The following is a 140,204-nucleotide window of genomic DNA, read 5'->3' on the forward strand; positions in this document are numbered from 1 at the left end:
TGACTCCTTGGCCAAGGTCAATAACCCTGTTCAGATTTGCTGGTACCCCAGCTAGTGTCCTATGAGCCTGATAGATGCACTGGGGGTATTCTGAAACTCCTCAGCTTTGATGGATGATCCTAGGCAGAGTTTCTGGGGGGGTCAAGATTAGGACCTTAAGCTTTTAGGGAGACAAAGTAGTGCTCAGCATCTCCTCAGCTAGAATGGGCGACTCAGTGGTGTCAGTGGGGCTCTAGACAGAGCTCTGTATACCCAAGGGAGATATTAGGGTACTCTGTAGCTTCACTGTTCAAGTGGATGACACGGAGTGAGGTTGTTGGATTTGTAGGTAGAGCCCCGTATCCTCATGAGCGGCACTGGGTTGCTCTGCAGCATCACTGCTGAAGTGTGCCACTCTTGAAGAGGTGTTAGCAGCTTTGGGTAAAACAGTTTTTCCCCAAGTGGGATGCTGGGGCCCTCTGTAGCTGTTCAGCTGGAGTGGACACTCAGACGAGGCTACTGCAGCTGTGAGCAGGCCCCTGTGGCCCTAAGAGATGCACTGGGACACTCTGGAACTCCTCAGCTGGGAGGAGCTTCCCTGTGTGAGGTCACTGAGGCTGTGGTGGGCTGCTGTGCCCCCAGGACAGGTGCTAGATCCCTCTGAAGCCCCTCTGCTGTGGCAGGCAACCCTGGATAGGTGCTCTGGTGCTACACGTGTTGGTCTGTACCTGAGAGTGGTGTATAGGTTCTTCACCACCTACTCATGGCTGCAAGAATTGCAAAGGTGCTTCACCAAAGAAGGTGGGGCCACCCAATTAGGTGGCTTTCTGGCTCTGTAAGATGTGTGTGCTGACTGCCTCGATCCAGAGGGTGGCGCTCTCACTACACTGTACCACCTGTTTCCAGGGCACTGAACACTGCATGGACTCTGGTATAAGCAACCCAACAAGATGATGTGGCCTCAAGGGTGTGGAACCACTGCCAGGACCAAAACAAAATGTCCTTGGGTGTTGAAACTTTTATCCTTAGTTATTGTTATGGTCCACTGTTTGTGTCCCCTCAGAACTTACATGTTGAAACCTAATTTCCAATGTGATAGGTAGGAGGTAAGGCCCATGGGAGGTGATTATGTCATGAAGGTACAGCCTCATGAATGGGATTATTGCCCTTATAAAGGAGGCCCCAGAGAGACCTCTTGCCCCTTCCACCATGGCAGGACACAGTGAAAAGACAGCCATCTGTGAACCAGAAAGGGGGCTCTCACCAAACACTGAGTCTTCTGGCACCTTGATCTTGGACTTCCCAGTTTCCAGAAAAGAAATAACCCCTTAAATATTGAAATGGAAAAAATAATACGTAGCCCAATCAAAATAATAGCAAAACTATAAAAATATAATAAGGGGCATAAAAAAAGAACTGAATACCTTGAAAAACTATATTCTTGAGTGCAAATTTACAACATCACAAAATTTCAATCTTCTTCAAATTAATATAAAATTATTATGCAATTCCATTTAGAATCTCAACAAATTTTTGGAAGTAGTATGATAAAGTCACTCTAAAATGCATATGGATAGAAGAATAATTGGGTGAAAATTGCTAAGGAAATCTAGAAGTCACATAATGATTGGAGAGGGCCAGATAACTTGCTATACTAGATATTAAAATTTGTTATTAGGCTATTATAATAGAAATGGTATAGTATTTACACAGTGAAGGAAAAATTGATCAAAAAACACAATAGACAGTTGAGAAATAAATTCAAGTATAGGTGGAGATATTTTACTTTTGGGAGACAGCATTACAAGTAAATACTGAAAAGATGAAACTTAAATAATACTAAATCAATGACCTATCCATTTCAAAGAAAATAAAAATGGACACCTGCTTAGCACCATGTATAAAAATAAATTACAGATTAAGGGTATAAATATAAAAACTATAAAAATTAGCATAAAGTATGGAATTAATATATGAGTTACACAAGAGAGAAAACCAAGAAAAAGTATAGAGAAAAAAGAGACACATTTTATGCCACAAATATTTGCATTTTTATATAGCAGAGGCTTGAGACAACAATAGCCTAAAGAGTGAGACCACTGCACCAATGGGCCAAGAGGGTGGGGCTACCACCACAGAGAGCCAAACAACAGAGCTGCCTCCCCAGCAGGCCCACAGGACAGAGCCATAGAAGATTACTCTCAGGCCTTGAAATCTAACAAAATTCTCCATACAGGGTTTTGAACTTGCTTAGGGCCCATGGCCCCTTCTTTCCTCCTTAATTCTCCCTTTTGGTATGGGAATATATATTCTGTGCCTGTTCCACCATTGTATCTTGAAAGAAGATCACTTACTTGTTTTCTGGTTTCTCAAGTCCACAGATGGAAAAGAATTTTGCCCCAAGATGACCCATAACTGATTTAGATAATGAGATTTGGATATTTTGGGTTTGATGATACTTAGGACAGATTTTGGACTCTGAGTTGCTGCTGGAGTGGGTTAAAACTTTTGGAGATGGTGGGATGAGATAAATATATTTTACACATGGGAAGGATATGAACTTGATATACTAGAGACAAACTATTTCAAGTTGAACATGTCCCCGAAAAAAGATATGTTGAAGTCCTAATGTATAATACCTCAAAATGTGACATTTGGGGGGGGGATGGGGCTATTGAACATGTAATTAGTTAAGATGAGGTCATACTGGAGTAGAGTGAGGCATTAGTCCAATATGACTGGTGTCATATAAGAAAAGGGAAATGTGGACACAGGCACATAAGAAAGATGGCCATGTGAGCATAGAGCCAGAGATAGCAGTTATGCTGCTATAAGCCAAGGAACACCTGGGGCTACCAGAATCTGGAAGAGGCAAGAAAAGATCCTCCCCTAGAGGCTTCAGATGGCGCATGGTCCTGCCAATACATGGGTTTTGAACTTTTAGCCTCCAGAACTATAAGACAATAAATTTCAGTTGTGCTAAGTCACCCAGTTTATGGTACTTTGTTGTAGCATCCCTAGGGAAACAAATACAGAAGGGCAATAAATAATCGTCCACTTTTCTCTCACATTCTGGGCCAACTGAGATAGGACACAAGAATCAGGTGGACCTAGACAAAACTACCAGCTTTATTATTGAGCATTATAGTTCGAGAACAAGTTTTAAATCTGTGGCCTAATGAGCTTGCTAGTACCTCTCTTTATGAGTTAAATTCATCCACCTAGTTACAGATAAACCACAGATCATAGGCCTCTGTATTATGGGGTCAGACAATTATCAGATGTTGGAGAAGAGAAATTGTGGTGATAAACACAGTTCATTCTGAAAAAAAGAGAATCTAGAATAAGCTGGTTTCCTTCTCTCAAAATCAACAATTAGACAAACCCCTGCTCTTCCCATGGGGGTTGTAAGTGAAGAGCATTGAAAAGAACCAGAAGCCATTTTCACCTATTTCTAAGAGAGAAGAAACTCTTACTTTGTGCCATAGTAAGAATGTGGAAAGAGAGAGAGTGGTTCCATTTAATTCACTGAATAATGCTTATGACACATGAATTAAAAAAAAATAGAACATGCAACTATATGTGCCCTAAATGGAATAACATAAATCTCACCAAAAGAGAGAGCATAAAGATTGAAAAATAAGGCCACCCAGTGCCAAACCTTGAAGAATTCCAACAGACCACAGTACTATAGCTTATCTCTCTACTTTTCAGTCTTATCATATATAAAGGAGAAATAAAAGTATCTAACTTGCAGGATTGTTGCTAGAATTAAAGTGCTTAACATAATACTTGATATTATGTGTGTAAGTATTTAATAAATTTAAAACATATTTAGTTGTTATGAAAAAAGTCCCAAAATAATTATAGTTGTGTGAGACTGATAGGATGAATGATATTTATTCCCTATTTTCTAAACATTGTTCTCATATAAATTTTAAATGGTTAATTAATATGAATAATATTTCTTTTCTTTTTAATTCAGATGGCTGGTATGATTCTTTTACAGTATTTAATCATTTTCACCATCTTACAGCTTGTCATTTCAATTGTAGTTATCCACTGGTTTAGAATAGCATTTCATCATGAAATACCCAGAGAAGAACGTGAGTAACTTTTTTTCTGGCTACCAAATCAAGATAAAACAGTTTCTGTTAAGAACATTTTCTGAGGGTTTAAAGTGCAGCTATAGTTGGGAAACAGAAATGTTGCTTCTATTTTTTTTTTTTTTTTAAGATGACCGGTAAGGGGATCTAACCTTTGACTTGGTGTTGTCAGCACCACGCTCTCCCAAGTGAGCTAACCGGCCATCCCTATATAGGGATCCGAACCCATGGCCTTGGTGTTATCAGCACCACACTCTCCCAAGTGAGCCATGAGCCGGCCCTCAGAAATGTTGCTTCTAAAGTAAGGTCAAAGGCAGCTGAAAACATGCAGAGGTATCTAATGCTTGTTACTATGTGAAACTGAAGTCAAACAACTTGACCTGGCAAAACTATATGGGAGAAGTTTGTCTTTAGACTTACATTTCTCAGGAGATTAGCAGAGGAAATATATAAACCAAAGAGGTTTCAGAGGGCATACGGATGATGAGGGAACACTGAATGCTATAGGCTTTAAAATTCAAATTTTGTTTTGAAATGTGGGTTTACAAAGTTTGGAATCTTCAAATGCCTTCAGAAAGTAAAGATTTTAGAAGACATTGAAGAGAGTATTTCTGGAATAGAAAAGCAAAAACCACCAAAAACTCATTTCTCTTTAAAAACAATGAGAACACTGGAAAAGTTTTCAAAATCAACTTTTTCAGAACTATGGAAATTAGTCAAAGATTTGCAACTATTCAAGAAATGTTTATTTAAGGAAAACGGCTGAATCTTCATAAAAACAGTGAGCTTTGTGGTATTATTACTTGTCCTGTTTCTATCCCCTCATGCCATTTCTGCAGTAGCCTTGAAAGGTAATAGCCTTGGAACCATAGTACCTGTGAAAAACACCAGCCTAGCAAACACAGGAGGAGGAAAAATAGGATTGGGGTTCCTCCCCTCCAAAAATTTCAGGGTATTGTTATTGATTTTTCTGGCACCTCCCCCAGAAATCCCCACTGGCAAGGCTCTTTTTAATTTGTCTTCACTCAGGGCTTAATCACTGTAAACAGCTTTTCCCCCTGGGATATTTGTGAGAACAATCTGTGGCATTTAACATCACAGGTGCCTGAGGCAGGGATAACACCTGGGAAAAACCATAGGCTGACTAAAAAACTTAGAAGGAAAAACAAGCAAGATCTCCACAGAAGACTCTGAAACTATGATGATGTCTGGAAATATAGAAATCCATATCATATCCAGGAATGTGCACATGCCAAGAAAAAAATCTAAGAGCTCCCTAATCTCTCACCTCTGGCTGACCTAAGGATGTCTGCAAGCAGGAAGTGATGGCTAAGATAGACTTGCTGACTGTCTCCCAGAGTTTAAAGCCTTGCCCCAACACACACAGCCTCTCAGGAAAAGCTGGGAAATTTATTGGTTCAAGGAAATAAAGGAACTTTATGTCCAACAATTAACTGACCACTAAGATAACAGAGAAAAAGACTTCAATGGCCACACATGACAAATATGAATACATTACACAATTAGTTCAGGAAAGTCACCAAATAAACAAATAACAAACAACAAAAACCAGCCCCTGGAGGGCTATGATTTTCAATGTTGCCACACTTTATTATTTTAAATGTGCAGCTTTTAACAACAAAAAAAATGAGGTATGCACAGAAACATAAACATATGTCCTAAACATGGGGGTGGGAGGAAGAAGCAGTCAATAAAAATTTTTTCTGAGAAAGACAAGATGTTGGAGTTACTTGGAAAAAAACATTAAATGAGCTATTATACTAAGTATGTTCAGAGCTGCGATGAACATGGGAGGGCAGGTATCCCTTCAACATGATAATTTCCGTTCCTTTGGGTATATACCCTGAAGTGGGATTGCTAGATCATATGGAAGATCTATCTGTAGTTGTTCGAGAAACCTCCATACTGTTTTCCATAGTGGTTGTGCTGATTTACAGTCCCACCAACAGTGTAGGAACATTCCCTTCTCTCTACGTCCTCACCAGCATTTGTTATTCTCTATCTTTTTGCTTATAGCCAGAAGACTTAATTTAAAATCATGAATAAAAGAAGAAGCATTACTAACAACTTTAGAGAAATAAAAAGATTTAAATGGTGTACTATAAACAATCATATGCCAAAAAATTAGATAACTGACATAAAATGAGCAAATTCCTAGAAATACACAAACCACTGAAACTGACTCAAGAAGAAATAGAAATCTGAATATACCTATTAAAAGTTCACCAACAGATTGAAGAGGCAACCTGGACAATGGGAAGAAATATTTTAACCTATTTATCAAACAAAGGATTAATATCCAGAATACACAAGGAACTTAACAGCAAAAATGATAATAATAATAAAAAATCTGATTTTTAAATGGGAAAATGATCTGAACAGATATTTCAGATCTTTGCAGAATAGAAAAGAAGACATACAAATGGCCAATAGGTGTGTGAAAAAACACTCAACACCACTTATAATCAGGGAAATGTAAATCATAATTACAATAAGATTTCATCTCACCCAAGTTAGAACAGCAATTATCAAAAAGGCAAAAAATATATATATATATGCTGGTGAGGATGTGGAGAAAGGGGAACTCTTTCACACTGTTGGTGGGACTGTAAATTACTATAGCCATTATGAAAAACAGTGTGGAGATTTCCACAAAAAACTAAAATAGAACTTCCAAATGATCCAGCAATTCCATTATTAGGTACATATCTAAAGGAAAGGAAATAAGTAATATCAAAGAGATACCTGCACTCCCATGTTTATTAAAACACTATTCATAATAGCCAAGATATGAAATCAACATAGGTGTCCATTGACGAATGGATAAAGAAAATGTGATATATACATGCAATGGAATACTACTCAGCCATAGAAAAGAGTGAAATTCTGTCATTTGCAGCCACATGGATGAGCCTGAAAGACACTACAGTAAGTAAGAGAAGTCAGGCACAAAAAGTTAAATACTGCATGGTCTCACTCATATGTGAGAGCTAAAAAAATGTTGAGCTTATGGGAGCAGAGAGTAGCAGTGTGATTACTAGACACTGGGAGGGGAAAGGGTGGGGGAGGAAGAAAGAGGTTGGTTAATGGATACAAAATTACAGTTAGGTAGGAAAAATAAGTTCTAGTAGTCTATGGTAGTGTTAGGCATCTATAACTAACAATAATTTGTTGTATGTTTCCAGAAGAGCAGAGCTCAAATATTCTAATCACAAAGAAATGACAAATTTTTGCAATATTGATATGCTAACTACCCTGATTTAATCATCACACATTGTGTATGTGGATTGAAATATAAGTCTGTACCCCATAAATATGTAAAATTAATACATGTAGATTAAAAAATAAATAAATACATTCTTACACATCTAATTGACTTTTGACCAGAGTATCAAGACAGTTCAATGAGGAAATAATCTTCAACAAAGGGTAATAGGACAACTGGATATTTACATACAAAAGAATGAAATTAGACCACTACTCACAGGATATACCCAAATAAACTCAAAATTCACATAGACCTAGATTCATGAGCTAACACTATGCAGCTCTTAGAAGAAAATGTAGGTATAATTCTTTGTGACCTGGGTTAGGTAATGATGTGCTGGATATGATACCAAAAGCACAATCAAGAAAAGAAACATAGATAAATTGGCCAAGGAAAGAAAACCACAGACAAACATACCTGATGAATATAGATACAAAAATCCTCAACAGAAAACTAGCAAACCAAATCCGAAGTATTATACACTCTGACCAAGTAGGATTTATCCTAGGAATTCTAGGTTAGTTTAACACAAAAAAATCAATGAACCACAAAAACACCGCATTGATAGAATAAAGGACAGAAACACAATCAATGAATAGTGATGGAAGATGATTTTATCTCCGTATCTATCGCTTGCCTAAATTCTTTCAAAATAGATAATTAATCCCATGTACTTATCTGCAGTTTGCTGTCAACCTAAAACTCTGCCTAGAGCCAAAAGTATGGCATGTTTGTGGAATTCCTGTAGAATTGTATGTGGAGGAGTGTAGTGGAAAATTAGGTTAGAGAGGTAAATTGAGACCAGATTCTAATGGGGCTTAATAATTACCTTATTACAGAATTTTGAATTTAGTCTGTAGGTACCAGGGTGCTCTTGGAGGATTTTTAACAGCAGTGTTTCTTGATCAAACTTTTTGCTTCTATAATTATTTCCATTAGAACGTTTTCTGCAGTAAATTAAAGACCCCTCCCCAACTCAAACTGCTAAATCAATCAATCAGTCAATATTCAGTAATCAATAAATATGTCATCTCTTACAACAGCAAGTCCACAATCGGGGAGACTCCTGGCTTGATTAATTCAGCAACTCAGTGATGCTGTCAGTGACCTAGATTCTTTCTCTCTTCCTGTCTGCTGTCATCATCTTTATCCTAAGCCTGTCTCACCTCATGACCATAAGATAGCTTGGCAGCAAAATTCGTGGATCACATCCAGAAGTAGAAACTGGCTTCTTTCTCTCAGAGGTCACAAGGAAGCCTCTGTTTACTTCACATTGGCTCAATTGCCTCAGGCCTGCCCATCTCCAAACTGAAAAATAGCAAAGGGGATGAGATTGCCATGAAGGATTTAGACAAACCATGGGTAGTAGAGTGATTTTGAGGACGCCAACCATAGTGTTCCCAATCATTATGGCAGAAGAATAGAGATAGAATTGGAGAACAGGGCTAGGGACAGGGATAATTGGGTGGTTGCTCTAATAGGCCAGCTTAATGATGAATACCTAAACCTGAACAATGGAAAATAAAGAAAAAAGGGTAAATTTGAAAGACACTTAGGAAGTTTATTAATGTCTTACATATTAGCTAGTTTCACACTCAATGTTGCTACATAACTAAGCTTCGATTAACTAAAATTAGTTTCATAAACTGCTTATTTCTAATTCCCAAGTTGCTCAATAACTGTTAAACATAGCTATCTATGTTAAACACCTATCTATTTTTTCATTATTAGAAAACTATTTTCGAAACGTTTGTGAATTTTCAGTTGTGTGTGTGCTTTTACAACATAATATTGTATTTTAATACATATCAAAATACAAAGCTTATTTTGAACAATCAGCCAGTTCAAAACGTATTTTAAGATAAAAATACGAACGTGAGGATGTTGATATGATTGATATAGTGAACAAAATAAGTAACAACTTACACAATGAAAAATCTGCAATTTACAACATAATATTCTGCTATAAACTTAAAAACAAAAAACAAAAGCACAGGAGTTTTACTCAGGGAAAGAATGGCGCTGTTCCCGTTGGGATGCCTCTGCAATGACTCCCAGAAATCCTGTAGTCTGAGCCAGATGGCTCCCCCTCCACTGGTTGTTCAATATTTCTCTTCTGCCCTAGAACAGAAAGTAGAGGACTGAAAGGGCTCATAGGGCTCACCAGAGTCCAGCTGAAGGTTAAAGTCATTTTGAGAAGAGTAATATTCGAGTTTCATATGGTCGTTGTAGTCCATTGAAACCTCTCCTATCTGATGGGTCATAGTTTTGATGTGCCTTTCACTAGGCCTCCAGGACAGAGTAGGTGCTGTCTTTGCATTATGTTTTCAACTGGTCACGTTCTAGGTTTACATATTTATTTGGTTTTATTTGGTGTTGTTTGTCTTGTTGTCTTGTTTTGACTCAGTGGCTCAGGGCGAGGCTTTATTTATCTTAGAGTATAATAATAATCAATTTGCTATCATTCAACTCATCCCAGGCTCTTTAACCTCAGAAATCTCGCTATCGGACCTCTCGGGAATCTCATCTTCAGAATCCTGTATCTCCACGTAATTTGCAAAGAACCACTCTGACTCCAGCCACGAACAAAAAATGAATGGTGAATTAGTGAAGAACTCCGTAATTTTTTTCAAGACGCCTCATGGAAATGCATTTTAGTGAAGTCCTTTCCGGTGCCCTTTTCTTCCAGTTCTTCAATAAAGGATGCAATTGGATCACAAGTTGGCGCTTCCCTTTTTGAAAGTTAACGTGGGTTAACATGGATAAATATAGCCTTCCCCACCAGTGTGGTCTGTGGGATGTAGGAGAGTAGAGTTGAATGCCCACTTTATCTCAGGTTCGAAGACATTGACCTGAATGAAGGGACTCCTGAATCTGAGAGAAGAAAATACTCTGACTTTGAAAGTAGGTGTAATGTCAATTTAGCAATAGTGAGACTCTTGATCTCTCTGCTTTGTTTTCTTGCCTGTAAAACAGAAATAATAGTCCCTAGCCTATACAGTAGATGGGAAGATTAAATTAAATCATTAAAAGAACTCAGAGCAGATCCTAACTCATAGTAATCCCTCAATAAATTATTATTAATTATCATTGTTTAGCTCTTTTATCATCATATCAATAGAATGATGACGTAGGAAGCCAGAATGAATTGTTCCTGTTTTCCAAGAATTGGTGACTAGAGCTTACCTCTGAAAGCAGATGGACTCATTTTAAGTCCATAAAATCACCTGAGATCTTCCTGAAAAGGGCTGTTATAGGTTGGATTTTGTCCCCCCCCCCCAAAAAAAGTGTGGAAGTCCTGTTCCCCAGTACCTCAAAATGTGGCTTTATTTAGAAATAGGATTTTTACAGAGGCAATCAAGTTAAAATGAGCTCATTAGGGTAGGCCCTAAGCCGGTATGATTGGTATCCTTATGAAAAAGGAGAAACTTGGACATGGAGATAGGTCTGCACAGAGGGGAGATGATGTGAAGACACTTAGGGAGATTAGCATGTAGACGGAGGACCGGAGTGATGGGTCTGCAATCCAAGAAATGCCAAAGATTGCCAGCAACCCACAGGACTCCAGGCAGAGGTAAGAAAGGACTCTTATCCGACAGGTTTCAGAGGGAGCGTGAACCTGCCAACACCTTGATTTTGGGCTTCTAGCCTGCAGAACAATAAATTTCTGTTTTTCTAAGCCACTCAGTTTGTGATACTTCGTTACAGCAGCCCTAGGAAACGAAAGCAGGTGCCCTTTTACTCCCTGGAGGGTGTTAGGTGTTTAAGGGAGGTTATCCTCTCACCTCAGCACCCCACAGTAGGAGTGTAGCATTTGAATGGTTCTACTCTCTAAAGCTGGAGGAGAGAAGAAGCATCTATAAAGTTTGGAGGTACCTACAGGAAGAATTCCATTCCCTACTGATAGTCTTTAGGACCCAGTTAGAACTTGATGACCTGCCCAGAACAATCAAGGCAAGAACCAGCAATGTTAGGAGAAGGCATAGCTGTATGGCGGTGCAGAAAGGGACCACAGACCACCCGTAAAGGTCAGAGTTTGCAGGAGGTAAAAATAAAAATCTCACCACTGCCTGCAGGACCCAACATCAAACACTAGAGGGAGATGAGACCAGAAGCCTCAGGTTTCCTGAGAATTGCTGTAGCATGGGGAGCAGCAATTCATATCAAAGCACTTCAGTGAAATATTGCCCGTTGAGGGCCAGTACAGAGATGTAGCCAAATTACAAAAGAGGCTCCCATTGCCTAGGACACCTGCTCAGAATTGAATGACTCATTTTTGTTGCTGGTAGAAGCCTCCATGTACCCACCTAGGTTGGGGATATAATCCACGGAAAGAGTACCGTATTCTGACATGGGAGCTCAATTAATTTCACTTATTTTTTAAAAGACAGCAGCAAAGTTTATTTTAAAATAGTTTGCATTTGCCATTTTACATGCATTTTTTTAAGATGTTGTAACTCAACCATTTAAAAAATCTCTGTTGTAAAATTTCATGTTGAAGTTATGTATTTGGGTTTTGTCTATTATTCAGTTTTATTCTGATGCTATCTCCAGGGGTCCAACATACAACTTCTCCAAAGCAACTTTTATAACTATGTCTTCTTCCAATCCATCCTTGATACCCTGTTGTCTTTGAAGATGATAGCACCAAGATTATGTTAAGTATTAGAGACTGAACATATATCTCAACATATGGTGGGATCTCTCATAGAACGTTTTATGGGATACTTTTTCATTTCCCCATCCCATATAATAACACAGGAAATTAACACTGTATTTGCCCTAGTTGATTATGAGAATATTCTTCATTTTCTCTACTTCAATACTCTAACTGGCTTTAGCCTGGTCTGCCTACATAGATTAATAATATATCCTCCTTTCTCCTATCTTAGACTGATTAAGTCTGTCCTTTTATTACTTTACTCTTTTTTTATTACTTAGAGTATTAATTCCCACTCATACCTCTGCCCCTTCAATTTTTTTTTTTTGCACTTCATATGCAAATGGCCTCTGATCTCTTAAGTACTAAGTTATTACTATAAAAATGTCAAGGCATTGAACTGTTATTCTAGTATATTCATATCTGAAATTGTACTGAAATTTCAGTATATATTTATAATGAAATAGATATTTTATTATATATTTATTTCATTTTCCCTTTACATTGTAGTTAGACATTACATTGATCTATTTTAAATTGTGTAGATATTATATGTGATTTTTCATTTCAGGATATGAAAAAAATTAACTCTACACTTATTTTACTGAGAAATTTTTAAACCATCTAGATTTTGACTAAAAGTCTTAGTAAAGACTTTCAATTCTGTCCAATGTGATGTAACTGAAATCAGATTTACTGATTAACTATGAAAACTGGAGGGAACATATAAAACATTAATTTGAGGCACTCTACAAAACCCAACACAAGGTTTTAATCCTTTACAAGTGGGGAGACACATAAGGTGAGCCCCACACTCACATATGCTTCCCCTTGGAAACATTTTCCAGGTCACGGAATAAGAAGATGGGGCCCAAATAGGTATAGTTGTCTTGCTGGATGGATGAGGCAGAGAGAGTTTAAAGTTGCTAACGCATCTGGGCATACTGACAGAGATGGGAAAGCCATTGGAACAGGGACCTCGGAAGTCTACAAAGAAATTTCTCTCAAATCCTTAGCTGAATCCTGGCCATATCCTTTGACTCAATTTCAGAAAGCCTAGCGAAAGCGGATTCTAGGGAGACTGAGAGCTGAGTAGAGATTCTAGATCTTATGCAATATGGTGAGCGGTGAATCTGGAACAGCCAGAAGAGAGAGACCTTGATCATCCCTGGCATTCGGAGATACTCCAGAAATGCTACAACTTACAATTAAGGACCATGAACTAGGAGTACAGGCTACACCTAGTAATAAGGATAAAAAAGGAAAAAACCCATCCTAACAAAACCTAAAACCAATACTCAAGATGATCTTCAAAATTTTAATTGTCCTACGTAACAAAACGATGCTTTTCAGAGGAGGATTACTAAGTTCATATCTACATCATGTTATCACAATTTGAGCATACAATGAAAAAGTATTAGGCGTAAATAGCAACAGGGAAAAAAGACTGAACCCACATAGAAGGGGCTACAGCCAATGGGAGGAAGGAGGCACTGCAGAGAGCCTCATCCTGCACCTTCAGGACCAGCATAGAGCCATGCACTGAGAGGATCTGCTGTCTGAGAGGTGAGAGGAGGAGGTGGGTATCTAAGATTTCCAGAGGTTTGGAAGTCTTCACAAGTGACTCATGGAGGACCTGCCCCACGGGAAACATTTGGAGTGCTGTCAGTGGGGGTGGGCACTGATCTACCTTGGGTGCATAGGGCACAGCATTAGCAGCTGGTCTGCCTCCCAATTGCCACAGATGCTACACAGTGAAGACCAGACAGCTAGGATAAAGGGGGCCAGTCCCAGGCTGGATTTTCCACACAGCCCACTTGCTTTTGTGGAGTCCCTACAAGACCTGGAAGTGACTAAAAGGCTGACAATTAAAATCTGGTCTATGCAAAATGTTTTCCGAAGGCCAAGGAACAACAACGGCAAGGCAGCAATTTGGCTCAGGTACAGCATTCAAGTTCCAGTCCCTACAGTAATGTTTCCCTCAGTCCGGGAATTAATGGCAGGACAGAAAATGAGTTCTAGTGCAGTGCTTAAGTGGTGGTGGTTGCTATTAATCTACCACAGAATGAAAACAGACCAGAGATAAAGCTCTAATACTGAGCAGTGGATTAACAGGTACAGAGATACAGGTACATAAGAAAAATAAGTCCTGGTCTTCTAGGCTGACTAGAGCTAATGATATTATATTGTATATTTCTAAATAGCTAGAAAAGAGTAGCTTGATGATAATCAAGACAAAGATAAATGTTCAAGTAATGAATATGCTATCTACCCTAAGTGAATTGTTGTGCAAATATGCATATGTTAAAACAACACATTATACCCCACAAATATGTATAAGTAAATCTTAAAATTAATAATAATAATAATAATAATAATAATAAATCGAAGCAGATCTAGAGATAATCCACATATTGGAATTAGCAGACAAGACCCCAAAGTAGCTATAATTAAAATGTTAAGGAAAATAGAGTAGAAGACGGGCAAAATGGATTAAAAGATGAAATACTTAAAATTATAATCTATAAGAGAGAATAAACATTCTAAATTTTAAAAACATAATATCTTAAAAAAACTCATTGAGTGGGTTTAATAGCAACCTGGACACAGGAGAAGACAGGATTGGTGACTTATTTTAGAAAGTCAGTAATAAATATCCAAACTGACACACAAAGAGGGAAAAAAAGAATATAGGATTAATACAGAACATAGTCAAAGGGACTAATATATGTGTATTTGAGGTATACAAGAGGGAAAAAATTGAGAAAATGGGACAGAGGCATATTTGAATAAATAATGGTCAAGAAGTTTACAACAAATAAAAAAATCAAGAATCTCAGCAAGCCCCAAGCAGAACAAATACAAAGCAAACCCCATCTAGGAAAATCATAATCAGACTGTTGAAACCAAATATAGAAACAAAATTTTTAAGGTTAGCCTGAGGAAATTAGACACATTACCTTCAGTTAAATAATTTTTTAAACTCTAGCAGAACTCTCAACAGAAACCATGAAAGCTGGAAGACAATGGAAATTATACTTTAAAATGCTGAAAAGGAAAAAACCCTGCCCACCTAGAATTCTATACCCAATATAAATACCTTTCAAAAATAAAGTCAAAATAAGTAACTTCTTGAAAAAAAAAAATTGAGAGAATTTTTATCAACTGAAAACAGGAAATACTTAAGGAAGTGTTTCAGGCCGAAGGAAATTGGTCCCATATGGAAGCACAGAAATACAATAAGAAATAAATAACTGGGAAATCAAAAATATATGTATAAATATAAAAGAGTAAAATAAACTATGTCTCATGAGGTTTCAAACATACATAGGAGTAAAATTAATGACGATAGTACCAAAAGGATGATAGAAAATTAAATTTAGTTAAAATGTCGTTAGGTTTCTTTTCTGGCAAGATGGCTAACTAGAAGCAGCCAGACCTTGCACTAACACAAAAAAAGTCCAAAGCAACAAATAGTTACCTGTACAATAGATTGTCTAGGAGAAAACAACAGAATCCAGCTAAACAGTGAGGAAAACCCCCCAAGATCTGGAAACTAGAGAAAACAACATAGAAAGACAGGGGAAGTACCCAACCAAGACTGGCACAGAGACTGAAGAAACCCTGCACTGCTGAGACAAGGTAGACAGGGAATGGTCAGTGCTCCCACCGCAGATGCCTGCAGACAATGAGCCCAGCATGTGGAGTGGCTAAGAGCCCACACAACTGTATTTTTACACATAGAAACTACACACGGAGTCGCCCCCACCCACTCTGTCTGTGGCCACCACTGTAAGTTGCTATTTTGAGTAAGGAGCCATGGGAGCTCAGAGGCCTGCCAACCCAGTGGTCCTGCAACCCTAGCAGGGAGCATAGGGGGAGTACAGCAGCTGCCTGTATCTACACCTTCCTTCCCCAGGAGCTCTGCCTGATGCAACAACCTGCCAGCACCAGCAGAGAGAATGTAGGGGGTGTATAAGCCACCTAGATCCATGCCCACCTTCCTTGGGAGCCTGGAGACCCACCTGACCAGCAGAGAAGGTGCTGGGAGCAAGTCAGCACTTACCATAGCACCCACCCAGAACCAAACCTGCAATACCCAATCCAACTATTAATATAGAACATTTCTACAGGGAAGAATCTCTCCCTCAAAAACCACTCCAAATAGGGCCAGCCCATGGCTCACTTGGGAGAGTGTGGTGCTGATAACACCAAGGCCACAGGTTCAGATCCCTATATAGGGATGGCCAGTTAGCTCACTTGGGAGAGCGTGGTGCTGACAACACCAAGTCAAGGGTTAAGCTCCCCTTACCAGCTATCCTTTTTTTTTTTTTTTTTTGACCAGTAAGGGGATCACAACCCTTGGCACAGTGTGGTCTGCACCATGCTCAGCCAGTGAACTCACCGGCCACCACTATAGGATCCAAACCCGCAGCCTCGGCACTACCAGCACCGCACTCTCCCAAGTGAGCCACGGGGCTGGCCCTTACCAGCTATCTTTAAAGAAAAAAAAAACCACTCCAAAAATTAAAAGAAGCATCTACACCACCAGATGCCCAGATATGAGAAGCATGAAAAAACAGGGAAACATGCTTCCCCCAAAAGAAGACTACAATTCTCCAATGCCAGACCCCCAAACAATAGGAAACCCATGAATCACCTGAAGAAATCCCAAACAGCAATATTTGGGAAACTCAACATGATGCAAGAAAAAAAATAAATAGAAATCACAATGAAGTCAAAAAAACAATTCAACAAAAGGATAGAAATGACAAGAAAGAAGAAATCCTGGAACTGAAGATTTCCTTCAATGAAATAAAAAATACAACCAAGAGCATAAGCAGCAGGCCAGAAAAAGTGGAAGAAAGAATTTCTGTACTAGAAGACAGGCTTTTTGAATTAACACAGTCAGATCAAGAAAGAAAAAAGAATTTTACAAAAAGAAAGCCTAAAGGCTCTACTTGACACCCTGAAGCATACAAACATCAATACTATGGGTGTACCGGAAGGGGAACAGAAAGGAAAAGGCATCACAAACCTATTTAATGGAATAATAGCTAAAAACTTCCCAAGTACTGGGAGACATACGGTCCCCCAGATCCAAGAAACTCAAAGATCCCCAAACAGATTCAGCCCATAAAGGACCTCTCCAAGACATGCTATAGTCAAATTGTTAAAAGTCAAAGACAAAGAATTCTAGAAACAGTGAGAGGGGCTGACCAGTTAACTCAGTTAGAGTGTAGTATTATAACACCAAGGTCAAGGGTTCGGATTCCTGTACCAGCCAGCCACCAAAATTAATCAATGAATAAATAAACACTACAAGAGAAAAGTGTGAAATCACCTATTAGGAAATCCCTGTCAGGCTAAGAGCAGACTTCTAAACAGAAACCTTACAGGCCAGGAGAGAGTGGAACGATAAAAGAAAATAACTGCCAATCAAAAACACTATACCCAGCAAAGATATCCTTCAGAAATGCAGGGGAAATAGTATCTTTCCCAAACAAAAAGTACAGGAATTCACCACCACAAGACCAGCCCTTCAACAAGTCCTCAAGGGTGTCCTACCTCTGGAATAAAAAGAATGATATATATCACCATAAATACATGAGAAAGAATAAAAACCTCTAGTAGAACAGATACAAAAATGAGAAAGAGAAAGATATTGTATGTTTTCACTTCAAAAAAAACAGCAAAGTCAAACAATAAAAGGGAAAGAAAGGAACAAAGAAATATAAAACCATTAAAAGTTTAAGAAAAGGACAGGGATTAAATGTTTGTTTCATTTGTTTAATGAAACGTTTATGTTTTATAATGATGAACATGCTAATTATCCTGATTTGATCATAACATATTGTACACAGGTATTGATATTCAACAGCATACCCCACAAATATGTTTAATAGGTTTTCAGTAAAAAAATTTTTTTAAATAATAAACCAACTTCTACCCTCATTTTTTTAAAAAAGCATTTATGCTTCAAGAAAATGAATCCTGCTTAAACTTTTATTTCATGAATTATTTATACATTAATAAATTTTATAATTCCCAAAGTGTAATCTTTGGTTTTAAACCACAGCCTTCCTTATTTCGTTTTTCACTTGGAAAATAATTTTTCCATGTAGAAAATCATAAGATTCAGTCATCTGACAACTAATTTCTTAGCCTATCTAACATATTTGTACAAGTTACAGGGTGTAATTCACTATTTGGATCTCTTTGTAAACAGTGACTAAAGAATCTATGTTTTAATTTTATCTCAGCATTGAAAGAAAATTCTTTTTTTTGGAAAGAAAATGTAATTTCATTAATATTAATTTTTACATTCTAGGATGTTGCAGAGCAGTTGGGAGGAGGAGGGAGGGGGAAAGGGGAAAGAAAAGAGATGGAAGAAGGAGGAAGGAGGAGGGGTGGGACTGAGGCCTGTGGCACCCCCCTCATTCCCACAGGGAAGAATGGGGGGCTCCCAGCAGTGGCTTGGTTATTGCCAGACTGGGTGCAGATGTCAGGGGTGTGTGGCAAAAGCCCTTGCCCCCCATTGACCCAGCTCTGGAACCCGGAGCCCTTCTTGCTGTGGCTCAGTGGTCATTGCTGGGCTAGCAACAAGTGTTCAGGGGATGTGGCTGAGGCCTGAGGCCCTCCACCACCCTGGCTCAGGAGAGTCCCAGGCACTTCCTGTGGTGGCTCAGGGGTCATCTCTGGGCTGGCTGTGGGTGTCAGGGAGGCATGGCCAAGGCCCTCTACCCTCCACTTCCCTGGGTCGGGAGAGACCTGGGTACTTCCTGTGGCAGCTCGGTGGTTGCCACTGGGCTAGCTGCAGGTATCAGGGGGTGCGGCCAAGGCCAGAGGCCCCCCACCACACTAGCTCAGGAGAGCCCAGGGTGCTTCCTGAGACAGCTCAGTGGATGCAGCTGGGCTGGCTGTGGGTGTCAGGGGGACATGGCCAAGGCCCGAGGCCCCCCCACTGCCCCAGCTTGGGAGGCACAGGTGCTTCCTGCAGCTGCTAAGTGGTTGTCGCTGAACTGGCTGCAGGTGTTGGGGGGTGTGGCCAAGGCCCGAGGCCCCCATTACCCCAGCTCAGGAGAGCCCAAGGCACTTCCTGCAGTGAGTCTGTGGTCACTGCTGGGCTGGCTGTGGGTGTTGGGGGGCATGGCTGAGGCCCAAGGCCCCCTACCACCTGGCTGAGAGAGCCCAGGACACTTCCTGTGGCAGCTCAGTAGTAACCATTGGGCTGGCTGTGAGTGTCAGAAGGGCAAGGCTGAGGCCCTTGTCCCCCACCCCTGAGATTGGTTGCTGGTGTCAGGGGGCATTGCTGAGGCCCCTGACCCTCCCCCCTTTCTGGCTTGGTAGCCCAGGGGACTTCCAGTCCTTCTAGGTGTTATAGGTGCTCTTTGGTAAAATGAGACCTTTACTAGTTAACGTGAAACTTTGTCTCTGGTTGCAGGTGCTTTGTCTTTTCTTCCATTTCTGTGTTGGATTATTTGCCATTTCCACCATTTAAACCCTGCACTGGAACTAATTTGTTGTCCTTTGCTTACTTCTAAAATGGGGGAACTTCCTGTGGGGACCAGTACTTTAGCTCTGTGGTTGAGCTAAATTTCTGCTTTGCTGCTGATTCCCTGGGGAAGGCTTTTTGTGTAACTCAGGTTTTAATGGTTGACTTTATAGGTACTTCTGGCTCTTGAGAGATCAGGTGCACCTGGGTTGTGTAGAAACACTGGTCTGGGCCTGAGTCTTTTCATCAAACTGCACCCCATGGAATTCTGTATTCCTGGCCAGTCTCCTCTGAGTGGTCCTTCACTGATTGGGGTGCAGATCAGCTGTCCTTGCTGTGCCCCATTGTTCCCCCATCAGGCCCATCTCCCCCACCACCCATGCTGCAAATACTTCCCATGGGACAGGCTATGCACTAATCCCTTGTGATGACTCACCCATCTCTGAGTGGCTCTTTTTTCTCAGTTGCAGCTTCTTGCTTCTATGTGGGTCCACTGGCCTAGGGGACACCATGGCCCTCTTCTCCCCTGCCATTTCCAAGCAACTTCATCCAAAGGGCACAGCTGCAGCTATTGCCAGCTCCTGCTCCACATTCCGTGCTCCATGCTTAACAGCTCCATCCTGGATGCAGCTAGTGCTTGAAACGGTCAGAGCAATTTTTTCTTTCTTTCATCATGGTTTCTCCTGCCTTCATGGACTCCACAGGTCTCTCCTCCTCTTCCCCTGAGTTCCAGTGGCCCCAGCTTGCCTGTCGTTGCTTTTTTGGAGTTGTAAATTGGTTGATTTGAGGGAGAGAGTGACACTGGGACCATCTATTCCACCATCTTGACCAGAAGCCAACATTGAGAGATTTTCTTAAATAATTTCTTATTTTTCTTCTTAAGAGTTTTTGAAAACCTTATCTTATGTTTATATATAAGGGCTAAATAGTTTCCTGAAATTAATCACAATGGAGCTGCACTGTTTTATTTTTTTTTAATTTATAATTGACAGAGTAATTGTACATATTTATAGGGTACGATGTGATATTTCTATACATGTACACATTGTGTAATGATTAAATCAAGGTAATTTGTATATCTATCATCTTAAATAATTATTATTTCTTCAAGATGAGAACATTCAAAAACTTCTCCTCTAGCTATTTTGAAATATACAATACAATACTGTTAACTCTAGTCATCCTGCCATGCAATTAAACACCAGGACTTATTCTTTGTATCTAACTGTGGCTTTGTACCCATTGACCAACCTCTCACAATCACCGTCATCCCCCCTAACCTCTCCATCCTCTGCTAACCACTATTCCACCCTACTTCTATGGAAACTCCACTGTTTTGACTTTATAGCCTTTATGTTTTAGTGTCCTCCTAGGATGAACTATCCATCCAACTTAAAGATCACCTTCTAAAAAAATGTTTTCTTCATCATCCTTGATAAATCTATATCAATATTGAATAAAAGGCATCTTTTACAACTCAATTGCTTCAGCATTTAAAACACTTGCATTTCTTTTGAGAACAGAAGATTCCAGACCTTTAAATGTGACCATTTGAGAAATCTATAAACTTAACTGATTTGCAACTGTACACCTTGGTTCTCTTCAATATTATTTTCTTGTAAAATATGCAGGCACTGCCGATATGAGGCTTGTGAATCAAAAAGACCACTGGTGATCTAGCATACTCCTGGATTCCTGACTCCCCAGCTCTCAATTCACTAGGGCTTTCACAAGAGAGAAAAGAACTTGCTCTAAAAACGGAAAAGAATTTTTAGTTACTGGGCCAGTGGGGTTTATATACACTTCCATTTATCCAAAGAGAAAGTAGAGGAAATGTATCCATTCAATTTTTTAAAAATCAGATTCACATAATTGCCATGGGCTTTCCATAAGCCAGTTCTTCTCCAGGAAAGGACGATTCATCATATATTTATTGTGAGCCTTGTGTCAATTTGCATGAGTAGGACTCCAACATCTTCCTTTAAATAGTCATAGGTATTGTGTTTATCTCAATTTGGGGGTAGTTTCCGTTTGCCCTCCAGATCCATTTGCTGCTCTTAGAGCAGTCAGGTAGCTGGTAAGACTGAGATGGAGCACTCAAATAGGATAATTTTTTTTTTCTTGGTGGCTAGCCGGTACAGGGATCTAAATCCTTAACACCACACTCTAACCAAGAGAGCTGACCAGCCCTCAAATGGGATAATTTGATGGACATTTAATTACAGGGTGCAGAGAAATCACAAGGGACAAAGCAATATTCCAAGGTCATTAAGAGCAGATGCAAATCATAATCCTCTAAGTCTGATGGGGCCAGTGAAAAGAGTGGTTCCCCAGACCCCAGGAGAAGAGAGTTATGTGCAGAGGGTCACCTTGACAGAAGTTGTGATCTTTGGTCAAGGGACCTGCCAACTCTTGACAACACTGCAGAGAAGAAAGCTGAGCAAACATATGACTTTCCCTGTCTCTTTCAATCCTCTAACAGGGCAAGGGTGCTTGTTGACTAAATCCACAAAGATTAGTCCCCAGGGGCTAACGGAGAAGGATAGAGAAGAGATTTGGAAAGGCAGATGAAAGATAGCCCCACAACCCTCCTCTGCCCTGCTCTGTACCCTGGGAGGCTGACCGACATGGACTACGTCATCTACTGTGGCCTACTGATACGGGGACTGGGGTTCAACCCTGTTGAGGACTCTCTAAGAGACACATGAAACACACTTCAAAATTATTCTTGGGGGGGGATGTGGCAAGAAAGCTAGGGTAGTTATCCAGCATACCCATGTTTCATTGGTTAAGAAAAGTCCCTGAGGTATCAACTTTCCTACACTTTGGCCTGCCACACACCCAAGCATCCTCAGGAAAAGAGAGGCAGGAATTACCTGCAGGTATGGAAACTGTCTGAAGATGACCTCCAGAGTGGACCAAGAAGATATGGATGGACATCAACAGCATTTGCTGCAAAAGATTTGGACAAGAATCATCTCCCCTGTATGTCTCCAGTCCCTTCTAGGAAGTTGGCACCATTTCTATGAACTCAATAAAAAGGTGGAAAATTTTATCCTTTATAGTATTGGGTTAAATGTGGTCCCAAGGGGTCCATGTGAACTAGGGCTTAGTCACCTACATGTCCCTGATCAGATGCCTCTTATTATTTCTATCAGTATAAGTTGGTTCATGCCATCCATCTTTTCAAAAAGCTGTTCAGTTATTTTGTGGAGTTAGACAAATTAATGCTAAAGTTCATTTGGAAAAACAAACATGCAAGAATATAGAAAAATAATGGAAAAGAAAAAATTATAAGGGGGACTAGCCCAATAAAACATTAACGTATACTATAGAACCTCTCTAATTACAACATTATTGAAATAATCCATGAATAGACAAATAGACCAGTGGAACAGAAGAAAAAGACCAGACAGAGTTAGACCAAAAAGCATACAGAAATTTAGCATGTGACAAAAGTGGCATTTCGAATGCCACTGGAGTAAAGAACTATTTAATAAATTGTTCTGGGACGATTAGGTAGCCTTTTGGAAATATATATCCATATCTTGTATCATTCACAAGAATAAACTCTAAATGTATTAGGAATCAAAATGTAAAAAGTAAAACCATACCAGTACTAGGAAAAAACACAGGTGAATTTCTACTTAATCCTAGTGTTAGGAAACGCTTTCTAACAATAATTCAAAATCCATAGAGCACAAAGGATTGATAAATTTTACTACATAAAATGTTTTAATTTTTATGACCAAAAAAAACCATAAACAAAGTCAAAAAATACAGCCGTCAAACTTGGAGAAAATATACCACAGTTAGTTAATATCTCTTATATATAAAGAACTCCTAAAAACTTGCGGACAAAGATATAGAAATTTGAGGGGAAAATGGGCAAAGACACGATATCTAGCTCCAACTACCTTTCCATCCTTATTACTTGCAATATCCTCCACTATGAGACAACCAGAAGATGTCCTGTTGTCCTGTACCTTCTCTCCTCCAAGACTTTGCTCTCTTCTGTTCCCACTGCCTATAATAATGTTCTTTCTGTTGACCATCTTACAAAGTTCTAGCCATCCCATCAACTTCATTTGTTCAGTCAGTAAGCATTTATTGAGTGCCTATTATATGACAATAGGAATACAAAGGTGAATGTGCCATGGAGTATTCCATCGAGATGCCCGTTGCCTGATTTCTTATATGAAGACATACAAATGGCCAACAGAGCCATGAAAAAATGCTCAATATCACTAAGCACTAAAGAAATGCAAGTCAAAATCACACCAAGATATCATCTCATCCCATTTAGACTGCAACTATCAAAAAAGACAGAGAATAACAAATACTGGTGATGATACAGCTACACTGTATCTGGGATTATAAATTAGTGCAGCCATGATGAAAAATGGTATGGAGGTTCCTCAGACAACGACAGATAGAACTGCCAGATGATCCAGCAATCCCACTGCTAGGTATATACCCAAAGGAATGGAAATCATCATGTCGGAGGGACACCTGCACTCCCATGTTTATCACAGCTCTATTGAGTATAGCCAAGTTGTAGAACCAACCTAAATATCCATCAATGGACGACTGGATAAGGAAAATGTGGTACATATACACAATGGAACAGTACTCAGCCATAAAAAAGAATGAAATTCTGCCATTCACAGCAGCACAGATACGCTTGGAGAAAATTATGTTAAGTGAAATAAGCCCAGCACAGAAAGAGAAAGACCACATGTTCTCACTCATCAGTGGGAGCTAAAAAAAAAAAAAAAAAAAAAAAGGGAAAGACAGAGACCACAATCACAATAATTCATTGAACTTTCAAAAGGAGAGAACAGAACTGAGTCTACTAGAGGTGAGAAAGGAGGAAGGGGAAGGGAGGTTAGCAAGAAATTGGTAAGGAGCCACAAAGAAATGATTTCATTGTGTAACGTTGAACAAACTAATTATACTGAAAACTAAGTAAATAAGTAAAATTATTTTTTTTAAAAAAAGATGCTCATTGCCTAGAGGAGCAGCTCTTGTACATTTTGCCTGTGCAATTCACATAATGTATGTCATGGCTACATTGGATATCCTCCCATGGGTGGTTTCTGATTTTCTATAGGCTCTGACTTAGGTAAAAACAGGTCTAAATTGATGCAAGTCTTGTTTCACTTGCTGTGACTCCACCCCTTTTCTCATTGCAGTTTGTTGAGTTCAAACGCTACCTTCCTAGAAGTCTTCCCTAATCTTTTCAAATGCAACCCATCGTTCTCTCTGTTCTCATGTAGGAGGCAGGGGTGTCTCTCTACTGCGATGTTCGATGTTTGTGTTGTTCTGTCTTTCATTGCAGCTATGTACATATCCTGAGTGCCCAGATCCTTTCTGGGTCTCCCAGACTACCAAGCACAACCCTTTCTTCTCCACAGATACCATTAAACAGTTGTCAAATTGAACTGTATTTAATTGGCTCACTGGCCAAAACAGGAACTAAATATGGGTGGGGACGCTGAGCTCTAAGCAGCTGGTGACCTGGCCCGCATCCAGGAAAAAAGTGGAGGGGACTTTGGATCCTTCTAAACATATTAACCAGCTGGACCCAGTGCATTCATTCTCCCTGGGAAAAACAAGTTCCTTACAGCAAAGAACTGGGAACAGGATCAAGAGAGACTTGGCTGCTGGCAAAGCAAAGTGAGTATGCTTAATCTAGTGGTTTCTATGGATAACTGAGGGATGGTGATAAGGTATTTCTGATAAAAGAGATTTATAGTGAATCTGAGTGTGAGTAGAGAGGACATGGCAGGGGTCATTGTACTACCTTTATTGGGTCTGCTCCAAAAAAAAAAAGAGATGGGATGGATAGGAAAGAAAGGGGAGACGGAAGTAGGAAGAGAGGGAGGGAGGAAATAAGAAAGACAAAATAATTTTAAAACCATTCCAGAATTCATTAATAGTGTAGAAAATTGAGTGGTGTAAGAAACCCAATGGAGATTCCCTTGAGGATGACGATGCCCATTCAATTAATATTACATGAGGGGGACCTTGGAGAATTCATGTCCATTCTTCCACCCTCAGTTTTCTTTTCCAGAAAATGAGAAAATTGAACTCAGTATTCTCTAAGAGGTTTTCTAGTTCTGAAATTTTGTTATCAGATAAAACTAAAATATGCAAAGCACCAGGCTAAATACCATGAGAGATACAAAGATAAAAATACACAGTGCTTGCCTCCTTATAGCACTTAACCTCCTCTGGCCTTAGTTTTCTCACCTGTGAAACTAGGCAGGTGTGAGGTTTCAAAGACATAAATTTGTAAAGCATTGACCTCCTGGGCACCTCTTAAGTGCCCTGTGACTGCTATCTAATGTGATCTCTAAAATGGGATTAATAAACTCATAGGGATTGAGACACTCAAACGAGCTAGCCGAATCAAAAGTCCTTTTTAATTGTAAACACGAGTGCATATGTGAAGGACGACTCTATCACGTTTATTTTTTAGCAGCATGAGTTCGACAGGCCCCATGGCCAATTCCGTGTTTGTGGTGGCACCCCACAATGGTTATCCTGTGAGCCCGGGAGTCATGTCTCAGGTGCCCCTATATCCAAACAACCAGCCCCAAGGCCACCTAATTCCTGGAAACCCACCTGGTTTGGTGTCGAATGTGAATGAGCAGCCTGCCCAGAAAGCCTTGAAAGAAGGCAAAGCCTTAGGGGTAAGTGAGATTTCAATTTGCAGGCCAGGGGTCACATGGCTGGAGTTGGAGGAGGGGAAGGTTTGGAAAACAGAGAAACTCCAAATCCAGCAGGTGGTGTTGAAGCTGACGGGCTTTGCCAAACCCAGGTCTATTAGAGAGCTTGGCTGTGCAACATCACCAGGAGCCTTGGTATAGAGCCTTGTATTTTCTGATACAGGCATTTTGTGAAAGAGGGGGGGAAAGTGACAACAACAACAATAAAAAAAAAAAAAAAGCAGTGCGTTTGAACGTTGATCCTGTCACCAGCATCCATGTTGATCCATGTGGCCCCTGAAAGAAAAGTGGATCCAACAAGGCCAAGGTAGGCCACAAGGTGGAGTCGAAACCTGGTGTGATTGAATCAATAGGAAAAAAAGCAGGTTAGACAACCAACAAAGTAAGAGTTCACAACCATCCCTGAAAGGCTGTCCTTAGTGGGACTACAGAAATCTCATTTCACTGTGTAGCCAAATCATGACAAGCAGGATTCTGACGGAGACCACCCAAGCTCCAACTCTAGCTCCACCCTCTAATATTGCTCATGGGAGTGTAAGTTGATGCAACCTGTATGCAGGGCATTTGGATCTGTCAAATTTACAATATACCCAATGATTCCATTCCTGAGACTTTATCTTCCAGATATACCCGCACCCACAAAAAATGTGGTACATATGAGCTTATTCATTACAGCATGGTTTGTGATAAAGAAAGAAGGGAAACAACCAAAATATGCATTGATATAGTACTGGTTATCTCAATGTATTGTACCTCCAAAGAACGAAATGTAGTGGAGCTGTAAAAAGAACAAGGAAGCTCGTTACATAATGATATAGGCATACACTAAGATGTATCTTTAATGGGAGAAAGTAAGGGGCAGATGTTGTGTATAACTTGCTACCATTTGTGTAAATTTAAGGAAATAATATGTTTGTATGGGCTATCATGTTTGTAGTGTACATACATACATATATATATATACATGTTCGTATATATACGTGTGTGTGTATGTATGTATAGATACCATTTGTGCAAGAATCTGTGTTGGTTTCCCAGGGCTGCCATAACAAAGCCGCCACCATAAATTAGATGGCTTAGAACAACGGAAATGTATTGTCTCACACTTCTGGAAGCCAGAAGCTGGTAATCAAGGTGTGGTCAGGGCCACACTCCCTCTGAAGGCATTAGGGAAATATCAGCCCAGGCCCTTCTTCTTGGCTTGTGGCAGCATGACTTCAAGCTTTACATGACATTCTTGTTATAAGGACACTGGTCATATTGGATTAGGGGTCCACCCTACCCCAATGTGACTCATCTTAGCTAATTACATCTGTAACAATCCTTTTTCCAAATAAGGTCACATTCTGAGATTCTAAGGGTTAGGACTTTAACAATTAATTTGGTGGGCAGGAGGGGTTGGGGGGACACAATTCAACCCATAACAATATCCTAAAGAAATAAGAGAGGAGATCAAAGATTTACAAACAAGTTTGTTCATTGCAACATTATGTATAGTAGGAAAAAAACAGAAACAATCTTACCTGTCCAATATCTCCATTCCAACTACTCCATAGGATTGTATGATGGAATCTGAGCAGCCCTTAAAAAGCATACGTTTGAAGAATATTTAATACCATGGTGGCATGTTCATGATGAAATATTAAGTTAATAAAATACAGAGCCATTTTGTATTGTCAAGGTTATATTCGAAAAGAATAGGGCTGGCCGGTTAATTCAGTGGTTAGAGTATGGTGCCCATAACACCAAGGTTCGGCGTTGGATCCTTATACCAACCAGCCTCCAAAAACAAACAAACAAAAAGAATAATGGAAGGTTATACACCAAAATGTAAATGGTTGTTTTCTCCAGGTGGGGGGAAATTATGGGGAGTTTTTATTGCATTTGTACATTTTTTGTATTACTCTTTAGACATCCTTGTCTAAAACATTTTATTAAAATTAAAAGGTGGCTCAAAGGGAAGGCAGGATCTAGCCTCAGAAACAAAGGCTTCAGCTTGTGGTTTCCCCAACAGGTCGTCCAGATCCTGACCGGCCTGGTACACATCGGCCTTGGCTCCATCCTGGTGACGGTCCTCTCCGGGTACTATGTACCTATCTCATTCTATGGAGGCTTTCCCTTCTGGGGAGGCATCTGGGTGAGTAACTCGAGTCACCCTGCAAGGGAGTTCCCAGAAGGTGCCAGCTCGCTTAGGTTGTTCACCAGGCTCATTCGTTTGCTAAGGCTACTGTGATGAAGCACCACAGACGGGAGCTGAAACAATGGAAGTTTGTTATCTCACAATTCTGGGGCCAGAAACTTGAGATCAAAGTGTCCCCTGAGATCTTCCTCCTTGACTTGCAGATGGCCATCCCTCTGTGCCTGTCTGTGTCCTAAGCTCTTCCTGTAAGGACACCAGTCACCCTAATAACCTTATTTAACCTTTTTTACCTATTTAAACATCCTCACACATCTACCTGTGACTCAAATACAACTTTTTTCACAGGTAGTAAAACTCTAGAGTAATCTAGATGTCAGCCAAGTCACCCTATCCCATAAAATTTAAATAAAATAGCCTAGAGCTATCCCCCACCTCCAAATACAGTCACATTCTGAGGTACTGGGGGTTAGGACTTCAACATATGAATTTAGGGGGGCTGATGGGGGGGGACACAATTCAGCCCATAATATCAAGTTACAGCCCTGCAAGGTGGCACCCACTTGAAGGGGGCACCTTATCTAGTTCATCCATCCCAAAGATCAGGAAACATTTTTGTAGTTCTTCAACTTAGAGGTGATACATTTACTTAATTCACAAAAAAAGGCATCAACGTGTAAAAAGATGTGCTGGGAATAGCCCTCAATTGTTGTTCAACACAGGCCAACAAGCCTGAGCTTGAGGAGACATGCACTTTCACCAACGGTCAAGAGTGGCTTCCCAGTTATAGGACAGCAAGGGTCTGCATGCTTGAGCAATGAGAGCTCTTAATCTAGAGTCCATAGATGGGTTTTGGAGGGGAGGCCCCATTTGGGGAAAATATCTGGTATGTTAGATGTGCATTTTTTTTCTGGAAAGGTCCATAGCTTTCATCAGTTTCTCAGGGTGGTCTGTGACTCCATAGAAGGTTAAGAACATAGTCTTTCTCCCATCCAGTTTATTGCCTTTATGATTTTTTCTTCTCTCCCTAGTGCCTCCCCACCCCCCAGGCACACAACACTCCCTCCCTCTTCTCCCCTCTCCAACTACCTTTCTCCTTTTTCTCGCTTCTGTTACACAGTGTCTCCCCTGACTCACACACCTATCTATAGACCCAAATGCAACTTTTCTCACAGATAGCAAAACTCGGGAGTAACCTAGACGTCAGCCCAAGTCACCATAAAATTTAAATAACATAGCCTAGAGCTATCCCCCACCCCCACCCCACACAAGATCTGCAAAATGGCAGGCTTCGTGCTCTTGGGAGCATCTGTCTCTGAGGGCCTGCTCTCTCTTTTTCCCATCCACCGTTCATATCAAGATGCAGTCTTCCCTCCGCTCTGCACAGACCCAGACTTGGAACTCAGCCTCTTTTCCTCCCCCAACCACTCACAAGTCACCTGGGTCTGTATCTCTGGCCTTCGTGGAGTTTGGGACTGTGAAGAGGACTAACATCATGGCCCCCACAAACGGTTTGCTGTTGAGTGTTGGATTCTGCTGAGCATTTGTGAGCGTCAGGTGGTAGCCCTGGCCTCCCAGATGCCATCCTGGCCATGCCACTCCCACCAGGTCACTCAGGTCCCTTCAGCCCCTGCAAGCTTCCTCCCTTCTTTCTGCAGTGCAGTTGTGCTCTTTGCTGCCTTCTTGACTCCAGGACTATCTTTCTATTTCCCAAAGATCATTAACATCCTCTTCCAAAACAGAGGCCCATCTCCCTTGGCAACCCAGAAGTCCAGCCCCTTCTTCCCTTCCTTCCCATCAAGTCTCTATAAACGGAAGGGTGTAAAACTGAGATTTCTTTTTCCACTTATAAGAAAATATGGCATTCCCCTTGGAAGGCAGGAGAAGCTAGAATAAGTTTTTGTTGTAATAAGTATTTCTATTCCATAGCACGTGCATCTACCCCATATGAGAGGGAGTGTAAGGTGAGGGTTAAGAACACAGAGGCTAAAGTCAAGCTGCTTAGATTTGATTCCCAACTCTGCTACTTGGTGGATGACCTTGGGTGAGTTATTTAAAATCTCTAAGCCTCAGTCTTTTCATCTGTAAAATGGGAATAATAACAGTGCTTGATGGGCCATCGAGCAGTTAAGTAAGGCAAGATTTACAAAGCACTTCATGTGGTGAGGGGAAGGGAGCAATGGAGCATGACTGCTGGTGGGTATGGGGTTCCTTTTGGGGGTGATAAAAATGTTCTAAACTTAGACTGTGGTGATGTTTGTTCAACTCTATAAGTATTATTGGACTACTTATTATTTAAAATGGGTGAATTATATGGTATATGAATTATACTCATATCTCAATAAAGCCGTGTTTTAGTCCATTTTGTGTTGCTGTAACAGAAATACCTGAGACTGGGTAATTTATAAAGGAAAGAGGTTTATTTGGCTTATGATTCTGGGACAGCTGCATCAGGCATGGGCCTCAGACTGCTTCTATCATGGTGGAAAGTGGCAGGCAGCTGGTGGGTACAAGCAGATCACATGGCGAGAGGAAGCAAGAGAGAGAGAGAAGGTGCCAGGGTCTTTTTTAAGCAATGAGCTCTCGCGGGAACTAATAGAGCGAGAACTCACTCATTAATCCCCCCTCCCCCAGGGAGAGCATGAATCCATTCATGAGGGATCCGCCCCCATGACTCAATCAGTTTCCAACACTGCCACATTGGAGATCAAATTTCCACATGAGTTTTGGAGGGGACAACACATCCAGACTCCGTCAAGCCATTTAAAAAAAAAAAAAAAAACACTTTCTGTAGTGCTCAGCAAATGGTAGCTTTTATTAAATTATAGCTCATGCCTTTTAGACCACTGTTACTATGACATTGGGCAAAGGATGTCAGGTAATCCCGTCAGCCACAGTGCCTGCAGGACACCAGTGCTGAGGTGAAATGCACCCAGTCTATATCATCACCCTCATATTTGCTATTCAGCATCATGAAGGCACAGAATTTATCTGAGTAACTAAAAGGTACTCGTCCAGATATGTAGAGAAGCAAGGACTGATGTTGGGCTTATATCTAAAAGCAGCAGACACTGATAACCCCTTCCTTGTTCCCTCCGGAGCCCCCAAGCCTGACTAAGTCTTAATATAAGGATTGGAACACAACAAGGTGTAAATTGGGAAAATAAAAGACAAGGAAATAAGCTAACATTGATTAAGCATCTACTATGTGCAAGAAATACTAAATGTCAGATGCAGGGCATAAATTATCTCCTGACAATGATGCTTAAGGACGAGATATAAATCTTCCCATTTTTCAGATGAGGAAACAAAGACTTAGAGAAATTAATAACTTAGCCAAAATCATATGGGTTTCAAGCCAGAATTTAAAACCAGGGCTGCTTGATCCTAAAATCTGTGTTCATCCCACCTCACTGCCCTATCATGTGGTGCAAAACAGCTCATTCATTCTATTTACCATGTTGAGCTGATGGTCCCAGCAGAGGAACCTAGTGTGTGTGAGAAAATATGTGTGACCAGAATCACAGAAGCCTGAGAAAGGGCGCCCTAACCCCTGACCTCTTTCTAAACCCCCCATCTTCTGTTCCAGTTTATCATTTCAGGATCCCTCTCTGTGGCAGCAGAAAATCAGCCAAAGTCTTCTTGCCTGGTAAGTCACATTCTCAGATGAGCTCTCCCAACTACTGGATAGTGTCACAGGGGGAAATGAAGTTAACATACATCCTCGTCCTACCATAACCAGACACAGGGCACTCACACACATGCTTTCTTATATGTACAGGTCACATGAGCCTGGCCCTGGAGTCACAGTGGGAAAGACCCCAGAGGATGCAGAGGAGGGAAGAGGCAACACGGTCACCTTAGTTAAGACATCCCAGGGTGGAGAGAAGGAGAAAGAGAGAATAGCTTCCCTAAGAGGTCCTCACAGGAGGAGGCACAAAGCTCCCAGGGCCTCAGCACTCCCCTCCAGCAGGGCAAGGAGCCCAGCTTGCCTGCAGCACACAGAGCAGGTCTCCAGCCATTTCTGCAGGGAAGCCAAGAGAGGCTCGGGCACCAGCTTCCCCAATGGATCCAGCAACAGAGCTCTGAAAATCAACATGGATAAAGCTTTGTGCTCCCCTAACAACAGACCAAGAAGCTACCTCGATTCTCTCACAACCAGGTTATCTAGGGTAAGGGATGTCAGGGTGACCAGATCCCTACAGCTAGATGAGATCCATTTGAATACCTTCAAAGGGAAGCTCAAAATGTCTGCACATGTCCCACATGGCCCAAAATTGTAGGGCATATGATCTTATTGCATCGCAAGGCACGAGAACCGAGACTCCTGCCCTTCTCCTATGCAATAACTGGGTCGAGTGTTTCCTGTAGATTATTCATGAGAACTCCTGTCCCTTGACATCCTCAGTGAAGATGGTTAGGTGAACTTGTGAGCCTCTCTATTTATCGTCCCCTCTCTAGAAGATCCACAATCCTTGTTAAAGTCTCCAGGAAATCCTACAACAAAAATCTGTTTACCTTTTGTTCAACCCAGCCTTTTCCAAACCTAAATTACCCTAAAGCCTTTTTGCACAGAACACCTTATTCAATTAAGCTCGGCCTGAAGACACACTGGACTGTAACCTGATGTAACGTGCAAACAGTCTGTAACCTACTCTTGAAACAAGTAGCTGAGTCTCAGCCAATTACAGGCAGCCACCTGGTCAAAGCAAACACCCAGCTGCAACCAATCCAGCTGTTTCTGTACCTCATTTCCTTTCTCTGTATTTCACTTTACTTTTTCTGTCTAAACCTTAGTCAACCACGACGCAGTCCCAGAGTCGCCCTGAATCTATTCTGCCCGATTCGTGAATCATTTTTTGCTCAATTAAATTTAATTTGTCTGAAGTTTTTCTTTTAACAACCTCTTTACTTGCTGTAGAACGAGGGTTCCAGGAATTCACATTAAGAAATACTTTCTTTCTTTTTTTTTTTTTTTTTAAAGATGACCGGTAAGGGGATCTTAACCCTTGGCTTGGTGTTGTCAGCACCACGCTCAGCCAGTGAGCGAACCGGCCATCCCTATATGGGATCCGAACCTGTGGCCTTGGTGTTAGCAGCACCGCACTCTCCCGAGCGAGCCACAGGCCGGCCCCAAGAAATACTTTCTTTTGAGAAGTGTTATGCAGGTAGATGGTGATAATGTTTGCACAATATTATGAATGTAGTTAATACCACTGAACTGTAACACTTAAAAATGGTTAAGATGGTACATTTTATGTTATATATACATTAACACAATAAAAAAAAATGGGGGGAAAAAAGAAATACTTGGTGAGTCTCTGCTCGTCTCAGCTGTGATGGTTTTTCTCTCCCACCCCCCTGACCCTCTGTGTCTTCTTCAGCTGAATGGCAGCGTGGGCTTGAACATCGTCAGCGCAATCTGCTCTGCAGTTGGAATCATCCTCCTCGTCACAGACATAAGTATCATCAGCGCATATACCTACCCTGACTATTTTTCTCATGACACCTGGGGTCTGGTGAGTATCCCTCTCAACCAAAGATCCCCTGGACTGTGACTTAACTATGTTTAGAAAACTGCCCGAAAGGGCCTGACAACCGGGCTTCTTCACTGAGCACTGTAGGAAAAGGAGGTGCTATCAGAATCGGAACAAAGTGAAAAGTCCTTGACCGGCAGCTTGCTTATTTATTTATTTATTTATTTTATTAAACACACGTGTGGGGTACATGTTGATTTTCAGTAACCGTGTAGAATGTGTGCTGGTTAGGTCAGTGTAGTCAGCTTAGTCATCATCACAGGGCGCAATCAATCATTCTTTGTGTCTGTTGACCAATTCCTCATCAGCCCCCCTTACCCCCTCCCCTACCCCCCCCTTTTCCACCTCTAGTTTTCTAAAAGTTCAACGTATTACTGTGATTGTTGTTTCTTAGGTCACTTGACTTTTCTTAGTCTTGGTTTCTGCCTTTGTACAGCGGCACCTCCCTTATGACATTGTTGGGAGAATTAAATGCAGTCGTACACATAATGCCTCCCTTATGACATTGTTGGGAGAATTAAATGCAGTCGTACACATAATGCGTATGTACCCACCAACCAGCACCTCTACCCATAGTCTCCGCCTTCCTGCCCGTTACTATAGATAAGAGGTTAGCAAACTTTTTCTGTAAAGGGCCAGATAATAAGTATTTAAGTCTTTGCAGGCCATGTGGTCTCTGTCACAGCTGCAGCTGCCCTGTAGCAGCCTCAGAAAATAGTAAACAAATGAGCATGGCTGTGTTCTGATAAAACTTTTAGGCAGCAGGGAGGATTTGGCCTGTGAACCATAATTGGTCTACACTCACTGTCTCTAATCCTCTTCTCTCCTGGTCTCTCTGGAACCCGCTCTCATGACACTTGGAGCCTCGCTCTCCAGGGACCTGCTGTGCTGCACGTCCCCGTCATTCCTCCTGCCTGAAGCTCTTCCCTCGGCTCCCAGCCTCCACCCTTGCTGGCTGCTCCCCTCTGTCTCCTGTGCTGCTGCTTCTCTTTCCCGAGTCTCAAGCCCCATCCTTGGTCCTCTTCTGTGTCCTCTCTGTCCTCACCACCTCGTCAGTCTCACCCAGTCTGTGACATGAAACACTTTCTCTGTGACGATGACTCTCGAATGAGTAGCTCCTAATTCTCATGCCCACATGCAATCTCCAGGTTTCTCTTCCCGAACCTTCTCCACTCAGTTTTCCTCATTCCAGTCGGTGCAACCCCATCCTTCCAGTCGCTCAGGACAAACGCTTGGAGTGGTCACTGAGCCCTGCCTTTCACTCACACCGCACAGCCAGTTCCTAGGGGAGTCCTGTGGCTTCTACCTTCCACGTGCTTCCAGCATCCACACGTCTGCCCCGGGTCCTGCATCTCCACGCTGACCCGAGCCACCGTGTCTCTCGTCTCAGCCACGGGAACAGCCTCCCGCGGCTCGCCCTGCTCCCACCCTTGCCTCTTTGAACATCATTTCTCTGCTCCAAACCTTGCACTGCTGTCGTTTTACTGAGAAAAAAGGCCACATCCTTCCAGTGGCCTAAAGACGCCCACCCTCCAGTGCCGTCAACCCCTGCTCTGTGACATACTCTCTGGCTCTCACCCCGGGGGCCTCTCCAACATCCCTGATGTTCTCTCAGACACCCCAGGCCTGGAAGGTCCCATCTGAGTGGGTGCTCTTCCCCCAGATATCCTGAGGGCTCCCTCGTCCCCTTCCTCACCTCCTCCTGGTCGCTACTCAGTAACTACCTTCTCAGTGGGACCACCTGAACAACCCAGTGCCTTACCTGAAGTCACAAGCATCCACGCACACTGTCCCAGCATCGCTCCCTTTCCTCTGATCTACATTTGCCAACCTGAGCATCGTCTACGGCCCTGCACAGGTGACTTGTGTGTTACGTTTTGTGTTTAGTGCCCGCCTCCTCCCACCAGAGTATAAGCCTCTTAAGGACAGAGAGGTTTTCCTGCTTCATTCACTGCTGGACCTCAAGTACCACAACTGTGCCTGACACACATTTGACACGTCACGAATCCACTTTGTCAAAAATGCTCCAGCTGTGGTGTGCACTCAGTACACAGTAGCCACGAAGTGTTGTTGTGTCCTTTTCTCTCCAAGAGACCTGTAGACGTCTCTCTCCAAGATTTCTGAGAAAAGCCTCTCCCCAGAGAACCTAGTGACCATGTCATTTATCACAATCACCTTGACTTCCTCCCCTCCCAGAAGCATTTTATGGTTCCCAGTTGCTTCGGGATTAAAGTCCAGGTTCCTCAGCCAGGTGTGTCCTTCCAGGCATCTGGCTCCATCCCTCTGCGCCCATAGCAGCTCACCTCCCTTCCAGCCTCTCCCTCACCCTGACCTCCAGCTCCCCACATCCACTGGGACAGGCGGGCAGGAAGAGCATGTGGGGCTTTTCCTGCTGGGAAAGAACCACCCGAGGAGGCATGGAGGGCCCAGCGTGAGAAATTAGGGAGCAGAGAAAGGCTGGTTGAGGAGCCAAGGAGAGGGAGACAGGGGAGGGTAGGAGAGGCTAAGCCCCAGCGGCACAGCCAGTGCCCTGCAGAGGAGACGGCAGTCATTTTTGAGTCAGAAAACGTGGCTTCTCATCTCAGTTCTGCAAATGTGTGATCTCGGAGAGAGAACCCGCCCTGTGCCCAGCGCCCACCTCGCCTTCAGACCCCCGTCCTCCCACTGAGCATGGGGGGCGAGACTGCGCCAGAGCTGTGCAAAGAACGACTCAAGCAATGGAGGCCTCCAGGGCTCCAACAGCACCAATTATTTCCCTTCAAATAACACGTGTCTCACTGCTTGAGGGACCCCTTTTCCATGGAAGGTTCTACGTATAAAAAAATTTTTGTTCAAAAAAAAATTGGAAGGGACCTGCGTCATTTGGAGGGTCCTTCTCCTGTAAGCGGCTGTGACTTGTTGACGGGGACATCCTCACCCTGCCTTTCCCTCTGCGGGGACACCGCTCCCACCCCACCCTCTCTAAGTCCCCTCCTAAGAATCAATCTCCTTCTGCCCAGTGTCCTGACCTCTCTTTTGCTCCAGCATAGCTGGGACCCCTTCCGTGGGAACTCGAATTGTGCATGTCTGTGTCTGTCTCTCACTGGATTGTGGCTCTCGGGAGGCTTTTCTTAGCCACTTGCTAACTAGACAGCGAGGAGGAGGACAGGAGCTAAGGAGTAGCCTCTCCACACGGGAGGGTTCCCCCAGCAGCTGGCTGTCGCCAACGCTAGTTTTCTAAATCATAACAGGAAACATTTCTTTGGCCCTTTTGCTATCATATTTATTATCTCAGATAATTGGATCCCAAGTGGCAATTGGGGTCATCCCTCGACCTTTGCGATGAAATGGATTCTACTCAAACTCTCTTCCCAGTGCTGGGGAGACCCAGGCTCCTGGGTGCTCCTGGAGGACAGCACGGGGAGGCTCATAGTCCTCCTGGCCACCGCCTGCTGCTGCTCAAGCACTTCAATTTGGGGATCACTTCACTGATGCTTTTTCCCAAGGCAAAGGGACAGCCCCAATTCCTTCCCTCACGAAATGCCAGTGTCACGAGCCCAGAAGCTTGTCTCAGTAGCTGAAGGGACGGTGGAGGTTTACACCGAGCCCAGCAGACTACTGGTTCCTGAGGGCAGTTGTGAGGCCTCGTCTGTCCCGGGAGCCTCTGCTGCAGGCTGCACCTTCCTCGCAGCTCAGCTCCATCTTCCTCCCCCAGTCCCCTCGCTTTTCCCTCCGGGGCTTGTGCATCCCTCAGGTCCTGTTCCCTCCTGCACAGAGCAGGTTCGCTGTTTCACCTTCTGACTGCAGAGCGCAGCCTCTGCTCTCCTCCAGACCTGAGGCACCCATCGAGGGGATCCCCAACAATGACCCCCTTTCCCTCAGGGGAGCACTGGTAGTAAATAAGATGAACGTTCTTCTACACCCACACTTCATCCTCACAAAAACCTGGTGCACGATTGTCCCCATGTGACTGAGAGAGGGTTGGGGACTTCCCCGAAGCCACAGACATGGCCCAGCAGAGCCACTGTTGGAGCTCAGACGGCCGGACCCCAGCCCAGGCTCACGCCCTCCCGTACCTTCTGCTGCAGATCCCACAGCTGGCTATCTGTGGCATGCTGCTGGTCTTCTGCCTCCTGGAGTTCTTCACTGCATGTGTCTCTGCCCACTTTGGCTGCCAACTGGTCCGCAGACAATTCAACAATGTGAGTCCTGAGCCTCCTCAGTGGGTGAAAAGATGCCCCAAAGGGGGTGGAGCCTAGAGGGGTCTTCACTTCACGTTTCCGCTCCCTGCCCAGGAGCAGGAGGCGCCCGTGGTGTGTAAGGCCTCGGTCTGTGCCCGGCCTTCTCTCCCCCTTATTCATGTGCCTCCTGTGTGCCTGTGTTTTCCAGGTCACCGTGATCTACCCAAATCTCTACACAACAAACCCAGTGGTCATCCCAGAACCAGCAAACTTGCCGCCCTATTATTCCCATGATCTCCAAGGCTCCAGATAAGCAAAGCTAAAGATTCCAGAAGCACCTTTCACTGGGAACAAAAGAAGTCCTCTATTTTAGGGCTTCCATAACCCAGGTTCTTATTTTCCTGGCAAACTGAGGAAAATGTCTCTCCAGCCCCTTGATCCTGGACTTTATTCTTCCATTCAGCCTGGGAAATCGTGCTGTTCTGCTTTTAAAAAGCAGATAGGAACTTTAAATGGATTTAACACAGAGGCCCCCCTGAGGGCATGTGCACCTGTGTGCGTGTGGTCATCCACACATGGGGCCTTCGTGCACACACATCCGTGTGCTTCACTGAATGTGAGCAAATGGCTGGGAGGAACAAATATCTCAACACCCAATCATCACTCTTTCAATGATTCATTCACTTAATAAACATGTATTGAGCATTAGATGTGTTCAAGGCTCTTTCTGTGGCAGGAGGAAGGTGAACATTGGTGAACATGACATAGTCCTTGACCTCAAGGAGCTTCTGGCCTCAGGAGAGAGGACCCCATGTGAGCGAATTCACCAGCACGGGACAGTATGGGGGGATAGGCAGAGGGACACAGAGGTGGATGGGATTTATTCAGGCACAGAGACAGATGTGATTTATTTGGGCAGCAACACAGTGAGGCATGAGGAAAGCAGAGAACAAGCTTGGCTGAGGAACAACTTGTGAGCAGGGCATCCAGGCACAGGGAGGGCTTTTCAGTGTAATCAGGAAGCACACTCTTTGGAAGACCTCTGGAGACAGTGAGTCATCCACTAAGCTGCTCGGGCCTGTTCTGTGCTGATACCACCGGTGTGACAGGACTCGTGAGTGTACAATGTCTTCAGATCAGGAATCTTCCACAGTCATGAGGCTAGTACACCATCATTCATAAAAGGATAAGGACTGATTCCCAAGAGAGATGGTGGTGTCTATAACTTCTGTATTCACAGATGGTGTTAGATATTGTGATCCATGACGCTCAACTGGCATCCGAAAGGTTACCTTCTGATGAGTTATAGCAATAATCTCTGAAGTCCGGGTGCTGTCAAATTTGCCTTTGCTGAATTTCTCCCCCAGTTCTCCATATGCTGAAGACACTGCTCCCACCAAAGTCACCAGTGCCCTCCAATTTGCAAAGCCCAGTGGTCTTTTTCTGACCTCATCTTACTTGACTTCTTCAGGATTTGATGCAACAAACCACTCTCTCCTTAAAACACCATCTGCTGGTTCTGGTCCAGCTTCTGCAGATGTTCCTCCTCCTCTCCTGTAGGAGCGACTTTTTCTCCTCTTGTGCCTCCGGTATGGCGTTGTCCTTGGCCTGCTTCTCAGACAATGCACTCGAGCCCATCTCTTGGAGCTGTTAAGAGATTGACATGTGCTCATCAGTGCTGGAAGGTGCTGCCAAGGGGTTATACCAGTCAGACCCTAGGTCCCAGGTCTCGCATTCCTCCAACTTTGAATTTCTTCTGAAATAGGCCATCCTATTTCCTGGTTGGTGTGCCTGCCACCTGGTAAGCTAAAGTGCCACTTCCATAGGGGAAGCCGTCTGAGGCTCTGTGCGAGATAGGAAAAACCAAAATCTTCCCTCCTCTCACACTCAACACGTCTAGTCACCAAAGCCTGTGGGGATTTTTCCCACACTGACCAATTCTACAGTGAACACTAACTGGATGTCCTATAATTCAGTTCAATTCTGACACTCTCCACCTAGAGTGAGAGTCAGCCCCCACAGGTTAAGGTCTCAGTTCCACAAGTTCACCCCCACTCCAGGTGCCAATTACAAGCCTGGGCTCTGAAACTTCTGGCCAACTGGTTATAAATTAGAGGTTCCCACCATCTCCTCTTCTGATTCAATTGCTAGAGGGGCTCACAGAACTCAGGAAAGAGCTTTACTTACAATTACTGTTTTTTTATAAAGGATATTACAAAGGGTACAGATGAACAGCCAGATGGAAGAGATGCATAGTGCAAGCATGGGACTCCCCTGGCCTCTAGGCACCCCACGCTCCTGGTGTTCAGCAATCCAGAAGCTCTCTGAGCCCTGTAGTCTAGGGCTTTTTACAGAGACTTCATCACACAGGAATGACTGATTAGGAACTCAGTTGCCAGCCCCCCCCTTCCCAGAGGGTGGGGGCTGGGACTGAAAGTTCCAAGCTTCTACCCGTTGCTTGGTCTTGATGATGACCAGTCCCCATCCAGGAGCGCACAAAGAGTCAACTCAGGAGGACAAAAGGTGCTCCTGTCACTCAGAAAATTCCAAGGGATTAGGAGCTTTGTGTTAGGAGCTGGGGTCAAAGACCAAATATTAGAACAAAGACATACCTAGCATCCCTTTTGCTCAGGAAAATGCAAGAGTTTTAGGAGCTCTGTGCCAGGAACTGGGGCAGAGATCAAATACATGTATTTATTATGTCACAGGTTCCTACAGCCACAACCTCCAGGGAAAAGCATCCTGTGGTGGGAGCCAGGGAGGGGGGTGCACAATGTGATCCTCCAGTGATGACATTGAATTAACCTTGAGAATTTTTTTGTCTTGCCTGAAAAAAAATTAGATTTTTGTATTGTGACTAAAAAAATTTTTTTTTAAAAGAATTGTGGCTTTATTTTTTTCAGTAGCCAATTCACACTCAAAGCATTCACACCTCCTCCAACCTCCCTGAGCAGTTTGGCACATTACACTGGGAAACTGTGTTTAGTCTTGAAAGGCACATTGCAATGTCTGGGGGTCTGTCTATCAAGGAAAGACAGCACCTCCCCAGGACTGCCATCCCAATGCCGTGCTGTGACCTACGCCCCCTGCCCTTTCCTTCCCAGGACTCTTGCTGCCTGCAGTCTGTCCCATCCCATCATGTGGATGCACCAGCTGCTGTGGGCAATTTGAGCCTCCTGGGCACAGACACGATGGCTTCACCAGCTCCCAGCTCTCCAGCCTGGCCCAGGATAAGCCTCAGTACAAAGCGGCTACTTGCCGGGAATATTTGCTAGAATAAAAATTATCATATTCCTTACAGAAAAGAAAGCCAACATATCCATCCACTGAGTCATTTGGCAATAAGCAGTGCCTACTGCATGCCAGGTGTGGGCTAAACAGTGGTGCATAAACAGATGTAGTCCCTGCCCTCCTGGGATGGCGTGCCAGTGTGGGAGCCAGGCAAGTCACAGGGTCACCTAAGTGAAGAAAAGTGGGATGAGAGACACAAATGGGCCGTTCATATAGACAGTGCTGGGGAGGGGGAGGAGGGGATAGAGTTTTAGAAGAAAAGGCCTCTGTAAAGAAAGGCTGGTTAACCCCGGACGTGTAGGATGGGAAGCAGCTAACCACACGGAACGTGCAGTGAGACCATCGGCCACAGAGGACGCTTGTGCAGAGCTGCTCAGGCAGGAAGGAGCTCGGAATGTTCAGGAACTGAAAGAGCATGGAATTCAGCTGGGGAGACGAGAAGGTCTCAGGTGGGGCTGGAAAAGCAGGCAGCGGCCACAGGAAGGGTTTGGGTTTTATTCTAGGGCTGAAAGCCATCGGATGATTTTAAGCAGGAGAGAGATGTAACCTGTTATTTAAAGATCACCCTGCCTGCTTTGCAGGCAAAGGATCAGAGGAGAGGGAAGGCAGGAAACGGGGAGACCTGGAGGACCCTTAGTGATAGTCCAGGACAGAGCTTGGCACACTAAGGCCTGTGGGCCAAATGCAGCCCACCTCCTGTTTTTGTAAGTAAAGTTTTAGTGGAACATAGCCATGCCCATTTGTTTACCTATTGTCCCTGGCTGCTTTTGCACTACAACAGCAGAGTTTGGTAGCATGATGGAGACCACGCAGCCAGCAAAGCCTAAAATGTTTACTATGTTGCCCTTTACAGAAAGGGTGTTTGGGTTTTTGTGTGTTTTTCTTGTTGTTGTTTTACTGTAACATAGTTGATTGTACGTATCTGTGAGTTACAGAGTTGAATACCAAATACCTTTGTGCAATATGTGATGTAGAAATCAGGATAATTAGTATATTCAACAATATACAACATAACCATTCTTCGTGGCCCTTTACTAATTCCTCTCTTAACTGCCTTCTCCCTTTCCCACGTCCGGTAACCTCAGCAGAAAATGTTTTTCCACCCCAGAGATTGGTGATAATGGTGATGATAAAGTCACTGTCCTTTGTGTTCCAGAATCAGGATGTTCCAAGTCACTTGCTCACAGTGGGGATGAAATGGCTGTGATCCACCCTTCCTCTCCTGACCTTGATGATTAGAGACTCTCCTGGTGAAACAATTAACTGGAATCTGTAAACCTGCAGCCAAGGTTAGGGAAGTGCACAGAGAGGTAGGTGCTCTGTAAATGTCTGTGGAATGCCTGGAGTAGGGGTGACAGTGGAAACACAGAGGCAGATTTGGGATATGGTTTGCAGGTGAAAACCTGAGAGCTCATGGATGGGTCAGACTGTGTACAGGGGGCTGAGGAAGAGGGGGAAATTGAAGACAATGTCAAGGTTTCTGGTTCAAGTAACTGGGTGACAGTCATTTACTGAGATGGGAAGGGCTGGAGGAGGTAAAGGTGTCAGAAGAAACACAAAGATTTTAGTAATATTTCCCTCAAGAACTTATAGGAGCATAGAATTTCAGAGGTGGCCAAGAACTTAAAGACTGTATAACCATTTGATGCTTGAATGTCCCCTATGATTTCCCCTAGACCTACACTATCAGCACCCCCTGGGAGCCTGTTAGACATGCACATTCTTTGGCCCCACCCAGACCTACCAAATTATAAACTGCAGAGGGGCCCAGCAGCGTTTTCACAAACCTGTCAGGTGATTCCCACGCACACTCAAGTGAGATTACCACTGCTCGAGGTGTCTTCTCAATTGACTGTTTTTTCTTATTCTGAGCATCTTCTGATATGATGGTGTATATTATGATGGTATCTCCAAAGACAGCCCATGCCATCCCTAGAAAACTACTGAAAAGCTCTTCCTAAGAATGAATTAAGTCAAAGTGGAAATCCAGACAAGACACACAGAAGATTTTTAAATAACTGAAACACAAACCCCTTCATCTTTAGGCTTGAGGAATCCGAATATTGGGTAAGATTCACTCCCAGCCTATTCATTTCCTACCAGTCTCTCCCCCTTTCCACCCACATAAGGTTATTTAATGTCGGGTGCACTTTTTATATCTCATAAAGTTAAATCAACAAGCAGGAGTTAACAGAGGCAACGCAGATGCAGAGGGCAATAAAGTCAGGAGCAGTGTGATTAGACTTCACCCAGGAAAGAGGGCAATAAAATCCCATAAAGGAAAACCCACTGGGCCAGTCAAAAGAGCATCACATGTGGTCGAAGAAGGCTCCGCACCCTCTCCTGCTGAACTCTGCCAGTGTGCTTAGCACAGGGATGTAGGTGCTCAGTAAATACTTGTTGACTGAACCCAATCTTCTGAAAAAAAATAAAATAAAATAATAATAATAATAATAATAATATTTATTGAGTCCTTAATATCTGCCAAGCTAATGTGGTCAATCCGCTTTCTCCTGCATTATCTTATTTTATTTTCAAACAATACAAAGTGGCATTATCTATGCCTTAGGAATAAGAAATATGAACATGAAAAATCTGTGGTTCAGAGAGGCTATTTGCTCTAGTCCACAGTGCTGGTAATTGGTGGAAGAAATTTGGGGGGAATTTCCTCCAGAGCTCATGTTCTTTTACCACCTCATCTTGTCATGTCTACAGTGCTGGCCACAGGACAAAAAGAAAGCTCATGATGGTGGTGGTGATGATGATGGAATCATCCCGTGTGTACCAGGACCATGAGATTCAAGCTACTTGTTCACAGTGAAATGATTTGGCTGTAATCCACCTGCCTGCTCTTGCTCTTGATGATCAGAGCCTCCTCTGGTGAAACCAACTAAGATGGAATCTGTAAGCCGACAACCATGCTTAGGGGAAGGGCTTTATTCAAGGCAAATAGGCTTTGACAAGCAATAAAAAAGGGTAGAGTAAATAAATGTCAACACTGCTGCAAACACCAAGCTCTAATGGGACTAGGTTACAGATTTCAGCAAATTTTATTCAACAAAACACAAACACAGACCAGCCAGGAAATAAACCAGATGATAAATACATAAACATGTGATAATGAGTATTTCCTCCACCAACCATCAGCCCCATACGTAGAGGGACAAAAGCCAATAGGGCAGAGGAAGGTGTGGGGTTGGGGGGTGGAGGGGAGCGGGAATAGAGACATGCCTGTGAATGTCATCCTCAGAGACCTCCTTTCTCACTGAATATAAGGAAATTAGTCTTCCTCTCCCTCGGTGATCTCTTCTTCCACCCTCCCTCAGTCATTCACTCCCATCGTCACACCTTGACCTGGTCATTTCCACACTGCACTCCCCCCATAATCTGTTTCAACATCCCTCTCTCTAACTGCCACCTCCTAATTTTCCAGCTTGATGCCCCAAATCTGACAGTTCTCAGCTCCAACAGGACCTACAACCCATCAATCTCCCACTTTTCACTATCTCTACTTCCTTCCCCTTACTCAATTTAGACTCTATGGTTCGTCCCTATAATCACTGTTTGCAAATATTCTCAACTCCTCTCACCTCACTCTGCTTTGTCTGAAAATTGCAACCAGGGTTTAATCCAACCACCTGACTATTTAGTGTCTAGCACGTGTGTTTTATTTCCCTAGTCTACATTCTCTCCCAACATCTGGACAACTATTTCACATCTTATCTTCTCTGCAAACCCCAACACCTTCCCCCTAATTATCACTCTCACCTAATGATCTTGCTTCCTGTTTCCCTGAGAAATTGAATGTGTTCAGAAGAAAACCACAGGCCCTGACCACCATTAGATCCTCTGCACTCATAGCCTGCTTCCCCTCTAATGACTACAGAGGAAGCATCAGGCTCCTTCCACCCGGCCCCGGACACCATTCTCTCATCTACTCACTCTTTCCTAAGTCATAGTTTTTCATGATCTACTGAATTATTCCCAACAACACCCAAACATGCTGTAATTTCTTCCCTCTGGAAAATGAAACCCTCTTCTGACCCCAGAAACAACTAGAGATGCTGCCATGCTTCTCTACACCTCTATTACAGAAAAAATCACCTCAACACAATCGTCTGCTTGCTATCTGCAGTTCCTCTCCTCCCATCTCTCTTGAACTCGCTCTACTCAGGCTCGTACTACCACCTGCTCACCAAACCACTCTTTGTCACGTCACAGTGACCCCCACATTGCTGAGTCCAGTGGCTGGTTCTCAGGCCTTGTTCTCCATGACTTAGCAGCAGCACTTAGTTCAGCTGGTCATGCCCTGTCCCTTGACACTCTTCTTTGCTTGGCATCCACAACCCCCACATTGACAAAATCTTCTGGCTTCTCCCCTGTGTGGTTTTTCCTCCTCAAAATCCTTTGCCCATTCCCCCTCTTCTCCCTGAGCTGAAACACTGGAATGTTTCAGGACTCAAGTCCTTGAGTCTCTTCTCTTTATCTGTGTTCACCGCCCCAATGATCTGATCCAGGCTGCTGGCTTTAAATACCACCTTTATGCTGATGACTCCACAATTCATATCTGCAGCCCGATCTCTTCCGTGATCTTGCTTACGTACCTACTCACCATGTCCACCTGGGTTTGTCATGGGTTTCTCATATTTAACCTATTCAAACCCAAACTCTGGTTCTTCCCACAGTCTTCCCCCTCTTCCGGGCAACCCCATCCTTCCAGATGCTCAAACCAAAACCATGGGCATGATCTTTGATTCCTCGCTTTCTCCCATCCAATCTGCCAGGAAATTTTGTTGGCTCTACCTTCAAAATATGTTCAGAACGACCACTTCACACATACCACCCTAGCTTAAGCCACCAGCTTTCCCCACCTGGATTATAGCAATAGTCTCTTAAGGTTCTCCCAGTTTTTGCCCTTCCCATGCTAAATCCAGTAGTCAGATTTAATTTTCATGTAACGGAAATCTAACCGTGTCACTCCTCTGCTCAACAGCCACCAATAAAGCTTTCCAATGCCTTCAGAGTCAAACACCGAGTCCTTCAAATGATGTACAAGTCCCTACAGTATCAGCTCTCCTTTTACATCTCTGATCTCACCTCCCTCTGGCTACTCTCTTCCTGCTCAGCACGACCCCAGCCTCACCAGCTGTCCCCACCTCAGGAAGGCCTTTCCACCCCAGTTCCTTCTGCCAGGAATGCTCCTTCCCTATGTACCACAAGGCTCCCTCCTTTACCACTTCAGTCTCTGCTCAGATGTAACCTTCTTTGCGAGGTTTTCCCTGGTCACCTATTTAAAACTGCAAACCTCCCACCAGCTAGCCATGCACTACTGCTCCCTTTCTAGTCTTATTTTTTCCATAGTACTTTTTTTTATCATATGAGATACTATATATTTTTTACCTATGCATTTGTTATCAGTATCCCCCAGCTAAAATATAAATTCCACAAATTCAAGGCTATATTTTTCCTATTTTATTAACTAACGTATTCCAAGAATCAAAAACAATGTTTGGTTCATAGTAGGTCCTCAATAAGTATTTACTGAATTAATTAAAAAATAAATCTAGTCCCAGCTACTCACTGGGATACTGAAAACCAAGATTACTGAAGAGGCAAAGACTGGACCCAAGTCCCCTGGGCCCGGTGCTCCTTGCACATCTCTGGCTGTGCTGCAGGTAGAGGTCAGGGAGTCTAGACTGCTCAGACCACTCCCCAGAAGAGCTTGCAAGCACTAAAGCAGACTCAGGTTGAGTCAGACCTGAAAAACGTATAAAAAACATTTTGTTTAAATGGAAAGGTATTTTGATGAACCAAAAGAGCTGGCTGTTTAAAGAGCCACCTGACCTTCTGTCCTACAGGGAGAGAATTCAGTACCTTCCTCTGGTGCCAAGGAGATGTGTTGGGCTCCAACATAACCAAATCCTTAATGGGAGAAGAACCTGGGTCTACACTAGCATTTCTCAAAGTATGATCCACAGACCCCTGAGGGCTCTTGATCTGTCAAGGTCCCGTTCAGCTGCACAATCCCTCTTCCCACAATGTTCAAATCCCAGGCCTACAGCCAGCCTGTCAATGGCTCCTGTCTTGAATTCACCAACTTCAGACACCTCTTCACTCACTCATCAGACACCAAGCACTTGCCTCTGCAGCTAACACCCAGATGCACCCCTTGGGGATAAGTGGCTCACAGGGAAGGAGGTGCCTATACACAGAGAGGTTCACATAAAATGCCATGGAAGCTTGTAGAGGGAGCATGCATTTGTTTTTTTCAAGTGGCAGCAGATATCCTTAGGGGACAACTATCTTTGGATCTTTGGGGGTATGAGAAATGAAGCCCTCCTCCTACCCCAAGGAATGGTCAGGATGGAGAGGGCGAAACATGGAGAGCTCCTTGTTCTGCACAATAATGTGGGAAGAATCTGGAGATTCTGGGGGTGGCCCTACAGGGGCAGAGGAGGCCCTGGAATGGGAAGAAAAGGGAAGAGAGGGGAGGAAGGCCGGGGTCCTGGAAAGGGCTTCGTCAACATTCTCTGTGGCAGGAACAGGCAACGGGCTAAGATCAGAGACATCCAATTCTCGATTTTAAGTTAATTTCTCTGTTTTGCTGCACTGCTACCTTTGCCAAATCCTCTGGCCTCCACTTTTAGTAAAATTCTGCAAAAGAATTGCTTTCTGTGAGTCAGGCTTTGGGAAGTCAAGGAAGGGAGATCTTTTAATTTCCTAGGGCTGCATAACAAAGTACCACAGACTGGCTGGCTTATCAATTAAATTTGTTGTCTCACGGTTCTGGAGGCTAGAAGTCTGAAGCCAAGATGTCAGCAGACCTGAAGCCTTCTAGGCACTTTGAGGGAAAATCTGTTCTGTGCCTCTCTCCTGGCTTCTGGTGGTTTGGGACAGTATCTGGCTTGTGGATGTATCACCTCGATTTCTGCCTTCATGTTCACACAGTGTTCTTGTTCTGTTCGTATCTGACTGTGTCCAGATTTCCCCTTTTTACAAGGACACTGGATTAGGATCCACCCTAATAACTCATTTGCACTTAAATACTTTTGTAATGACCCTATCTCCAAGTAACAGTCTGAGGTTCTGGATAAGGGTTAGGACTCCAATATATCTTTCGTGGGGAGACCCATTTCAACCTATAACAGGAGCTGTGTTCCGTGACTGAGTTCATGGGGGGTGGACAAACAGCTATAAAAGGTGAGATGTGAGTGAGATCAGGAATGTACAGGAAGCAGGGAATTGGAGCAAGAGGTGACTAAGAAAAGCATAGTCCACAGCCAAAAACCCTGAGTTATTGGGAGTGGGGCCATCATAGGTGGGATGGGGACTTCAGTCAGTCCACGTGAGTCTGGAGAGAATGCTCCTGTAAGGCTGGAAGAATTGGAAACACACTTCCTTCCTCCCCCCGTTTCATCCCTCGTAAGGAAGCTCACATTGGAGACATTTAGGTTTCAAAGAGATTTGTTTTGACCGGAAAATTCGAGGAAGATTTCGTGGACTGAAAGACTTGAAGACAGGTCTTGAAGGATGAGTCGGGTGTGGATAAGCACCTGCACCTCTGGTTCACACTCTTCTAGAATACTCTGTGCCTTTTGTGCAGTTTTTTTTTTTCTTATGTTTGTTTATTTATTCATTCATTTGTTTGTTTGTTTGTTTGTTTGTTTTGCAGCTAGCTAGTATAGGAATCAAACCGTGTACCTTGGTGTCATTAGCACCATGCTTTAACCAAATGAGCTAACTGGCCAGTCCCTTATATTTAATTTTTGTTATTTTGTTGTTGCTGTTATTGCGCAAGTGAAGAAAAAGCTGGGTTTATTTCTTTTTTTTTTTTTTTTTTTTCTGTCCAAGTTGATTTATTAATTAAATACAATTAATTTCACCATATTGGCCACAGATCTCTGGGACTGTAAACTTGTAAAAATTTCCTTTTTTTAAATTACAAAAGAAAAATGTTTGTTTTTAAAAAGTGGAAAATAAAAAGGAGAATTTTATAAATTATTTTATTTCTACTCTCAGTGATAACTCTTTTTTTCAATGTATTATATGTGTCTGGGTATGTATGTGTTTGTTTTTGTGAATATGGGCTCTGTGATCATTTAAAACTATGTTCACAAATTCTCTGATATTCCTCCCTTCAAGAAGTGGAGCCTAATTTCCCTTCTCTTGAAATTACAGGGCTCGACTTAATGACTTGCTTCTAATGACTGGTATATGATGGAAGGTATGTGTATAAATTCTGATACTAAATCATAAATAAACTAAATCATAAGCTAAATCATGTGGCTTCAGCCTTGCTCTTTTTCATTTTTTTTTTTTATTTTAAATTTTATTTTGTCGATATACATTGTAGCTGATTATTGCTCCCCATCACCAAAACCTCCCTCCCTTTTCCCTCCCCTCCTCCCCCCCAACAATGTCCTTTCTGTTTGCTTGTCGTATCAACTTCAAATAATTGTGGTTGTTATATCTTCTTCCCCCCCCCCCCCGGTTTGTGTGTGTGTGTGTGTGTGTGTGTGTGAATTTATATATTAATTTTTAGCTCCCTCCAATAAGTGAGAACATGTGGTATTTCTCTTTCTGTGCCTGACTTGTTTCACTTAATATAATTCTCTCAAGGTCCATCCATGTTGTTGCAAATGGCAGTATTTCATTCGTTTTTATAGCTGAGTAGTATTCCATCGTGTAGATGTACCACATTTTCCGTATCCACTCATCTGATGATGGGCATTTGGGCTGGTTCCAACTCTTGGCTATTGTAAAGAGTGCTGCGATGAACATTGGGGAACAGGTATACCTTCGACTTGATGATTTCCATTCCTCTGGGTATATTCCCAACAGTGGGATAGCTGGGTCGTATGGTAGATCTATTTGCAATTGTTTAAGGAACCTCCATACCATTTTCCATAGAGGCTGCACCATTTTGCAGTCCCACCAACAATGTATGAGAGTTCCTTTTTCTCCACAGCCTCGCCAGCATTTATTGTTCATAGTCTTTTGGATTTTAGCCATCCTAACTGGGGTTAGATGGTATCTCAATGTGGTTTTGATTTGCATTTCCCGGATGCTGAGTGATGTTGAGCATTTTTTCATATGTCTGTTGGCCATTTGTATATCTTCCTTAGAGAAATGCCTACTTAGCTCTTTTGCCCATTTTTTAATTGGGTTGCTTGTTTTCTTCTTGTAAAGTTGTTTGAGTTCCTTATATATTCTGGATATTAATCCTTTGTCAGATGTATATTTTGCAAATATTTTCTCCCACTCTGTTGGTTGTCTTTTAACTCTGTGAATTGTTTCTTTTGCTGTGCAGAAGCTTTTTAGTTTGATATAATCCCATTTGTTTATTTTTCCTTTGGTTGCCCGTGCTTTTGGGGTCGCATTCATGAAGTCTGTGCCCAGTCCTATTTCCTGAAGTGTTTCTCCTATGTTTTCTTTAAGAAGTTTTATTGTCTCAGGGTGTATATTTAAATCCTTAATCCATTTTGAGTTGATTTTAGTATACGGTGAGAGGTATGGATCTAGTTTCATTCTCCTGCATATCGATATCCAGTTATCCCAGCACCATTTGCTGAAGAGGCAGTCCCTTCCCCAGTGAATAGGCTTGGTGCCTTTGTCAAAAATCAGATGGCAGTAAGTGTGTGGGTTGATTTCTGGATTCTCTATTCTATTCCATTGGTCAGTGTGTCTGTTTTTATGCCAGTACCATACTGTTTTGGTTTTTATAGCTTTGTAGTATATCTTAAAGTCAGGTAGTGTTATGCCTCCAGCTTTATTTTTTTTGCTGAGCATTGCTTTGGCTATTCATTGTCTTTTATTGTTCCATATAAATGTCTGAATAGTTTTTTCCATTTCTGAGAAAAATGTCTTTGGAATTTTGATGGGGATTGCATTGAATTTTTATATCACTTTGGGTAGTATGGACATTTTCACTATGTTGATTCTTCCAATCCAAGAGCATGGGATATCTTTCCATCTTCTTGTATCCTCTCTAATTTCTCTCAGCAGTGGTTTGTAGTTCTCATTATAGAGATTTTTCACCTCCTTGGTTAACTCAATTCCTAAGTATTTTATTTTTTTGGTGGCTATTGTAAATGGGTAGGCTTTCTTGATTTCTCCTTCTGCATGTTCACTATTGGAGAAAAGAAATGCTACTGATTTTTGTGTGTTGATTTTGTATCCTGCTACTGTGCTGAAATCATTTATCAATTCCAACAGTTTTTTTGTAGAGGTTTTAGGCTGTTCGATATATAGGATCATGTCATCTGCAAACAGGGACAGTTTGACTTCATCTTTTCCAATCTGGATGCCCTTTATTTCCTTCTCTTCTCTGATTGCTATGGCTAGTACTTCCAACACTATGTTGAATAGGAGTGGTGAGAGTGGGCATCCTTGTCTAGTTCCTGTTCTTAAAGGAAAAGCTTTCAGCTTTTCCCCATTCAGGATGATATTGGCAGTGGGTTTGGCATATATGGCTTTAATTATGTTGAGATACTTTCCCTCTATACCTAACTTATAGAGGGTCTTTGTCATGAATGAGTGCTGAACTTTATCAAATGCTTTTTCAGCATCTATAGAGATGATCATATGGTCCTTGTGTTTGAGTTTATTAATATGGTGTATCACATTTATTGATTTGCGTATGTTGAACCAACCTTGCATCCCTGGGATGAATCCCACTTGATCGTGATGAATAATTTTTCGTATGTGTTGCTGTATTCTGTTTGCTAGTATTTTAGTGAGGATTTTTGCATCTATATTCATCAAGGATATCGGCCTGTAGTTTTCTTTTTTGGTTATATCTTTACCTGGTTTTGGTATCAGGATGATGTTTGCTTCATAGAATGAGTTTGGGAGATTTGCGTCCATTTCAATCTTTTGGAATAGTTTGTAAAGAATCGGTGTCAATTCCTCTTTGAATGTTTGGTAAAATTCTGCTGTGAATCCATCTGGTCCTGGGCTTTTCTTTGTTGGGAGCCTTCTGATAACAGCTTCAATCTCCTTTATTGTTATTGGTCTGTTCAAATTTTCTACGTCTTCACGGTTCAGTTTTGGGAGCTTGTGTGTGTCCAGAAATTTATCCATTTCCTCCAGATTTTCAAATTTGTTGGCGTATAGTTGTTTATAGTAGTCTCGAATGATTCCTTGTATTTCAGATGAATCAGTTGTAATATCACCTTTTTCATTTCTAATTTTTGTTATTTGAGTCTTCTCTCTTCTTTTTTTTGTTAGCCATGCTAATGGTTTGTCAATTTTATTTATCTTTTCAAAAAACCAACTTTTTGATTCATTGATCTTTTGAATTGTTTTTTGGTTTTCAATTTCATTCAGTTCTGCTCTGATCTTAATGATTTCTTTCCGTCTGCTAACTTTAGGTTTGGATTTTTCTTGTTTTTCTAGTTCTTTAAGGTGAAGTGTTAGGTTGTTCACTTGCCATCTTTCTATTCTTCTGAAGTGAGCATTTAATGCAATAAATTTTCCCCTCAATACTGCTTTTGCAGTATCCCACAGGTTTTGGTATGATGTATCATTGTTTTCATTAGTTTCAATAAACTTTTTGATTTCCTGCTTGATTTCTTCTTGGACCCATATGTCATTAAGTAGAATGCTGTTTAATTTCCATGTGTTTGTATAGTTTCCAGAGTTTTGTTTGTTATTAATTTCTAGTTTTAATCCATTGTGGTCTGAGAAGATACATGGGATAATTCCAATTTTTTTGAATTTATTGAGACTTGATTTGTGACCTAATATGTGATCTATCCTGGAGAATGATCCATGTGCTGATGAGAAGAATGAATATTCTGAGGTTGTTGGGTGGAATGTTCTGTAGATATCTGCCAATTCCAATTGGTCTAGAGTCTTGTTTAGATCTTGTGTTTCTCTACTGATTCTTTGCCTAGATGATCTGTCTAATATTGACAGTGGAGTGTTCAGGTCCCCTGCTTTTGTGCAGTTTTGATCCAACCTTTCTCTTTTCAATGTCCAACTCGATGTCTAGCCACTTAGCAAATCTCCTAGGACCAGCCCAGCTCTTTGACACATCTGCCAACTCCTTCATCCCTGGCGGTCTATTTGTTTGTTCCTAGCCATACTCATATGTGATCCAACAATGGCCATATTCTGCCTTGCCAACTCTGTAAGCAAGAGAGCACCTTGTATCTCAGCATCTAGCGTACCATCCAGGACACAAAAGACACTCAATAAATACTCATTAATTGCTTAGTAACTGTAATCTCTTGGCTCATGAAATCTTAATGACCTATTTCAGAATTTCTCCCTTTCTCAAACATAGACCTTGGAAGGAATTCCCATGGAATACTGTCCCAACCAAGACCATAAATATTCTGAGGGGCAAATGAACTCAACATGAACACCACACCATAGACTCACTGACTTTAAATGAAACTGCAAAGAGGACTTCGGAGCTTGAAAGAGAAACCTAAGTTTTCTTCCTTTATCAGGAATTTCTATACCATGCTGCAGAAACTCACAGAGACTGAAGAAAGAACATCCAAAGGCTTTCTAGGACTACAAGGTAAGACTTCTGTAAGACTCTGAGGGAGATGGGATCATACCAGGAGAGAAGTGGGACCTACACATGCCCTGGGATGTGTCTCTCGGGAACTGCCAGGAGTCAGGGGTCCGCATACAGGCTGGTGCACTCCAGCAAGATGATGTTTGCAGCAATCCTCCTCAGAAATGCAAAGTTTGGCCAGTTGGGAGGTAACTGAAGAGCCAGAACAGGTTCCTGAAACTAGTTCATATCTGTGCAATGTTAACATAGAAGGCTGGAAACCCGAAGGACATCCACTAGCGAGTCCAGCTGTGATCAGGGTTATGTAGAGCCTCAGTCTGGAACTGGTAGAAAGGCTTCTGACAGAACCACCTCCTTTGTTCCTGACATTTTCCTAACAGGAGGGAGACGTGAAGGGGTCTCAGGAACATTCGTCACAGGGCCCAGCTGTCTGTGACAATTTTCAGGTTGAAGGCTGTATTGCTTTTCACACAGAAAAAGAAAGCCTGCTCTGAGAAGGGAAGACAGAAATAACTGTTTTTTCATATCATGAAGCAGAGTATAACGTTTAACACAGTATTCATTATGAAAACAGAATGCAGACAGAACTTCAGTTCTCATAATACAATCTTCAGCATCTTCCTAGCTGTGTGACGATGGCCAAGTCACTTAACCTCTCTTAGCCTCAGTTGCTTAGTCTGAAAAAAATGGTTATAGCAGCAATATGTTACTGGAGGAATTGCTTTCTATCTACAAGGCTGTGAGGCATAAATGTCCACAGTCTCTGGAGTCCTGATTGTAAACCACTCCCCTGAGAAGCTGCTGTTTGCCTGAGAAAGCAAGGAATGCTCAAGGTCTAAGGCAAAAGTGACAATGCTGCCTGGTAGACAAAACAGTCTTTCTGAGAAATGAAAACATAGTGAAATAAAAATAGCAATCAGGAAAAAAATAAATCTGAGTCCCAGATCCGCTCCAGTGAGTTGTACTATCATAGGCAAGTCATTTTGCCTTCACATTCTCAGTCTCCCTGCTTTGCAGAGATGGGGGTAGGATCAAAGTGAGTGAGAAGATATGGGCAAGTGTCTTAGCTGCCAGGTGACAGACTAATTACAGTTGTTTCTCTTATGAAAGAGTAGAGCTAGAAGGGGCCTTAGAGACCAGCTGGATTTAAAAATAAGGAAAAAGCTGGGAATGTCGTGAAGTTCCCTATAGCCAATATTTCTAACTGTTGGGACCCAAGGAAAGGGAAGTGAAACCACCAAGGAGCAGCATGTGGCATTTTTGTATGGCATGGTTCTCAAACGTTAGCAGCATCAGATCACCTGGAGAGCATGTTAAAACGTAGACTGCTGATCCCCACCCCTGGGGTTTCTGATTCAGCAGGTCTGGTGAGGGGACCAAGAATTTGCTCTTCCAACAAGTTCCCAGTGGTCCTGATACTACTGGCCTAGAGACCACACGTTAAGATTCACTGCTGTAAGTACAGAAAAAAAATAGTTCAGCGCCAATTCAGAAAAATGTTCAAAACAATGGCTCTTCTCTTACAGATGGTTTCTACCCTTCAACAAAGAATAAATGTTAATTGCATATTTCCTCTGTGCAAGGCTCTGTGCTGGAAGCTTCACACTTCATCTTCAAAATACCCACTGCAGAGGTGCTATTATTGTCTGCCTTCTAGAGAGAGAAAACAGAGCTTAGACAACTTGCAGCAGGTCGTACAACTAGTAAATGAAGGAACTGAGATATGACCCAGGGCTGTCTGATCTCTTAGCCCTGATGCTGTCTTGCCTTTGAGTTTATTTCCTAGATGATTAATACTAAATAGTGCTGATCCATCAGTCAGCACCAAACCCAAATTGATCATTGACAGTTTGGAGTGTTTTTCTCTCCGGAAGCAGCTGGGACAGTGGGGACCAATGTAATGTATTCACTTTATACTTGCGATTCAGAAAGTGCAGAAAACCTTCCAATAGCACACTTCTGGAATTCACTACACATTATTTTGTGCCATGGGATCTGGTTTCCTGCCAGCAAGGAGTATATTGTTTAGGTGGAGAAACAACAATTAACAACTGAAGTATACAAGTGACTTTTCCTGCCGTCTGGATGGGCTGTCTTTCCACCTAATAATATCTTCAGTATTTTGAGGAGGCTACACACCTACCTCTTTCCATGGCACACTTGCTCATCAGCATAAAAACATTAAGAAATTTTCCACATCCAGCCTTCGGGGGTGACCCCTTACCCAAACTCATCAAGAGTGATCCAGCATGACACAGGAAGAGCAAACTCACAGAACCCACCCATGGTGAACCAGAACCTAGCAGGAGCGACAGGTGCCCAGGGTCAACCCACTGAGCTCCAGTATCCAGCATGAACGACCAGTTTGCAGACTCCACCTGGACTGGCCCAACACTCACTGGGAACATCGGCGCTCCAGACCCTGCCTGGAGACCTTCAAAATCCTCTGAACAACATACACTGGCCAACATATACCTCAAACCAGTCCCGATGGAACATGTCATTTGGATCATTTCCTGCATTGAATCCCAAGAAATTCATAAATTTCGAGGAGGTCGAAACATGAGGGGTGTGATTCTTCCTCTCTCCAGTTTGGGTCACTTCATAAGCTCACTTCTAGTGCATTTAGATAAGGAGGGGAATGGATTTAGGGGGCAAAGGACAAAACGAGGGATGGCTGTTTCTGGAGACTGGACCCAGGACAACCCCACAGATGCCATCCCCTCCCCCATCTTCCTGCCACTCCCCAGTCAGATCCATGGTCTCTGAGGGAGGCTGTAAAATTGATTAAATCTCTCGCACCTAACTAGTTTCACCAAGAAGACCATTGAACAGGAAGTCAGGCAATCCAGGTCGCTGGGCCATCTGGATTTGCTCAGTGGCCTCAGGCACATCCTTTCCCCTCTCTGGGCCTCAACTGCCTCACCTTTAGAATGAGAAGATCTAGCAAGTTGCTGTCTTCAATTCCTTCTAGCTCTGAGGTTTTGTGATTTCCTCTTCAACCAAGGGGGTTCCTGCCTCTTTCCTGCCACCTCCTGTTTCATTTGGCACCTTGCAAAGCTTGATTCCTTTTCATTTTTGATACATAAACCAGATCAGTCCTGTGCCCCACTGGACGACCCGCCAACTGCCAGCGTGGGGAATGGCATCCAATGGGTACTCAGTCTGTAGCATTCACCCATTCCCCATGGCAGGCACTCTGCGAGGATCTGGCAGTTCAGAGGTGACCAAGACATCATCCTTGAAGACCAAGGAGGGTGTTTCATAGCAGCTGTCATAATTATAATACCTTCTGGCAATTGCCAAAGGACATATGCACAAGTTGTCTTGGGTACCCAAAAAGTGCAAATTGGTCAACTTCCTTGAGAGGTTACAACCTCCCCCTGGAAGCAGGAGTAGGAGGATAGGTTAAGGAAGGGGACAGACTCATGAGTACCCCCAACCCATCCCTCCATGTTGATCTTTCAGGGATAGACAAGTGGATTGTACCAAGAACAAGACATCGTTTGCATCTCGAACGTATCAGAATCAAATCTTGGACTAAATTCTGTAAGACACAATCGGGAATAAAAATCTTGGTCATGAGCATCAAGTGAGATTATAAATGTGTGTGGAAATTCTTCAAAAGGTAAAGATAGTATATGATATTACATAGTAATTATAATTTTGAATTATGATTATAATTTTGAATCATGCTTGTAATTTAATGTAATTATAATTATAGTTTTGAATTATGATTACTATCCTTATTATTAGTTTATATTGGGCGAATGCTTATTAGCTTTGGCTCTCAATTATTTTAAGGTATTTTGGAGGATTTGAACATTTCTCAAAACAGAATTCTTTTAAATCAGAGCAAACACAGTGAAAAGCCAAAAATGTGGACTATCTGTAGTGAATTACAATTTCATCAGGAGAGGGGAACTCTGCCTGTCTCCTTAGATGCAGTAAAGTGGGCATGCAGACAAAAAGAGGGACACTGTCTTATGAAGGGACATTTATGTGGAATCCAGGTCTGTCACCAGCTCCTAAACTCATGAAGCTGAAAGTGTCTGCTCTACACTGGTGATTTGACTCCTGAGGAAACAGACACAGAGAAGCGAGATGCTACCCCAAGGTCTCAGGGATAGCAAATGCTGTGGGAGCCCCACATAGGAGGGGATTCATCCTGAATGGGGTGTTGGAAAAAGGATTTAGATGATCCTTACAGAAGGATCAGATTTCAGTAGGATGAGAGTGCAGCAAGTGGATTTCAGGCACAGACAACAGTGGAAGAAAAGCAAAGAGCAATGACCAAGAACACATTCTTGCAGGGGACAGAGGGTCCCCCAGAGTGTCCATGGCAGGGGAACTGTGGGCAGTGCATAGGAAAGGCCGAAAAGAGAGTACGGGGTGGGAAAGAGGAATAGTGTCAGCAGAGGGTGCTGAACTCCTGCTGCAGGCCAGGAGCTGATCTACAAACTTTACATGCCCTTCTAATGGCTACAACAACCCTGCAAGCCAGATGCTGTTGTCCCCCTCTTACAGATAAAGAACCTCAGACACAGAGAGGGTGTTTGCCTGAGGCCACACAGCGGCCAGTGCCAAAGCCAGGACACCAGCCCCAGAGGTCTGCTGCCAAAGCACCAGCTCAGCTTACCTCTCTGCACACCTGTGGGATCCAAGTGTGAAAGGAAGATGTTCCTTCCTCCATTCTTACACCTGTGCTTCTCAAATCTGGTGCGCATTAGCATCACCTGTGGAGCTTTAAAAACACATAGGCATGGACCCCACCTCCAGAGATTTTGACCCAGTAGGTTTGGGGTGAGCCCCAACACCAATCATGCCTCAGGTGATTCTGGGGTGCAGCCCAAAGGCCCCCAGTTCTGCTCTCTCTTATAGCGACTTGTTCTCTCTGGCAGCCATCCAGATCCTCATTGGCCTCACGCATATTTTCTCTGGAATCAACCCTTCACTGCATTACAATTTATCCACAACTGGATGGTCAGGGTACCCGTTCTGGGGAGGAATATCTGTGAGTACAAGGCTATGTGGCCTCCTTCCTGGGTCACCAGACGGGGACAAGGAAAAAGTAGAAGAAGGAACATGGAATCGCATTCCCAGTCCTATGACCCTCTTAGCCTAGATCCAGCCACCTAACTCTGTAGGAGCGGCAACGAGTTAAGGATCCGACCCCACCCCTGTGCCCCAGCAGCAGCCCCTCCAGCCTATAGGTACTTTTGGCTACAAACACTCATTGCCATGTGCTTTAACTATTCCACTCTCTCTGGGTTCTCTTTTTATGAAATATCTCGTATGTAAATCAGAGTACATAAAGCTGTGGTGCTAGAGACAGCATCTACCTATCAATTATGGGAGCTGAGTATACAACTTTCAGGAATAATGTAAACTGGTTGTCAAACCATTTGGTAGGGGGAGATTGAAAGTAGCAGGTGTATATGCACCACGGAAATCAACAAATGTTCCAAATCAGGGCCTTTCCCTGCATCACAGACACCTCACAAGGCAGATGTTACACATGTACCACACCACCGAGTACATACAATGTTGTAGAGTTTAAATAGTAATAAAATGAACACCCACGTGTATGATTTCACTTATATGAGGTATGCAGGGTAGTCAAATGCACAGAGACAGAAAGTAGCATGGAGGTTGCCGGGGGCGGAGGGGGGGAGGGTAATGAAGAATTAGTGTTGAATGGGGACAGAGTTTCAGTTTAGGACGGTGAAAGGAGTTCCAGAGGTGGGCGGTGGTAGTGATCACACGACAATGTGAATTTGCTTGGTGCCGATGAACTGTGCAATCGAAGGTGATTGGAATAGTAAGTTTTATGTTATAAGCATTTAATATAGCACAGTTCAAAATAATTAAAAAATTAAGTGTTTTTTAAATAAAATAAACACCCACATGTTCACCACCTAACTTAAAAAACAAAGCATCACCAACAGTTTTTAAATCCCCAGGAGTATCCCCTCCCTTTCCCAGAAGTAACCACTATTCTGTTTTATGTTTATCATTCTTTGTTTTTCTTTCTAATCTGACCACACATACTTGTATGTCTGAACCATGAATGGCCTGGTTTTGCATATTTACAAACCTGTGTAAATGGAATCACACTCTATCTGCATGCAACTAGCTTTTGTCCCCCACCGGACATCTTTCACTAATATACAGTATCCCACCGTACAAATACACCACAGTTTATTTATCTATTTTCCTGTTAACCAACATTTATGTTGTCTGCAGTTTCGTGCAATACAAACTATGCCACTGTGACTGCGCTTGTGCATGTTCCCTAGCGTGTGAGGGCAGAACCCGCCATGCTAGCATGCTGTGAATGGTCCCAGGTGTGCCCTGAGACACTGCCCCCGCCTCCCACCACCTCCCGCCCCCCGGCCAGGTAGGGCTTAAGGAAATCATAACCCCCCAGTCAGTTCTTCTGACTGCATGGAGACTTCCCCGGGGCTCTTCTGAGAGCTGTTGAAAGAAAATCCATTTGTGAAAAGCACAGAGAATCACAATTCAGCCAACACTTGCATGAAAGTGTGGTCGTTGGACCAGCAGAATTACCAGAGAGCTTGTTAGAAATGCAGTCTTTCCTATTGAATCTGCTTTTAACAAGATCTCCAGGGGATTCATGTGTACATTAAAGTTTGAGAAGTACTTCTTTAGACTGTTAGTAGTAGTGAAATGGCTGAGTGTGGGATTTGTGCAGATCGGCTTTGCTAGGGAGAGTCAACTGCCCTCCAAAGAGGTCTTAGCAATAAGCATTTTCATCAGCAGCAAGAGTCCCTATTGCTATTCACGTTTCTCCCTTGTTAATTACGTTTTGCAAATACCTTCTTCCAATTTTTTGGCTTGTCTTTTTACTTCCTTTATAGTATCTTTTAATGAACAAAAGATTTTAACTTTAATGTAGTCTAATTTGTGTCAAAACTTTTATGGTTTATGCTTTTCATGTCTTTCTCAAGAAATCTCTTCCTATCTAAGGCCATAAAGAGATTCTTCTATATTTTATTTTAAATTTTTTTAAGTTTTCCTTTTACATGTAAATCCTTAGTCCATAGGGGATTGATTCTGGTTTATATTATGAAGTGAAAGTCCAATATTATTCTTTTTTTCTCTGTGAATAAGTAATTAATTGTCTCAATATTATTTACTGACCATGTCTCCTTTCTCCACTTACCTATAAAGCCACTGTCATATGTCATATACATGTGTGGGTCAGTTCCTGAGATCTCTGTTCTATTCCTTGTGTCTCTTTGTCCATTCCTGCAACTATACATTACACTGTATTAATCACTATATATAGTAAATCTTTATAGCTAGAATTTCCCTTAATTCCTTCCATTTCAGTCAGGAACCTCTAAACTAATCTTAGCCTTTGATCATCCATTGAAATTTTAGGTCCCATGAAAAACTCCACTGAGATTTTAGTTGAACTTGCTCTGAACCAACACATCAGTTTAGGAAGAATTCACATCTTTATACAATTGATTCTTCTGATACATGGATACGGCATACTACTCCATTTAAGGTCTATAATTATCTCTTTCAACAAAGTTGAATAAATTTCCTCATAAAAACTTGTATATGTTTTTTCTGATTCTTTCCTAATTTTCTTTGCCTGTGTAAACATATTTTTAAATTACATTTTCAAACTTCTCATTGCTGGTGTATAAACATACAACTGATTTTTGCATATTGATCCTATATCTAGTTAAGTCACTAAACTTTCTTTTTAATTCTAGTGATTTGCTTACAAGATCTTTTGGAATTTCTGCATAGACTATCATGCCATCTTCTAATAATGACCCTGTTTTTCTTCCTTTTCAATCCTTCTGTGTTTTTATTTCATTTTCTTGTCTTATCAAACTGGTTTGTACCTCCTTCCTGCATTCTTAGATTGCATCTAAGTTTCAAGTTTCAGTCTCCTGGACTCAGCCATCTGGGACTAGGTTATAATTTTTAGGATTTCAGATCATCTAGTTAAAAGCTCCCTACCAAATGTCCAGGGATTGGCCACAATACACATTTTTAGATGCACTTCATCATTTATTAAGTATTTCTCATACAGCATCTCAGTGATCCCCACACAAAGTAGTATAAGGTGGGTAGAGTGACTTTCCAGATCTACCCAGATTATTTTTTATGAGCTGGAAGGGGTCTTTGATGTCATGAATCTCCAACACTGTCAAAATATCATCAGATATGTCAAATAATTTCCTCCATCCATTGAGTTATTTTAATATCTAGCATTTTTGAAATTCATTTGGCAAACCTATTCGATTGTTGCACACCGAGTTAAATAAAAAGATCAGAAAGATGTCAAATATCCTGCCCTAGAAGGATTTACATGGAAAACATAAATTTACAATAAGAACAAGTCAGATCATATCAATAAAATCTGCTTTTCCCTAACTACAAACTTGGAGTTTTCAACACTGCCCTTAAAGCCTAACACTGGGTTAGCCAGATCTTAGACTAGTTTATCATCCTGATAACCTTGTTCCAGGCTTAAAGCCCAAGTCTATTGTTTTTCCCACACAGTAGTGACAGGAATACCTGTCCCCCGGAGTGACACCTTGAACACAATCAAGTCCCATCTGTGAGGAAATTGTCACAGCTGGAAGGCTGGAGCTGCTGTCAGCACATGGTGTGAAATCATTATGCCTCGGCCACAAAGCTCATGGTAGCTTCGCAGCAAGCTCCACCTCTGCCCTTTATGCTCCAACTTTATCTCCTCCCACAATGGCAGAGGAAGTGAGTTCCTTTGAGGAGCAGCTTTAAGAGAGCTAGCAAGGCCCCTGGGTGCCCCTGTCCTCCCCATTGATAATTCCACCCTTATTCTCCTACTTGAATAGCATAACTCACTTGTACATAGAGAGGGCAAGGACCACTATCTCGTGCCCATTTTCCAGATGAAAAGACTGAGGCACAGAGAGATGAGACGATACCACCACATCCTCATAGCCAGGAAGTGCTGGAAGGTCTGAGACCAGACCCCCTCAGTTCAGGGCTCTCATAACTAGACTGAGTTCCTACTGCCTCTGTGTGCAGTGTATCACTTGCCTAGCAGCACTGAGTGCTAGTTGGGACCCTCGGGATGGGTCCAGGACCACCACAAGGTGAGTTAGTAGCAAAGAGGAGCAGGGAGGTAGGAGGTGCTCAGTCCCCCTCGGTTTGGATTTCAGGCCCCACCCCTGGGCCTTAGGCCACTCCCCTAGGACTCAAGCTCCACCTCTCAGTCAAGCACTATGGTGGCCTGTAGCACCTATTTGGGCACCAGCACATGGAGACCAAGACCACAGGGGGCAGACTTACATAATCTCATTTGCTGAGCATGCTCAGTAAAAAGTTTATCCCTTGAATGACCTCCCACTAGAGGTGCTAGAGAGCACAGAATATATTTGAACATATTTGGTGCATGTGGTAGAATTTGGCCAATGAACATGCTCTAAAGAGGCCAACTGAGCATGTGCAAGGCTATGTTACATAACAGAGAACCACTCCCTTAGTTGAATATTCATTAGATAACATGAATATGTATTAAATAATGAAACTATAAAAGTGGAATCCCCATAGAAGGCAAAATTGTTGCTCACTCTCTTGGGGCCAGCCCACACTTTGCCTAAGGTGTGTATTTCTTTCTTTTTGTATCAAACTTGCTTTTAGCATGCTGCCGTTCTAGAGCCTGCCTGCACTTTGTCTGTGAATGTGTATTTTTTACTTTTGTATTAAACTTGGTGCAGGCCAGCTCAGTCTCTGGAGGTAGGCTGAACTTTCTCTGTGAAGTCTGTGTTTCTTGTCCATTACATTAAACCTGTTTTCACTTTCTACTGTGACTCCTTTTTTGAATTCTTTCCTGTAACAAAACCTGGCAAGAAGACAGGGTGGGTTGAGGTTAGCCATCAGACCTCCCCAAACCCTCTTCTCTGGTGTCAGCAGGAGCCCAGGTCTCCCATCTCCCAGGCTCAAGCCTCTGTCCACCATATCGTCCTGCCCTTGGTTTTCCAAGATCACAGCTGAGGATAAGGCAGCCTGAGACCAGATGAGCAATAAATGAGTTTGGGCGATGATATGTCCAGGCAATGGACTCAAAGAGAACGAGTAAAAAAAAAATAATGCTAAGACTTACAGCATCCTGGAAGAAAATTCAGGTTTTTAGGGGAAAGGAAAGTTTCAGCCTACACATACAGGAGTTTGAGTATCATGGTATTTAGGATATTTGCCACCCAACCACTGGAATAGTAATAATGTTGAGAGGAAGTAAACAGATGTGCACATTTTGTGAAACAAGGTATGTAGAACTTGAAGACTGAGAGATGGATCTCTGAATGGAAGCCTGTCTTTTTTTAACATACTGCGCAATTAGTCATCCTTTATTTATTTATTTGTTTGTTTGTTTATTTATTTATTTGTCTGTGTAGTTTATTGCATCTGAGTCCCTCTCAGTATGAGCTGAAAAGGACCCCAGTCTTTGCATGCTTCCTTTTCTCCCTAAAGGCTCCAGCCCCCATTCCTGCCCCACAGGCAGGAAAAGATAATTCACTGCTGGCCAGAAAGCAGTGCCTTCCCATGCGGCTGGTCTCTGGGAAGAGCACAGGGGAGGAATCCTTGGGAGGAAATCTATCCTTTCCCCACCAGTGAAGAAAACCTAAAGGCTGGAATCCAAAGTGCTGAGCTCAAGGCTGCATTCCATCCTCTTCAAGTATAGATTAACCACCTGCCATGTGCCAGGCACTGTACTAAATGGTAAGGGTGCAACCAGGAGTGAAAATCAAAATATTTAACAATGGATATGCCACTGACACTGACCAATTAGTATGGACAAAGGCCACAGTGCTGAGCAGGGCTCTGGAGGCACCCTGTTGTGCCAAGCATAGCCCTTTAGTTGTTGGATCATGAAGAGGTGAGGGGGCTTCAGTGGAGAGGGTCTAAGCACTGTGCACATGCACAGGGGATCTCACAGGGCTCAGGACAACCAGAATGAAAGCGCCTCAATATTGTAATAACCAGTCCACTGTGCCAATGTATCCCAGCAAAGTATCAGCCCAGGGTACAAAACTGAACAGAAGCAATGTGGTCCCTGCCGCCTTGAAGTTCACCTTCCAGCAGGGAATCAGCAGGAGCACTACACTACAGGAGCATTACACTGCAGGAGCACTACACTGCAGGGGCACTACACTGCAGGAGCACTACACTGCAGGGGCACTACACTGCAGGGGCACTAACTGCAGGAGCACTAACTGCAGGAGCACTAACTGCAGGGGCACTACACTGCAGGGGCACTACACTGCAGGAGCACTAACTGCAGGAGCACTAACTGCAGGGGCACTACACTGCAGGGGCACTACACTGCAGGAACACTAACTGCAGGAGCACTACACTGCAGGGGCACTAACTGCAGGGGCACTACACTGCAGGGGCACTACACTGCAGGGGCACTACACTGCAGGAGCACTACACTACAGGACCATTACACTGCAGGAGCACTAACTGCAGGGGCACTACACTGCAGGAGCACTACACTGCAGGGGCACTACACTGCAGGAGCACTACACTGCAGGGGCACTACACTGCAGGGGCACTACACTGCAGGGGCACTAACTGCAGGGGCACTACACTGCAGGGGCACTACACTGCAGGGGCACTACACTGAAGGAGCACTACACTGCACGGGCACTACACTGCAGGGGCACTACACTGCAGGAGCACTAACTGCAGGGGCACTACACTGCAGGGGCACTACACTGCAGGGGCACTACACTGCAGGAGCACTAACTGCAGGGGCACTACACTGCAGGGGCACTACACTGCAGGGGCACTACACTGCAGGGGCACTACACTGCAGGAGCACTAACTGCAGGGGCACTACACTGCAGGGGCACTACACTGCAGGAGCACTAACTGCAGGGGTACTACACTGCAGGGGCACTACACTGCAGGGGCACTAACTGCAGGAGCACTTCACTGCAGGGGCACTAACTGCAGGGACACTACACTGCAGGGGCACTACACTGCAGGGGCACTACACTGAAGGAGCACTACACTGCAGGAGCACTAACTGCAGGGGCACTACACTGCAGGGGCACTACACTGCAGGGGCACTACACTGCAGGGGCACTAACTGCAGGGGCACTACACTGCAGGGGCACTACACTGCAGGGGCACTACACTGCAGGAGCACTAACTGTAGGAGCACTACACTGCAGGGGCACTAACTGCAGGGGCACTACACTGCAGGGGCACTACACTGCAGGGGCACTACACTGCAGGAGCACTACACTGCAGGGGCACTAACTGCAGGGGCACTACACTGCAGGGGCACTACACTGCAGGAGCACTACACTGCAGGGGCACTACACTGCAGGGGCACTACACTGCAGGGGCACTAACTGCAGGGGCACTACACTGCAGGGGCACTACACTGCAGGGGCTCTACACTGCAGCGGCTCTATACTGCAGGGGCACTACACTGCAGGGGCACTACACTGCAGGAGCACTAACTGCAGGGGCACTACACTGCAGGGGCACTACACTGCAGGGGCTCTACACTGCAGGGGCACTACACTGCAGGGGCACTACACTGCAGGGGCACTAACTGCAGGGGCACTACACTGCAGGGGCACTACACTGCAGGGGCACTACACTGCCGGGGCACTAACTGCAGGGGCTCTACACTGCAGGGGCTCTACACTGCAGGGGCACTACACTGCAGGGGCACTACACTGCAGGAGCACTAACTGCAGGGGCACTACACTGCAGGGGCACTACACTGCAGGGGCTCTACACTGCAGGGGCACTACACTGCAGGGGCACTACACTGCAGGGGCACTAACTGCAGGGGCACTACACTGCAGGGGCACTACACTGCAGGGGCACTACACTGCAGGGGCACTAACTGCAGGGGCTCTACACTGCAGGGGCTCTACACTGCAGGGGCACTACACTGCAGGGGCACTACACTGCAGGAGCACTAACTGCAGGGGCTCTACACTGCAGCGGCTCTATACTGCAGGGGCACTACACTGCAGGGGCACTACACTGCAGGAGCACTACACTGCAGGGGCACTACACTGCAGGAGCACTAACTGCAGGGGCACTACACTGCAGGGGCACTACACTGCAGGGGCTCTACACTGCAGGGGCACTACACTGCAGGGGCACTACACTGCAGGGGCACTAACTGCAGGGGCACTACACTGCAGGGGCACTACACTGCAGGGGCACTACACTGCAGGGGCACTAACTGCAGGGGCTCTACACTGCAGGGGCACTACACTGCAGGGGCACTACACTTCAGGAGCACTAACTGCAGGGGCACTACACTGCAGGGGCTCTACACTGCAGGGGCACTACACTGCAGGGGCACTACACTGCAGGAGCACTAACTGCAGGAGCACTACACTGCAGGGGCACTAACTGCAGGGGCACTACACTGCAGGGGCACTACACTGCAGGGGCACTACACTGCAGGGGCACTACACTGCAGGAGCACTACACTGCAGGGGCACTAACTGCAGGGGCACTACACTACAGGGGCACTACACTGCAGGAGCACTACACTGCAGGGGCACTACACTGCAGGGGCACTACACTGCAGGGGCACTACACTGCAGGGGCTCTACACTGCAGGGGCTCTACACTGCAGGGGCTCTACACTGCAGGGGCACTACACTGCAGGGGCACTACACTGCAGGAGCACTAACTGCAGGGGCACTACACTGCAGGGGCACTACACTGCAGGGGCACTACACTGCAGGAGCACTACACTGCAGGGGCACTACACTGCAGGGGCACTACACTGCAGGGGCACTACACTGCAGGGGCACTACACTGCAGGAGCACTACACTACAGGCGCATTACACTGCAGGAGCACTAACTGCAGGGGCGCTACACTGCAGGGGCGCTACACTGCAGGGGCGCTACACTGCAGGGGCGCTACACTGCAGGAGCGCTACACTGCAGGGGCGCTACACTGCAGGGGCACTAACTGCAGGGGCACTACACTGCAGGGGCACTACACTGCAGGGGCGCTACACTGCAGGGGCGCTACACTGCAGGGGCGCTACACTGCAGGGGCACTACACTGCAGGGGCACTAACTGCAGGGGCACTACACTGCAGGGGCACTACACTGCAGGGGCACTACACTGCAAGAGCACTAACTGCAGGGGCACTACACTGCAGGGGCACTAACTGCAGGGGCGCTACACTGCAGGGGCGCTACACTGCAGGGGCACTACACTGCAGGGGCACTAACTGCAGGGGCACTACACTGCAGGGGCACTACACTGCAGGGGCACTACACTGCAGGGGCTCTACACTGCAGGGGCACTACACTGCAGGGGCACTACACTGCAGGGGCACTAACTGCAGGAGCACTACACTGCAGGGGCACTACACTGCAGGGGCACTACACTGCAGGGGCACTACACTGCAGGAGCACTACACTGCAGGGGCACTACACTGAAGGGGCACTAACTGCAGGGGCACTACACTGCAGGGGCACTACACTGCAGGGGCACTACACTGCAGGAGCACTACACTGCAGGGGCACTACACTGCAGGGGCACTACACTGCAGGGGCACTACACTGCAGGGGCACTACACTGCAGGGGCACTACACTGCAGGGGCACTACACTGCAGGAGCACTACACTGTACGAACACTCTATATCCATCATCTTGTTGAATCCCCAAAACGTAATTTAAAGATGAGGAAACTGAGACTTGGAGAATAACTTGCCCAGAGTCCCACCACAACAAAGGCATTGGAAAGAGTACAAACTGGGCCTCAGACTCCAGGGTAGGGCTCCTGATGCTGTGTGGCTGCAAGTGGAGAAGGCTCTGAAAGCCGAACAGAGACAGGGATGAGGATGTGGTCGTGGCTCCAAACTTACAAACACACACACACACACACACCTGAGGGATATGCAACAATCACTTGCCAGGCAACCAGTGTTCAGCAGGCAGCCCACCCTCCTTCACCAATACAGCCACGTCCTGGGGTGGGGGACCCAGGAGAGGTGACCATCCTCACACACTCCATAAAGAACCACTGAGCTAGTGGATTGCACCATTATTGGTAATTGCACAAAGTTGGAAACATCAGAAATATCCCTTGAGAATCAGGGGACTGACTACAAAAGCTATGGTACATCTATACAACAGAGTACTGTGCAGCTGTAGAGAGGATTGAGAGTGACCTCCACATCTGCTTGGAGTAATCTCCAGAATACCTTTTTAAGTGGAAAAAAAAAAAAGAAATGTACGGAATAATAGATACAGTATGTTATTTTTGTATGAGAAAGGGGTGAATGTGAACTATATGTATTCATACAGATCCTATATATAAACACTTACACACAAACATATTTTCAAAAAGAAACAAGAGAAGGATAAACCAAATAGATGCATAAATAAATGGAGACAGAGTATATGCATGAATTGGAAGATTTGATGTAGTGGAGTAAGGTTTGTTTACAGATTCCTCTCGTGGCCTCTCTGGGCTAATAAGAGTCTAGAGCCATCTCCAGTAAAGGAGAATTTATAAACTGCCTTTAGGCAAAAAAGAGGGAGGGTAGAGAGAGCTTGTCCTGCATTTTCTGCATTGCTGGTTCTTAATTGCCTTCAGCTCAGAAAAACGTTCATGTCAAAGAGGTATATTTGGGGGTGATATATTCTGGTTTCCTTCAATAAGCACAACACTTTGGATCTCAAAGGCATTATCATGAGTGAGAAAAACAATCTCAAAGGGTTACCTACCATGTGATTCCATTTACATGATATTCTTAAAGTGACAAAATTATAGCAAGAAAGGAACAAATGTGAGCATTAAGAATAATAGCAGCCACAACCCCTGCAAGGGACTGAAACACATGGCCTCATCATGATCTAAAAAAAAACCAAAAAAACTTTGATCATCTTTGGAGCTTGCTAGGGCACACCTATTATTTGGAAAACTGGTAAATAACAGGACACAATCCAGCATTCCCAAAAGAAAAAACAAGGAGAGGAATCACTCAGCTTTGGAGTGATTTGCCTGTAGCAGCCAAATCAGGTCATCAGCCAGGACAACACAGCAGGGGGTCAGGGGTGGGTAGGCCTTAGTGCTGGGCTCGGAATCTGGACATTCCCATTCTCCCTGCTGCTCCTAGATCTTAGATGGCAGCATGTCCTGTTTGGTCCCTGGCCTATGGGGTTGCTGATGTGAGAAATGATAAGGCTACCTTGAAGAAATGGATTGCTTCACTTAACTATCGCCACAAATGTACTACATAACAAAAAACTTTGAAACCTCAGTGGCATGCCTCAGAAGCATTCACTTTTGCTCACAAGTCTATTTATAATTGGCTGGGCAGTTCTCCCAATCTGATCTGTTCTGGGCTTGGCAGGACCCATCCGTGTATTAGCATTCAGCTGAGGGTCTGCATTGTGGCCCTGCTGACCTTGGCTGCATGTGCAGGGCTTCAGCGGGATGGCCAGGCTGGCCTGGCTTTGCTCCATGTGTCCCATCCTCCCACAGGCTTGCCCAGACATGCTCCAGGGTTTCTGCAGAATCCCAGGAGAGGACAGAAGCAGGAGAGGCCTCTTGAGGCCTCAGCTCAGAACAGGCACGGGGCCGCTTCTGCCTTACTCTATTGGCAAAGAAAGTCACAGGCAGCCCAGCTACAAGGATTTGGGTAAACAGAAAGCCCCAGCTGCAAAAGGTGTGGATACATGGAGAGGTAGAGAACCAGGGCCATTTTTGCAATCAATCTGCCACACTTCTATCCCTGATTCAACTGAGAGCTGGCCCAGGCCATGCCTTTCAGACCATTCCCCATGCCAACTTGAGCCCCCTGGTCCTGTGTCATCTCCCAGACTTTACACAGAGGCCTCAGGGGCTACTTTGGTGAGAACCTGAACCCAGAAACTCATGTACACATTTTTCCACATACATATGCTGCTTGAATACCCCTCTGTGAGTGTACACACACATTCGTGCACTCACATACACACACTCTGCTCTCCGCCACTGGAGAGCCCTGGGCTACCCAGCCCTTCTTACCTAACACTGGACAAGTCCAGGTGGAGGAAAGGCAAGCAGCTTTCCGATTACTCTCTGAGATTCCCCTGGTCGGCAGCAGGCGGATGAAGGCCAGTATGGCTCCTGACCCCAGGTCTAACACCAACAGCGGGACCCTAGCAGGCCACTTGCCTCTCTGGGCCTCAGTTTCCCTTTCTGTTGATTGAAGGAAGGGAACTAGATGATCTCATGGGATCCTTGTGCCTGGGAGTCCAATGATTCCATGAGCGTCTTCTTCAGCCCTCAGTTGGGCCAGACGAGCAGAGGCCTCAGAACCAGGAGGGACTTGAGAACTTCCCAGAGGTGGCAGCTTGCAAACAGAGCCGATGCCCAAGCCCCACACAACAGCACTGCTTTCACATGAATATGTGTGAACTCAGGAGAGCAGCTGTGGGAGAGCAGAGGCAGTGGGACGAGCAGTGACACAGCAGCGGCAGCAGCCCGGTGAGTACCCACAGCCTCCCAGGGGGGCAGCCCGGGCACCCAGCCCCTGGGGCACAACAGGAAGCAGGGCAGGGGCGCATGGGATCCCCGGAAAAGAAGAGAGAGAGAGGCCACTCAGCAGAGACGGTGGCCACTGTGAGTCTTAGCCCCACCTGGCACTAAAATGGGGCGGGGTGGTTCTCAGGGCCATGAGAACTACTGGCTTCCCACTGACAGAGAGCCACCAGCTCGGGGTCCAGAGGGCAGGGTGGTAAAAGAGGGGTGACTGTCTTCTCTCCTCAAAGCCTGTGGCTGAGATGACTCAGGTATCCCCAAGAGACCCCAGGGCTTTAACGATCCCCCCAGGAAAATGGAGTCTTGGCCCCACCTGGACCCAGCTCCAGGTCAGGCACAAAGGTGATTCCAACCCAGATGCAGGCGCCTTGCCCTGTCCTTTCTCCAAGAGAAAGAGAAGGACCTGGCAGGGATTCTCAGCTGAAAAGGGGCTTAGGGGCAAATATTGTCTCATTTATAGACGGGAAATGGAGGTCCTGGGAAGGGAAGAGGCTGTCCTGCCACCCGACATCACTGAGGGGTGGGCAGCAGAATGGAGCCTGGGGGCCAGGCTGTGGGAGTGGTCCAGTCCAGCAGGCACAGGGTAGGGGAGGCTTCTCCCATCCTGTGTTTGCATCCATTGACAACCTTTCCAGGCCAGTGGGGCAGGTCTGGGCCACCCTGGAAGGTATGAGATTGGAGGAGCCCAGATGGCCTCCTGGCAGCCCAGTGGGTGCCATGGGGTTGGACTTGGACAGGAGGAGTGAATTCTTGCCTGATCCACAAATCAGCAGAGCCAAGGAGCACAGATGCAGGGGTGGTGGGGAGTAAACGGGGCATCCTCAGAAGCCTGGAGCACCCCAACAACACCACAGACACCCATATGACAGACAAGGAAACTGAGGCCCAGAGATGTGAAGCAACTTGCTCAAAGTCACACAGCTGGTGGTAGGGTGGTTTCTTACCAGGCTAACCCCAGGAACTATGGCTTAACCACTAAGCAAAGCTGCCTTCTACCACATGTGAAGCCCCCCTTCCCCCCAGATGAGCTCTTGTGCACTTTGTCCAAGACACCCTCCTTAGAGCCTCTCTCTTCTGGCTGGTAACACCTCCCCAGGCAGCTCCAACCTGTGAATGAACAAAGCTGTTTCTGGCTCCTATTGATTAAAGATGATGCACAGAGATGCTCAGCAGACAAGCACTGGCAGCTCAGGGGCGGCTCAGCCTAGCACTCTGGGGCAGCCTGTCACTGGATGTCTGTGAGCTCAGCTTCCTCATCTGCAAAATGGGAATGATAATAGTGCCTACCTCATGAGGTCATCAACGAAATAGAAGCTAAAAGGTGTTGGATGCCTCCTGCATATCAGGACTGTGCTGGGAACTACATGGGCGTTATTGCTCTTAAAACTCACAGCAACCATGAAATGGGCAAGATCGAGGTAGTCCCATGTCTTTTCTGGCTGCACTCAGTCAAGACAAATAGCTGCGATTTAGTGTAGTGTCCAGTCTTGTGTTGTCATCACTTTATTTGGAGCACCTCTGTCCTCAGCCCAGGTTTTCCTGCCCTCTTCCTGCTGGCTTTCCCTCCTCCCCAGCTGGCTAACTGTGGCTTCTGCTTTTTCCAAGGCTGGGTGATGGGGAGGCAGAAGAGGGGTGGAAACGTGTACTTGGCTGGTTCTGTTGTTCGCCAGCATCACTCTCCCTGAGGCTGGCAGAGGGTAAGTCGACTTCTCTGCAGGGGGAGTTCATGGATTTAATGGAGACGCCCCCATCACTGGGGGGTCTCTCTCCTGTGTACCCTTCCACCCCCAAATTCTTCCCTCAATTCAGGAATCTGGCAGGTCCAATATGCAGGACATACCTATGAATTTTTCCCAGTAGTCTCCTTAAAGCCAGCCTCTCTGTCTTGTCTTAAGGTGAACAAGGACGTATCCCCCTCCTCCCCACACAATGCTCAGATCGTTCTGAATGGCCTCTCCCAAAATCAGCTCTCGATCCCCACTCCCAACCCTGTGGAGAGGGTGCAAGAGTCATCTAGCAGGTTCTCTGCCACCTGCGGTTTCGAAGTCTCCCTGCACCATCTGTGATGTGGGCACAGCTCACTCCAGTATCTGTCCTCAGCTGAAACTTCTGCTTCATCATCTCTAACAAATACATCAGCTTTCGAGGCCCACAGCCTGTCCTGCTCTGCCACACTGCTATTTCTGACCTTCAGTTTACCAGTCTGCAAAATGGCTGGATAACGCCTACCTTACAGGGCGGTGGTAAGGGTCTTATACAGGTGACAGCTCTTTGTAAACCGTAAAGGGCTATGCAAACCAGAGGTCATTACTACTACAGCTCATTCAGCAGTTGATAACATTCCTATTATTGATGTCTGGGTGTTTTCTTTGTCTCTGTTACAGGCGGCTGTTTCCCTGGTGGGTATCTTGTAGACTCCTGCAGGCAGGGGACTGTGGCTTTCCCTCTTTTTCACCTACCTGTCCTTGACACCTGCATTAGTGTTTGGGGCATGCTGGCTAATTGATTAGTAAGAAAAAGGTAGTTCTCTCTCTAGGTGGCACAGAGCCAGGGCACAGGCCAGGTGGCAACTGGGATAGATAGGGCAGATGGGTTAGTCCCTGGCCTCAGGGTGCAGAGGTGCTGGTGGTGGCCTGGGGGGTGGGGGGTGAGAGAGGAGTTTGCAAGTCTCAGAAACTCTGTGATGCTTTCACACTTGTGATTGCCACTCACTTAAACTGTCTACTGGCAGAAAGCCTATTTTTGTAGGTGTTTTCTCTTCTCCTGTGGCTCATGAGGTCTCCATTTTATCAAATTTCTCATCACCTGCCCAGGAGAGATGTTGTTAATTATGCATGCGCTCCCTTCTGAGGCTGCTCGGGCCCCATCTGATCCAAGAGCCCAGGAAGGGTCCAGTTGAGCTGCTGTGGCCCTGGTCCTTCCCGACCCCAGACAGCAGCCCACAAACACAGCCACAAACCATCGTGGGTCTCAGATGCGGTTTTCACCTGCCCCTGATGAAAGGACACTGACATGAGCAGAGTGTTGACGTTTCCACCAAGTTAAACGTGTTCCACTTAAACGCTTCATTCTTTTATTCTAAAACTATGTCCTTCCTACTTCTTTGCTTTAAAATATCCTTTCTAGGAGATGGTGAGAACATGGATGACTTTTTAAATGAACTTACTTGGGGAAGTGAAGCGTTGGCAGGCTCATTCAGTCCCCGTTTGTTTTTTAATGAGCTGATCTGTGAACGCTGAGCATTTTAGAACTCTCTCTCCAAGGAGTGAAGTACAAGCACTGATCCCCTGCCTATGACAAAGCTGAGAGTCAAACCCAGAAGTCTATGAATTCCATAAAGTCAGCACTCTTCCTCCTTGGAGATGGGAGTCCGGGATCTATGCCAGTTCTGCCTCTGGGGTGCTGTGTGACCATCAGGGAGACACTCACCCTCTCTGAACCTCTCATCTCAAGAGCACAGCTAATCCACACCTTCCTCTCCCTTAGGATGAGATGAGGGCTACCAATTTCATTATTCACACCTCAAGAAGCCAAAGCCCTGTGGGCAGGGCAGGTCCTCCTCAGCCCAGACTCTCCATTTGTCTCTCTCATCCCATTTTCGTGGACTCCCAGGCCAGGCAATCTTTAGTAGTGTCCTCAGCAGCTGTCTAGTTTTCCCACATATGTCTGGAGGGAGGGAAAAGACCAATACGTGCAGAAGGAGAAAGAGATGGAAGAAGAAAGAAAGAGCAAAGAAAAGGAGTGTGGTAGAGGGAGGGAGGGCAGGAGCAGAGGAGAGCAGCCTCTGAGGACCCGTTTCAAGGCCACGTCCTCCCTGAAGACATCCTTGACTTCCACAGTCTCTCTCCTAGCAGTGGCCCCTCTGCACTGCAAGACCTTGATGGCAGGACAACCGGCCTGCACTCATCGTATCCTGGCCCCTGTGCTTAGGGCTCATAGCAAATGCTCAATAACCGTTCGTTGGACTGAACTGCAAATCTCTCCTGCTCCTCCCACTAGACTCTAGGCTCTTTGAAGGCAGGGACTCGGTGTTTCATCCCTTTCTATGTATTCATTTATGGAGGGTGTAAGGGTCAGGAGAAGGTAGGTTATGCTGCTGTAACAAATAGCTCAGTGGCTTCAGACAACAAAGGTTGATTTCTTCCTTGTGTTTCATGACCCCTGGGGGCTTTGCTCACTCGGAGACCCAGGCAGATAGAGCAGCCTGTGTCTGGAACATTGCTAGCCACTGTGACATAGAGAAAAAGAGCTCTGCAGTGCTGTGCACTGATCACTAAATGCTTCCACTCAGAAGCTGTGTATCTACTTCCACTTGCATTTATTTAACCAAACAAGCTCCATGGCTACACCAAACTTGAAGGCACACAGAATGTTAAGAGCTGGAACAATGGACAAATAACAGTGTGACTGCCACTGGAAGCAACAGCAGGGGACAAATGCGGGCTTTGCAGATGGACAAACTTGAACTTGAATCCTCACCTTGCTGTTTGCTAACCGCATCACCTTAAGCAGGTCCCTTCACCGCTCTGAGCCTTGGCTGTCACATCCATAAATTTAACTTTGAGGAATTAGCAAAGGATCATTGTGAGGATAAGAAATAACATATCTGAAGGTCCTAGAAAAGAGTAAGTCCTCAAAAAATACTTACTATAAACGCTTGTTAACCTGGCACCAGCACTGAAACAGTGTAGGGTTCAATTGCTATGAATTGGTTTAGAAAGCTCCAGAGAGATGAGCGATGAGGGAGGATCATTAGCAACATCATTTTGAAACCATAACCCTAAAAGTGAACCCCAACACACCCACGGCATGCTGCCAATTTCCAAGTACTTTCTTATCCATTTTTGCATTTGATCCTTAATGATAAAACTCTGGGGCAAGATGAGCAGCCATCGTAATCCTTATTTTATTGAAATGTAGAGTAGTAGCTCAGTGCAGTTTCACCTCTTGCCCAAAACCACAGCAAATAAGCAATGTAAACAATATTTGATGCAGTAGCTAAAATTGATTGAGCATTTACTATGTGCAAGGCACTGTTCTAAGAATGGGGTTGGCAAACTTCAGCCCACAGATCAGATCTGGCCCACCACTTGTTTTTGCAAATAAAGTGTGATTGGAACACAGCCATGCCCACCTGTGCATATATTACCTATGTCTGCTTTATGCTACAACGGAAGAGTCACCCACAGCCGGCCCCCCATAACTGCAAGTTCCGCATCCTCGGACTCAACCGACTGCAGATTGAAAATATTCTAAAAAAAAAAATAGAAAATAACAATACAACAATAAAAGCAATAGAAATTTTAAAAATACAGTACAACTACTAGTTACGTAGCATTTACATTGTATTAGGTATTATAAGTAATCTAGAGTATATTTAAGTTTAAAGCATATGGAAGGATGTACATAGGTTTATGCAAATACTACTCTATTTTATATAGGGAACTTGATCATCCACAGATTTTAGTATCTGCAGGGGGTCCTGGAGCCCGTTCTGCAAGGAAGGACACAGAGGGACAGCTGTGGTCACAACAGAAGCCATATGGCCCCACAAAGCCTTTTTCTCCACAGAGAAATTTGCCAACCCTGCGGGTTAGTGTTCACGCCTGCTAATAATCATTTTGCTGTGAGTTCATGGAAATGAGAGCCCCTCTGAGTCGGCGCTATCAGGAAAGTCACAGCATAACCCCTGTGGAGATCATTCTTGACATCACATGTTGGTCACGCCTCCCAGGCTGGAGGGAGCCGTGGTAGTGAGCCCTTCAAAACGTCTAATGATTTCCACTACCCACTAAATGCCAGCAGGTTTTTACCCTGTGTTTCCCCAACCATTTCCTTGGAGGTGCCTCTAGTCTCTGTAAACCTTGCTTAACAGCCTGTGTGTGCTCTTTCCTCTGTTTCTCTACAGCAGGCCCAATACTGTCCCTCATCCACTTTGTCCACCCATATAAGTCAAATCCTTACAAAACAAATGGCTCAGAGGCTCCCTGGGGGACATCCATGTTGTAAGCACGGTCACCCCATGTTAGGTCAGCAAGACAAACAGAAGAAAGGACTCTGAGCCAAATGTTTTTATGCAAGGGAGTTTAATCCAGCAAACCTGGAGGAGAAACTGAAAGATCAGGGTTCCACCCCCATACAGACTAGCAGAGGCTTTATAGGGTTTGAATTTGGGAAGGAGAGGGTTTGGGGGAAAAGCTTAAGTTCTGAGGGGTTGGAAAGCTATTCTGAGCACTAACAGCTTTGTGGTTTTTCCGTTTTTTACAAGATCCTGTTTTGTACCAGATGTTCTTATCAAAATGCACCAGCCTTGAGGGAAAGGCAGGAGGTAGGGGACAGAGTGAGGGAGTAGTCAGCATGGCTGTGCTCATGTTAAGCTGACTGTGAGGCCTAATACCCCAGAGCAGTGAGACTGAGCCCTCATCAGCTGAGAGTCTCTGCAGAACTCTCAGAGAATTTGCTGCACATTCTGCGAGCTGGCTCTCTCCTGATGAGCATGTACAGTAACTCTCAGAGCATGGGGGAAAATGCACCTTAGCTGTTCATTGTAAGTAACTGGTTCATATATACTGTATTTAAGAAAATATTTCAGGCAAATAGTATTCAAACAAATGGCTTTTATCGAGTCACGTACGTTGTTCAATCTAATTCACACCAAACCCTACCAGACTGGTACCTGTGTTATTATCCTCACTCCACAGGTAAGGAAACTGAGGCAGGGGAGGTGACCATTTTGCACCCAAGTCTCACAGTAACTAGAGGGGCCAGGATTCTAGTACCAGCTTCTGTCTCAGAGCCATGAACCGCTGAACTCTTCACCCACTAATACCAACAAGAACAGTAACTGTTTTTAAGTTAATTGTGTGATGTAGCAGATTCATCATTGCGTGATGTCCTAGTAAACTCATCTCCTGATGCCTGGGTAATGGGTGGTTTTTCCCCAAAGTGTTTGCCCAGGCAGCCACACCTAAAGCTTCCATAATCCATAACTATCTTGGCTATATTAATGTCAATATGTGGGTGGCCAAATGGAAAGCCTCCCAAAGCAGGAAATTACCCAGGGGAATTATTTGCAAAAACTCAATAGCCGTGAGCTGAGAGGCAGGAAGTGGCAGGTGAGTCCTGGTCTAGGGGCGAAGAAATGAGCACACTGGCTAAGCTCCACCTTGCACTAGCTGTGTGGCCTTGGGCAAGTTATTTGCCCTCTCTGGGGAATGGATGATGTTTAAATATATGCTCCTCCTAAAGATCCTTTCCACATAATATAGCAGGGGATTAAGAGCGGGGCCTCTGGGATCAGAGATCCGAATTCAAGTCTCAGCCTTACTCCTCCTCGAGGCCCTTGATCTCGAACTTCCTTTGTTTCTCTGGGTCTCAGCTGCACCAACTATAATCAAAGATTTTGGTACCATCCTCACAGGGCTGCAGTAAGAAAGGACAGGTGGACACATTGTTTATAAACAAACAAGCTTCTTGTAGATGCATAATCATCATCATCCTTGTTATTTTCTCCCGAGCCTTTGTTTCCCAGGCACTCCAAGCACGATGTCCGCAGGTCCTGCCAGCAATGGGGTGTTTGTTGTCATCCCGCCCAGCAATGCCAGCGGCCTCCGCCCACCTCCAGCCATTCTGCCCACCTCCATGTGCCAGCCTCCGGGGATCATGCAGTTCGAGGAGCCACCGCTGGGGTTGCAGACACCAAGAGCCACCCAGGCACCCGACCTGCGGCCCATGGAGACATTCCTGACAGGAGAGCCCAAAGCTTTAGGGGTAAGGACAGCAGCCTCCCCGCACGATCTGAAGCAAAGTTACTAAGCAGGTAGGGAGCACCCCGGCATCAGCACTCAGGCACACCTTGGAGAAGCGCAGCCAGCAGCCGACAAATATTTAGTGAGGACTCAAGGATTCAGCCGTGCACCAGATAGACAAGGACCCTTCCCCCAGGGAGCTCACAGAGAGTAAACCAGCAAACAAATGACTAAGATAACTCCAAAGAGGGTAACAAGGTGGAAAATAATGGATGGGGGAGAGGCAATGCTAGCAAAGGTGGACAGAAATTCTCTCTGGGGAGATGACATTCAAGCTAACATGCCTAGATCCTAGGTTAAAGCCAGTCCAGGGAAGATCTGGGGGGAGGGGCTCACCAGGTAGAGGGAACAGCAAGTGCAAAGGACTGGAGGTGGGAATGAGTGCAGCTTGTTCAAGGAAGAACCAGAAGGTCCACGTGGCTGGTATGCAATGAGCAAGGGAAGGAGGGAGGTGAGATGCTGAAGTGGTAGGTGGGGGCCAGCTCCTGTAGGACCGTCAGCCCATGAAAGATGGCCTCTAAGCTCTCTTCCAATCTCAGCTGGCCTTGAGATAGCGGTCTCTGGAAGGGAATAAAATACCAGATAGACAGATAGACAGACAGATAGATAGATAGACTCAGGTGCAATTGACGAGTAGGCTAGGATTTTTCCTAGTTGTGTCTGATTAAGTTCTCCTCACCCGCCAGTAGGATAGATAATATGGTGATTATTAGAACTAGGTTTAAATTAATTAATGATGAGACCTGAAATATAATTGAAATTGGTGCTAGTTTTTATCATGTTGATAGGATCATGCCTGATATGAGTGGAATTCCTTGTGTTACTTCTGGGACTCAGAAATGGAATGAGGAGAGTCCAAACTTTATAATTAGTGCCATAGTAATTATTAGGGATGTCACTGGGTTAGGAATTTTTGTAACTGTTCATTGTCTGGAATATAATATATTAATGATGATGGCTATTACTAACAGTATAAATGTGGTTGCTTGTGCTAGGAAATATTTAGCAGCTGCTTTAGAAGTGAGTAGACACATACGTGTGTGTGTCCTCTTAAAGAGAAAACTCTGAACAAGCTAAATTTAACAGAGTTTATTTGAACAAAGAACGATTCACGATTCAGGCAGCACTCAGAACCAGAAGAGGTTCAGAGAGCTCCAGCCAGCAGTGTGAGCAGCAAGCTTTTATAAGGCAGACAGGGAAGCAGAGAAATCACCTGATTGGCTACAGCCAGGTGTCTGCCCTAATTGGGCCTGGTGTGAGGAGGCGTTTGCCTTATTTGGGCATGGTCTGATTGGTTGGCTGCCTGTGATTGGCTGAAGCATGGCTGTTTGTGATTGGCTGAAACCCAGCTATCTGTCACAAAAAAATATACTCCTGATTTAAGTTTTGGTTTGTTTATGTACTAAGTTTGGTTGCAGTTTGTTAACATAGAAACTGAAAGAGACAGTCTGGGTCTAATGGCCTCCTGCTGATTTAATTTTATACATACCTATATATATATATACATATTCTTCAGTTTGTCCCTTAGCCTCAGTTTCTCCAAGTAAGAGATGAAAACAGCTAAGCAGTGGTGGTGATGATGATGGTGGTGCTGATGACAACAGCTCCTATTTATTAAGTGCTTCCAAGAGGGGCATCCATTGTGCCAAGGACTTTGCGTGCACTGCCTCGTTAGATTCTTAGCACCACCTTGTGAGACAGGGATCCTAGTTCCATTGGACAGATCAGGGAACTGAGGTTTGTCAAGGCTAAGCCACTTGCCCAAGCCCACGCAAGTGGTAAGTGGCATCCTGTCACCAAAGATGGCATGAATGAAAAGCTCTGCTCCTAACCCCACTGTTCAGCAGCATCTAGGACTTCTGGCTCAAACACGCTGGAGTTTAGAATCCTACCCTAAAAGTGTCACCAAGTCCACAGGTGCAGGAAGGGGCTGGAGACAGTGAACAGAGATGGGGTCATCAACGGCTGGAATTCTGAAACCGCAGAGCAAACCCCGGAACCAATGCCCTCCCCACAAAGGAATTTAATGAGACAAATATAAATTGTTGAAAAACATAAAAAGTGGAACATACAATTAGGTGTTAAGGAGTGTCACCCAGTGAGAAGGACACCAGCTTTAGAGTCAGCTGGCCTGCCACTTCACATCTGGGAGACGTCAGATAAGCTACTGAACATCACTGAGCCTCAATTTCCTTATCCACAAAATTAGGATAATCACACCTACCTCATCACATTAGGATTAGCTAAGGTCACATATAGACAGACATGCAATAAGGGGCAGCTGATGTCATTGCAGTAGCTGTGGCAGTCTAGCAGCAAGGGTAAAGCTGGGATGCCATGCCACATCAGGAAGTTGAAGAGGTGAAGACACGCCCATACCTATCCAAATTCTTGGCACTCGTGTTAGAAAGTGATCTATATCCACATGACCCAAGAATACAACCCTAGTTGTCCTCAGTCAGAACCGCCCATCAATGGACCGTGCTGGTCTGGGTGGTGGCGAGCACTGGTCACTGCAGGAGTGTGCATGGAGGTCACCGAGCTGGAAGGGGCTCCTGAACTTGGCAGAGGCTGGATTCAGGGCCTTGAACATCTCTGTCCACTCATTCCCAGAATTCAATAGTTACCGAAAACAATGGGCAGCAATGTGGCAGAACTTACCAGAAGCCCACGTGTCCCCGCCCTTGGGAAAACCATCCCACTTCTGGGAATGGATCGGGGGATGCTGGTAAACCAAGGCTTTAAAACCAAATTAAAAACCCAAGTCAGATTTCACAGGGTGGGAGGCGGCCCCAGCGCAGCGCTGGAATGAGAAGACGCTCGGGGACGCGTTCCCCGCAGGCTGCAGCGGGCGCGGCGCTCAGCGCAGACAACGTTGTCGGTCACCGAGCTGAGGCCTGGGAACTCCAGGCAGCAGCACCGAGCGGTGCCCGAGAACCGCAGGCGGGAGCAGACAGCAGGCGGCGGCCCGCCCGGAGCTGTGCTCTGCCGGCCCCTGGCTGCGGGGAACGGACTTTCTCCCTCGAACCGTCTTTGACGGTGGTTGCAGGGATGTCACCTCAAAAGCAGGGAATCTGAGTTTCCTTCCCCGTCCCTGGGGGCGGGGAGCTGGGGGAGCGCAGGGGCCCGGCCACCTCTCCGCCGGGGCCGCCAGGGGGCAGTGCGGAGCCGGGCCCGGCTGAGCCTCGCGCTCCCCGCAGACCGTGCAGATCCTCATTGGCCTCATGCAGCTGGGCTTCGGCAGCGTGCTGCTCATGGTCCGCCGCGGCCACCTGGGGATGTTCTTCATCGAAGGCGGCGTCCCCTTCTGGGGAGGAGCCTGCGTGAGTACCGGGGCCATCTGGGAGCTCACCCCTGCCCCCTGCGCCCACCCCCGCCATTCTCCTGAGCACAGACCCCCCTAGGTGGGGGGCCCTGAATGCACTTCCTAGAAGCACTGGAGCCTCATCTAACACCTTATTTCAAACCCTCATCGTCAACCTAAGCCTGGCTTGACTCCTATGTATGAAAAGCTCCCCACACACAGCCAGAGAAGGCTGCCAAAAAGGATGAGTGGAGGGGGTGAGGACTGGGTCCTCACCACCTGTACTGCCTGGATCCTAAGCCTCGCCCCGCAGCCAAGCCCTGTCTGCAGAAATCCTCCAGCTCCCCTCGGTGGGTCCCAGCCCTCCATGAGCTCTATCCCAGATCGGACTATACCCCGGCCCACCTGGCCACCCGGCCCTGCTGGAGAATCAGGTGAGCAAGTTGTATCAACTCCAATACTCAGAGAGCACTTCGGTGTTTACAGAGTGAACGCTGGTGTTTGCGCCTTTTCCAAAGGTAAAAGTGTTTGGTTTGCAAGGTGTTTGCACCTTTACCTCCATATTGCCAGAGCCTCCTGGCCGTCCCGAGGAAACACAGGCTTTGGGGTCAAGCCAAGGGGGTCTGAACCCCAGCTCCACCGTCTGTTGGCCTCAACCTCCTCATCTAAAAAGTGGGTTCATAGATCAGGCACTGCCTATGCCATCGCTTGCTGAGGAAAACAAGAGGTAACCCTAAAATTCTGCACCAAATGGTGGACTGCCATTGCAACTTCCCCTTTTAGAGGGAGAGTCAGAGATCTGCATGAGGGAGACCACCACTGAGTGAGTGGTGGGTCCAGAACCCAGCACAGTGGCTTTCTCCCCCTGCACAGGCTGCCTCCAGCAAGAGCTCAAAACCCCCACCAGTGGGGTCCAGAGAGACCAAAGTTGCTGGGGGAGAAATCAGAACAGAAAGAAACACAGGTGTCCCTTTCTTCTCTGAGTCCCACCTGCCAGGCTTTATCACAAAGTACACCCAGTAAAGACTTCAGAAATGTTGGAAAGGGAAAAAAAAACTTTTCAAATTCAGAAGTGTATCAGAGTCAGGACACCCTGTGGGACATGTGTGAATGCCAACATTTAATCATTCAGTTAGATCTTCACACTCCTGACCTCGGGGACCCCAAAAAATATACATGTATTATGTGCATTTGTCTAGAAAGAGGGCTCATAGCTTTTCTTAGAGGCTCAAAGGAGTCCTTAGTTTAAATTTTCCAAAACTGGCTGGCTGGTTAGCTCAGTTGGTTAGAGCACGGTGCTGATAACACCAAGGTCCAGGGTTCGATCCCTGTACTGGCCAGCCGCCAGCCCCCCCCAAAAAAATTCCCAAACTTGCAGGACGGGACGATAACTTGCTCCCTACAAAAAGAAAGAGGCAGGACAGCTGGAATGTGGTCCCAGTGGGCCTCCTTCTCTGTGTGACCCTGGGCAAGTCACTGCCTCTCTCTGGGGCTTGGCTTCTTTGTCTAGGACTCGTAATGTCTGTGTCCAGCCCTGAGAGCTGCATCTAAATCCAGCTGCTGTCCTGACATCTCCACTTGATGTTGAAGAGGCAGCTCTTGATTCCTGCTGTTTCCAACCCTATTCCAGCCCCTCCCCACTTCATCTCAGCCAGTGGCACCTCCATCCACCTAATTGCCAGAGCTAAGATCATCCCAAGGTCATCCGAGCCGCCTCCCTCTCCGCGCTCCCACATCAACCCTCCCAGCACGTCCCGTCGGCTCGCCCCTGCCTGCACTGCCTCCACCCCGATCCCCACCATCTGCGCAAGTGTAGTAGCTCCTTCCTGGTCCGCTCTGTCTCCGTGTAACCCCAGCCCCCCAGCACGGGCCTCCCCGTGGTCTGTCCCTGCGGTCTCTCCAGTGTGGCAGCAAGTGCAAGGGTGCAGCCTGCCAGCCCGCTGAGCATTCAGCCAAAACCAGCACCACGTGCTCTGGCTCCATTCTAGTTCAGCCAGTCGTGGGGCCAGCCCAGAGCCACTGCAAGGCAACGGCTGGGTGCTGGGTGCCATGATGTGGGTCCAGTGGGGGGCCAGGCTCCCACCCTCCATGCCCTGCACCCTCCCACTGGCATCTCAGCTCAGAGAGGCCTTCTGTGACAATCCCCCCCAACCCCCAGTGACTCCTCATCACGTCATCACACCCAAACTCTTCTTCATTGTCTATTTGCTAAGTGTCACTCTTCCCCAATTAGAGTAGAAGCCCCGTGAGAGCAGGGATCGTGTCTGTCTTGCTCAACCCTGTTCTGTTCCTGGCACATAAGTGCCGCTCAGTCAGTGTTTGTTGAGCGGCTGTCTGAGGAACAATCCCCTCCCATGAGGCTCTGGCAATATGGTGTCAATGAAAACACTTACTCATCAGCTATGGCTCTAGTCCCCTGGACAGGAGCCCCTAGTAACCAGGGGACAAACTTACAGAGAGACCCAAGGTGCCTGGCCGGGAGGCAAGGTGCTCTGCAGCCTCTCATCAGAGCCCAGACACAGGTGCCCTGCCCAGGGTCCTGGACAAAGCCTCACTCGTCCCCTCTTCCCCACACAGTTCATCATCTCTGGGTCCCTCTCAGTGGCGGCTGAGAAGAACCACACCAGCTGCCTGGTGAGTCTGAACGGGTGGACCCAGGGGTGGGGATGGGCCACAGCTGGATTCCACCCCACTCTGCACTCCCATCTGCTCACTATTCAGCCATTCAGCGAGCATTTCCGGGGGGCCTGCTAAGCGCTGGAGGGGTTGTTGGGGAGGGGCGGGGTCAACACCAGGCAGACCAGACACCGACCCTCCGTGTATGCAAAAGGAGGGGCCAGGACACACTTTCAAAATACAACCCAGGGTAGAAAGTGACAGTCCACAGATGAAGCGCTCGGGCCATTCAGAGAAAGTTGTGCAAAGGCCTCCTGGAAGAGCAGACAGCGAGCTGGGCCTTGGCGTGCGGGTGGGACTTGGAAACACCAAGGGAAAAGCATCAGAAGGCGTGAAGCGGCGTGGGCACGGTTGCTATGGAAACCATGGTGTCTCCACTGGACCAGGGCAGAGGTCCAGGAAAGGGGTGGAAAAAATTAGATGGGGAAATGCTCTGGAGGGGGTCCTGGAAGGTTCCAGTGCCTTGGCTGGCCACCAGGAGGCGATGAAGGCATATGAACAAGACAGTAGCAGCATCCCCCAGGCTCAGAGAACACGGCCACAAGGGTCTGGAGCTTAGGTTCTGGTGTCTGCAAAGACACCCAAAAAACAAACTAGCAAGTAAGATAGTTACTGAGCACAAAAAGCGCTAAAAGGAAGCAGACAGGATAATGTGAGAGTCGTTCTGCTCAGCTCAGACAGTCTGGGATCCCTGAGCGCAGACCTCACAGTTCAGATGGCCACAGCCAAGGAAGAGCCGGGTGGGGAGAGGGGCCCAGGGCTGGACCATTGAAAACCGGAGGCAGGGTGACAGGGAAAGGCCAGGGGAGGTGATTCAGAACCTGAATGTGGTTTGGAATTGATTTTAAGGGCAATGGAGGCCACTGACTGTATAAGCAGAGGAATCCTTGCCCTTTTTATATTCTAGAGAGCTGCCCTGGGTGCTGGACAGAGAATGGGTTGCAGAAGGGCAGGACTGGAAGTGGGGGTCCTCAAGACCAAATTCAATGTCCGCTTGGGCTGTAAACTCGAGGAGGGCCGAGACCTGACTTACCCGCCCCTCACAGCACCTTGCATAGGCCAGACATGCAATAGGTGCTCAAGAAAAGCTCATCAAATTAATTAATTGATTGCCTGATTGATTCTCTGCTCTGGTCTCAGTGACCTCCTGGCTGTCATTTGAAAAAAAAACAAAAAGAAAGAAAGTCAGGTATCTTTGAACTTGAATGGGTATTGCAGTGCCCAGCCCACTGTAAGGCTGGGCAGTTTCATCAGAATTTTCCAGCTACCAGGCCAAAAGAGCATCAGGTTCTGGTTGCATAGGGACAGTGACCCCTGGGTGACCACCTGGACCACCACAGGGATTCATTCACCCTACATGCTCTTCGGACCCAAGCACAAGAGCGTGGCCCCTGCCTCCTTGGCTGTGGGAGGGAGGTGTTGGGGGGTGGCAGGTGAGCTGTGGCCTCTCCTCCTTTCCCCTTCACTTCTCTCTCCCCTCTGCTTCTTGCCCTCCCATCTCTCTCCTTCCTGCAGGTGAGGGGCAGCCTTGGGACCAACATTCTCAGTGCCATGGTGGCCTTTGCTGGGACAGCCATTCTGCTCATGGATTTTGGTGTCACTAACTGGGTGTGTTGTCACATACCCCCAACAGTGGGAAAACTTGGAGAATGCTGGAGCCATGTCCAGGAGGGGGAGGGAGGCAAGAGTGGGCAGCACTAGGATGTTGGCAGGGCCTGCCGGTCCCAATAGACCCCATGAGTATATTGACCTATGACCCTACCCCGAGAATGGGCATCAGGGGCATGGAGAGAAAGCCTGTACAGGGAAAGAGAGGGTGGGGACAGGCAGCAGGACTGGCCCACGTGCAGCTCTGCCACCAACTGGCTCTTTAACCTTGGGCGAGTTCTTCTCAGCCCCTGACCGTGGGTTTCTGGTCCCCAGGACGTGGGCAGGGGCTATCTGGCCGTGCTTACCATCTTCACCATCCTGGAGTTCTTCATTGCAGTCATTGCCACCCACTTTGGGTGCCAAGCCACCCGCGCCCAAACCAACGCGGTAAGTACTTCAACCGCCACGTCCACCTAAACCTGAGCCTCTGGGAAAGGCTGCTGGCTGGGAAGCAACACGGGGAAAGGGCGCTGCAATGAGCGTCCCACTCACCCATCAGGGGACCCAAAGAAGTCTTCGCAAAGAAGTCCTCGTCAGTGAAGATGGGACTATTCTCCTCGTGGCCACAGGAGGGCGCCAGCGCCGACAGACCAGCTGCCTTGTGCGGCTGCGCAGACAGCCTGGGCTCCTCCGGGGAGAAGGGGCGTGCAGTGCACAGACGAGCAGCTCCGGCCCGGGCGGGCAGAACGGCAGCAAGGGCCGGCCGGCTGGCTCAGGCTAGAGCGCGGTGGTAGAACACCAAGGTCGGGGGTTCGGTTCCCCGTACCGACCAGCCGCCAAAAAATAAAACAGGGCGGTGGCATTTGAGCTTAGTTTCCATGGAGGGTGGAAAGGGGGTGATGGGGGGGAGAGGGGGCATTTGCAGGGGGTTCCTCGGGGGGTGGGGGGCGGTGCTGCGTGGCAGGTGGCTGTATGCAGAATGGGAAGGTGAGAGTCTTTGGGTTCAGGGAAATCCGTCAGAAGATCAGGGCCTGAACCACGGCAGAAGAGTCTCAGAGAGAAAGGACACCAGAACGTGAGCTCCTAGAGAAATGGGGGTTTTGCCTGTTTTGTTCCCCGGTGTACTCCCAATGCTTGGATTATAGTTGGCCCCAGTAAATGTTTTTTGAAATATTAGTTGAACAGGTGGCAGTTCTATGTGTATAATTCAGATTTGCAGAATTCATTACTAGGACGCTGTTCTCGGAGTCCCCACAAGGGGGCACAATTGTAACACCTCCCTGAAGGCTCCAGGCCTTTCATTGGGTTTTCTTTTTTTTTTTATTTTTATTTTTTTTCAGCCTGTAATTTTCCTGCCAAACGCTTTCAGCGCAGACTTCAACATCCCCAGCCCGGCAGCCTCACCGCCTCCTGCTTATGACAATGTGGCATACATGCCCAAGGAGTCGTCTGAGTAGCAGATTGTGACTCCAGCAGGTTGGAGTCCAGCCTTTCCCCTCTGGGCCCAGCCTCTCCCCACCCCCACCTTGTTCATCAAGGGGCAGCCCCTCTCCTGCTGTCTCCCCTCACCCAATCCACACATATTGAGGCACCTGAGTGAAGCATTCCCCAGGGACGTCTGTCCCACACATTTCCCCAAAGGGTTTCTTTCCTAAAAGACACTAGGTCATGTCAAGGTGCATGTTCTTCAGCTCCATGAGCCCTGTCCGCTGTCCAGGAATGACCCTCGTGTGACTTTGCATTTCTCTCTGCTCATTGGAGGAAATCCTAATGCCACTGAACACTCAGGTTCAAGGCTGTCCTGGCCCTCAGGCCTTGAGAAGGTCATTAAGCCCAGAGAGCCCAGATCCTCCAAAATGGAGTAGAGTCTGGCCCTAGGACTTCACAGAGGTGCAGAGCTCAGGCCGAGGCCACATGGCAGAGCAGTGGGCCTGACTTTGGGCCTCCTGGCCGCAAGAGTAGCTCTGTCCTTTGTCATCTGCTGCTACATCTTTGGGCCTTAGTTTCCCCACCTGGAAACTGAAATGTTGAACCAGATAACCTGTAAGGTCCTTCCAGCACCTCTGGGTTCCCTGAAGTCCTGGGTCTAGGCCAGACATTCTCTCCCAACTCTCTCCAGAAGCCTTCATTTTCCTTATCTGTAATACGGAATTGGTGTTGACTCCTCTCCCCTTCCCCCTGGGAAAGGGTAGGGTGGGAGGTTGCAGGGAAGGGCTGAAGCCAGCGCAGTCCTCCAGGCCTCCACCACAGTCAGCATCAACAGATGCACGGCCAAGGTAGCCTCCCTCCCCCAGTGGCTTGGGACCTCCTTGTGCCTTTCAGTGCCACCCTCCCCACACCCACAGCCTGAGGAGCAAGGATGTCCCTGAGGGTTACCACAAGAGCTGGGCTGGGTCTCTGGGGACAAACAGACACCTTCAGCTGGCTATTCACAGGCCCAGGCAGATGGTTTGTCTTGTCCATACCACAGAGGGAAATAAACAGTGTGGCTTAAATTTTGAGTTGGTCTCTTTGCAATGACTTTTTCTTTTTAATCTCAGGGGCTTCTAAGCCCATGTTTATCAGAGGACCTAGGTAACTGTCCCAGCGTCACAGCAAAAGGGCTCTTATGGGTGCCAAGTGCTATGCTCTGTGTGGTATAATCCTCACACCGATCCTGTCTCCACCTCAGCCCAAACAAGCAAGCATTCATATGCCTACTCTGCAACAAAGGAGGCTGAAGCTCAAAGAGGTTAAATCACATGCCCAAGGCCACTGAGCTAGTAAGAAGCAGTGCGGGGATTTGAACCATGGGCTCGCATGGGCTCCCCATAGCCCAAGCCACCAACCCTCTTTCCTCCTGCCCTGTTTCTTCATCCCAAAGACTGGACAGGCGGCGTTCCTCTGCACACCTACTTCTTCATCTAACAAACTCCTGCTCCTCCTTCAAGACCCATTTTCAATGTTACCCCTTCTGTGAAGTCTTCCCAAAGGAGGGGTAGTGGACTAAGTGCCATTCGACTACAGGGCCGAGACTAGGGTGCCGTTTAAAGAGGACTCTCAGGGTTGTGCCAGTGCAGAGCTGAGGTGTGGCTTACAACAAGCTTTGGCTGAAAAATCAAGAGAGGAGACAAGGATTTAGAGCTTAGAATTTATGATCGTAAAGTATAGAGCTGAGGGGAAATGTGCTTGAGGCTTTAAGGGCAGTTTTCTTGGCACGCATAAAGGAGGTTAGAGATATTTCAGAGCTGAGAGGAGGAGTTTGGAGAGAGGGAGGGAGGGAGGGAGAAAAAAGGAAAAGAGAGCTTAACATCGGGCTGGAATTACTGCCCTCTGTCTTCCGCTAAGTCCCTCTGGGGACAAGGGCGACAAAAGACATAGATCAATTAGGAGCAATTAGAGAGCCGGGATGCTTCCTCATATCCCAGGTTATATCCTGAAGAGGCAGCAAGGTCCCTAGAGACATCCATGTCCAAACTCATGGAGCCACAGTGTAGAGTGGTGACGGCTGAGGGCTGTTCTTGGTGACACGGAGTCCTGCACTCCCATGTGCTGTGTAAGTCAAAGTGTCGCAAGGCTTCCTGTGCTTCCTGAGAGGGCCAGGGGTGTGGTGTGGATCCCACGAGACTGTCACTTCATAGCAAATAAAAGATTGGGGACAGTGGCCACCACTGAGAGACCAGCAAGGACAAACTACACCTCAGCAGAGGCCCGCAAAGACAGATAATGGCTTGTGGACTGGAAGTCACAAGAAGTGACCGAATTATCCCAAATTGGCAAGATTAAGTTTTCTAGCACTGAGAGGAAATGGGAGGTGGAACACTGAAAACTACAAAACATTACAAAGAGAAATTATCAAAGGCCTAAATAAATGAAGGCATATGCTGTGCTCATGGATTGGAAAGCTCAATTTTGTTCAAATGTCTTCAATCTCCAAAGTTTATCCTACAGTCAATGCAATCCCACTCAAAATTTCAGCACTTTATTTTGGGAGAAAGCAAAAAGTCAATTTTAACATTCATATGAAAATGCAAAGGACCTGAAAGGTCCAAGAAAACCTTAAAGAAAAACAAAGTCAGAGGACTTAAACTAACAGAGTTCAAGACTTCGAATAAAGCAATAATTCAGATAGCATACTTTTAGTGCAAAAATATACAAATCAACCAGTGAAATAGAATAGTGAGCCCAGAAACAGACTCTCACATATACAGTCACTTGATTCTATAACAAAGACACCTCTGCAATTCAGTGGAGAAAGGATGTTCTCAATAAATGGTGCTGGAGAAATTGGATATTGGTATAGGAAAAAAAAAAATGAACCTTATTGCTACCTCACACTGTAGATAAGAAATTAATTCAAGATGTGTCATAGATCTGAACTCTAAAACCAAAACAAGCTTCTAATAGAAAACATAGGAGAATGTCTTTATTACATCGGGATAAAGAAGATTTATTAAACTAGACACACTCAGAAAAAAAGGAAACACTAATTAGAAAAGATTGACAAACAGAGTTTATTAAAATTAAGAACTTCTGTTTATCAAAAAACACCATCAACGTGAAAATATAAATCACAGACTGGAACTTCAGAATACATATCTGCCCGAGGTCTCATATACTGAATATATAAAACAACTCCTAGAAATAAATAAGAAAAAGAAACACAACTCAGTTTAAAATGGGCAAAGAACTTGAACAGACATGTCACAAAAGGGAATATCATAATGGCCCATAAATGTGTTCAACATCATCAGTTATCAGAGAAATGCAAATTAAAACTACAATGAAATGCCACAACATACCAGAATGGCTAAAACCAGTGCTGCTGAGCTTGGGGCACAATCTTCTTACACGTTGCTGGTGGAAGTATAAATTGATACGAACACTTTGGAAAAAATGTTTAGCGAGATCTACTAAAGCTAAACATATGCATGCAATATAACCCAACGGTCCTATTCCTAGATATATACCCCACAGAAATGAGTGAATGTCCACTGTATCAGTCCGTTTTGTGTTGCTATAACAGAACTACCTGAGACAGGGTAATTTATAAAGAACAGAAGTTTATGTGGCTTACGATTCTAGGACAGCTGCATCTGGCACGGGCCTCAGGCTGCTTCTACTCATGGTGGAAAGTGGCAGGCAGCTGGCAGGTACAAGCAGATCACATGGCGAGAGGAAGCAAGAGAAAGAGAGAAGGTGCCAGGGTCTTTTTAAACAAGCAGCTCTCGCGGGAACTAATAGAGCAGAACTCACTCAGGACCCCCTCCCCCAGGGAGAGCATTCATCCACTCATGAGGGATCCGCCCCCATGACTCAAACAGCTTCCAGCACTGCCACATTGGGGATCAGACTTCCACATGAGTTTTGGAGGGAACAATAGTATCCAAACTCCATCATCCACCAAAAGGCATGAGCATAAGCTTTTAATCACAGCTTTATTGATAATAGGCAAAAGCTTGAAACATCTCAAATGTCCGTCAACAATACAACAGGTAAATAAATTGCAGTGTATTCATTAAAAAAAAAAAAGGAATAAATAAAAAAGAACAAACCACTGTTACGTCTAACACATGGATGAATCTCAGTGAAAGAAGCCAGACAAAAGAGTACAGACTGCATTATCCCACTGATGTGAATTTCCAGAGCAGGTGACAGAAACTGAAGGCGATAGGCGCCAGCGTCGTGGTTTGCCCACCAGGTAATCTCTCCATCTCAAGAACCTTAACTTAGTTATATCTCCAAAGCCCTTTTTGCCATGTAAGTTTACATATTCGCGGGTTCTAGGGATGTGGACGTCTTGGGGGGGGGCGGGTGGCTATTATTCTGCCAGACACAAACTCCAAGCTCGTCGAGGGCAGGGGCGCCTGGCGTGTCATAAGTGCTCATTAACTTTTATCAATGAGTGGGTCAATTAATGAACAAGGTGGGAGGCAAGGGGGGAGTTAGTCGACCTCTGACCCAGTAAAAAACCACAGGGCCTGGAAAAGCACTCGTCCCATGTTTGATGAGCCAAAGCTGTGGGTGAGGAACAGGAGCGCAGCATGATTGCAGGAGGCCATCAGCGCCTCCTGTCTGAAGACTATGACGGGCAGGGAGGCGCCTCCAGGAGAAACAGGCCTTCCAGAGCTTCTGACTCCCAGCCTCACCCATCATGGGAAGCTGCACAGTCCAGAGACCTGAGACATGAGTAACCCCTCATGGGGTGGGACAAGTGATAAGTGTGTGCTCTCTGCCCAATTGTGCATGTGACATTGGAGTTCTTGCCACAGAATGTGCAAGACAGCTGAGCGTGAGGGACCCCAAGTGCATAGTGACACAATAATCATGCACAGGAACTAAGATGTGTCGGGTGCTGCTTTAAGTGTTTTATATACTATAACTCATTTGACTCTCCAGCATCTCCATGGGTATTATTATCCTCATTTTACAGAGGGGAAAACTGAGGCCCAGACAGGTCAAATAACTTGCCCAAGATCACACAGCTATTAAGTGGCAGAATCAAGATTTGAACTCAGGCATCCAGATCCGAAGTCAGCTCAGAAGTGCTATGCTGAGCTTAGCAAGCTGAAGTCAGTACGTCCTGGCGCTGGGAACCATCTGAGATGGCCACAGGGCTCCGTGTCCTGCTTTTCTACCCACTCTCAGCATAACAATGAAGAGAGAGAAGCCAGATGGAAAAGGAGGAGCCCAGGGTGGGAGCTGAGGGTCGTGGAAGCCCACTGCACACCTCCTGTGCCAGCAGAGCCCCACAGAGGATCCCCACCCCTCCCACAGTAAGGCACCACGCTCCAGGCCAGGGCAAAGCAGTTCGGCTCGGCCGGATCTGCCTGATACAATGTGTGGGCCATTCTTCCGTCCTGATCAGAGCAAATCAAAGGTAACGAGATATTTAGGAGACAATCTGAATGCTAACCAGATATTTGCTATCTAGTAAGCAGTAAACACTGGATGAGAATGGGTTTTTCTGACTCCTGGTGTTGAACTTCTCCTTTGCAAGAGCTCTGTGGGGCTGAGGGCTATGTATTGGGTATGGATACGCCTTGGTGAGCACCAGGGCTTGGCTTTCATTTTGTAGTTGTGATCACATGGTCATACTTTTTTAAAGAGCCAGAATCTTTTAGACATAAATACTAAAATGCTTACAAATAAAATGGTAGGATGTCTGGATTTTGCTTACTGTTGGCGGAGAACAAGATAGGCCAAGAGCCACTGATGGCTACAGCTTGGGCCTGGGTACAGGGGTGTTCACTGAATCATTCTCTCTACTTTTGGGAATGCTTGACATTTAAAAATTAAACTAAAGGGCCGACCCCGTGGCGCACTCGGGAGAGTGCGGCCCTGGGAGCGCAGCAGCGCTCCCGCCGCGGGTTCGGGTCCTATATAAGGATGGCCAGTGCGCTCACTGGCTGAGCGCGGTGCGGCCGGTCACAAAAATGACAAAAAAAAAAAAAATTAAATTAAAGAGATTTCTTTCAAAAGGCTCAATCTCTGACTCTAAGAAGATTACTTTCACTATATCAGTTTTGCACTGTAAACTGGTTGCATTGACAACATTTTACTAGCCAAAGGAAATTTGCAACTATAAAAGAGAGACAGGAAAGGGCACTGAGATTTTCACCTGCCCGGGTTTGGGGGATGGGGGGAGACTCTGACAGCGCCCATGCAAATGGGGTCTGGAGCAAGAGGTGGGTCCAGGAGGGAAAAGATCCAAAGTCTAATGTTGTAAAACGTTCTGATTTTCCAGCGCCGTCTCTGTCTCCCTGGGGCTGAGGTGGCTCCAGAGGGCAAAGCACAGCTGGAAGCTCAGATCAGAGGTCCCGGGCCAGGTGAGCAGTCCCCTGGGGCAGAAACAAAGAGGGGAGTGTCTTTACGACCCCACATGGGCTTGGGGGTGCTCAGGAGCACAGACTTGGTCCCACCCTGCAGCAGAGAGCCGGCTTTTTATACCCCCTGCCGCTGGCTGCAGGGTTGGCAGGGGTGTGACTTCAACCCCCAGAAGGAGCAGATGTGAGCCCTCAGCAGCTGCAGCGTGGGTGTCCCGCCCAGTAGAGAGGATCCGGGAAGTGGGGGACACCGCCACTTCACTGACCACTGGAGCTGGGAGGTACCTCAGCCACCTCCATTCTGACCCTGGGAACACACACACAGAGACAGCTTTGAGAAAAGAGAGGCCCAGAGAGGGGAGGGGACATGTAGTGGGCCACTTGGGGGCGTAGAAGACAGGCCTCCAGACTCCCTCCCAGAGCAGAGGCCTCTGTTTCCCACAGGCCGTCTGTCCTTGCAGGTGAGCCTCCCTGTACACTCAGTCCTGAAGCCCTGGGAGGAGGCAGGCTTTGGCACATCCGCAGGCTGTTCTCTAACTGGCATACGTTGAACCCCAGATCCTCTGAGGGTTCTCCCCCCAGCCTCTCTGTCACATGCTGTGACTCAGTACTTCTCAATTCCTGCGCTTCTCTGCTTGACACGCACATGCACATGCACGCACGCATGCATGCACATGCTCACATGCTCACACACACACTCCCGGAACCTCTCCCCATCTTCTAGGCCCCCACTGCACCATCTGATTAGGGTCACATTATTCATGCCAGGTTGTCCCTGCCTGCTCCACCACAAACCTCCCATGGACAGACCTCACTCATTCCTGCATGGGTCCCGGAGGCGTCCTGTTCAGAACCCCACAGACAGATCCATGAACAACAGTGGCGGATCTCAGACCACTAGCTCAGCACACTGGGCATGCTCCTTCCTCTCCACACCCTTCCCCTGCACCCCCAGGAGCCCAGAGCTTTCATGGCCTCCTCCCCCTGTAAGCAGAGGCAGATGGAGGCCATAATCTCCAGATGACAAGGACAGGATGTGTTGTGTCTTAGCAGAGAACCAGACGAGAACAAGGTAAAGCCTGGCTGGCAGGATTCCAAGCTAGTGTAACACTGGCTGGCACTTACTACTGTGTGCCAGGCCCTGCATGTTGCAGACATTACCCCATTTAATCTTCACATCCCACCCCCCCCCACCAGGGACAGGCATGAGCACTCCCCGGGTGAGGACAGACTGACACCCTGACATGTAAACAGCCTGTCCAAGGTCAAACCCCTAGGGAGCAGAGCCAGGATTTGGCCCAGGCTCACCCACTTCTGTGTTCACGGTCTGACCCACCCGCCGCTCTGCTAGGGGGGCTGGAGGGTCCTGCCCAGTCTGTCCCTGCCCTCCCAAAGCTCAAGGAACAAAGGGAACCTGTGGGGCCGAGCCTGTGGCGCACTCGGGAGGGTGCTGCGCTGGGAGCGCGGCGACGCTCCCAGCGGCCGCGGGTTCGGATCCTATATAGGAATGGCCGGTATACTCACTGGCTGAGTGCCGGTCACGAAAAAGAAAAAAAAAAAAAAAAAAAGGGAACCTGTGCAGGACCCAGGTGGCGCGTGGACGTGTGTAGAGTGTTGAGGCCCTGGTGGGTCTCCCTTGGGATGCCAGGCTGGCTGGCCCAGAAGGTCCTGAGCTGGCTGAGGGTACTGGGGAGGGACCCAAGCCAATAGAGCTTCCTGCCACTACCCCAAACAGTCTGCTGCCCACCCCCTCCCTGTCAGCCCACCTCCACACCCAAGCAGCCCTGCCCAGGTCCTGGGGGGTCAGGCAGGTACAACAGGGCATGGGCTCTCTAAGGAATAAGAGTTTACACCCTTGGCCTTAGGAGGTGGAATGGAACTTTGTCACAGACTTTTCCCTCTGTATCTAAGGTCCACCCTCTGCAGCCCCTCCTCTCTTGCTTACAGAAAGTTCCTCGTAGCAGCCCTCTATCCCACGAGAGGATTACTTAAAGTTGGAAGTGGCCCTAGAGATCATAGTCCAATCCCCCCCAACCACCACCATGATATGCATGTAAGAAAACCAAAAGAAGAGCAAAGAAGGCCCAGAAAAAGCCCACAGTACCAGAAGTTTGCAAGTTTAAGTCCACTTTGCCCAAAAAGACCAATGCAGAATACCAATTGCATGAAATCGCTGGACTAAGAAAAAAGTTTCTATGGCCAATTCAGTTTGGGAAATGCCCTTAATTTTAAAACAGGGTGCTCCACTACAGGAATTCTCAGAGCTTTTAATATGAGAAAGAGGGAGAAGACGATATCCAGAGTTTCCCCAGCTCACTTGACCATGGAGCCTTTTTACTGTAGATCCATTAGGACCAGTGTTCCGTGGAACATCCTTTGAGAAAGATTACTCTGGATTCTTAAATTCAATTCCCTGTTGGATATTTGAACAACTGCCACTGCCACAGCTGTCACAAGTGAATGCCCAGGTGGAGCTGTGCCTCCGGTGCCTGGGCACTCACTGTCCCCTGGACAACCCGTTCCATACGAGACACTCTGCTAAGAAATCTTCCTTCTTCTGTGCTCCCCAGTGACATCCAGGCTCAGGTCCAGATTCTATCCTCCCAGGGACAAGAAGTCTAGTTGCAGCCGGTGGCTTATCTGGTGCAGGCCTCTGCCACCAATACATTCCTCAGTCCAGCTAGCTATGTCAGAAGAGCCACTGAAGACTTGGGAATCGAGAGAGGGACAATTCCCAAGCACAGCTGAGTCAGGTCACAGGAGAGAGAGTCATGCGGGCTCAGTTTCTGAAGCCCAGGAAGGAGGGAGGCCCGGGCTCCACGCCCCCCTCCACTAAAGCAGGGGTTGTCACTGAAGGCCGGTCAGTAGAGCTAACCATCATGGGGTCCCACCCAGCAGCCCAGACCCAGAGCACTGGTGATGGACTCAGACCATGCATGGTTCCCATGCCAGGCACTTACTCGCTGTGTGACCTTGGCCAAGGCACTCAACCTCTCTGAAGTTTCCTCTTCTATGTAGCGGCTCTGACTTCCTGGGGGGTTAGGGAGATGGGCACACGGAATTGCCTCCTGGCGCAGTGCCCACCACAGCGTGCTCCCCAACCGTGAGGCCCCATTGGCTCTCAGACAAGGTCCCTTCCTTTTCTCCCTATCCAGGACATAGTTCCCTGGGCTATTTGTTCCTCCCAACCTCCCAAGGTGCTTTCCCTGAAAGGACGAGTCGACACCAGTTGACGATCCACCGGAGAGAGCTCGTTTATTAGGCAGCACACGCACACATATATAGGGCTTTAAGGGGAAAGCTGATTGGCTTAAAATACAATCCCTACTTAGCATACCGCATGGGGCTTGGGGGGAGCTGATTGGTGTGTAATTCGCGCCGGCGGGAAGGAGAATAAGGAAGAGAAAGTCAACCAGCGCCATGATGGGGTGTGGCCGAGAAGGGCTTATGTGATCGGGGTGTGATCCCTTGGGGCATTTGGGTCCCTACATTCCCCCTCCGTGGAAAGGAATCCTGGTACCCCCGTGGCCAGAAAACAAAAAAATGTGGATGTTCAAACAGGATCTCCTGAATTCTCAAGTCAGACTTAAAATGGAGGATAAATGGATAGAGTCTGAGAGCAGCCCACTCTCTTCAGAGGACTTACTCATCAGCCTTGTCCACATGAGAAACCATCTCCTTCCTCAATCCCCACAAGCCAGGTGTCCTCCCAGCTCTCCACCCCCCTGAGGACGACTTCGGGTTTTCTCACCGAGTCACCAGAGAGCCCTCGAAGCCTGACGTGCCCCCATGGCATCAGTAAACACTACCATGGCCAGGCCCTGTTGCAAGTGGTACTTTTAGCCACCGACGAAGTTTTCCCCCCACCTCTTTCTTGTGCCCATTGAAACATCCAGAAAGTTCATTTTCATTTGTTGAGCCAACAGTACATGTATTAGTCTGTTTGTGTTGCTTATAACAGAATACACGGAACTGGGTGATTTATAAAGAAAACGAAATTTATTGCTTACAGTTTGTGAGGCTGGGAAGTCCAAAGTCCATCTGGTGATGGTGACAGTGACCCAGGGGTCTCACATTGCAAGGTGGTGGAAGCAGAGAGAGCAGAGAGAGAGAGAAAGACAGACTCTCCTCTTCTTTTAAAGCCCTCAGAACCACTCCCCTGACCAGCATTTTTAATCCATTCACTACTGCACAGTCCTACAACCCAATCACCTCTTCAAGGCCCCACCTTTCAATTACCATAACAGGATCTCCCACCCTCTTAACAGTCCCAGTGGGGGCTAAGTTCCTAATATGTAAAACTTGGGGGACACAACTCAAGCTTCAGGGAGTTTGGGGGGGACACAATTCAATCCACTACAGTACATGAATGACTTAAGACCACAGGTCTGGAGCCAGCCTGCCATGCTTCAAGTCCCAGTCATTTATTGGCTGTATGACCTTGGGCAAGTGGCTTAACCTCTCTGAGCCTCTTCTGCAAAATGGAAGTGAGGACAGCACGATATTTACCTCATAGCGTTGGGATGAGGATAAAATCAAACGATGCATGTAAAATGCTTATCCCAGTGCCTGGACCACAGAAAGAACCTGAAGAAATGTTAACATTGTTGTCATTGCTAAATACTGACTTCCTGGCTCTGTGCTGGCTCACAGTAAGTCCTCCACAGAAGCTTCTTTCCCTTCTCTTCCCCATCTGCCCAAACCCAGGAGGCACGGGCATCACTGCAGGTGGTAGGACAATTATTTGATTCCCACTTGCCTTCAGTGGGCTCATCGCAGGCCAGTGGATGGGGACTGTTTACAAAGTGCACTGCACCTGCCCAGGCCTCCTGCACCGCTAGGCTCTTTCCAAGCTGCAGTCCGCCAGTTTGGGTGAGCTCTGTCTGGCACTAGTTGTCTGGTCCTAATTTTCTGCCCCAAAAGGAGCTGTATCCTTGAAACCCCAGAGAGACTGTGAGTAGCAATTTCTCCACATCCCCAGCGGCCAGATTACTTCTGATCAAATCAAGTTCAGGGCTGCTGGGCAAGGCAACCACTGTTCTGGAAGGCCCCAGCCCAGAGGGCAGAGGTGACAGACAGAATCTCACCCAGGCACGAGTCCCAGAAATGAGACAGGTCTGACTGTCTTGGCCTTTCTCCTTGGCTCGCAGCCAGGGTCCCCAGCTCGTCAATGGCAGCAGAAGCCAACGGGACAGCCGCAGTCACGCCCAGCTCTGGTGCTGGCGAACTCCTGCCAGGGCAGCCCCTCAGCCTAACCCAGCCTGGGCAGATAAGTCCACCCCAGAAGGTGACCCAGCCCGGGCTTCTGGCTCCAAACTGGCACCAGGAGAAGGCCCAGAGGAGGAGCTGCCTTCTCCAGGAGCTGGGCGTGAGTGTCTACTTCCTGGGGCCCTGGTGGTGGAAGGGAAGGGAGGAAGGTGTATGGGGAGGACACTGGGGGGCCCTGACACAGAGAGGGCAAGGGAAAGTCTCCAGCTTCCCTGCTTACCCCTCATCCCAAAATTGAGAAGGCCTTGAAGGACAGGTGGGGAGAATCTGCCCACACCTACTGCCTGCTGAGGTTTGCACGGGCTCCATCATGGGTGACAGCAGGGAGGAGCTGCCAGCCACTGAGAACCAGCTCCAGGACAGATGGCCTCCATGGAGAGACCTTGGCAGCCTCAGCTCTCCCCGCGGGACATCCCAAGGAAAGATCCCCTTGCAGACTGGATCCCTAAGAGAGCGCGTATTAGTCCATTTCTATTGCTTATAACAGAAGTACCTGAATCTGGGCAATGTGTAGAGAAACAATATTTATTGCTTACAGTCTCAGAGGCTGGAAAGCCCAAAGTCCAGAGAATGCATCTGGTGAGGTGATTCTACAGCAATGTAGGGTGTCACCTGGCAAGAATGGCAGAGCAGAGAGAAAGAGAGCTCCTCACGCACCCTCCTTTTTAAAGCTCTCAGAACCATGCCCATGACCCCCATTAATCCATCAGTGGATTAATCAATTTATTAGAGAATGGTCCTCACAAGCTAATCACCTCTTCAAGGCCCCACCTTTCAACTACCATAATAGGATTTCCCACCCTCTTAACACTGTCACAGTGGGGACCAAGCCTCAATGAGTTTGGGGGGACAGCCAGTCCACAGCAGGGTGGGAAAGGAACTCACTACAGCCAGCAGGACTGGGGCACAGGTGGCCTCCCTGGGGCTGCTCACCTTCCCACCCAGGCCTTCTATGTCATCGTCGCTGTGCTGCACCTGTTCTTGGGCACTTACCTGCTCTCCAGAGTCAAGAGCCTTCACCTGGTGGTGCTAAAGTCCTGGTATCCATTCTGGGGTGCTGCCTCTGTGAGTAGGAGCCAAAACATGGGCTGGGTATGGGGTTGGCAGGGCAGGGCTGGGCGGTCCTGGCACTTGGGACCGATGCCAGGTGGGGCAGAGAGGGCCAAGAGGAGCGAAGCACAAGCCAGCTCCATCCTCCAGCCTCCCTATCTCTGCTTCGATTTTCTCCATCACACTGGAAATAGCTCCTTCCCTGGGGCCCCGTCAATCTGGAGTCCCAGGAGAGCACTCCCAGCTCTCGGGACTCTGCCATAATTGGACATGTGCCTCCCACAGGGAGAAGGACAAGGCCTCAGGCTTCTGAGTAGCCAGGATGGGAGATGAGGTGAGACCATTTCCCAGAGGATCCACGTCCTTCCAGGTCTCCAGGGTGCCCACCCCGTCCCCACCTCCCTGGTGGTGTCCTGCTTAGGTGCTAAGTCCCAGCTCCACGGTGCCTTCTTGGACAGGTGTCCCAACCCCCCACTTTCACATCAGTCCTCTGTCCCCACTTCCCCTGGCTTCAAGCTTTCACCACATGGTGACAGAACTTTCTACACACTCAGTGCCGTTTTGTCCTGTGCTCTCAGGGACTGGCACAGCGCATAGCAGGTGCTCAGTGAACATTCAAAAGAAGATTGCAGAGATACACCAGAGACCTTAGAACCAGGACCTAATGTCCCCCCAGCTGCAAGATTCAGGAAAGAAGAAAGGGTCGTGGTGAAGGGAATCGTACAGCTGACCCAAGAGGGGGTTTGGGTTTGTAAGGCGGGGGAAGCGGGGGGAGCTAGGAGGGCATCTAAGTGCAGGGCACAGCTTGATCCAAGGTGTGGAGACAGGACAAGTCGTGGAGGTTTGTGCACATGTGGGAGGGTGCAAGGTGGGGCAGGGCCTGGGATGGGCCTAGTGGCAGGCAGGATGAGCTCGCTTTGTCAGAGGAATGGCGTTCTCTGCCCTGCTGGCCACCAGGGGTTGGTTTTCATGGACAATAGAGGGGAGGAATATTTGTAAGTTTCAAGGAACCCCAACTTCTCTCTTTGACCTCCAAATCTGGCCTGCAGTTTGTCATTTCAGGGATCTTGGCAACAACAATGAAGACCTCTCCTAAAATGTGTCTGGTGAGTTGGCGCATTGAGATCATTTCCTTCCTTCACAAGCCTGGGGCCACTTTGTTAAGGGCGTCTGTGTGCAGTGGTGATCCAGGAGGAAGCTCTCAAGGATTTGCTAGGAGCAGGAAATGTGCCTTCAGGACAACAGAGGGCATCTGAGCAGAAGGTTCCAGATGCAGACAGGCTGGCGGATTTGGCTGTGGAGGAAAGGGTACATCTGGCATATCTGATGTAGGGTGGTCAGGGTAGCTTTGAGGTGGAGACGGCCATGAAGCATCCTTCTTTGGAGGCAGCTCTTGGGTTCTCCTTTGCCCCATAGAACATGAAAGCTGATTGGAACCTCCTCAGTGGTCAGTAGCTCAGCTGCTGGTCTGTGGTTGAGAAGACTGAAGCCCAGAGACAGGCAGAGTATTTCCTGAGGCCACACAGCAAGCTACTGGCAGGCCTGGGAGGAGGACCTGGACTTGGGTCACTAGCCTTTGAACAAAAGCTGTTACCTTACTTCTTGCTTGTAGAAGGAGTTGTGCCTGATGGCAAACCTCATCAGTTTCTTCTGTGTGCTGTCCGGCCTCTTTGTCATTGCCAAGGATCTCTTTCTGGAGAGCCCATTTGAGTCCCCAATCTGGAGAATGTACCCCAACACCACAGTGAGTGCCCAGGCCCAGAGGTTCCTCTGTCTCCTAGGATGGCGCTGCCTTGGGCTTGGCCAAGAGGAAGTTTCCAGCTCTGGGGAAACCCGTCCCGGAGCCTCGCCACAGGCAGCCGCATCCTCAGCTGGAAGGGGGAATGCCCGGGCTTCTCACTGGTCAGCATCAGGGATCTGGATGGGGCCTCAAGTCACTAAGTCCAATCCCACTTTTATAAATGGGGAAACTGAGGCCCAGAGACGGGGAGGGGCCTATCTGAGGTTGAGCAGCAAGTTGGCTGCAAATCCATCCAAGACCACAACTTAAAACTGCTGGTTCCCCAGCCAAGGCTTTAAATAAGGTATCCCCTACAACCCCTGCAATCTGTGAGCCTCCCAGCAGCCTTGCAAAGCTGGCTAAGTCACTTTGTTACCCCCATTTTATGGGAGTGAACACGGAGGTCCAGAGAGGCTCAGCTAGTGGACTAAGGCCACACAGCAAGTCAGTGGTGCAGTGAGGACTTGCTGCCAGGTCTATGACTCCAAGCCCAGTGCCCCGTCTGCCTCACCACAATGCTTTGGAAGCAAAAGGTGGATCAGCCATTCCAAGGCTGGGTGCCTCTGGGCCAAGTCCCAAGGGTTCTGACCATGGTGGTTTGCTATTCCTCATCTCTCCCAACTGCGCACATACACATGCATGCACATGCAAACACGCACACACATACATGTATATACACACGCACACCCATACATATATACATGCATATACACATGCACACACATGCCTATACACACACACTTCCCCAACTGAGTGCTTGTGGTCCTGTGCGATGTCCCAGCTGCACAGGAGTCCTCAGCCTATCTCTTCCCCTCCCCTGCTATAAAAGACACTCCTTCTCAGGTATCCCCATCTGTCAAGTAGGGTTGGATCAGATGACCCTTCAGGCCACCTTCATTTCTTCCAGGGACCCATGGGATTCTCCAACCCTCAAATGTTAGGCAAATACTCCCTAAGGACCCACGTGTGCCAGGTGTTGGGCAGAGAGCAGTGACTGAGACAGACCCAGTCCTAGTCCCACAGAGCCCACTTGCCCTCCTGAGCATGCCTGGGAGCTGGAGCCCCACTGCCTCTGCCCTGGATCTGACCCTGCCCTGTCAGGCCCACATAGGGTGCAGACACCCAGCAAGTCCTTGCCCTGTCCCCGCCTCCCTCTTCCCCTCTCAGGTCCACATCCAGAGGCTGGAGCTGACCCTGCTCTGCTTCACCTTCCTGGAGCTCTTCCTGCCAGTGCCCACGGCCATCATAGCCTGCCCAGGAGACCACCTGTCTGCAGAGGTGAGGCCCTTCCTGGGGTGACAAGCTCTCAAGAGATGGGGGCAGAAGGCGGCAGAGGGCTCAGAAAGGGGAGACAACAGGCAGAGGTTACAGGAGGAGCGTGTCTCATTCATTCAGCACGTTGCTGAGCATTTACTAATAGGCAACCCACGGTCTCAGGGGAGACACAGCATGGGCTGAGAGAAGGCCAATTCACGGTGAAAAGTGTATGGCCACCAAAGAGAAGACACCGTGGGCTTGTGGAACAACAGACCGCCACGCTCCCAGCTCAGAAGGCCCCAGGGAAATCACGTCGGGGAGACTCATGGAGAATAGGCAGGATTAAAACTCATGGATGTGGATGGAGAAGGGACTTCCCTCCGGAGAAGGGACTCCCCGTAGAGACAAGTAGTGGCTTGGAGACAGGACCTGGAAGGCCTGGGAGAGCTGCAGCATGTGTGGTGTTCAGCTGTGGTAGGAACAAGGGAGAAACAGGGTCATAGGGGATTGAGCACTTAAAGCTTACCAGGTACCCTGTTAAATATGCTATATTGATGGATGGATGGATGGATGGATGGATGGATGGATGGATGGATGGATGGATGGATGGACGGATGGATAGATATAACTTTATTTAACTTCATCTTCTCAACAATCGTTCAAGGTAGGTACTTACTTCCCATTCTACAGATACGTAAACTGAGGCTTAGAGAGGTCACGTCACTTCCCCAGGCCAAACAGCCAGCAAGGAAATCCAGGACTCAGCCCAGTGTGTGTCTAATCCACAGCCAAGCTCTTGTCTACCAGGAGGGATGACGAGCAGAGTGGGGCCAGGTGTATTTTAAAATAGAAGACTAGTCTCTCCCCACCTGAATGGCCCTGACCAGAAGTGATCTCCAAAGCTCTTTTCATTAAAGGAAAAAAATTAATATTATAATCTCAACTTTAGAACATTATAAAATATACGTTCCAAATGCCCCATAATCCCACAAGTTTAACATTCTGATTATTTTCATGTTAGTGTTCATCCGTACACTGAATGTTCACAAAAGCAGATATAAGTTTGTGAGCTCCAAGTCTTATTTGACATCAAGCAAATAAGTTGTCTTAGTTAATGCCTGTCTGTCTGGCAGGAAGTCTCCTCATTAGGATGTCAGAGAGCTGGCCGGGGACCTGGAGCCCACTTTTAAAGCTGGAGAAACCGAGGCCCCAGGTATCAACGATAATTGTTCCTATTTATTGGCACGTACTGTGTGCCAGGCACTGTGCTAAGTACTGCAGGTGGCTGTATTAGTTTCCTATTGCTGCTGTAACAAATTATCACAAATTTGGCAGCTTAAAATGATACAGATATATTATCTTATTCCTCTGGAAGTCAGCATTTGAAATGGGTCTTGATGGGCTCAAATGAAAGTGTATTGGCAAGGCCGCATTCCTTTCCGGAGCCATCAGGGGAAAGGTTCCCTTGACTTTCCCAGCCTCTAGAGGCCTCCTGCATTCCTTGGCTTGTGGCCCCAGCATCCACCTTCAAAGCCAGGTGCAGCATCCTCAGATCTCTCTCTTCTGTCCCCCTCTTCCACCTTTAAGGACCCCTGTGGTTACATTGGGCCTATCCAGATAATCTAGGATAATCTCCCCATCTCAAGGCTGATTAGCAACCTTAATTCCATCTGCAACCTTAATTCCCCTTTGCCACGTAACCAGTAATTAGGACATGGGCGTCTTTGGGGGGCCATGCTTCTGTCTACCACACTAGTGGAGACCTCCTTGAATCTCACAGCTGTTCTGGGAGGCAGGTTCTGCTTTCCCATTTTAGAGAGAAAGAAATGAGGCTCAGAAGGATTAGGCACTTCCCCTGGTCACACAGCCAGTAAGTGGCTGTGCTGGGCCTCCCCTGAGAGCCCTTATGCCCTTCTTCATCTACAGTGCCGGGGACAGGCTCTGCAGAACTTGGTGGATAGCACCTTGTCACAGATAACAGATGAAGACATGGCAGAAGTCACTGGAGATGCTGTTGGCATTAAACATGCCCCTTAGAGTGTATTCTGGCTGGAAGGGCCTTGGTGTGTCACCTGGCCCAGCCCCCCTTGGGAAACCCAACAGGATGAATGACTTGTTCATGGTCACCAGGACACTGGTAGCAGGACCAGAACGAGGGCCCAGGATACTACGTTCCATGTGGGCCTCCCCCGACTCCCTTCTCAAGAACTTGCCCACCATGGAAGTCACTTCATCTTTCCAGCCTCAGTTTCCCCATCTCCATGGGGATCTTGAGATTTCGAAAGGGAACCAGTGGGGAAGTGCTCTGTCAACAGCCGATTGCTCCACAGATGTGAACATCAGGCACGGTGACCCCTCCTCTTTTGCAGGAGGACGACTTGTCCCTTGTTCCCAACACACCTTTGGAGCTCAGGGGTCTGTCGATGGGGCCTCCCCCGTCCTACGAGGATGTGACTCAAGGTGACACACAGGATGAGCAAAATCAGAGGTGAAGGAGCTCGGCCCCAGCCCCCAGGCCCTCAGAGCTCGCCCACAGCCCCTTCACCCCTGCATGGGTAGGAACCGATTCCTGATTCTCAAGGGAGCAGTTCCCAGAAAGAGGCAAGCGATGCTGTCTGCCCCTGGAGTGGTGGCCGAGGTGGGGTAGTCCCATCCCCTCAGACTCTAGAGGAGCCCCCAGCCCCCTCTCTCCCTCCCCAACACCTCAGCACCCCATGTGGTTGGCCAAAGCTGCCTCAGCCAAACCAGGGCAGGACCAGGGCCCAGCCACCCTCCCTACCAGCCTCCAGAGCAGACCCCTGGGCCGGCAGCCCCCAGGCACCCCCCTCCCCCTCTAGCCTCCCTTGCCTGCTTTCTCCAATCAATGGTGGACATGTGGGGGCTGGGAGGGAAGCCAGAGATGGGGTTCTCAGAGCCCAGGCAGTCATGACCTTTCCTTGCCTCAACCTACCAAGAGGCTTCGGGGGGAACCTGTGTGTCTGAATCCCTGCATTTGTGGTGGGGGCAGCAGGGGCGTTGAGTCAGACAGAAACTGATCAATCCTTCCCTCCAAGCCATCAATAGGTCTCTTTGCCTCCCTGGGCCTTGGTGCCTCAGTCTGTAAAATGAGGGGGTGGGGGTGGGGTAGCTGAAGTGAACCAGGAGCCTCCCAGCTTGAAAGCTCCAAGGTCAGGAGTCAAATTCAAGGTTCTGGTTGTGCCATCTGAGGTCGCCAGTGAAACTTCAGCATCGGAATTCCAACCTGCTTGTGCTGAGTTAGTAAGGTGGGGAGGGTGACCCAGCCTCCTCATTTCCCAGATGTCATCTGGAGGGGGCCAGTCTTCACGATTTTTGCCTGTGCGTGGACTGTACTGTATTCTTTCTGTTTCTTTACATTGATTTTTTCTTATATTATTTCAAAGGGGCACTTTGTAGCAGCAATTAATGGGAGATCAATATTTCTCCATGAATTGATGCTAACCCCCAAAATAACATAAACACGATGAAAACAAAACGTGACTCCCCACCCCACCTCCATGACCTCACCTACTACTTCTCTTCTTCTTGCTTGCTCTGCTCCGGCCGCTCTGGCTTCCTCGAGGTTCCACAGACACCCCAGGCATCCCCCGGCCTCTGAGGCACCACCTTACCCTTCCTCCACCTGGACTCTCTTCCCCCACTTATTTGTAAAGCTCACTCTTTGAACCTTTACTGGGCCACCAACTCTGGGCCAAGGCAGATGTCATTTAATCCTCCCATCAGTCATGATGCAGGTGTTGTTACTGTTTTCATTTCATGCAGGCTCAGAGAATTTAAGTAAGTTGCCCAAGGACACACAGCTAGTAAGTGATGGAGCCAGGATTTGTACCCGTGCAATCTAGCCCCAAACTGAAGTGCTGCCTCTGAATAATGCCCACACTTGGTTGTAGAATGCCTCCTGCTCTCCTGAGGCTGCACTTTGCACACCGGTCTATGCAGCAAAGTCAGCCCTCGTAGCTCGTGGCAACCCCGTCCTCCCAAACGAGCCATTTCCCACATGGGGGCTCAACACGTGTGGTAGCCCAGGTTGTTAGTTGCCTGGGATAGCATTCCTCTCTCCCCTGGCTTGTGAAATCCCTTATGTGTAGGCATTCCCTCAGTATCTTTGCCCTTGTACTGAATATCCTTGGGCTTCAAGGTTCTTTGAAATCTCCTATCTGCTTTGTCACCCCTGGCTGTAATAACACCTCTTCCCTCCACTTCTGATGTTTTGTTTCCAACCTTCTGTGTGTTGCAGCTGGCTTTAGAATAGAAAGTAGACGTCATTAGGCTCTGAGAGCAGCAGAGAACCATGCAGATGTTTAGGATAAATATGATCTTTCATTAAAAAGGTGTGATGGAGTGAATCTCAGCTTGGCAAACTCCAGCTCTGCCACTAACTTACTGTGTGATCTTGACTCAGCCCCTGCCCCTTTCTGGGCCCCAGTTTCCTCATTTGTAAAATACAATATTGTGCTAGACCAGTGGTTTGTGTCAATAAAGGTAGAAATGGCACCTGGTTAGATTTATATTCTTTAGAAGTCAGACTTATTACAACCACATTCTCTTTAAAAGGGCATGGTTTCGTGGCCTCTGTGGATGGCTGGAGGAATCTCATGCAGGGTTAGCAGAACTCAAATGAGCAGGGTCACAGCCCAGTCCCTGTGTGGCTTAATACCGTGACCTGCTGGAGTGGTTTCCATCACCCTGCAGTTGGTATCTTCACAAAATGCAGAATTTCTAACACCAGGCTAGAAGCTGAAAGCAATCTTTGACTACTGTTGATGCTGTAGTTAAATTTCAGTCAACATTTTTGTACATATTCAGCCCTAAAACTAAACCTAATATTGTTTTTACCCATTATGAAAAAAATTCAAACATGCAGAAAAGTTAAGAGTGGTACAACAAATATCCTCAGTCCTTCCACTGAGATTAAAGTGATCACATTTTCACGTTTGCTTTCTCTTCTTCATCTGTATCTGCCTCTCTTTATATGTGCGTATATGTAGCATGTATATAGTATGCATGTGTGTATATGCACACATATACATACGTACATTACATACTTTTTTATTGAACCATTTGAAAGTGAGTTGCAGATCATGCCCTTTCATCTCTAAATTCTTCCCACCTGCATTATTTTCTATTAGCTTCACCTATTTCTTTTTACCATTTTTATTTTGGGGCAGCTGGCCAGTATGGGGATCTGAACCCTTGACCTTGGTGTTACAAGGTGATGCTCTAAACAACCGAGCTAACTGGCCAGCCCCTTACTTTCTAAGAATAAGAACTTTCTCCTATATAATCACCATACCACTGGGAAAATTAAAAATAATACCCATAATCCTAACTAATACCCTGTCCGTATTCAAATTTCCCCCACTGGATCAAAAATGTTTTTATGGTGATTTATTTTTAATCTGGATATAATCAAGTTTTATACATTATATTTGACTGTTATATCACTTCATTTTCTCTTAACCTGGAATAATGCTGTCACCTTTTTCATGACATGGCCATTGTGAGACCAGTCGTCCTGTGGAACATCTGATGGTTTCCCCTTGGTGTCCTTTCACTTGTTCCTATATCCTCCCTCTTTCCTAAAGCCTGGCAGTCACAACTAGACCCTCAGGGCTTCATTCAATGCCGGGGACATGTTTCTGGGCAGAACACTCCAGAGGCGATGCTGTGGTCTCCATCTGGGTACCTGGGGGCCACTCCGTCCCTCTGTTAGAGATGCTGGGCTCAGGGCAAGCTGCCATGTATCTCCACTGCATGTGTTGATTTTTATTTTTATTCCTTCCTTTTTTTAATAATTTATTTTATTAAATCAAAATCGATTATATGTATTTTGGGGGTTGAGCATGGAGATATTTTGATTAAATCAGTATTACTAGCATATATATTGTTATAAATCGTAATTATTCTTTATGCCCCTTGTCCAATCTCTCCCCTTCCCCCATTCCCTCCCCCTCCCCCCTCTAATTGCCCTAGATTTCTTCTCTCATTCTCGAAGAATAATGGTTACTCTGTTAACTTGTTGCCTAGATGATCTGTCCAATGCTGAGACATGTGATCAGGTTCCCCAATATTATCATAGAGCAGATGCTTCTTCTGTCACTCTGAAATAGGTTTTGTGGAGAGAGACATCCTCTTCTTTTCTTTGTCTCTGCTGGTGACTCTTCTTGCATCAATGCACTCCAGTGGTTGGCGGACCATCTGCGTGGTGGCTGTGGTGTCTAGCCGCTTTTGCAGCAGCCATTGTTCTTGTGGTGGCTGTGGTGGGCAACCCATGTGGAGGTGATGTTTTGGGGATGCTCCTTGGCACTGGTGGTATGCCTGGTTGTGAGGTGTGTTTGGTCCCCTTCTCCATGCCTCTGGTCCCTGGGTGGGCCCCGAGGTATAGGCGCAGTGTGCCTGGTTGTGGGAGAGAGGTCCAGTCCGCTTCTCCATGCCCCAGGTCCGCAGGTGGGCTCCGAGGTGCTGGCATGTTGTGCCTGGTTGTGGGAGGGAGGTCCGGTCCCTATCACCATGCCCCAGGTCCCTGGGTGGGCTTTGAGAGGCTGGCATGTTGTGTCTGGTTGTGGGAGGGTGGTCCAGTCCCCTTCTCCATGCCTCAGGTCCCCAGGTGGGCCCTGAAGCGCTGGCTCAGTGTGCCTGATTGTGGGAGAGGGGACCATTCCCCTTCTCCTTGCCCCAGTTCCCTGCGTGGGCTCTGAGTTGCTGGCATGTTGTGCCTGGTTATGGGAGAGAGGTACTGTCCCCAAATCCATACCCCGGGTCCCTGGGTGGGCCCCAGGGCGCTGGTTCAATGTGCCTGGTTGTGGGAGCGAGGTCCTGTCCCCTTCTCCATGCCTCGGTTCCCCAGGTGGGCCCTGAAGTGCTGGCTCAGTGTGCCTGGTTGTGGGAGAGAGGACTGTTCCCTTTCTCCTTGCCTCGGGTCCCTGGGCAGGCCCCAAGGTGCTGGCTTAGTGTGCCTGGTTGTGGGAGGGGGGTCCACTCCTCTTCTCCATGCTTCAGGTCCCCAGGCTGGCCCCGACTCACTGGTGCAGTTTGCCTGGAAGTGGGAGTGGGGTCCAGTCCCCAGATCCAAGCCTCCAGTTCCCAGGCAGGCCCCAAGGTGCTGGTGGTGTGCCTGGGCCGGAACTAATTTTTTGTCCTTTGCTTCTAACACAGGGGAACTTCCTGTGGGAACCAGTACTTGAGCTGTGTGGTTGTTTAAATTGCTACTTTGCTGCTATTTTCCTAGGGAAGGCTTTTTGTGCAGCTCAGGGTTTAATGGTTGACCTTATAGATACTTCCGGCTCTCCAGAGACCTGGTGGATCTGTGTTCTGTAGAATCTCTAATCTGGGCCTGAATTTTTTCATCAAACTGCACCCCATGCAATTTTGCATTCCCAACCAGTCTCCTCTGAGTGGTCCTGTGCTGATTGGGGGGCAGGTCGGCTGTCCTTGCTGTGCCCCAGTGTTCCCCTGGTGGGCCCGTCTACCCCACCACCTGTGCTGCAAACACTTCCCATGGGATGGGCCCTTGCGATGACTCACTGGCCTCTGAATGGCTCCCTTTCTTCAGTTGTGGATCCTCGCTCCTGCATGGGTCCACAGGAACCCTATTAGCGATCTTGCTGTCCTGGGGACCACCAAGGCCCTCTTCTCTCCTGCTGCCTCCAAGTAACTCCATCCGAACGGCACAGCTGCGGCTTCTGCTGTCTCCTGCTCCATGCGCTTAGCAGCTCGAGCCTTAAAGCAGCTATGACCCGAAATGCTCAGAGCAGCTTTTTCTTTCTCTCATCTTAGTTTCTCCCGCCTTCATGAACTCCGTAGGTTTCTCCTCCTCTTCCCCTGAGCTCCAGTGGCCCCAGCTTGGCTGATGTTACATTTTTATAGTAGTAAATTGGTTGATTTGTGGGAGAGAGTGACGCTGGGGACCGTCTATTCTGCCATCTTGATTGGATCTCTTATTCTTTCCTTTTCCTACAGTGTTTGTTTTGGGGTTTTTTTGTCTTTGTTTTTGCTTTTTAATGAAACAGGTTGCATCACATGTCAAATAGGAAAATATTGAAATGTGTCTTTCTGTAACATGTAAACATACACTATAGAAAAATTGCAAATGGATTAAACACTAACTTTATAGTGCTATATTGAAACCAATGACTTACACTTGTTTTTTTGTTTGTTTGGTTTTTTTTACTAGAGTTCCCTCTTTATCATATGCCATGCAGAAATGCAGAAGCATTGGATATTCCTGGAGGGTCCATATGATTACAGAGCCCATAGCAATATAAAGGGAATTCACGAGTCTGAATAGAGGTTTGGGGACGCTGAACTCGATGATCTTTAGGTCCCCGGCCAGCTCCAGCACTCAAGGTTTCTACAACAACGAGCCTGCAGAAGGAGGGCGTGATGGCCAACATCTGGCTTCAGGATGCTCTTGCTTAGAGATGTCGGTTCAATGGCCTTGGAGCAAACCCGAAGGCTCAGGCCCCGGGTCTTTCCTACTGTCCAGTGAAGACACTGCCCATTTAACCCTAAACCTGGGGGATAACAGGCTTTGTGAGCAGTCGGCTCCAGAAATGATGAGCACGTACAGCTGTGTGCACCCTGTTTAGGGCAGTGGGGAGAGCAGCTCTCAGGGGATGGAAAGAGCACCTGGGACTAAGAACTTCCTCTACCACTCGCTGCAGAACTTAGATAAAATACCTAACTTCCCTGAGCCTCAGTTTTCTCATCTGTAAAATGGGAATGATAATCCCTCCATCACAGAGTTGTAGTGAGAATCAGAGGAGAATATGGATATGAAATTGCCAACTTGGTGTCTCCAAAGTGTGAGACACTGAGGGGAAACTGGGTAGGGATACAAACCCGTGGCAATAATAATGAAGGTATTTCCTTTTCAATCTCAAATTTATGTGGGGAGAAAGTCTCAGTTTGAGGTGGCTATATCTTTGACTCCTCTCTAACGCTTGCTGATCTCTCTTTTTGCCGAGACAGCAGACCCTGCCTGCAGCAGCCAATGGCATCTAGCCAGAATTAAACAAGCTGTGTTGTTTCCATGGGCTTTACTACTATGGCCATCTTCTATTTATGGCAAGTGATACTGAATTTCCATTTATGACAGTGATACAAAGTGCTTTTTTGTAATACGTATATATAAGTTACAACAAAGTGATAATGGAAACGATTGGGGAGATGATGAAAATGTTCTAACGTTGACTGTGGTGATGCTTGCAGAACTCTGGATATACTAAAGATCATTGAATTGCAAAAACAAAAGGGGGGGTCCATTTATAAAAATGTATTAAATAAATGATGATACAAAACACCAACATGTAAGACTCACAAAGGCAGAGCTTGAAGGACTGAAGTCCGGGAAAGGAGGAAAGTAGATGTTTTCACCCCACCCTGCTTGCAGAAAGGGAGTGGATTTACGCTCTGTGGTTGAGATTAAAAGTTCACCAAGGCCCTTGAACCTGGAATTCTGCTTCCTAAGTTCATTGAAGTTTTGTGCTGGAAGAATCTTTATGTAACATCTCACATAGACCCTCATGTGACAAATGGAGAAACTGAGGCCCAAGTGGGTGAAGGGGCTTACTGAAGGCTGCCCGGTGGGCCCTTGATTGAGATGAGGCTAGAACCCAGGTCTTGTGCCCTCACCCCGTGCCCATGGCACACCTCCCCAGTCCTGTCTCACCTGCTTCTTTGGGAGCCTGAGAGCAAAACAAGGCCATCTCCTGTCTATGTCCAACCCCCACCCCAAGTTCCTGGCTCCCAAACTTATGGTCTCCTCCAGTCTGTGAGATAATCCTGCAAACTCCAGCCACACCTCCATCCCAGGAGTGTAAGAGAAACCTCAAAGCCAGGCCTTTCCTCCTTCCCTACCGCTTCCCTTCACCCCTGCCCTCAAAGCAGGTTGTGAAGTCATGACAGCATTGAATTCATGTATCCCTTCATTCATCCATTGGTGACAACTGAGGTCCTACCGTGCTATGCCTGGGGGCAGACCACCATGAGCAAGCCTTGACACAGTGCCCCGCCTCTCAGAGGTTGCATTCTGGTGGGTGAGACGGGCACTCACTAAACGATCACAAGTAGATGTGTGACTACTGTAAAGGGAAACAGAGAATGTAATGGGCACCTCAGCTGGAATATGGAATCGAGTCGGAGGGGAAGGGGTCAGGAGGCCTTTCCTGTGGAAGTTGTGTGAGTGGAGGCCTGAAGCATGGGTGTCCAAGCTGTGCTGGCCCCACCATTTCTTCCACACAGAGACAGCCCACCCCCTCACCTCCCCACCACCCCAGATGGCTCTGATCACTCCCCACTGTCTTTCTCCCCAACAGGCCTGCTGCTTTGCATTCACTGAGTAGCAAATTGCCTGCCACGTGCCAGGCTCCTGCCTGGTGCTGGACACTCTTATCACTCAGGGCTCAACCAGAGAAACAGAACCAGCAGGAGATATATATTGAGATTTATTGCAAGGAACTGGCTTATGTGATGATGCGGCTGGCCAAGCAAGTGCAGAATCAATAGAGCAGGTGATCGGGAAGACAGGCTGGATCTCTCGGGCATGGCTGGAGTAGCCGTCCACTGCAGGAATTTCTTCTTCACCAGGAAAACCTCAGTTCTATTCCTTGAGCCTTTCAACTGATTGAATCAGGCCCACCCAGATTATCTAGGAAAATCTCCCGTACTTAAAGTCAACCGATTATGGATTCAATGACACCTAAAAAAAAAAATACCTTCACAGCAACACGTAGCTTGATGTTTGACGGAATAACAGGGGACTGCAGCCTATCCAAATAGGCACATCGAAAGACCATCACGGACACATAGAGGCAAATGAAGTTGCAGAAGGAGAGGTGGGTAGAATTATCTCTGGCAGTCTTAAGGGGGGTAGTCCTCAAACATCCCCATGCCAACAAATTTTATTCCACTCCCATAGCTAACATTTATTGTGTCCTCTATGCCAGGCACCATTCTAAGCATTTTTTTGTAAGAAATCCTCACAAAAAACAGTTTATGATTTAGGAAACTCAAGCACAGAGAAGTTAAGTAATTTCCTGCAAGTCACACAGCAGGAAAGTGATAGAACCAGGAATCACACTCAGTCGGATGTCAGAGCCTGAACTCGTGACCGTTCTGTGATGCTGCCTCCGTTTGTTGGTTCTTTGATGTCAGAAGGGGCTGAACAGTTTGCCCACATCATATTTCAGTCCACGGGGATCTTATGAGAAAAGGGCTGTGGTGGTCTCTATTTCATAGGTGAAGATACTAAGGCCAAGAAAGGTTGCATAATGCAGCTCCTTCCTTGGTGGCAGAAAGAGGACTCCTCTGATCAACTGCAAATTCTAGGCTCTTCACTCCCTGAAACAGGTGAAAACGCCCTTCTGTGGGGCGGCTCTAGGGAGTAAAAAAGTAAACACAGGACAACACGGTGAGATTAGGAGTGCCAGGGCCAGGTGTCATGGGATCACAGAGCGGGGAACCATAATTCAGCCTGGGATGGGGCAGGCAGGGGAGTGCTACACGAGGATTTGGTGACTGAGCTGAGTTTCAAAAGGAGGAACAGTGTTCTGGGCAGAGGACACAGCGTGGGCAAAGGCCTGGGATGGGAGAAGTGGGAAGCAGGTATGGCCCGCAGACGCAGGACACCCCCTTTGCACAGAGGTTAGCATCCCAAGTCAGAGGATAAGATAAAAATCAAGGAGAGCCAAAGTTGTCTTAGAAAATCCTTTAAATTACCCAAAAATTTCCATAATACAAAACAGACCAACTGAGGCAGCACCACATTCCATCTCCACTGTAGACTCTCTCCGGGCTTTTGGCTGATGGAGAGGAAGGTGGTGGGAATGCTCTGACAGTTAATCTCTTACTGTCTTCTCCCCAACCCCTGGAGAAACGTAGAAGGTAAGGTGGGCAGAGCATGAATAGTTGAACCTGAGGATGTTCAATATCACATTTGGGGTCTGCTCTGGGTTGTTGTGACTGGGCTGAAGCACAAGGCAGAGACGGGCAGGGATGTGTCACCAGGGGCAGCTCAGAGGTTGGACTTGGATCAGACTAACCTGAGGAGCCTTTAAAATCCACACACACACACACACACACACACACACACACACACACACACACACACACACGCCCCACCTTCAGCAGCTCGCGTTTAATTAATCTGGAGCAGTGTTCTCACTGGCAATGTCCAGAGACATTTTTGGTTATCACACTGGGGGGAAGGGTGCTACTGGCCTCTAGTGGGTCAAGGTCAGGAATGCTGCTAAACATCCTACAATGCACAGGACAGGCCCCTGCAACAAAGAATTATCCAGCCCCAAACGCCAATATTGCTGAGGTTGAGAAAACCCTGTGCTAGTTTGAGCCCTGGGCTTTCATACTGCACTACGGGCCATAGAGAGCCATTGCTTTGTGTTCTGGAAAGATCTGTCTGGGACCATGGTGTGGAAAGTCCGGAGAATTTCCTGCCTGGACGGAAGCCAGCGACTGCTCCGCTGGTACATCAGCTCAGGGGCAAACCCCTGTGCCTGGCACTCAAGGCTCAGATATTTGCGGAGCTTCTTCCTGTCTGATCCTGCTCTTCACGCCTCCCACAGTCAGTCGCCCACCCTGCTTTGGTCGACAGTTCTCACTTCAGAGAGGTCAAGTGACTTGCCCAAGGTGGCACAGCTGCTGTGTGGCCGTGACCAGGGTGAGAGAACACGGACGGGGCCACACACAGGGCCCCTCTGCCCTGGAGCCTCACTGGCCATCAAAGCCAGGGCCAGTCCACCTGAGCAGGTGAGAAGGCTGCTTGGCTGCAAGAGGATGCCAGAAGCTGAGGGACAGAGTGAAGAGAGGCTGAGAAAAGAATAGTGACAGAGGGGGTGGTGCTTGTCCCCGAGGGAAGCAGAAGCAGCTGTGAGGGCGACGATGATTCCAGGATGAGGAGGGTGAGAAAGCCCAGGAATGTGTACCAGTGCGTGTGTGCCTGTGTGTGTATGCCCCTGTGTGCCTGTGTGTGCCCATGTGTGCCCGTGTGTGTGCCCGTGTGTGCCCGTGTGTGCGCCTGTGTGTGCCCGTGTGTGCACCTGGGTGCGTCTGTGTGTGTGCCCGTGTGTGTGCCCATGTGTGCACCCGTGTGTGCCCGTGTGTCTGCCCGTGTGTGTGCCCATGTGCATCTGTGTGTGTGCCCATGTGTGTGCCTGTGTGTGTGCCCGTGTGTGTGTGCCCGTGTGTGAGCCCGTGTGTGTGCCCATGTGTGCGAATGACACTGATACACACCGACTCAAACAAAGTAACTGTCCCACTTTCTCTGAGAACGATTTCACATCCGTGGGCTGACCCATGTGACATTCCACCACGGATGGAAAGGGCACCATGGGCAGGTAAAACACTCTATTTTTCTTAATTGAGTTAAACCTGGCTGTAAATCCCAGGGACAGCTGATGGGACAGCTGTCCCCCGTCACTGTTGGGGTTCTGCCTGGCTCCTCTGGGTCATATAGAAACCGCAGACTTTATCCTCGTAGCAGTGGGTCGAGGCAGCAGGACCACACCCGTGGTGGGCTCTGCTGTCTCTTTGGCTACACGACACTTCTGACAACCCCAGAGACGCCCCCCATGCCCTCAGTGTGGGGTGGGCCTGCTCAGTGAGCCCCTCCCCCACTGCCCTGGAGGTGGGGTGCCAGGGGACCGTCCCTGTATGGCCCCCATTTGTGAGGCCCCTCACACCTCCCCAGGAAGGGCCACTCCACATTTCCCAGCCACACACCCCCCCCCTCCTCCCCTCCTTCAGACCCCTTCAGACAACTCCATTTTAATTTTTAAATGAGCCAAACCTTCCCAAAAACATCTGCGTGGAAGATGTTTAGGGCAGCCCTGAAGCTCAGAGATGCTCTTACCTTCCCTGTTCTCTCCTCTCTCCCTCACGTGAGAAGAGCCTAGACCTCAGACCTCCAAAGATTTCTCTGTCCTTTCCAGGAAGAGGAAGGAATGAGCCTGGATCTGCAGTATCAGGGGAGGTCACCACTGGTTTCTCCCCCAGACCAGTCCTTTCCCTTTCCTTGTCTGCCATGGAGGCGCCCTGGCACCTGCTCCTGGCCCAAAGGGTGACGCTCAGGAAAGCTTGACCAGCAAAGGGCTCTGGTCCTGTCAGTGAGTTTAGCATCGCCCGTTGTTCTTGTGCTAAAGAAGAGAAAACCGAGCCCCAGGGGTCCCTGGCCAGTGGGCACAGGGCAGAGTGACACTATCTGGCCCCACTCCCAGATCCACACTCTCCTGGAAACTGCGGCTGTAAACTGGAAAGGGCTTGTCATGTAGTTTCCAAACAAATAGACAAGACCCTTGAAGCTGAAAGTCCTTCCAAGGACCAAAAACATTTGTCTCTTGGTCTTTGTGTATCTTACCCACTGAGCCACAAGCTCCTCAGGCCTGGTGACATCTTTATTTCCTGTTCCTATAATAAATCACAGTTTATTGGTCTATCCAGTTAAAATGAATTGAATTCAGACTTCCTCTGTCACCCCTTACACGCAGTCTTGGAAGAACATGTTGGGTGAAACCAGCAAAGGTGACAACTTTCACCAAACCTCTGTCATGGTCTGGGTATGAATTCGAATCCCTAAAAAGTGGGAAAGTATTGTCAACAGCATTACTGAATTTCCAAACTGATGTCTTAATTCTCCTGAAACTCTCTCTTCCCGGGCCTTCCTCAACACAAGTCAGTTCCTTTTAATCACCCTGGCAATCTCGCTGGCCTCTGCTCACTGGGCATCCCCGTCTGAATGTGCACCAGGACTGATGGAGCTTGGATGTGTTGTCCCCTCCAAAACTCATGTGGAAATTTGATCCCCGGTGTGGCAGTGTTGGAAACTGATTGAGTCATGGGGGTGGATCCCTCATGAATAGATTAATGCTCTCCCTGGGGGAGGGGGGAGTAATGAGTTAGTTCTCGCTCTATTAGTTCCCGCGAGAGCTCGTTGCTTAAAAAGACCCTGGCACCTCCTCTCTCTCTCTTGCTTCCTCTCGCCATGTGATCTGCTTGTACCCGCCGGCTGCCTTCCACTTTCCGCCATGAGTAGAAGCAGCCTGAGGCCCATGCCAGATGCAGCTGTCCCAGAATCGTAAGCCAAATAAACCTCTTTCCTTTATAAATTACCCAGTCTCAGGTAGTTCTGTTATAGCAACACAAAACAGACTAAAACAAGGACACTGGGTAGAGTTTATCCTTCTCTGTTCCCACTATAGCGCGAGCCAGAGGGGTGCTTGGCTCTTAAGGAATGTGCACAGAATTGACGGAAATTAAGAGGGCAGAGAAAAGGTGGAGAAGGTAAACACAATGAATGAGACTGAAGGAGAGGAAATGTAGAAGGTAAAACTGCTGGAACAACCTGTATCAGCTGGTCCCAACAGAAACAAACAACACACTCAATGTGGATAACAGGAGACCTTAACAAAAGAACCGTTTACAAAGGTGACAGCAGGGTTTAGGAAAGGTGACAAAGAATAGTGCCATACCTGGGGCCACTAATGCCGGGGAGCTGTCACCACCCCTAAGCCCAAAGGATCAAGGGGAGAGGGTGGTTATCAGAACCCAAAGCCAGCTGTAGAGAGAGGGTCCCCCGCCAGGAGCTGTGGCCTTGGGAGAGGACAGAGCCAATCCACAGCAACCTGGCAGGGAGGGAAGGAACAAATACCCCAGCCTCAGTCTCCTCCCTCCCCTGGGATCACCTTCCAGCATCCTCATTGGCTGAAGCCAATAGGAGGCCAGCCAATAGGGAGCCTGTGGTGGCAGTTCATGTGCATCATCTAACCCAGGTCCTGGGCATAGAGGTGGATGGAGAAGGTGGGAGAGTGATCCTGGAGGGACACACAGAGAATGTGCAGCACAGACCCTAACGTGGTAACCTGGGTGTCAGGACACTAGTTCCCCAAATCACCTGCGGATTCTTTTCTTTGCCTGTACAAAGACCAGCCGCCCCATTCCTGCTCCATCAGCTAGTCTCCTATCATCAGCTGCCTGCACAGCACTAATACCACCTTATGCCTTAATCCCCTGAGCTCCAACTCAAAGAACCCTAGACTGTCCAAGCCAGCAAGGACTTCAGACATCAGCTAGCCTACCTCCCCTTTATGCAGCCAAGGGAACAGGCCAACGGAAATGAGTGGCCTGAGGATTAGGAGATGATAAGAGGAAGAACCAGAACTATCCCTCAGGCTGCACACCTGCCGCCCTAGATATCTTGGGTGCACAGTGACCAGGAAGCACTATAGCCATGTCAGCACCTGGGAAGGCAGAAAAAGTAGCAAAAATTTAGAAGGAAATCTTATGTAGATAAAGCAGATATAGATGGCATTTTATTATCACAAATGCATTTTGCAATTCAGTTTTCTAGCATTTATCTATTACAAAGTGAGTCAATGAGAGCAATGAGGCAGTTTCAACGAGGCACAAAATTTGAAACCAAGGAGTATAATAGCTGTACCCACATTATTCCTGAATTTGATTTGGTTGCATAGTATCAAGAAAGGCCTGAATCAAACAGACAAGTAATTGCAAATGGTAGTGGTTTTTCCCAGCTTGCCTAACAATCTCAGGGTGCTGTTTAATAAAGTGAAGTTGGCAGGAGAAATTTTAAGTCAAAGTCAGCACAGAAGTGGGATAAACTAGCAGCCCAAGTAAACACGTTAGTGGACTTCAACTGTCAAATCTGGGATACAGTATACGTTTGAGTGTGCTTGATTTCAAAACTTTGTTAAATAGTTAAAATTTGTGTTTTAGAATTGGAATTCTCACCAAATGTCAGAACCCCTGATGCACCTCACCATAACATTGGTTACTCCTGTTGTAAAAACCCCAGAGTAGAAGGGAAAAGCTAGTCAAGTTGTCTTTGCTCTGCCCACTGTGTGACCTTGGGGCTTGGGGTGGGGGGAGAGGAGGTTGGGGAGCATAGTGGGAAAAATGTTCTGGCTACAATTTCCCCATCTATAAAATGAATAAACTAAATGAAAATGAAAGTATATCAAAATCTGTGGAATGCAGCTAAAGCAGTGCTTAGAGGTAAATTTATAGCCTTAGATATTTATATTAGAAAACATGAGTATGGGCCGGCCTGTGGCTCACTCGGGAGAGTGTGGTGCTAAGAACACCAAGGCCCCGGGTTCGGATCCCATATACGGATGGCCGGTTCGCTCACTGGCTGAGCGTGGTGCTCACAACACCAAGTCAAGGGTTAAGATCCCTTTACCGGTCATCTTTAAAAAAAAAGAAAAGAAAAGAAAACATGAGTAGTCTCGAATCAGTAAAATGAATAATTCCCAAACTCTTCCCCTCTGAAGATCAGAATAGTCACAGCATCGTATAATCATAAGTCCTGACAATCTGATGCAACATACCAATCATTTTAGCTCATCACTCTCATTTTACAGGTGGGAAAAACAAGACCCAGAGAAGGGAGTGATTGGCCTGACATCACATAGAATGTTAGAGGCAGAGCCAGGACTTGAACTTAAGACCCACTATTGTTTCTCCATCAAGTTCTTGGAGACCAGAAGCTAGGGCTTATCTCCTATGTTTCTTCCTGATATGGCACAGTAAGGAAAGCCCAGCAACTCCTTATTCTTTGTGAACATTTGTCACTCCATCCTGGTCCATTTCCTCACACTGGACATGTGGCATTCAAGTGGCAACTTCTCCTGACAGTGCTCAAGCTGTGCCCTGAAACCCTCCTGGATCCTCCACCCCATTTATTAATCACCTTCTGGGGCTTATCCTTTTCTAAGAAGATGTCCTCAGTTGCTAAATCTCTTTGCTTTTTTTTTTTTTTAAAGTTAAACCTGGTCACTTTCTGTTACTTACGTGTTAACTCTGCGAGACTGGGAGACTACTGGGGGATTTTTCCACTTTATAATCCTGGCACTCAATAAATATATGTTGGAATTAAAACAACATCTACTAACTTTGCCCTTTTCTCAGCAGGTCTGGAGAGGACTTTGAAGGAAAGAACAGTCCTAGCTGGTGTTGGGCCCAGACTCCTGCTACCTGACTTGGATGGGCAGAGGGTAAGACAGTGGGCATTTACTCAGCACCTGCAGTGGGCCAGGCACTTAGATATCACTCCCTTTACCCACATGAGAAAGCCAAGGAGCAGAAAGGTGGGATTCCTTGTCATAAAGTATATCTATTGGAAACTTGTGGACCTTCCTCTCGCCATCTCTTAAGGGAGGACCGCTGCTGGCCGGTCATAGGGGCTGATCGCCACATTGCCCCCGACAGGAGAGGCTGCCTCATTTACAGGCAATAGCTTTGAAGTGTGGAGCAGGAAAAGAACTGTTTCTTAGCTGCAAAAGCGAGTCTCTAAACAGGGAACACGGCTCCAGGGCTGCTGTGGATGCAGACAGGATCCCGGAGGCCGGGGCCGCGCTGAAGGCGGCCAGCTGCCCTATTCAGGATTCGAGGTTTCAGGCCGGCATTAAAGAAGATTCCGGGGAGCACCCGAGCCGCACCGCGGGACTGACTAAACAGCCCGAGGCGGCAGCGGCTGAGAATGGGGAAGGCGACAAACCAGAGGCAGAGAGTGAGCGCCCGACCTGGCACAGCCCTGTGAGTGACCCCTGGCCCAGCCCTACTCGGGGGTGCTGACACCCACCCAGCTCCCGCCTGCATCATCGGGTTACTCACCGCCCCGGGGCTGCCTCCATTTTCCCAGGTGCTGGCAGCTCCGGCCCGGCTCGGCTGGGCTCCGGCGTGGGGCTTCCCGGGGCCTGCGGGCCAGCCTCCCCTCCCACTCCCTCCACGGTTCTCTGGTGGGGCGGGTGGCGTGGGGCGTCCCCGGCCAGTCTCAGGAGGGCAAGGAAGTACGGGCGGGACCGACTGTCACTCCACCACACCCTGGACTCCGGCCCCCGGTAAACTTCCTGTTACTGGGAGGCAGATACCATCTCTGCGGCCACCAGTTTGGAAAAAACGCCTAACCAATTTCTGGTTGGGAATAGTGTGGTAGGAGAGTCCCCAAGTCCGCTTGAACCTGCCGGAGAGCTGGCTGCAGGCGGGCGCTAGACTCGGTCCATGCCGGGGGGATACAAAGATGAACAAGTCCCAAGAAAGATCTACACAGTGCTACAAAGGCACCCAGAGCGACTGGTCGTCTGTGCCTACCAGAAACCTGGTAGACTTCCTGGGCGAGGCGGTGCCGAGCAGGGTCTTGAAGGCCCAGCTGATAGACGAGGGTTGCAGAAGACACATCCCAGCCCAGCACAGTGCGCACAGAGTGGGGAGATGTGCGGCCAGGGAGGCGGAGACTCGACAGAAACCACACACCCTGTGGGGTCGCCACTGCACAATCCAACAGCCTGGGCCAGAGCACACAGAACAGGGAGAAGTCCTGCACAGGAAGTGAAAGCTCAACAGAGATCACACACCCTGTGGTACGTGATCCAGCAGCCCAGCAGAGTCCAAGCTGACCAGAAAGGTGGCTCCCTGGGGAGGCCCAAGACCCGAGGCAACCACACACACAAGGCACTAGAGGCCAACTGAGCAGTCACAGAGGGAGCCATACGAAATTGGCAACTACAGCAACATCTTAGTTAGTCATTAGTCTCAAACCGGTGGACTGTGAAACCCCCTGCCACAATGAATAAACATCAAAAAAAAAGATACCAGAAATACAAAAAATCAAGAAAGTACACCACCAAAAGTTAATAAATCTCAAACTCTAGATCCTATAGAACAAGAAGCCCTTGAAATGACTGACAAGGAATTTCGAGTGATAATTCTAAGGAAACTGAATGAGAAACAAGAAAACTCAGCTAGACATCATGATGAAATGAGGAAAAGTATACAGGATCTGTACAAGGAAATCAATGTCCTGAAAGAAAATGTAGCAGAACTTGCTGAACTGAAGAAGTTATTCAGCGAAATAAAAAACACAACAGAGAGTTTAACCAGCAGGCTTGTCGAAATTGAAGAGAGAACCTCTGAACTTGAAGATGGGCTGTTTGAAATAACACAAGCAGACAAAAAGAAAGAAAAAAGAATCAAAGACATTGAAGAAAATCTGAGAGAGATATCAGACAACCTTAAGCGCTCAAATATCCGAGTCACGGGTATTCCAGAAGGGGAGGAAAATGGAGATTCCATTGAAAACATATTCAACAAAATAGTGGCAGAAAACTTCCCAGGTATAGGAAAAATCACAGATCTTCAGATCCAGGAAGCTCAACGATCTCCAAACATATTCAACCCAAAAAGGCCTTCTCCAAGACATGTTATAGTCAAATTGGCAAAACTCAGAGACAAAGAGAGAATCTTAAAAGCTGCAAGAGAGAAGCATCAAATCACCTATAAGGGAGCCCCAATCAGGCTAACATCAGACTTTTCATCACAAACCCTAAAAGCTAGAAAGGAATGGGATGATATATTCAAAATACTAAAAGACAAAGATTGCCAGCCAAGAATACTCTACCCTGCAAGGCTATCCTTCCAAAATGAAGGGAAAATAGTATATTTCTCAGACAAACAAAAACTGCGGGAGTTCACTACCACACGACCACCCTTACAAGAAATCCTCAAGGGAGTACTGGGTTTGGTTCCTGAAAAATAACTACCACTGCCATAAAAATCCAAGAAAAATCAAAACCCACTAGTATAATAAAAATGGCATTCATGAAGAGAAAACAAGCAAACAAAAACGCTATCTACAACCTAAGGAACCAACAAACACAGAAACCAAACAGTAAACCAGAAAGCAAGGAACAAAAGACACCTAAGACAACCAAACAACCAATAAAATGCTAGGAATAAATCAACACCTTTCAATAACAACTCTTAATGTAAAAGGCTTAAATTCCCCAATCAAAAGACACAGACTGGCTGACTGGATCAAAAAGGAGGACCCAACTATATGCTGCCTACAAGAGACCCACCTCACCCATAAAGATTCACACAGACTAAGAGTGAAAGGATGGAAAAAGATTTACCATGCAAACAGAAAAGAAAAACGAGCTGGAGTAGCTATTCTTATATCTGACAAAATAGACTTTAAACTAAAAACCATAAAAAGAGACAATGAGGGACACTACTTAATGATAAAAGGACTGATCCATCAAGAAGACATAACAATCATAAATATGTACGCACCCAATGTTGGAGCAGCCAGATTTATAAAACAAACTCTATTAGACCTAAAGAAGGAAATAGACACTAATACCATAATAGCAGGGGACCTGAACACCCCACTGTCAATATTACACAGATCATCTAGGCAAAGAATCAGTAGAGAAACACAAGATCTAAACAAGATTCTAGACCAATTGGACTTGGCAGATATCTACAGAACATTCCATCCAACAACTTCAGAATATTCATTCTTCTCATCAGCACATGGATCATTCTCCAGGATAGATCACATATTAGGTCACAAATCAAGTCTTGATAAATTCAAAAAAATTGGAATTATCCCATGTATCTTCTCAGACCACAATGGATGAAAACTAGAAATTAATAACAAACGAAACTCTGGAAACTATACAAACACATGGAAATTAAACAGCATTCTACTTAATCACATATGGGTCCAAGAAGAAATCAAGCAGGAAATCAAAAAATTTATTGAAACTAATGAAAACAATGATACATCATACCAAAACCTGTGGGATACTGCAAAAGCAGTATTGAGGGGAAAATTTATTGCATTAAACGCTCACTTCAGAAGAATAGAAAGATGGCAAGTGAACAAACTAACACTTCACCTTAAAGAACTAGAAAAACAAGAAAAATCCAAACCTAAAGTTAGCAGACGGAAAGAAATCATTAAGATCAGAGCGGAACTGAATGAAATTGAAACCAAAAACAATTCAAAAGATCAATGAATCAAAAAGTTGGTTTTTTGAAAAGATAAATAAAATTGACAAACCATTAGCATGGCTAACAAAAAAAAGAAGAGAGAAGACTCAAATAACAAAAATTAGAAATGAAAAAGGTGATATTACAACTGATTCATCTGAAATACAAGGAATCATTCGAGACTATTATAAACAACTATATGCCAACAAATTTGAAATTCTGGAGGAAATGGATAAATTTCTGGACACACACAAGCTCCCAAAACTGAACCATGAAGACGTAGAAAATTTGAACAGACCAATAACAATCAAGGAGATTGAAGCTATTATCAGAAGGCTCCCAACAAAGAAAAGCCCAGGACCAGATGGATTCACAGCAGAATTTTACCAAACATTCAAAGAGGAATTGACACCGATTCTTTACAAACTATTCCAAAAGATTGAAACGGACGCAAATCTCCCAAACTCATTCTATGAAGCAAACATCATCCTGATACCAAAACCAGGTAAAGATATAACCCAGAAAGAAAACTACAGGCCAATATCCTTGATGAATATAGATGCAAAAATCCTCACTAAAATACTAGCAAACAGAATACAGCAACACATACATAAAATTATTCACCACGATCAAGTGGGATTCATCCCAGGGATGCAAGGTTGGTTCAACATACGCAAATCAATAAATGTGATACACCATATTAATAAACTCAAACACAAGGACCATATGATCATCTCTATAGATGCTGAAAAAGCATTTGATAAAGTTCAGCACTCATTCATGACAAAGACCCTCTGTAAGTTAGGTATAGAGGGAAAGTATCTCAACATAATTAAAGCCATGTATGACAAACCCACTGCCAATATCATCCTGAATGGGGAAAAGCTGAAAGCTTTTCCTTTAAGAACAGGAACTAGACAAGGATGCCCACTCTCACCACTCCTATTCAACATAGTGTTGGAAGTACTAGCCAGAGCAATCAGAGAAGAGAAGGAAATAAAGGGCATCCAGATTGGAAAAGATGAAGTCAAACTGTCCCTGTTTGGAGATGACATGATCCTATATATTGAACAGCCTAAAACCTCTATGAAAAAACTGTTGGAATTGATAAATGATTTCAGCACAGTAGCAGGATACAAAATCAACACACAGAAATCAGTAGCATTTCTTTTCTCCAATAGTGAACATGCAGAACAAGAAATCAAGAAAGCCTGCCCATTTACAATAGCCACCAAAAAAATAAAATACTTAGGAATTGAGTTAATCAAGGAGGTGAAAAATCTCTATAATGAGAACTACAAACCACTGCTGAGAGAAATTAGAGAGGATACAAGAAGATGGAAAGATATCCCATGCTCTTGGATTGGAAGAATCAACATAGTGAAAATGTCCATACTACCCAAAGTGATATACAAATTCAATGCAATCCCCATCAAAATTCCAAAGACATTTTTCTCAGAAATGGAAAAAACTATCCAGACATTTATATGGAACAATAAAAGACCACGCATCGCCAAAGCAATGCTGAGCAAAAAAAATAAAGCTGGAGGCATAACACTACCTGACTTTAAGCTATACTACAAAGCTATAATAACCAAAACAGTATGGTACTGGCATAAAAAGAGACACACTGACCAATGGAATAGAATAGAGAATCCAGAAATCAACCCACACACTTACTGCCATCTGATCTTTGACAAAGGCACCAAGCCTATTCACTGGGGAAGGGACTGCCTCTTCAGCAAATGGTGCTGGGATAACTGGATATCCATATGCAGGAGAATGAAACAAGATCCATACCTCTCACCGTATACTAAAATCAACTCAAAATGGATTAAGGATTTAAATATACACCCTGAAACAATAAAACTTCTTAAAGAAAACATAGGAGAAACACTTCAGGAAATAGGACTGTGCACAGACTTCATGAATACGACCCCAAAAGCACGGGCAACCAAAGGTAAAATAAACAAATGGGATTATATCAAACTAAAAAGCTTCTGCACAGCAAAAGAAACAATTAACAGAGTTAAAAGACAACCAACAGAGTGGGAGAAAATATTTGCAAAATATACATCTGACAAAGGATTAATATCCAAAATATATAAGGAACTCAAACAACTTTACAAGAAAAAAACAAGCAACCCAATTAAAAAATGGGCAAAAGAGCTAAGTAGGCATTTCTCTAAGGAAGATATACAAATGGCCAACAGACATATGAAAAAATGCTCAACATCACTCTGCATCCGGGAAATGCAAATCAATACCACACTGAGATACCATCTAACCCCAGTTAGGATGGCTAAAATCCAAAAGACTCTGAACGATAAATGCTGGCGAGGTTGCAGAGAAAAAGGAACTCTCATACATTGTTGGTGGGACTGCAAAATGGTGCAGCCTCTATGGAAAATGATATGGAGGTTCCTCAAACAATTGCAGATAGATCTACCATACGACCCAGCTATCCCACTGCTGGGAATATACCCAGAGGAATGGAAATCATCAAGTCGAAGGTATACCTGTTCCCCAATGTTCATTGCAGCACTCTTTACAATAGCCAAGAGTTGGAACCAGCCCAAATGTCCATCATCAGATGAGTGGATACGGAAAATGTGGTACATCTACACAATGGAATACTACTCAGCTATAAAAACGAATGAAATACTGCCATTTGCAACAACATGGATGGACCTTGAGAGAATTATATTAAGTGAAACAAGTCAGGCACAGAAAGAGAAATACCACATGTTCTCACTTATTGGTGGGAGCTAAAAATTAATATACAAATTCACACAAACACACACACACACACACACACACAAAAAAAAAAAAAAAAAAAACCGGAGTGGGGGGAAGAAGATATAACAACCACAATTACTTGAAGATGATACGACAAGCAAACAGAAAGGACATTGTTGGGGGGGAGGGGGGGAGGGAGGAGGGAGGGAGGTTTTGGTGATGGGGAGCAATAATCAGCCACAATGTATATCGACAAAATAAAATTTTAAAAAATAATAATAATAAAAAATAATAATAATAAAGTATATCTATTGGAATCCCAGTGCAGCTCTCATGTAGATCAATGGTTAACTCAAGTGAGCCCCCAAGTCTTGCTGAAAACTTGCATTCCATAGACATGTTAGCAGAGCCCAGGCAGGACCTCAGAAATGTTAGGCATGGAAGTCACACCTGCTGGGACAATAGATACATTTTTCTTCTGTTTCAAGAAATAAATAATTATAGTAGAAGTGGATACTTGGTCACAACCATGAGACTAAGAATGCTAGAATTGGGAATGGCCTTGGGGGTTGTGATCTGGTCCAATGTCCCCATTTTACAGATGAGGAAACTGCAGCCCAAGAGGGGAAGGGACTTGCCAACACAGCAAGTCTGTACATTAAGTAGAAGAAGCTAGACGTCCTCCCTCTCCAGTCAGTCCTCCTTCTACTGACTGTCCCCGACCAACTCCCACTGAATGGTGAGGAATGTTCCCAGTCCCTTCTCCCAACTCTAACACCAGGCACCTACCTCACCCCCTCAACAGCACAGCCACCAGCTTTTCCTGATGGCTGCTCTGCCCCACTGTCATGGCCCACAGAGGTGGCAGAGAAATCTAGGAAGATAATCCCTCAAAAGATCCAGCAAGATTTAAGGTGGAAGTGAGCATAAAGAAGTGGGAATGGACTGACCCTCCAGGGACAGCAGAATTGGCCATTCCCAATTCTAGCATTCTTAGTCTCATGGTTGTGACCAAGTATCCACTTCTACTATAATTATTTATTTCTTAAAACAGAAGAAAAATGTATCCATTGTCCCAGCAGGTGTGACTTCCATGTCTAACATTTCTGAGGTCCTGCCTGGGCTCTGCTAATATGTCTATGGAATGCAAGCATTCACAATGGGCTCGGTGAGGCAGAGAGCCTGGGGCTCGGGGTGCCTTCCACAGGATGCCAGCCCCAATTATCACCTGCCTAGGTGCAGGATGCCCCTGGGCAGACATTGCGACTGGCAGATGCTTTAAAAGGAAACACACAGGCTTTTTGTAGGGATGGAGCTATCTCTGCAGAGAACAGGCAGACATCTCAAAAGGGCCTCACCTCAAGCCGTTTGAGACAGTTTTACAAAACGTAAGGGTTGAGCTCAGTTTCAAGCCTCAGGAGGACCCTAGTCCATCATTCCTGCAGCCCGTTCACATCTGGTGGAAAAGAAGACACCAATGTATGCAGCCACCTCCACCTGCCACTAACTCTGCTGGGCAGCTTGCACATAGCATCCCATTTAATCCACAAGATCTTGTGGGTGGGATAGGTATCCCTTACCCCTTCTGAGATGAGCAAATGGAGACTCAGGTCAGCTGACTCGCTCAGATGTGGAAGTTGCGATATCAGAGGAGAGAGAGGGCTTGCAGCCAGGGCACCTCACAAACATCACAGAAACCCAGCAGGGCCTGCAGGATGGATGGGTTTGGATGGGCCAGTGTCCTGCAACCCAGCCTGATCAGAAGCATCACCTGTGGTATATTAAAGGCAGAGATTCCCAAGCCCCTGCCCTGGAGAGTCTGATTTGGAAGGCCAGGAGTGAGGCCCAAGTGACCCGTTTTTAGCAAGCACCAGATAATTCTTGTGGTCAAGTAAGATTGGGAAACACTGGGTAGAGAAAGACGAAAAGGGACTGCAAGTTGTAGACACTGTTCGTGCAAAGGCTCAGCAGTGGGAAGCATGTTTAGAGGCAGCAAGAGGTGCAGGCAGTGAGAGGGAGCAATGTTGGGAGAGGTGCGGAGGTGTCCAGGCCACGGGATGGAGGCCCCACGGCCAGGTGAGGGCCCAAAAGCCTCAGGCCTATGGACCTCGGGCCCTCCCAGCTCTCTGTTCCAGGGCACAATCGTAATTTGAGCATTTTTGTTTCTCGTTTTCAATATCTCCCATTTTTGCATAGGGAGGCAGCATGTAGCAGAGGAATGAATACTGGACATGGGAGATCCAGTGTCCATCCATCCATTCACAGCCTGTCTGACCTGCACAAACGGAGCAGATGCTCCCTGCCCGACACACACGCGGGGTGATTAGTAATTAAGCAGGGGACCATCTGTGAAGACGGTAAGTGGTAACAAGCTATAGAGACAGGTGTAGGCTTTGGAGCTGGTTGTATTATTAACTAGCCTGGCTGAGTAGGGAGGGGAGGGGAAGGAAGGGGGTCTCCTAAAGCAGGAAAAACCTAGAGTTTGTAGCCAGCTGTCCTGGATCAGATTCTCAGCTCCGCTATTTATCAACTGTATGATACAAGCAAATTTCTTAACCTCTCGGGTCCTCTGTTTGCTCAAGAGTGAAATGGATATTGCCCTTATCAAATTATAAATGCGCATTGGTAAGTGTGAGCCTGTGGCAGTTGCCACGGGGTCCAAACCTCTCCCCCACCTCTTGGTTTCATTCTTCCTTTTTTCCCCCAGCCCCACCCTCCCAGTGCCAGGCTGTAGTGTGTTTTAATGTACTGTATGTTGTTTCGTCTGTGAACTGTCTGGTGTGCACATATTTAATTTATAGAAGTGTTACTGTGATGTCTCATCCTGTCTTTTATATCCCGCTCAGCCCTGTGTTTAAGATCCATACGTGTTGCTCCCTGTGGACATCCAGTCCTTTGCTTTTAGCTGCTACAAATTACACACACGTCCATGCCTTACCAACCACCTGTCCTGGTGATGAAGCTTTACTTTTTTTTTATTAAGATGAATGGTAAGGGGGATCTTAACCCTTGGCTTGGTGGTGTCAGCACCACGCTCTCCCAAGTGAGCCGCGGGCTGGTCCCAAGCTTTACTTTTCTGATGGGAAAACTGAGACCCAGGAAATGGGCATCTGCCCAAGAATGCTGTTCCTCACTCTTGGCCCACGGATGTGTGTGCCACAGGTATTCTGAGATGGCAGAGGTCAAGCCCTGGGCTCCAACTCCCTTCAGCAGGCTCAAGGCAGTCCAGTGCACAGACCACCTGCCCTCTGCAGCCAGCTCATCAGGGGTGACCAGCCAGCAGCAGCCAGTGATGGTCCCTTCCACCCCAACCCCAAGAGTGCGGTGGCAGAGCCCAGAGGAGAATGTCCACCCCAGCAGGGAGGAGCTCTTCTTCCAGGGACAGCCAACCACGTTGGGAGTAAGTAGACTATGCAGTCTCCACAGACCCACCCCTTTCCAAGGTGGACACAAAACAGCCACTGCCAATCCCAACAGTGACGGAGTTAGTAGGATTCACAGGGGCCAAGGCTACATACCAGCCAGACAGAGCAGACCAGCTGGGTTTCCCCTGCATGGTCTCCAGCTGCATGGTTTCCATAACAGGAAAGGGCTGGGGCTGCTGCCACCCTCTCCTGGAGGGTGCCTGCTTGAACCCAGAGCAAAGGTGCGGCGTGCTCAGCAAAACTGTATCTCTCTTGCCAGGGCCCAGGAACTGGTTAACATCCTCCTAGGGCCATGCTGGGTGAAGGGGCAGCTTTTCTCTAGTTCCCTCTACTTTTCGATGCCCCACACCTGTACTGAGGTCCTTCCCACCGTGCCTGAGCAGGCTCTGGGCAGTGGTGAGCCAGCAAGCGTGGGGAAGGCTCTGCCTCTCCAGCACTGGTACCAACAAGAGGCAGCTGAGCAGAGAACTGGGGCCCAGCCAGGCATTTGCACCCCAGATCCTGCCTTCACTGCGCATGTGACTCTGAGCCCCTGTTTCCTCTAAGCACTAATGACAAGAGGAGCAGCAAGTGACAGGGGGGGAAGCTATTCCTCCTGGTGACACTTGAGAGGCAGAGTGTCAAGGGAAGGTCAAATTGCTGCTCTCAGGGTCAGAGAAGCCTGGGAGGATGCTGGTCACACTTTGGGACAAATTGCCACAAACTGGGTGTCAGCCTAGACTGAGTCAACCCCGTATCTTGGGAGGAAAGGTTGAAAGAACTGTAGATGCTCAAAGATGCTTATGAGAGGGGAAGGGAGACGGGCCTTGTGCTTGGGCAGAGACAGCCCAGCTCCCGGCTCCCCTGCGCCTCAGCTTCCACCTGAGCCACGGTGTGAGGGTGCTGCCTGCTGGCATCAGTATCGTGAGAGCTGGATGATTCCATGCTCAGGGCTTGCTTGGCATACTCGGTGTCTGGCACCTTGGTGGTAACCGACATTACAAATTCACAATAATACCTCACAGAAGAAGGGTTGGGCTTGATGCCCGAGATGGTCCTAACCCAAGGTTTTTGGGGTTCTGCGACCCTGCAGTGCCAGTGGGGAATGGGAAGGCCTGGTTCTGCCCCAGTTGGCTGGGGGAGGTTGGCAAGGCTCTCATCCTCCCCAGGCCTGTTTCCTCAGCTGTCAAGTAGGGAGGTAGATAGGGAGCTTGCCAAAGATCCCTTTCAATGGAGACATCTGGACAAAGATTTGCCCAGCTCAGCCACTCAAGTCCCTGGGAGAGAGAGCCCCTCCCAGAACACCCGAGGCTTTAGCTCTCCCACCACCCCCACCCCCAGGCCCTGCAGATCCCCATCGGCTTGCTTCATGTCAGCTGTGGGGGTATCCTGGCTGCTTCCCCGAACTCCGTGGAGTTTCCCACCACCTACTGGTACCTGCTGGCAGGAGGAATGCTTGTGAGTACTGTGGAGACACCACCCAGCGGTGGCCCAGAGCCGGGGAGGGCAGTGGGGACCTGGGAACACTACTGCATCCTCCCTGGGCCCTTGAGGGAGAGTCTGTGAAATGGGGGTGAAGCTGCGGGGTGTGGAGCTGTTCTGAGGCGAGGGGCAGCTCCAGGTCCACCCCATGTGAGCGTCCATGTGGAACCAGCTGGCCCAGGAGAGGGAGCTGGGCTGTCAGGAGGGTCCACTAAAGAGCCGCAGCCGCTTCACAGCACATGGTGGACAGAGTCACAGAAACAGTGCCTACCCCAACACACGCAGCCCAAGGAAGAAAGGTGAGGTCCCCGGGTGGTCTCCCCCAACAGCAGCACTCAAGTCAAGAATGAAGCCTCTGCAGTGGAGCAAAAGGCCCCAGGACTTAGAGCTGAGACTTGATTTCCAGTCTCAGAGTTATCACTTAGCACTGTGACTGGGGCAGGTTTGCTTCCTTCTCTCAGCCTTAATTTCATCTTCAAACTAAGAGGCTAGTCCCTCCCTGCTCAAAGCATGGCCCAGGGACCAGAGGCTTTGTCATCACCAGGGATCTTGTTACAAATATAGAATCTCAGGGCAGACCAGTTTGATTCCAGCCACCACCACCACCACCCCCAAAAAAATCAGAATATCAGCCCCATCGCAGATGGGCTGAGTCATTCTGCATTTTAACAAGAGCCCCAGGCTGCTCATGTGCTCAGTCAAGTTTGAGAAATACTGGATCAGGTACCCAGGAATCTGTAGTTATCACCTTCTAGAATCCTGTCCTTCCAAGCTATGCAGATCCCAGTGGGGAGAACTAGGTGCCCTTCTCTGAATCCATGGCCCTGTCTCTCCCTGTTACACGGCCACGCTCTGAGCCATAAATGCCCATGCAAACCTTCCCAGCATGAGGGTTTATGGGGAGGCAGGTGTTCTGGGTTCCCTGAGACCATCAATCCTCCTGCCTCTCTCTGCAGTTCTTCATTTCAGGAGCAGTCACCCTGGTCATCTCAGCAAATTGCACAGTGTGCAGGGTGAGTTTCTCAGCCCTGGTCTTTGCCTCTGGGCACAGCTCATCCTGGAAGAACTTATGTGAAGTTGGATGCTTGTGGGAACCTTTCCACAGGGTGCTGGGGGAGTGGGGAGCGGGCTGCTGTCCTGAAAGCCACCTACAGTGGGTCTGAGCTGCTGGCCATCTCTGCTGCTATAGGAGCCTCCTGCAGGAGCCTCCTGCATCTAACCAGAGTCTGGTAAATGTCCCGGTGCTCTCTCTTTTACCACAGCTCCTCCAGCCTGGACCTCACTGCAACCACCAGGTTGCCCCTGACCTGATAGGCTGGATGCAGACCCAAATGGCATTCACCTTGCTGGACTCCTGGGTCAGACCTTTGGAATGGGATCCATCCGGTTCCCTGAGCAGCCCCAGCCAGGGCCACCTGTTTTTGAATCTAGAGAATTGGAATAATGTATTTGTTTCTTACGGCTGCCAAAACAAATTACCACGAACTGGGTGGCTTTAAACAACAGAAATTTATAGTCTACAATGCTGGAGGCTAGAAGCCTGAAATCAAGGTGCTGGCAGGATTGCATTCTCTTTGAAGGCTCTAGGGGAGAATCCTTTCTCGCCTCTTCCCAGCTTCCAGTGGTTGCTGGCAGTCCTGGTGTTCCTAGGCTTGCAGACACATCACTCCAATCTCTGCCTCCACTGTCATGTGCTGTTCTCCCTGTGTGTCCTCTTATAAGGACACCAGTCACAATCCAGTATGACCTCATCTTAACTCGATTCCATCAGCAAAGCCTCTATTTCCAAATAGGTCCCATTCACAGGTACCAGGGATTAGGACTTCAACATATCTTTTAGGGTGACACACTTCAACCCACAAAAGAAGGCAGATAGCTTTTCTATTGATGCCAGCTTTGGTAAATGCTGAAGATTGATTAATGTTGTCTGCCGTGGGCACAGGAGGAAGAAGTGGCCACATGTGTACTGTCTATGTCCCCCTACAATAGATCCACCTTCTGGCTACTAAGGATGACTTAATTCTGTGGCCTATGGGCTCCAGCAGCCAGAGCAGAGATGTTTTTCTCACCTCCAGTCATTGGTTCCCAGCCATTAGGGCAAGTCGGCGGCTCTTCCTGCATCAAAAGCCCACCAAGGAAGCTTATGACACATGGGGCGAGTGAGGCCAGTGCCCTCCCCTGCTGGCTGGGAGTGACGGGTGCTCTGGTCTCTTTGGCAGATGGAGGTCAGCACAGGGCTGAACGTGGCCAGCTCACTGTGTGCCAGCCTCGGGGTGTGTGCCTTGGCGGTGGAGCTGGCTGGCAGCAGCAGGTTTGCTCCGGTGAGTTTTGCCTTGGGCCCAAATGGGGAGGAGGTCGAGGAGCCAGAGAACAACACCCACCCTATTGTGCACCATTCAGTCCTGGAAACAACCCCCAGAGATTTCTTACCTCCTATTACCAAAGTAGAGCTGGGGGATGGGGCTAAATTGCTTTAGCAACTAGCTGCAGAGTCTCTGAGGATCTGTCGCCCAGGTTCTTGCCACTAGACTAGTTTTTCCTGTGTTGATACTGATAGAAAGATCACTCACGTGGAGGAAGATACTCCAGCCCCTTGTCCCCTCTAATAGAACATAGGGCAAGGTGACATCAGGGAGACTGCAGAGCTGGGGCTCACTGGGCTTTATCAGTGTGTCTCACCTTCTCCTGGCTGGGGCCCATCTGGGTCAGACCAGTTCAATGACACACGAACACATTGTGGGGGTGCTCCGTGGCACTGGATGGAGCAAGAATGGGGGCTGGGAATATTGGGGGGAGGAGTTCCCTCTGCCCCTGTCCCAGGGAAGGAACAGGAAAGGAGAAACACTACTCTCCAGTCAAGTCTAACACACCACGTGGGCCCGGGGGGGAGGCAGGAAAGACACTGTCCCCTGCTGTGTCCATCCTGACTGCCTCAATGATCCAACTGCCCCGTAACCCCCAACCTTCCCCCATAGACTGGGGTCCCTGCATAGCCCAGGGCTCTACTTCCTGCCCAGGACTTCGAACGTGCCTGGATCTTCACGCAGCCCCCCTGTGCTTTCCTCACGGGTGCAGAACAAACCATCACTCCTGGCCCCGTGGCCCACATCCACTGCTGCCACCTTCCCCAGGCCCCCCCTCACCTCTGGTCCCTCTTGACTCCTCTGAGACCCTGCATCTGACCGTGGTCCCTTTCTCGTCCCTTTCACAGCGAGGATCTCTTATTGCCTCCACCTCCTCATCCCCCATCCCTACACGCCTCAGCCCTCCAGCGGAGACCACCAGTGCCTCACTGCCAAACACACTAGATGCTTTTCCATGTATTTTCTGACTTGCCTTTTCTGTCCTTGCTGTCGGAAATCTATCTGAATGGCTGAACACAGGGGACTTGGGATTGGACAGCTTATGTTTGAATCCCAGCTTTAACTTCCTGGTTGCGTGGCTTCAGACAAGTCCCTTAATTTTTCTGAAGCTGTTTCATCCTCTGTGAAAAGGGGCTAACAGTACCTACCTAATAAGGTGAGTGGGATTTAAACGAGCACATAGCAGGAGCTCAGTAGATGGCTGAGGGCTCCCCCCGTCTTTGTTGTGGTCAGAGTCTACTGACTGACTCCAGGACCTGGTGTGGCCCCTACCGCTCAGAGCAAGGCACAGAGTGAGGAGCTTCCTACTGCTGGCTTTCCAGGTGCCCCAGAAGAGTCTCTTGGTGGTGCTGCTGGTTTTCACCGTCCTGGAGCTAGGCATCGCCTGCTCGTCTGCCTTCCTGGGCTGCCACGCCACCTTCTGCTACACCTGGCTGGTAAGTGGGTCAGCAGAGTCTCTGTGGGACATGCCCACCCTCTTGCTCTGTCCCCAGGGCCTGGACAGGGTAGGCAAAGGAAGGGGGACAATAAGAGAGTGGTATGGGTGGAGACAGGAGAAAGAAGCCTGCCTTCCTGCACCATCTGCCCAGTGGCCACGGTGTGTCCCCCATGGTCTACATTGGGGTTCTGTGCAGTGGCCCTGGTGTGTTCCTCTTGGTCTACATTGAGGGTCTGTGCAGTGGCCATGGTGCATCCCTCCTGGTCTACTCTAGGGGTCTGTGCAGTGGCCATGGTGCATCCCTCCTGGTCTACTCTAGGGGTCTGTGCAGTAGTCGTGGTGCATCCCTCCTGGTCTACACTGGGGGTCTGTGCAGTAGTCATGGTGCATCCCTCCTGGTCTACACTGGGGGTCTGTGCAGTAGTCGTGGTGCATCCCTCCTGGTCTACATTGGGGGTCTCTCTGCAGTGGCCGTGGGGAGCCCTGCTTGATCCACTTTGGAGGCTGCTGCTCTGAGGATCATGTGAAGGGGAGGGGCTAGGAAAAGACGTTTACAAAAGCTTAAAGCTCAGCACCCATGTAACCGACTGGGGACAGCAGCCGTGTGGTGAGGCTGGACTCGGGAGGGGGCGGCAGCTGCTGCAGGAAGAAAGAGCAGAGGGGCAAGGCTTCTGGGTCCTGGCCGAAGCCTGCAGCTCAACATGCACTGGGAGAGGACGGTCACAGCGGCTCACTTCAGCAAGGGGCTCCCACTAGCTCGTCCCCTGACCCTCACAATGAGTGGGGGCAGGGAAAGGCGTGACCACACACACACACACACACACGTGCGCACATCACAGATGAGGAAAGTGAGGCCCAGAGAATTGAAGTGACCTGGCCAAGGTTACAGCCAGCCCCAGAATCTAGGTGTGACTCTCAGGCAACCTTCTCCCCAGGGAAGGCCATGGCAGTGAGGATTCAGCCCAGAGCATGGGGTCTGGGGCTCAGGCCACTGCTGTCTGGTCTGCAGCAGGCCGTGCAACAATCATGGGATCACATGGGCATCTGGGCTAAGTAAGGGCAAGTGGCCTGACTCTTCTTTACCCTCTTTACTCCAGTACCTGAACCCAGCTGAGGACGTGCCCATGGCTACAGCAGCCTCTCCTGAGAGCACCCCATGGTGGGTGCAGCAGCCCCCAGCCACCATCTAAGCCTGGGGCACCCCCTGTTCCTGGGAGATGGGCTCTGCTCCAGTGCCTGGTCTCTCGAGGCTCCGCCAGCTCCCCCTCCCCTGCCTTTGTCACAGCCAGTTCATGGGTCACTACTCCCCTCCCCCCCACACACATGCCCACACCCCAGCATGGGGAGGACCTGCCCAGTGTGTCTGGGAAACATCCCTCAGGGTGCTGCTTTGCCATCAATTAAAGGCTGACATTTCACTTGGGTCACATGCATCTGGATTTAGTGACTGAGAAGGCACATCTTGTCTGTGAATGTACATGGCCAGGGACCCTGAGCATATCACGTCCACAAGTGTGGCTAGACAAGTGGGCAGGGGTGTCCACCTTTTCCTCACTTAATCACTTGAATTTCTTCCTGAAAACTCTGTTGCTAGGTGAAAAGCTGTTAAATAAAAACATTTTCATTAACGTGGATGAGAAAAATTATGCATCTCATCCCAACCCAAGGTTCCCGAGCAATTCTCAGGAAAGTGTTCAGTGGAAACAAGCAGATAGGCTTAAGCAGTCTGAGTGTAAATACACACACATAAAGCTGTGACTGTTTCTTTACACTCACAAAGGAAGGAAGGAGTTGCCAGTGGGTGGGGATGGGTGAGAGGAAGTCCTTCTTTAGAAGGCTCATTTCTCATTTTCTTCACCAATTTTTCCACTTTTGGGGGGCTCAGGGAGAGTTTAAGCTACCCTAAACATAGCACAGATAAAAGCCTTTAAAGCAAAATAAAGGCAAGACTCGAGAGCTGTTGGACACATGTGAAGTAGCGCACGTACCCGTGGGTGAGGACCGTCTTGGGATTCATCTTTGACTCTCTCTCTTAGCTGATATGCCTCAGTTTCCTCCTCTGAAACAAGAGGGAGCTGAACTAGGAGGTCTGGAAATGTCCTTCCAACTCTGGCAGTGTAGCCATTCATTCATTCACCCATTCATTAAAGCAGTGTGACCCCAGTAAGTGCCGGGACCCCAAAAGTCTGCCTCTAAAAGCACCGAGGAATGGGGAAGGCCTCTACTGTAGGTTTGCTTAAGGAGACACCCCTGGGATTTCACCCAGCCTGCCTTACTGAAAGCACCCCAGAAGCCTTCAGGAGACATTGTCCCCTCTCCCCAGCATTCCCCATTCACTGCAGCCACCAAAATCCCCACTCTCTCATCCACTGGGCCCCTCGGCCCATGAGGCTGGCTGTGCTCACCTCCTCACTTCCTGAACCCCACCTGTACCAGGGTCCTCCAGAGAAACAGAACCAACAGGATGTGTGTGTGTACACAGAGGTTTACTTTAAGGAATTGGCTCACGCAATTGTGGAGGCTTGGTGAGTCCAAAATCTGAAGGGGTAGGCTGGCAGAGCTGACCCCCCTGGGACTAGCAGCCTCAGCAGGTGCACGTGAATATCTGACACTGGTACCCACCTGGCCAGGGGGCTCCTGAATTCTGCCAGTCTAGGGCAGGTGCCCAAGTTCAGTGCTCCATGGCACACCACCACCTCATGGCCTCTTGTCATGAGTCTCTGGGGCTGCCTGTATGTAGAAAGTGACTTTCCCTGGGACTACAGTGATCAGATCATTTATTGTCCAACTGAGAGCTTCTGTCTAGATGAGACATCAGGACAACAGGTACAAACAAAGTCTATGCCAGGGACATATGGTCACTCTACTTTGGCACCTCCCAGCTACTGGAATGTGTATTCTGCAATCTGCTGTCATGAGACAGG

The 140,204-nt window shown here is 46.9% G+C and overlaps 4 protein-coding genes across 4 annotated transcripts; all 4 read left to right on the plus strand.

The window, feature by feature from the left end:
- The first annotated feature begins 22,156 nt into the window (after window positions 1-22,156).
- Window positions 22,157-38,410, plus strand: MS4A8 (membrane spanning 4-domains A8). The gene is made up of 7 exons (XM_063095150.1): window positions 22,157-22,200; window positions 26,014-26,227; window positions 28,278-28,400; window positions 31,990-32,049; window positions 33,785-33,919; window positions 38,005-38,118; window positions 38,306-38,410. The coding sequence occupies exons 1-7, from the start codon at window positions 22,157-22,159 to the stop codon at window positions 38,408-38,410; spliced, it is 795 nt and encodes a 264-aa protein (XP_062951220.1).
- Window positions 38,411-53,859: 15,449 nt separating this feature from the next.
- Window positions 53,860-64,467, plus strand: MS4A18 (membrane spanning 4-domains A18). The gene is given in 5 exon segments (XM_063095151.1): window positions 53,860-53,920; window positions 56,107-56,474; window positions 58,448-58,529; window positions 58,822-58,934; window positions 64,351-64,467. Coding segments are annotated over 5 exon segments (741 nt in total).
- Window positions 64,468-79,036: 14,569 nt separating this feature from the next.
- On the plus strand, window positions 79,037-88,322 carry MS4A15 (membrane spanning 4-domains A15). The gene is given in 7 exon segments (XM_063095904.1): window positions 79,037-79,261; window positions 82,500-82,622; window positions 85,181-85,237; window positions 86,795-86,887; window positions 87,203-87,316; window positions 88,210-88,302; window positions 88,305-88,322. Coding segments are annotated over 7 exon segments (723 nt in total).
- An 11,522-nt stretch (window positions 88,323-99,844) lies between these two features.
- Window positions 99,845-106,521, plus strand: MS4A10 (membrane spanning 4-domains A10). Its single transcript, XM_063095152.1, has 6 exons — window positions 99,845-100,042; window positions 100,888-101,007; window positions 102,042-102,098; window positions 102,605-102,736; window positions 103,940-104,050; window positions 106,399-106,521. The coding sequence occupies exons 1-6, from the start codon at window positions 99,845-99,847 to the stop codon at window positions 106,519-106,521; spliced, it is 741 nt and encodes a 246-aa protein (XP_062951222.1).
- The last annotated feature ends 33,683 nt before the right edge of the window (window positions 106,522-140,204 follow it).

This window comes from Cynocephalus volans, chromosome 4 (genome assembly GCF_027409185.1).
Source record: "Cynocephalus volans isolate mCynVol1 chromosome 4, mCynVol1.pri, whole genome shotgun sequence".
NCBI lineage: Eukaryota > Metazoa > Chordata > Mammalia > Dermoptera > Cynocephalidae > Cynocephalus > Cynocephalus volans.

What these genes read in the sequence shown, in the direction of transcription:
- MS4A10 (XM_063095152.1), top strand. Translation starts at nt 99,845, where the DNA reads ATGGCAGCAGAAGCCAACGGGACAGCCGCAGTCACGCCCAGCTCTGGT. An exon ending in GCCTTCTCCAGGAGCTGGGC is followed by an intron (nt 100,043 to 100,887) that starts GTGAGTGTCTAC and finishes CTTCCCACCCAG; the next exon opens with GCCTTCTATGTCATCGTCGC. An exon ending in GAATGTACCCCAACACCACA is followed by an intron (nt 102,737 to 103,939) that starts GTGAGTGCCCAG and finishes TTCCCCTCTCAG; the next exon opens with GTCCACATCCAGAGGCTGGA.
- MS4A8 (XM_063095150.1), top strand. Translation starts at nt 22,157, where the DNA reads ATGGACTACGTCATCTACTGTGGCCTACTGATACGGGGACTGGG. An exon ending in CTACTGATACGGGGACTGGG is followed by an intron (nt 22,201 to 26,013) that starts GTTCAACCCTGT and finishes TTTATTTTTTAG; the next exon opens with CAGCATGAGTTCGACAGGCC. An exon ending in AGCCAAAGTCTTCTTGCCTG is followed by an intron (nt 32,050 to 33,784) that starts GTAAGTCACATT and finishes TGTCTTCTTCAG; the next exon opens with CTGAATGGCAGCGTGGGCTT.